Below are 144,179 nucleotides of genomic sequence, written 5' to 3' on the forward strand. Positions count from 1 at the left end.
TCACACAAGCGTGCTGTGCTCTAAAAATAAAATAAATCTTTAAAAGATACTGATACCTGAGCCCCAACCAGAGAAATTCTGATCCAAAATGCCACAGCAGGTGCCCAGTATCTTTTCTTTTTTAAAGTTCCCGCTTTAGGAAACTTGCTATACTTAGTTTCATGCAGTTTATTTTAGAAAAAGCTCAAGCGGCTAGTATATAACATAAAGCTCTAATACTTAATGTGTGATCTCCAGGCCAGGCAGACATCATGAGCTAGCAGCAAGAATTAAAATTCACAGATCCCTGGGTGGCTCAGGGGTTTAGCACCTGCCTTCGGCCCAGGGTGTGATCCTGGAGGCCTGGGATCGAGTCCCACATCGGGCTCCCTGCATGGGGCCTGCTTCTCCCTCTGCCTGTGTCTCTGCCTCTCTCTCTCTCTCTGTCTCTCATGAATAAATAAATAAAATCTTAAAAAAAAAAAAGAATTAAAATTCACACTTTAACAAATTCATGTGATTCTTAGGCACATCAATTTGGGAATCAATGATCTAGACCAGTGCTGTCCAACAGAACTTGCTGTGATAAAAAAATATTCATCTGTGCTATTCAGTAAGGTGAACCACTAGCCACAAGGGGCTAATGAACATTTGAAATGTGGCTATTGAGGAAATGAGATTTTACTTTACACGTAAATAGTTATATGAAGCTACTGGCTACTGTACTGGTCTGCTCTGGATAATTCGGTCCGGTTAGAGGGCATGCATTTATGGATTCAGATCTATGGATGCAAATGGAATCCATGAGAGTTACTGCCTATATAACTGTCTTCTCTTCTTAATGAAGACAAAAGCCAGGTGTTAAAAACAATCCATTTATTGGGTTTTAAACTAGTTACACAATTGAAATAATCAGTTTGGCACTACTCTATACAGGGATTACGCCTGTGTACGCTGACAATTCAATACTGTACCAGGACCTCTGCTGTGCTTCGGTCTGTATGGAGTCATTCAGCAAGTAGATACTAAAAAATATACTGTAGTGTTCCTTTAAGGAAGACTGTACAGGGTGTGCTGCAAGATGATATTCACCAACTTGTGAATTACTTTAACCTAGAAGATACCTTGCATTCTATAAACTTGTTGTAGGCAAACAGGTGGTGTTTGCATTTAGGGATGCACACAAGAAAATTACATAAAAATCCAGACATTCTAACGATAAATGAACTCAAACAAACAAACAAAAAAAAACCCCACACCTCAGCTTTTGTAACATGAATAGAGAAAATAATTTAAAAACACAAAAAAATGGCATTCAATTGGTACAAAAGCCAAAGTCACTATAATAAAGAGCTACACGTGAATCTTTACAAATTAATTACACAATGGTGCTGTGTAAAAGGTTGCATCTGTACAAAGTCTTGCCAATGCTATCTCTACAGTTTATACAGTCTTTTACATCTATATAACATTTATTAATAAACAAGTCAATTAAATATAAAGACTTATTAGTCTCTCAACGATTCTGCAGGCAAAAAAGAAAAAAGAAAGAAAAATCAAAAAAAGAAAGAAAACCTTACAGAATTTCCACAAACACAGCATTCTTCCATTAGGTGAAGTACAACAGTTTTCAAAGAGGGCTGATCAAACAGTATTATGTAAAGAATACAGGTAAAAATCAACCAGTCAGGGTTTTTATCGTTGTTGTTGTTTATTTTCAAAATCACACATTGTATACACACACAACAATCAATCAAAAATTTATTCACCAAACCCCCGGTTTTTCAGCAATTGCTCTTTCCATTCAGCACCAAAAACTCCAGTCTGTGGGAAGCACGTGGACACAGCCTTCACTTCTGTGTCTCGGTGGAGCAATCCATCAGGTCCTTGGTTAGGTTCAAGACTTGCCCTCTTTTCCTTCCCTCTTCATGGCTCTCCAGACCCAAGGCTCTCAAAGGCTTCGATTTATGGCCCACAGCCCTACTACCATCTACACCCAACAGCCATTTGGAAAAAATTCAAAATAATTTGAGATGAATGAATGATGGGACCTGTATTACAGATAGGTATTGTCCATTACAAGTAAACTGTTTCTCAATGAGTTCCTAGACTCTGCTTGGTCTTGGATGCCATGATCATATTGGGTAATTATTTCTAGTCTGAGACATTGTGGCTTTGTCAGATGCCTCAAAGAAAAAGTGATCAATATTCTGGAGACACTTCCAGACAAGTTAGGTAATCAAATGGCAGCTGAGAACCTGTGGAACGGAGACTAATGGGACCAAACACAGAAGCCACCAAAATGATGAGAGCTCAACAGAGGCAGAGTTTTAAAATCTGCAGAGAGCCTCCACAGATGGTACCTGAGGATCTGGAATTTTTGATGAAAAGAGCTTGAAGTGAGGACTACTCATCTGTATCAGGGAGGGAAAAAAATTTCAGTTAGACAACAGGACATCCAACTGTAAAGCCCAATAAGTGAAATTTACTTTATTTTTCTTAACCTAGCGGAAAGGTTTCTGGGTTTTCCTCTTTAATTCAGGATGGAAAATAAATACTTAAGAATTCAGATGAAATGTTCTCATGACTGTATAGGATCTAGGGTTTTCCGGGCGACCCAAAACGCTTAGGCCCCACTCAGCAGGCAACAAAGAAAATTTCTTTTAACCACTCCCAGGATACTAAGCCTACTTGTTTATAAACGTCCAAAAGCAGTCACTTCAATTCTCTGCTTGATACCTGAAGCAGAGAAGCAGGGAAAAGTTCTCAGGGAACTTACTTCCACTGGTCATAGCATAAGTCGCATTAAAAAAATTTTTTTTAATTGTCTAAATAAGGAGGACAGCTGAGAATGTCAGCAAAAAGAAAACTTATGAACAGTCACTTCTCAATCATCAAACCCATGACATCTGCCAAGGATGTCAGACTTCCTGAAACCCTGAATCTTGCTGACTTACCCTTCTATGCATAATAGCACGGTGACACAAGGAGATCGGTGAGAACGAGCAGCTGGTCATCTGTGAACTGCTGTTTGTGTTCTTGCCAGTTGTCATGGTGCGTCCTTCGGAAATTGGATAAGGTCTTCTTTACAGTCATCTGTAGAGGAGCAACCCACACACATTTTACTTTAACCTCTCAAAGACTAGGATTATACTCAGGAGGATAACTTCAGCCAAGTAAAAATCCCTCCAGACTTCAGATCTCACCGAGTGCTGCAAAACCAACAAGCCAACTGTAACTTCCCAAAGCTCATTTTTTAAAAAAAAAGATTTTATTTATTTATTCATGAGAGACAGAGAGAGAGGGAGGCAGAGACACAGGCAGAGGGAGAAGCAGGCTCCATGCAGGGAGCCTGACGTGGGACTTGATCCCGCGTCTCCAGGATCACCCCCTGGGCTGAAGGCTGCGCTAAACCGCTGGGCCACCCGGGCTGCCCCGCTCACCTCTTTAAAGTGACTAGCTGCACTCAGGGAGAGGCTACTGGCCCTTGCACCGCATTATGAAACCAGTTTCAAGACACACCTATAGCTCTTTACCAAGGCGAGAAGCACAAAGCCATTGGTCTCTTCAGTCATTTAGACACAGCTATTCTCAAAATAATACCATCACAATTTCCTTTTTAGTATTAGCTCCCCGTTAGACACTTCCTAGATATAAAATGTTAGTAAAATCAAAGAAGATGAACTATCCTGACAACACTGACATATTTTACTTCCACTGGACTGGGAGAGACAGAAGCTTTAGTATTTCCTTGCTACCAAAAGATCTCAAATATACATGAAAACAAGGCCTCCCTCCACAAGATGTTACTAATTACTTGAGTAGGCTTAGCCCCAGCAGAGGCAGGAGCAGCAGCAGCTCTATCAAAGCAGAAGGTCCAGAGTGAAAGGAAACTACTAGTAAAATGATTTCTTACAAAACATCACTGATAAAATACGTAGGCATAGAAACTAATATGGAAGAATTTTACCTCAATAGGCTGCGGATCATTCAGATGTGCACTGAGATTCATAAGGAGCTGGGGCATCCAGGTGGGAACATCATAGGGACTAGAAAGAACACATGCACCAAGTCCTAGCACCCCCGCATGACGTTTGACCAACTCTGAAAAACAGAGCAAAAAAAAAAAAAGCCCCGCCAATAAATGTGCGAATATTTATAGGACTCTCTGGCACATGTTATGGTAAAATAGAACTAGCTTTTGATTAATCTAATTGTTTCCAAAGTGTGAATTTCTGCATTAAAAATGCATCTGGGGACGCCTGGGTGGCTCAGCAGTTGGGTGGCTGCCTTCGGCTCAGGTTGTGATCCCAGGATCTGGGATCAAGTCCCACATCGGGCTCCTGTGAAGAGCCTGCTTTTCCCTCTGCCTCTGCCTCTCTCTCTCGCTCATGAATAAATAAATAAATCTTAAAAAAAAATAAAAATGCATCTGTATACACACACACCAAAAACATGATTTTGAGGCTGAACTAAAGACATCCTATAGCTGACCCTCAATGACACATCATATGACAGGTCAGAAATGTGTCACCTATTTGCTAGAACTTACATAATGATAGTTTTGATCAATTCATATCTTATGCAAAAGTACAATTCCTGATCCTAAAACAGTCTCTTGCTCTCTTTTTAAAGATTTTATTTCTTTATTCATGAGAGACACAGAGACATAGAGGGAGAAGCAGGCTCTCTATGGGGAACCTGATGCAGGACTCAATCCCAGGACCCTGGGATCCCAACCTGAGACAAAGGCAGATGCTCAACCACTGAGCCACCCAAGTGCCCCCTAAAACAATCTCTAATCAAAATTACACCCCACTTTTCTGGATGGGACTACTCCACACAGAATGTATCAAGTCATGAGGCAAGAACATACTGTATATGAAGAATGTCTGCATTTCTCAAAACAACTGCATTCTACGGGGTCTCTAATTCTTTTTTTTTTTTTTAGATCTATTCCTTCTCCAATGATAGTTTCTGCTTTCAAATTCTCATGTTTTTCATTAAGGTGTGTGTGTGTGTGTGTGTGTGTGTGTGTGTGTATTATATGTGTATACATGAAATACGGTGCCTAGGGAACTGAAGTCAATAAGAAAAGAATATGAAACAGAATTATAAATAATGCCATTTGGATAACAAAGACCCAAACTACTTTGGTAATTATTACAGAATAGAATTTTCAAGCAAAGCAACTAGAACATTCATTGGTATTTTATTAGTAATTGCCATTAGGAAACTAAATGACTAAATTAAGACCGTCTTGTAGTCAGCGTTTAAGAGCTTCACATTCCAAGTAATTCTTGTAAATCCAAATAAGCTTCCTACTTACTGAGTCTTTCTACATATTTTCCATTCTTCCTGTGACTGTAAGCAGCAGTGGCAAGGTCAGATGGCTTTTTGCAATTGTGTTTATTTTTAAAAAGAAGATTTTATTCTTAAGTAATCTCTACACCTAACGTGGGGCTTGAACTTACAACCCCGAGATCACAAGTCTCATATCCTATGGACCAGGGCACGACACAATCAAGTTTAAACGTCTCTTTAAATGTGACATAGTCCTCAGATCTATGTTTATCTTCATGCTCAATTAGAGTAGAAGCTCCCGTTGATGACTCTTCTCAACCTCTCACCAAATGCCCTATGAAGTAGTGAACAGTCCCCTCTTCAAATGAAAGCAAGGCTTGTTTTGTTTTCTTGGTATTTTCCTTTTACATCTACACCTAAGCTATAAAATCTAAACACAAATATTTTACACTCTCCAACTCAACTCATTCTGCATGCCTCTCTGTATAAAGTGGTTTCGGGTGGGCAGGCACCGGTTTTACCCTATCAGTTGTTGTCTGCTGCAGTGCACAGGTTCCTGCATACCTCTCCATTTTCGCTTTTACATTCCAGGTCTTGCCTGCTGTAGGCAAAGCTCATTAATAGCAGGGACAACTATTCTCAGTACCCAGCAAAGACCTAGATACATCCAAGTATTCTTTTTTTTTTTTTAAGATTTATTTGAGAGAGAGAGAGAGAGCACACAAGCGACAGGCAGGGTAAGGGACAGAGGAGAAAGCGAGCTCCTGCTGAACAAGAAGCCCAACATGGGGCTAAATCCCAGGACCTGGGGATCATGACCTGAGCCAAAGGCAGATGCTCAACCGACTGAGCCACCCAGGCGCCCCACAACCAATAAATACTTGTTGCATAAGCCTGGTTAATTCCCAAAAGCATGTGGTATTTTATACCAGCCTTGTTACCTGCAGAAGGAATCGTATCTCCTACAGAACCAGGGTCTCGCTTTCTTTTCTTCGGGAGTTTTGTTTTGCAAAGTTGCTCAAAATGAATCTGCATAGGACTGTCCATGGTAAGGAAGTTACACTGTAACAGACCACTCAGGGTGGTAGCAGCCATTTCTCGAACCTGCAGAGACAATCACTTCTTTTAGAGCAGAGATCCTAAGCCTGGGGAGAACCCTGGAGGCTGGGAGGGTGGTGGTGGTAGGTGGGGGACACATGGGATGACTTTCCCAGACTTATGCTCTTATGCGAGTTCCTCAGGGAGATTTCATCAGATTCTCAACAGGTCTGTGACTTGAAAATGGATGAGAGCCACTGCACTGGGGTTGTAGAAAGTACATGCTGAAACTATTTCATACAAAATTAAAGCTCTTCATAAATTATTTTCCCACTGACTGGCAGTTGTCCTTATCAGGTAGTGCCAGAGCCTAACATTAAAATGAATTTTTCCTGGACTCCACATCTCTTAAAACTATTGCTGTGGTTGTTTTCGTTGGTAATAGAGACATAGAACAATCGATTTGTATAACTGGCATGTGTTGTAGAGATTTATATCCAGTTTACTGTTTAGGACTTCCACAGGCTGATGTCAGACTACACACACAGTTTATGGAAGTATCAAATACAGAGGGTAGAACAGTGCATTTCAAAATGGAATGGGAACCCAAGTTTTAGATACACAAACAAAAACCAGTAAAATGCTATGATCTCAGAGGTATCACAAAATTCTTGCTAAATACTAATAAAGATAGTCAATAAGAATTTGGAAAAAAAAATCTCCACCTAAATATTTTGCTATTTATTGCTTCAAAAGGTTTTTCTTTTGTTTTAGTTTGACGGTTTTTAGGTACTTAATATTTTCATTATACCATTAAATGAATTATAAATTGTTTTACTACTCCATACTTGGTTGCATTATTCTCTTTCATACCATGATTCATTTTTATATTCAACTGCTGATTAGAATGCTTTCAAGTTCTCACTATTGTACTAAAAATCTTAATTTACATAATTTCTTTCCATATTGCAATATATTTTCTTTCTTTTAAAAAGATTTTATTTATTTATTCATTCATTCATTCATAGACACACACACACAGAGTGAGAGAGAAGAGAGAGAGAAGAGAGAGAGAAGAGAGAGAGAGAGAAAGAGAGAGAGAGAGAGAGAGAGAGAGAGAGAGGCAGAGGGAGAAGCAGGCTCCATGCAGGGAGCCTGACGTGGGACTCGATCCCGGGTCTCCAGGATCACACCCCAGGCTGCAGGCAGCGCTAAGCCGCTGTGCCATGGGGGCTGCTCTGCAATGTATTTTCTTAGGATAAAGTCTAAGAATTGGGATTACTAAATTCCAATGTACTGTTAATTTTGTGGCTATCAGCTGCTTTTCAAGAGCAAGAGCTAACATACTATAACCAAAAAATAATAAATAAAAATCTTAAAAAAATATGATAGCTTTAATGAATGTAATGGTTTTATTTATATGAACAGTTATGCTTAAGCATACAGCATGGAATATAAAATTTATGAGAATGTAAAGTTTAGCAAACAATTAATGCAATTTAATGTAATTGCTGTAATATTTAAAATTAAACACTGATTTTCAAGATTTCTTTTTTTTTTAAGATTTTATTTATTTATTCATGATAGACATAGAGAGAGAGAGAGAGAGAAGCAGGCTTCATGCTGGGAGCCCGACGCGGAACTCGATCCCGGGACACCAGGATCATGCCCTGGGCCAAAGGCAGGCACTAAACTACTGAGCCACCCAGGGATCCCCCTGATTTTCAAGATTTCTAAGATTCTACCTTTTCATTTCTATTCCTGTAGTTATTAAAAAAAACACAAGTTCAAACAATTACAGATAGCTGTAAAGATCGTAAGCCTGTTGTAGCTGTTACAACCCACTGTGTGAGTACCCGAGGGGCTATCCATATCTGCCCCCCAGAACACAAGAAAGCTGGACTGCAAAATGATTGGGGCCTCCTTAGGGGAGGGGGGGATTTGCATTCTCAGTTTCCTATGAAGACAATCTATCTTTAGTCTCAAAGAGGATATAAAATTACTGGGAGTGCTCCACTATGTAGAAAACTCATAAAATTAAAAAAGTACAAATTTCACAAAAATTTCAATTACATTTTCTTTACCAAAGGCCAATTTCAAAAGTTGTATCTTCTTCCATATTTATTACAACATGCTTTTCTTACATTAGACTATAGTAACTAAGAGATAGATCTTTTTGTATAAAATATTAATGTAACCTCACCACAAAGTGGCCTTTAATTTCTCTACCAAGGAAAACAAAAAGGGGCAACAGTCTTAACTGGGTAACAGCATTTGTGTATAGGTTTTTATTCTTTGAGAGAGAGAGCGGGCCCAGGTCTACACAAAGTGGAGCGGGTGAGGGAGAGAGAATCTTAAGCAGTCTCCACACCCAGTGCAGAGCCTGATGTTGGTCAGAGCTAAGTCTCACCACCCTGAGATTATAATCTGAACTGAATGCAAGAGCCAGACGCTTAACCGACTGAGCCACCCAGGTGCCCCTCGATTTTTATTCTCTTGAAATTGAAACTGCCTTTATACACATTTCCTGGAGTTCTTTAGAAATTAGTAAGGTAAATAAATAGTATCACCTGCAATTTCACATACAAAAAAACTTTGGTTCACAAATGTTACCTGCCCAACTGCAAAGAGATGCCACAAGAACATGCCCAATGTTTGTTTCCATTTGTATGATAGGAAATCACATCCAAACTAACCACAAGGGGTAATATTGAAAATTGAAGTTATTTTTAATAATTTATGTTTTTTAAAAAGATTTTATTTATTTATTCATAGACACACACAGAGAGAGAGGCAGAGACACAGGGAGAGGGAGAAGCAGGCTCCATGCAGGGAGCCCGATGTGGGAGTTGATCCCAGGACTCCAGGATCACACCCCAGGCTGTAGGCGGTGCCAAACCGCTGCGCTATCAGGGCTGCCCAATAATTTATGCTTTAAGAAAACTTATCAGTGCATAAATACTTCTCAAGGATGGGGGGATGATGCTTTCTCTAAATATATTTTGATTTGCGGTATCTGAAATTTTACCTCTAGTTGTTCATCCTCCAAAAGACTTATAACCAGCCACCTGATGTCTTTAACTGCATCTTCATTGTTTAGGAAAATAAAGAGGTTATAAAATACCATGGTCTGGAGGTAGGTCAGCACTGTATATCTAGCATGCCAAGAACTGCTTCTTGCTGTCTGTGAATGAAAAGAAGTAGAAACAATGGAAACAGTCTGACAAGAGCATGAGGTGACAGACAGGAATTACACATAAATCATATCTTCTACTATAACTCTACTTTTACAGGCATGGTTAGAGCAAGCTCGTGTTATAGTTCCTTCTAAATAAAAGGCTGCACGAACTATCTCAGGTAAAGTTAGGGTAAGGGTAAGGAATACACAGATAAAAGTCAACTTTATAAATGACGTCTAATTAATAGTTTTGACTCCTCTAAGAGTTATTTTATTTTACTAGGTGGCAGGTAGAGGAAAGCAATGACTGAGAACTGCTAAGTTCCATCACACAAGAAAACTGGGCTGTTAAAAAATATTTTTCACTGATAATTCAACTTAAAAACCTGAAAACCATGGGAACAGGTCCATTTTTTATATTATATAACACATGTATGACCTGAATAAAGGCTGAGCACATAGTATACTAAAAATGCAGCTAGAAAATACACAATACCTTAGGTCTTTTTCCTTCCTTTCTTTCTTTTTGTAAACCAGAGATTGGGAAATACACGTGAATTTAATAAAGGGGAAATAGTAAAAGGGAATGGCCACCCTCCTCCCTCATAAGCAGTTTGTATCTAAGGTGCTTCACTAATTAGCTCTTTGCATATATAGAAAATCTGGGGGTTGAATGACCTCCCCAAGGTCACAGAAGTTGGTGGCAGAGACGGGTACAGAATCTAGGTCTGTTTCTTCGGTCAATATATATCTTCTCTCATACTAAAAGAAAACTCAAAATGAAAAACAAATTTCAGGTACTGTGTGCACTACAGCTGACTTTGTGAAGTTCTCAGAATGGGTAACCAAATTCTAACCAAGACATATAAATATTTGTTAGACAGTCTTACTTGTTTTAGCACCTGAAGTACCAAAGGCACTTGATGAGGGTAAAGCAAGCCCTGAGACATTAGTGATAAACATAACTTTGCATCTCTCTTCAGTTCATCATAGCTATTATCATTTTCCACTGGGGCAATCTAAAGAACAATAAAACAAAACAAACATGTAATTGAAAATTACAGCCAATGAGTACAAACAAGGTATCCTTACAGAAAAGAAATCACATTTTTCCTCCGAACAACTTCTACGGAAATTTTCAGATGTGGACACAACTAGTGACTAGTCCCCATGAATCAATCACCTCTCCAACAAAGACATATGCATAATCCTCCCATTTTTTTTTTGCCCACCCCCCATGTTTCCTGTTTCCTCATCCTCCAATTATTTTAAGCATATCCCAGACATATTTCACCCATGAATATTTTACTATGTAACTCTAAAAGAGAAAAATCTCTTATTTAAAAAACCTGGAATGACATTGGCCATAAAAATTCATTGCAGTTAAAATATAAAATATACAGTAATGTTCAAATTCCCCCTAATATTTTGTAAGTTGGGTGTTTGGAACCTGGTTCAACATGATGATCACACACTGCATTTGGTTCATGTGGCTCTTAAAGGTAAAAGATTCTATGGAAAAAAAAATCTCTAAATTCTCTCTACTCTCTTTTAAAATTCCTTGCCCTTTAAAAATTAAAGGGAGGGAGGGAGGGAGGGCAGGCCTGGTTTTGTAGTGGCACCTATAGTGGCCTTCCTTCTCTGACTGCATCCCTGTAGTGGCATTCTTTGGCTCCACTATGTCCTGTAAAGTAGCCATTAGATCTCTAATTTTTGAGCACAACATAAGTGATGTGTATTTCCTTCAATTACGGTCAGTTTTCTCTTTCTGTGATGAACTATTTTTAAAAACGGTTTGCAAAATGGTGACACTCACTTTTTCTTCATTATTACCTGGAATACTTCATACAGAAAAGCCTTCCCTCCTCCAGAAGAATGTTTCCTTCCTATCCTCCAAAAGTGAACAGTGAATTTTTAAAACAATGCCATTATGAACCAATGAATTTCATCAAATTTAATGGTTTTATAATCTAACTGGTGCTCAAAATAGCTTTACTTCAAAATACAGCTATTTGGACTCAAAAGAAATCCTTTAACACAACTATAGCATCCCTAGTTTCTGGTAGGACAATATGAATTAGGTTTATCACATACATTTCTTGGTCTAAACCTGAAATCAGCCTTTTCTCTACAAAGACCTGGTTCTCCTAGCAGGAAATGATATCTAGAAACCATAATCTAGGCACTAAAGTACTGATATCTACTAGGTTGATTACTGGTTAGGGGGGTTTTGTGGCCAGAGCTCGGAAATAGGCTTATTTTCTAAAGAGAAACAGATCATGAGATCATATTGATATTTTCATATTTAGGATTACTGAAATTTTACTAAGCAGATGGTTTTTTTTTTTTTTTTTTAAGATTTATTTTAGAGAGACCATGCATGTGTGCACAAGTGAGCACAGAGGCAGAGGGACAGATCTTCAAGCAGACTCCCTGCTGGGCGCAGAGCCCAGCCAGCCCAGCTGATCCCACAACTCACGAGTCATTACCCGAGCCAAAATCAAGAGGCTCAACCGACTGAGCCACTCAGGTGCCCCAACAGCTGGATTTTTCTACCTCATCACACTAAAAATTTTGGTTCCTATTGTTAAAATAGGAACAGGCCAAAATGAAGTCAACTGCCTCCAAAGCTGCAAATTGGGACTTAATTTCCAGGAATGTGACCTTTAATCAGTTAATTAGGAATTAACTGATCAGTAATAGTAAAATGAACTGCATGATAGACCCCTGCCTTTTCTTAAACAAAGATGATCTTATCTGAAATAATCTTTTTTGTTTATGCCTTCCTTGTCCCATCCCTTTTCTGCCTTCAAAATCCTTCCATTTTAGGGGCAACTGGGTGGCTCAGTTGGTTAAGCATCTGCCCTTTGGCTCAGGTCATGATCTCGGGGTCCTGGGATGGAGCCCTGAGTCAGGCTCCCTGCATTCAGCAAGAATCCCCTATCCTTGATGTCTCCTCTTAGTTATCTTCTACGCACTAACACCTCCCCCCATTCCACTTATTGGCTAAATATCCCCAGTGGTCTTGGGGGTACTTGGAGTCTTGAGACCTATCCAACAGTTCTCAGTAAAGTCATTCTTAAAATTTTAACATGTGTCAGAATTTTATTTTATTTTTAATTTTTTTTTATTTATTTATGATAGTCACACACAGAGAGAGAGAGAGGCAGAGACACAAGCAGAGGGAGAAGCAGGCCCCATGCACCGGGAGCCCGACGTGGGATTCGATCCTGGGTTTCCAGGATCATGCCCTGGGCCAAAGGCAGGCGTTTTACCGCTGCGCCACCCAGGGATCCCCAGAATTTTTTTAATAAAGAAACCTCCAAGCTGAGTATAATAATTACTGTGATAATTTGTCCATTTTCTGATAGAAATAATTTCTCTTGGACTTTACTGAAAAAAATATATGAGATTTCATCTTAAATCAATGGAGAAAAAAATAGATTATCTTGAAAATTAAGCTCCATCTTTACATCAACACTATATAAAAGTAACCATCAATTTTCTCTTATACTACAAATCTAAATGCAAAAGATAAAAGCATAAACATGTTAAAAGAAAAAAGGAACTATTTAAAAAAATAATCTTCGACTGGCATACTTCAAAATATCATTTAAAATAAGAAAATCATAAAAATGGAACTCCTTCATAACACAACAGGAAACTGGCAAAATACCGGCAGCTGGCAAAAACATACAAATAGCCAATGTACAAGGAGACAGTCTCATTAAAGAAATACAATTAATTTTACTTCTATCTATCTATCTATCTATCTATCTATCTATCTATCTATCTATCTATCTATCTAGGCTCCTATCTCAGACCGGGGCTTGAACTCACACCTCTGAGATTAAGAGTTGCAGGTTCTACCGACTGAGCCGGCTAGGTATGCCAAGAAGTGCAATAATCTTTCACAAAATTTATTTTACCATCAAAGATGTAAGAAGTGTCAGGGTTTGTGTGAAAGAGATAACACAAGACTCTTTGGAGGGCAGTGCCCACTAAAATGACAAATATGAGCAGATCTTTTACACAGTAATTATTCTATAGATATACACATATTTGTAAAAGATTGTTAACATTGTTTTTAACAGTCAAAAGCTGAGAGTAGAAAATGGATTAAATACATGATAATACAACACAGTCATTAAAGAGGAAGAGGCAGTTAAGTGAGAAAATGGTCATTATGTATCAGGCTCTAAAACAATTTGCAGAATGAAATAGTTCTCGTTTTTCGTACAACAAGCCCATACATACACTAACGTGGTGTATGGCACAGTTGTGCTCACAGAGGAATGTATAAAAAGATACACACCAAACAGATTTCTAGGATAAAAATTATTACAAATTCTCAACGGTCCAAATCTGCAGGCAATGTACATGGAATTGATTTCCTTTGTCATTTAACTTACCCACAATAAAAATGAGGTGATTTACAGCTTGGTTAGTTGAACTGTAGCATGACAAAGAAGATACTCATATGCTAGCAGGCCTAAAATTACTACCAGAAAAATTTCAGGTGACTCACTCACCTGGTGAATCAGCAGTCTGTCTTCCTACCATTCATGAAAAAAAGTGTGTTTTGTGAATGAAATTAGGGCATAGTACTCTCATGTTAGGAGGTTAAAACGTCCTACTAAAATCAGCCAAAAGGGCAGCCCTGGTGGCTCAGTGGTTTAGGGCCACCTTCAGCCCAGGGCCTGATCCTGGGGACCCAGGATCAAGTCCTGGGTCAAGCTCCCTGCATGGAGCCTGCTTCTCCCTCTGCCTGTGTTTCTGTCTCTCATGAATAAATAAAATCTTAAAAAAAAAAAAACCAAAAAAACCAAAAAAACAGCCCAAATCCTGAAATCCAAAAGATAAAACTTCATAAACTAAAGACTATCATGTTCCAAAGCAGCAAATTAGCCGTTACTAATTACTAGTACAGCATAACAATTCGTTTGGGCTAGGCTACTTCTATAAGCCAATGAGATCAAAACCTTATATGCAGATTTTAAAGGTTTTGCTTATTTATTTAAGTCATCTCTACACCCCAAGACCCTGATGACATCAAGAGTTGCATGTTCTTCTGACTGAGCCAGCCAGGCACCTCAAAAATCTCATATTTTACTTTGTAGTGTTTTTATCTATTAACAATATTACTGTTTGTGGAACAAAAACCTTTTCTGTAGTAAAAACCTTTTCTCTAAGTTTGTCCTTAGTTCATCTCAAGAACTAACATTAGAGGGCAACCCTTCTGGGTCTCCTCCCTCTTCAGGAGTTTTGTACTAGCATTTTACTATCACTTAATCTCAATAAACCTTGCTTTGCTGCCCATCACTGTCTGGTCTATTTCTTCATTCTTCGAAGTGATATGACCAAGATCCGCGGGCACCAATGGAGAGAAAAATCCTATTAACACTGCAATTCTGGGACAACTGGGGCTGCCAATCTCATATATTCTTAGAACTAACTCCCAGAATCAACGCCTGCAGCCAAGTGAGGACTTCACCTCTACCTCAGCTTCTCCACCTAGGTGCACTCCACTCATTCATCTCCACTCAGTTCTCTTCTTATATTCCTGTAGCACGTAAGGTGTACCGGCAAATCTGCTACCCAAGGAGGCCATACATCCAGAGACAAAATGTCTACTTTTCAAAAGATTTACTTAAGCTCCCCTCCCTCACATACAAGTCTTGAGAGAAAGAATACATTCACTACTCCCCAGGGACTGTCTTCCCCACTTCTAACCTCCCTTGAGAAGATGTAATGAGTGACTGAACTAGTCCTGTAACTATGGGCCTTTCAGAGAGAGTCCTACAGGACAGTGGCTGACCCCAACTGCTGGTTACTTTATAAATTCAGAGTATGGAACACACTGTGCCTTTTATCTTCAGTTTGGATCCTCCCCCCCCGCCCCCCCAAAAAAGATTTACTTATTTATTCATGAGACACACACACACACAGAGAGGCAGAGACATAGGCAGAGGGAGAAGCAGGTTCTCCGTGGGGAACCTGATGTGGGACTCGATCCCATGACCTCAGGATCACAACCTGAGCCAAAGGCAGACGCTCAGCCACTGAGCTATCCAGGTGACCCTTCAGTTTGGGTCTTAACAGTAGCTAAGTCGCAAAAGAAAATTCCTACTTGCCATCCTGTAAGCCTGGTCTATGCACTTGGTTCCCATCATCCATCTAGGGTTCAGACACTCTTATAATTTCAGTTCTAAATGATCAGAATGTTGGGGCACCTGGGTGATCAGTCAGTTAAGTCAAACTCTTGACTGATTTTTTAAAAGATTTTTTTATTTATTCATTTGAGAGAGAGTGAGCGTGCACTCAAGCAGGAGAGGCAGAGGGAAAGGGAGAAGCAGACTCTGCTGAGCAGGGAGCCCAGTGTGGGACTTGATCCCAGGACTTGGATATCATGACCTGACCTGAAGGCAAATGCTTAACCATCTGAGCCACCCAGGTGCCCCTAGCCTCTTGATTTTGGCTCAGGTCATGATCTCAGGTGCATGGGATTGAGCCTCACCACGGGCTCCACACTCAGGACCCAGTCTGCTAGTCCCTTTCCCTCCTCCTCTGCTCCTCCCCCTCTACACATGTGCCCAAGCACACATGATCTCTCTCTCTCTCTCTCCCTCAAATAAATAAGAATCTTTAAATAGAATACATAGAATAGGGAAATCAGAATAAAAAAAAAACACATTTCTTGATCAGCAACTGCTCTGTAGGTAAGTTTATTTGAATCTTACTCACTTTCACTTTTTCATTTTCAACTTTAGTATTTTCCTAAAAGTATCATTTTTCTTTCCAGATATGACTTTTAAAAGAACACATATGTACATGTCATGATGATCCAACTGCCACATTTATAGTTACAGAAAGGCTAAGATTCAGACAACCTTAAAGTCTGGGAATGTTCAATTGGCACTGAAGGGGGTGGATTCTAGCCTTTTCATAAAAATGTATGCTGTAATCTTCCTTCCAATATTGAAAAAAAAAGATCACAGTAGAAAAAAAAGTCTCATGTACAACAACTTGGGACAACTTAAAAGAATTCTGAGTGAAAAAAGCCAATTACAAAAGGTCACTTATTCCCTTTTCCATTTATATGACATTCTTGAAATGACAGTTCTAGAGATGGAGAACAAATCAGTGGTTGTCAGAGGATAGTGGTGGTGAAGGAGAGGGAGGGAGGTGTGACTATAATAGGGCCACACAGAGTTTTGTGATGATGGGATTATTTCTGTATTGTGATTGTGTTGGTGGTTGGTTACAGGAATCTACTGTGTGATAGCATGACACAGAATTATATGCATGTTGTACAGATTTCAATTTTCTGGTTTTGAAAATGTAGCTACTAGGGAAAATTGAGCGAAGGGTACATGAGACCTCTTTGTAGTACCTTTGCCATTCTTATTTTAATATAAACAGCTTGGGGGAAAAGTCGATGTCCATGAAATTTAGGGGCTTTCTTCAGGTATGCCTATTCCTATCTTTTGCTTTCTGGCCATACTACAGGACAGAGTGACATACAGTGATTTGGGTTTTCCTTAAGACTTGAAGTAAGAAGGGTGTTTTAATGTCTGTAGCAAAAATATGTGCATTTCTTTGTTAATATCCATCCTTCCTGCTGATCACATTTTGATTAACTTTTGGAAAAATCCTCCTCCTTTTCTGTCATTCTGGTGGGTCTGTCAACCAAGGGATCATATTGCTTAGCCAAAGTGTAGTAAGAGACCTAAGTCTGGCCAACGAGACTTTTTCTGGACATCTGAAATCTTAGAGAAATGCAAGGAGACAGAATCTGATAAGGCTGTTAGCTTCTGCTACTTAGGTCCCCAAGTAGTGAACTGCCTAGATATTTGTAAGTAACTAATTTCCTTTTACTGTTGCAGACGTTTGGTTTTCAGTGCCTAGAACTGAAGATCCTTAACTAATACTGTGATATACAAAAAGGAGATCTTAATCTTTCTTTTGGTTTGTTTTCACACAAATTTGTTATTTTTAGTGTATCACAGATAAGATTTAGCAGACATTCAACTGTGTTAACCTGTACAAAATGATGCCCTGCTGTGTTAATCTGCACAAAAATTTAGTTGGCAAAAGAACACTTTTCAGTTTTCCTCTCCTCTAATTTTTTTTTTTAAAGATTTTATTTATTTATTCATGAGAGACACACAGAGAAGGCAGAGGCAGAAACAAAGGTAGAGGGAGAAGCAGGCTCCATGCAGGGAGCCCGATGTGGGACTCGATCCCAGGACTCCAGGATCATAACCTGAACCAAAGGCAGACACTCAACTACTGAGCCACTCAGGTGCCCCTCCTCTCCTCCAATTATTGAGAAAAATAGTTTTTCTGAAGAAACACCATCAATGGCATGTAATTTTGTACCAGTTATAACAACATCTGTAAATTTTTCTCTAAGTTTAACACATATAAAACTATTATTCTACAGTGGTGAGTTCTGATGAGCACTTAGCAAAGTTTGAAACAGGATACAACACATCCTGTCTTCCTCCCTGATCATAGGTTCTGAACTCATTATTCCAAATTAAGTACAGTTAAAAACTAGTAACAAAAATAATATACCATTATTACAACATATACAAATACTTTACACTGTGCTCTCTGCTTTACAGGCATTATTTCATTTCATACTTACAACTGTGAGGATATTGGTATTATCCCTCAGTTTATATATACGGAAGACATTTGAAGACATTGATTTTTTTTTTAAAAGATTTATTTATTTATTCATTCAGAGAGAGCGAAGAGAGAGGCAGAGACCCAGGCAGAGGGAGAAGCAGGCTCCATGCAGGAAGCCCGATGTGGGACTCGATCCTGGGTCTCCAGGATCACACCCCAGGCTGCAGGCGGTGCTAAACTGCTGCGCCACCGGGGCTGCCCAAGACATTGATTTTTAACTAGGTCTCTATCTATTCTTCCCTTGACCTTCAGCAATATGGAGACTCTTCGACTAGAAAAGGTAAATAACTAAAACTCACTCTGATATAGATTTCAAGGTGGGGTTTCTTTTAAATTGATATAAAACTGGTTTTTATGGGATAGGATCTAGAATATTTAGAATCTAAAAAGCACTGTAAATATATCCAAAACAGAATTTCTGCCTCCCACAGTTTAATAAGCAATAACTTGTTTTTAGATTTTCTTTATCCTCACTCCACACAGCTGATCTGCTTGCAAAGTAAATGTTTATCTGTGCCATGGTGACCTTGTACCCCATACTCCATTCTGCCATCATGGCCCAAAGCAGAGTATCAACCTCCGTATCTGTACATCCAGGCAAAATGTAAGGCCTGGCATAAGCAATCACAATACAGCTTTCTAATGATTAAAGTTTTTAAAATAAATTTCATGTGGATTCAAAACATCCTTCTACCAACCTCACTCTCACGTATCTTTCTGATTTATTTTTTAAAGATTATTTATTTGAGAGAGAGAGAGAGAGAGAGAGAGAGAGAGAGAAAACGAGTGCAAGCATAAACAGGGGGAGCAGCAGAGGGAGAGGGAAAAGCAGGCTCCCCACCGAGCAGGAAGCCTGACACAGGGCTTCATCTCAAACTCTGGGATCATGACCTGAGCCAAAGGCAGATGCTTAACTGAGGCATCCCCCCCACCCCTTTTTAAAGATTTACTGATTGATTTGACAGAGAGAGAGTGTGTGTGAGAGGATGCACACCATCAAGTACAAGCAGGGGGAGCAGCAGAGGGAGAGGGAGAATGATTTTTTAAAAAAAGATTTTATTTTTAAGCTATCTCTATAACCAATGTGGGGCTCAAACTCACAACCCCAAAATCAAGAGTTGCACATTCTTCTGATTGAGCCAGTCAGGCACCCCTGATTTTTTTTTTTCTTTTTTTATTTTGAGTGAAAGAATCAGGGTAGAACTCCAACTATCCCAACATTCACTGCACATTACCCATTTATGAACATACAGTCTATGTTCGGTATCCACTGCATATGTGTCAGTGGAAAAAAGTTTAAGCACCACTGCCCTCAAGAGAAACCCTATCTACACCAAGGACTTACAAGTAACAAGGATTCTATATACATTAATAGCTACTGTCCACTCTTTTATCCCAAAAGATCTCAGAGGTACTCATGGGTCTCAGACCCTACACAGCATTCTTTTTTTTTTTTTTTTAAAGATTTTATTTATGCATGAGACACACACACACAGAGAGAGAGAGAGAGAGAGAGAGAGAGAGAGGCAGAGACACAGGCAGAAAAGGAGAAGCAGGCTCCATGCAGGGAGCCAATGCCAGACTCGATCCCAGGACCCCAGGATCATGACCTGAGCCAAAGGCAGATGCTCAAAAAAAATAAAAAAAATAAAAAAATAAAAAATAAAATTAAAATTAAAAAAAAAAAAAAAAAGGCAGATGCTCAACCGCTGAACTACCCGGGCATCCTGCCCTACATAGCATTCTTAGAAGTATTTTAGTGGTGAATCCTTTGAAAATTACCAGTAGAGTGATCTTTTTCAGATTTCCTGAAGACAAAGTATGCCGTGGCAAATCTGAAGTTTAACATACCATTTGCTGAATAAGAGTAACGAGGGTGCTCCTTCTTAAATAATAACTGTACCAAACAAGAACTATCAAGTAGTGGTGAGGTTTGTGCCAAGCCTTCCAAATGTGCAATGAAATTAGCCTGTTTTCCTAACCATAGTATGACTGCAAATTCTAACTGCCAATATATTGATCTGTGACCTTAGTTTTATTAGCTTCATCATCTGCCTAGATGAGTAATCAGAACCACCTCAGGCTACACTTTCATCAATTCAAATCAAACTTCAGTGTCTGCAGAGGATCACCAGAAACAAGTTACTTCTACAGGTTATTTGTTTGAAGCAATTATAGTCCCATTTAATACTGTACAGTTACAAATACTGTATGTGTAAGTACAATATACAGTAAGTATTCAGGTTTATTATACGCTGAGTAAAATAAACCAGAAATAGCTATATTCAGAAAATGTCACCGTGGCTTATTTTTTTTAGCTGTCAATATTCTCCTAAACTTGGAAATTGTTTATCAAGTAACAATGTTCTGTCTGTAAAGTTTTCCTGTATCTGTCAAGATCCTAGTCTGACTTAATACTAAAAAGATTAGGGCAGGGGCAGCCCTGGTGGCGCAGCAGTTTGGCGCCGCCTGCAGCCTGGGGTGTGATCCTGGAAACCCAGGATCGAGTCCCACATCAGGCTTCCTGCATGGAGCCTGTTTCTCCTTCTGCCTGTGTCTCTGCCTCTCTCTCTCTGTGTCTATGAATAAATAAAATCTTAAAAAAAAAAATAAAATAAAAGATTAGGGCAGCCCCCGTGGCGCAGCAGTTTAGTGCCGCCTGCAGCCTGGGGTGTGATCCTGGAGATCCGGGATCGAGTCCCGCATCAGGCTCCCTGCATGGAGCCTGCTTCTCCCTCTGCCTGTGTCTCTGCCTCTCTGTCTTTATGAATAAATAAATTTAAAAATCTTAAAGAAAAATACTAAAAAGATTATTTCAACAAATATTAAACTGCTATCTCCTAATGATTTTCCTGTGACTATTCTACTTAGGGATCCAACTAAGCCATACACAGTCTGAAAAACCATCCACTATCAGCTGATAAATATAAATTCCCTGGGGAGGTCAGAAGGGGATACATTCTTTTTTTCTATCCAAGTTTTTATTTTTTTATTTTTTTATTTTTATTTTTTTTAAATTTTTTTATTTATTTATGATAGTCACAGAGAGAGAGAGAGGCAGAGACATAGGCAGAGGGAGAAGCAGGCTCCATGCACCAGGAGCCCGACATGGGATTCGATCCCGGGTCTCCAGGATCGCGCCCTGGGCCAAAGGCAGGCGCTAAACCGCTGCGCCACCCAGGGTTCCCAACTATCCAAGTTTTTATTTAAATTTCAGTTAGTTAACACAGGGGGATGCATTCTTAATTTCAGCCATAAACTTACCTTAAAAAACAAAGGTAGAAGCTGAAGTTGTTCTGTGACTGCTGTAGAGAAGGATCTTCCTGCACTGGCCATCAGCCATTTCAATACTATTTGAAAATAAACATGCAGAATCAGTCTCTGCTATAGAGTTAGAGACCACAAAGTAGAAATACTGTAGCGCTAGTTTCAGAGAGCCACTCTGATAACTCTGGTAATTAACTTTTCAATGTTAAGAGAAAAAAAAATTATCTGTGTTCCTTCATAAATTTAACACTAAACAGCATTATGACGAGAACCAGAAAAAAGGGTGTCAATCAACTAGGGTACTGAAGTCATTCTCAAAAAAAATGTATCAATAAATTTATAGCCTATTAAATACCAACCAACACCAACTACAAATTAAAATGAAACTGCGATAATCCAAAATAGCAAAAATGTAGCTAATTTAGTTGCTTATACTTCGAATGCTTGAAAAAATTTTAAATACAGAAACAGGACACCCCAATAACCAAGACAATTTTGAAAAAGAACAAAGCTGAGGGACTCACAGATTTCAAAACTTACTACAAACTACAGTAATCGAGATAGTGCAGCACTGACATAAGGATAAACATACATACCAATGGAATAAACTAGAGTCCAGAAATAAGCCCTCATACACATGGCCAAGTAATTTTAGGAAGAGCACCAAAAACATTCAATGAAGAAATGAGTCTTTTCAACAAATGGTGCTAAGAAACTGAACATCCTTGTGCAAAAGAATGAAGCTGGCTCTTATCTTACATTATATAAAAAAAATTAATGCAGAATGGATTAAAGATCTAAACTTAAGAACTAAAAGTATAAAACTTAGAAAAAAACTTAAGGGAAAAATTTCGTGACACTGGATTTGGCAATGATTTCCTGGATATAACACCAGAAGCAAAGTTAACAAAAGAAAAAATAAATTTGACTTCATCCAAATTAAAAACTTTTGTGCATCAAAGGATACTATACCAAGACAGTGAAAAGACAACCCACTGAGTGAGAAAATATTTGCAAATCATTTATCAGATAAGGGGGTGATATCCAGAATATGTAAAGAACTATAACTCAACAACATTAACAACCTAATTCAAAAATTGGCAAAGAATGTGTAGACAATTCTCTCAAAAAGATTAAAAAAAAAAGGGCAAGTAAACAATGAAAAGATGTTTAACCACTAATCATTAGGGAAACGCAAATCCAAACCACAGGGTATCTCATTCACATGCATTTGGATAGTTATAAGTCATAAAAACAGAAAACAAGTATTGGGATAAGTCTGAAAAAAACTGTAACCCTCTTGCAATGCTGGTTGGAAGATAAAAGAGTGCAACCACTGAGGGAAACAACTTGGTGGCTCTTAAAAAAGTTAAACAGCATTACCATCTGTCCAGCGAGTCTATTTCCAATAACCCAAAGAATTGAAAACAGGGACTCAAAACAGATACGTCTATATCACTGCTCACAGCAAAAATCACAGTAGCCAAGAGGCATAAACAACTTAAATGTCCATTAACAGATAAATGGATGGATACTGAAAACACTATGCAGAATTTAAAAGCCTGACATAAAAGAATAAATATTGTAGGGTTCCACTTATATGAAGCACCTGAACAGGCAGATTCAGAGACAAAAAATGGTGGCTCCTGGGGTGGGAAGGGTGGGAAAGGGTATTTACAGATAAATGGGTGCAGAGCTTCAGTTTTACAAGATGAAGAGTGCTGGAGATGGACGACGGCAATAGTTGTACAATAATGTGAACGTATTTGATGCCACCCAACTGTAAAGTTTGTATTATATATGTTTTACCACAACAAAAAAATAGGAAATCCTAACAGCCCCAAAAGGATAATCTACACAAATGTCTGTTTTGTTTTGTTTTCCCCTGGTAATAAATGTTTATTTTCAAGCGAGTTTCTATTAATTTTAGACACTCACTAGTTTTTAAGAGTTTAATGCCCTGAGTTCGTTCATCTTCTTCACCAATTCCATTTTCTTCCATAACATGGTTCTGAATTTCTTCATCTACATCCATGAGGGGCTTCAACTTCTCTAGAATTCGAGCAGTAAACTCAGGGACCCGTGGGGATGCTGTTGGCGCAGTGTTTGGCAAAGAAACATCGATCATAAATATGTAGGTCAGCACACTGCAAAATGAAATATATAATGAGAAGAGATCCCATGTTATCAATAAAACTAAGGTTTAAAAGCGATGATCTAAGCAAAGTAAATATTTGAACGATGACTCCCAGGGAGGGTCTCTTGTGCTGCATGTGTAATTTGGAGGCACTGAGAACCAGCTGAATAATCCCCTCTGGCTTATGAGCTTACTGATGTCTTCTTTCACACCACAGCCTCTTGTGTCCCAAACACAATATAAAAACAAAATTTGAAGAGGAGGACCCACAAAACTCAATAGTAAAATAACCGGTGTGCACTATTAGATATTAAAGCTTAATAAAAAAAGAACTCAAGAAGTGTACCATACCAAAGAGAAAAGAATACCCACCTCCCTATTCTTTCCCTGACATTTTTGTAAACCTGGGTGAGTTTGGGTTCCAAGTACTTCAGTAGTCTGTGCAAGAGCTCAGGCACTCTCCACTCTTGCTGGGCAAGGCCACCTTGTAGTACATAGAGTCGACTAGAATTAAAGCACAGTAGAGTTGTGTTAGAGCCCTTCCCTGCTTTACATATGACAGTACAGACTCATGGAATCTATAGTCTACTTAAAATTGTTACATTTTCTCACCTAATACAAAATAAAACCAACAATTCAAAACAGTACGTTAATGAAGATTACTTTATTTTTATCGCATTTTTGCTTTATTCTCATTTTCTCTCCACTAGCATACAATCAAGAGCAATACTGACTTGAGAACAGTCATTGATTATTTTTATTTTTTTTAATTTATTTATGATAGTGAGAGAGAGAGAGAGAGAGAGAGAGAGAGAGAGAGAGACAGACACAGGCAGAGGGAGAAGCAGGCTCCATGCACCGGGAGCCCGACGTGGGATTCGATCCCGGGTCTCCAGGATCGCGCCCTGGGCCAAAGGCAGGCGCTAAACCGCTGCGCCACCCAGGGATCCCCAGTCATTGATTTTTAATCAGAACCTTCCCCACTAATTAATACTAATAGCCTATTCTTCTTGTTAAGGATTACCTAGATTTCCTTCTCTAGCCTACCAATTTTTTCCAACTCCTTCTATCCCACCAAGAATATTTTTCCTTTGAAGGATTACTCTGTTTTTTTCTTAATAAGGGACAGGGACAAATGAGATGATGTGATGAGGAAGTTAGTATTGTCACAGGATAAAAAAGCTGTCCCAACAGCAGAAAGGGCTGAATCTAAATTACATTGGTCTCTATTTCTACTTCTTCCCAACTGAGAACTCTACTTAGTATCATAAATTGTACCGAATTGATTCACTCATCTCTCAGAAGAAAATAGTTACATTATCAAGCCTTTAGGAGTACACTTTAGGAGTTCACTTCCATTTATACATCAAAAGCAAAGCAGTTATCTTTTGTTGAAAAATCTTTTGTTAACCTTCTAAGTTTTCTTTTTATTTACCATGCATCTACAAAGGATCCTCCTTCACCACTCAATGGTGACTCTAACAGTAGCTCAAAAAGCCAATGAAGTTTCCGGGGATCTCTGCTTTCCTGTGGTGAAAATATAAAATAGCAATTAAAACAGGGACCCTAGAATTCTGTATATAAACTACATCCTGTTATTTTAGAAATATTATAAATAAATATAATGGAAGAAAAGGTAAAACCCATAGGTTAGTCAAATCCAAAAAGAGTTCATGCTATGGACATATTTAGCGTGGAAAATAACACCTAAAAACTTGTATCATCTGGCTTTTTAGTATATGTAAGTTGCATTTCCAGATATGTGATATGATTTGCCATTTCATCTAAGAATGCATTACTATAACAGAGAAGATGTAATAATCACTTAAGAGTTTCCACTCAAGGCTTATTTGAAAGCTTAAAGAGAACCATCTTTAATTACAGAAGATGACAAAACATTGAAGAAAATTTCAAGACTCAAGAGGTATAATGAGATTTCCCAGGTTTTGAGAAAGGGTATAAAACAGTTTAAATAGATCAGTTAAACACAAAAAGAAGCAGAACTTACACAGGATGTTGCTATACACGTTCCCCAGTCGTTATATGTTTCTACTGTAATGTTGGATAATGCTGTTCTAAGCAGAGGGCAAAGAAGCTCCCAAAGCTTCTCTACCTACTCAAAACAAAATATATGGGAAAAAGTTAATAATACTCAGAACATTTTTCTTCAACTATCGTTCCCTGGAAATACACACATACAAACACATGACCTGATACTTATTTAAATTCTTAGCAAATAATCCAGGAAAGTAACTTCACCATTTTATCATCATAAATACCCACGTATAAAAAAGAAATCAAATAAATAAATAAATAAATAAATAAATAAATAAATAAATAAATAAATAAAAAATAAATAGAAATCTTTCAAAAAAAAAAGAGGAGATGCATAGATGCATGCCTTATATGGTTCATTACAAAATCTCTACTGAAAAATTTCCTTTCAAAAATTCTGAGTAACAAAGTACACTGGAGTGAAACAAAACCTCAATTATTTTTCTAAGTTTCACATGTTTATTGGGGTCACTTGATTAAGTCCTAATACAGGGAAGCAAGGACTTTTTAATACAATTTAGTATTAGCCTAAAGTATAATCTTCAAATTCCAAGCTTGGGATTACTATAAATAGTCTTTAAAAAGTGTTCAGTTACACAGAGATTGCGAATATATGTGTATAGATGCTTCTCACAGTTTATTGAGAATACAAATCACCTTGAGATCATGATAAAATGCAGATTCTGATTCATTAGATCAAGGTGGGACCTGAGATCCTATTTTTCTAACAAGTTCCCAAGTGATACCCATCCTGCAGATCCATGGACTGCACTTTAGTCAAAAGGACCTATACAGGACAAATGGGGAGGGAGGCTTGAGATAAAATTTCCAGTGGAACCATCAGGCGTTGAGGAGGAGGAGGAAGGGAAGGAGGGAAAGGAGGGGGTAGGGGAGGAGAGCAGAAAAGCTGTATCTTAAACAACTTATCAAAAAAGGAGGGGTGTTCTGGAAAAGAGGTAACTAAAAAATGACAAAGAATGACAAAGAAATGTGTGACATGTTTAAACAAAACTGTTTCATGTTATGTGAGCAAGAAAAAGGCAATATTATAAATCAACAAATACTTTTATCTAATAAGCGACTTGAACATGTATAACTAAATTAATATATTAAAAAGTGTTCACAGTCCAAAACTTATGTGTAATAAAGTCTGCTAAAACCAGTGTTTGCATCTTTTCTCTGAGGATATGGTGGCCTACCTTGTATTTTGGCATTCTGGATATTTTCAGTCTAGTTATTTTCAATCTAGTGCATTTTGCTAAGAAACTAACCTTAGGACAAGTGTGTAAAATGAAATCTTGCAATTAAGAAGAGGGATACTAAAAAAAAGGATGTCAAACTGTCTATGAGACCAAATGAGTAATGTAGAAGAGCAAGGAGGCTAAGAGAAAGGATTTAATGAGAAGCCAGAGAGTGTGCCTCATGAAGGGAGAAGCCCATACACAACACACAAGCCAACTGTTAATGTGCAATAATGCAGGACCAGTTCCAGGATCTCTTCACTGATCAAGAGAAACTGAAATCTTTTTTTAGGGTTCTTCCCCTAATGCTGGTAAATAATTACAAAATTTAAAAGATACTGAATGTTGCCCGTACACCACTGATTTGTGACCTATACTCAAAAGCAATATGGAATTTGAACATTTCATGTTTTAAGTATTAATATTTGCTGTGTTGGGAACTGCTACAAAAATGGATATTATGGTGTTTGTTTTTTTTTTTAAAGATTTTGTTTATTTATTCATGAGAGACAGAGAGAGAGAAGCAGAGACACAGGCAGAGGGAGAAGCAGGCTCCATGCAGGGAGCCCGACGTGGGACTCGACCCCAGGTCTCCAGGATCACGCCCTGGGCCAAAGCCACCCGGGCTGCCCCAAGGATATTATAGCTTTAACAGGGAACATGCTGTACAAATACATCACCTTTTCAAATGTCCAATGCTTAGAACCTCTGATTAAACCAGCTATAATTTCTGCAACACAGCGCTGGGTGCTTTCATGTGAATCTGCAACCAAACGTTCTAAATGGGGCCTCAGAACTGGCAGAAACGCATCATCAAAATTTCTGAATATGCCCTATTAAAAAAAAGAAAGTTTTTCAGTTCCCCAATGACTATCATCTCCATTATAATCCTAAGAATGCTTGTGTTTATTTACATCACTACTGTGCTTACAAAACCCCAAGTGTCCTACCCTTTAGAAATGCTTTAACAAGGTCTGTAAGTTAAAATAAAAATACTGTTATTTACAGATCACAGTAAAATACAATGAATGGAATCAAAACTAATAATCCTTCTGACTTTAAAAATTTCACACATACCTCAAATCAATGTATAGTCTTGCTGAGTTTTTTTCTTACACTGTTAATTAGATATTAGAGATACATACTAAAAAGCTTCTTTTTCTCAAAACTCCTAGACCTTAAACTAAGATCAATTTGATTAGCATCATTTCTAGAACCACTGTAGATGAAAACAGATGATCAAACTCAACTTTGACTTTAAAACTTATGAGCCAACAAACTAACAGTCAGTAAGCTATATGAAGAGGGATATTAAATAACATATTTACCTTAAAGAGGCAAAAACGGCGAGGATTAAACTTATCTTTTCCTTTTCTGTCTTCTAAAGATAGAAAAGTAATTAACTGTTCAACAAATTTAGGATCAGAAAAATGATCAAATATAATCTGTTCAGCCTATAAAGTTAAAGAAAAAACAACATTCAGGGTTTAAGATCTATTTTAGAAAGTGATTCTGAAACATCAAAATTCAACTGTGAAGTTTTGATTATTAACACTGGGCTGTTACTTTTGTTTTAAAGAATTTTTACTTCTCAGAGGCTTTTTACAACCAAAATAGTATCTCCTAAAAATGTTAAATCCATTATAGTTGAAAGTTTTCCTTCAGATCTTCAAGTTTGAATTCCATTTCTCAAACTGAATTAAAATCTACCAAGGTCTGCTTGAAGACAGTCCTATTGTGCCATCTGGTGTATAATTTAGGAAAATCCTCTAAACTGTAAATGCCAACAAATTATTTCCTTATTTATAAAACATCAGAAATTAAAAGGTAAACTGTTAAATTAGAAAATAAGAGTTGGTGCCTGGATGGCTCAGTGAGTAGAGCATTTGACTTATCATCTCAGGGTCATGAGTTTGAGCCCCACATACAGCACAGAGCTTACTTAAAAATACATATACACATAAATAAATAAAAAATAAAAAGCTACATCATTAACTTAAGTGAGAAAGACACTATAAGTCCTTAACTTTCAAAACGGTAAAGAAATAAACCTTATTGAAAACTAAGGAGTTTCAACTTAAATCTATAAACAACTATTCACTGAGTACTCATCATTTATATGCAATAAAAAACTAAAAGCAAACAACAGCAAATTACAAAACCCACCTAAAAGCCAGTCTTTATCTCTGCCTTCAAGAAGCTTGTTACCACATAGGACGGACACAAGAAACATGCAGAGAACCATATAAAGCAGTACCCAAGTAAAGTGGGGTAGTAACATGAGTATCTTAAATATGAAGACTTGTGCCAACTGGCCCTAACAGAAAGCAGTGGGGTGGGGGATCGGGGATACAAGGGGGTGGAGTAAGTGAGTACACATTTACCAGAATTTACCCAGTGCTATCCTGAAATACACTGACTGGGGGAAAAAATCCCACAAACTCCATTTGAAAAAAATCAGAGGCCAAGAGTAAGATGCAGGTGAACCAAGGTGAGTGCTTACACACAGTGAGAACAGAATGCTTACTTACCTCTGTCAAATCCTCCCTGCTTCTGCCAAGCTTAGGCTGCTCTTCCACTCCAGCATAAATAACCATATTCCTACAAAGTAAGAGTTTGTATTTATAATACATATAGAGAAAAATAGAGCTTCATGGAGAGAAAGCATTAGAAGACACTTTAAAAACTCTAATCAGATGCTAATAAGTTTGGGGATATGAGTATATCTCTAACAATTGTGGCCTTAAAAATCTCTCAGGTCACTGTGTGCTACCAACGTATGCCACTGGTCTCAACAGTAAGAGATAGTAAGTATTTCTCTGGGCTGGTTTATGCATATGTAGTACTGATAGGTAAGAATATAATGCAGCACAGCTATTGAGTCTTTAGATATATAAAGATCAAAACAGGAAGTCTAAGAGTGTCAGTGGAAAGACAAAGAACGAGGCAAGACCCAGGCACAGCACTGGCAGGAGCAAAAGAAAAAGAAGAAGAAAAAAGCTAGAGATTGTGTGTTTTTGGTGGCAGAGGACCTCCACACCTGCTTCAAAAGTGCCTCTGAACCTCTCCAGAAATCCAAAATGATAAAACAAAACTATATCCAAGATAAGCTGTTTAATAATGAGGTGCAAGGCAACTTACTGCGGCCAGGTATAGTATCCCCAGTGAGTTTTCTCCACAAAGCAGCTTGACTCCCATTCTTTTTTGGTTCTTGGTATACTTTTGCTATCATAATGCAACCAATGATTATCAGGCCTATCACCAGCAAGAATTTGGGTAGGTTTAGAATATCCACCTTAAGGAAAAGACAATTACATTTGGTAAATTTTAAAATATCCATGCAATAATTACTGTCAACTCTTGATCACACAGTACTGGTGTGACCTTGTCTTCATAACAAGATTATAAAAATTTGCTCAAGGCAAGATCACATATATATGAGGCATTATCCACTAATGGGCTAATTATTTGGGGTGAAAAAAAAATCAAGTATGATCCATACTTCATTCCTTTCACCAAAATTTAAAGGATTAATTTTGTTAAAACTTTTTTTTGTTTTTAAAGATTTTATTTATCCATTCATGAGAGACAGAGAGAGGCAGAGACACAGGCAGAGGGAGAAGCAGGCTCCTCACAGGGAGCCCGATGTGGGACTCGATCCTGGAACCCTGGGATCATACCCTGAGCCAAAGACAGACACTCAACTGCTGAGCCACCCAGGCGTCCCTTGTTAAAACTTTTTAGATTTGAATTAATTTCAGGCTTAAGGGGATCCCTGGGTGGCTCAGCGGTTTAGCACCTGCTTTCAGCTCAGGGCCTGATCCTGGGGTCCCAGGATCGGGTCCCACATCAGGATCCCTGTGAGGAGCCTGCTTCTCCCTCTGCCTGTGTCTCTGCCTGTGTCTCTCTGTGTGTCTCTCATGAATAAATAAATGAAATCTTAAAAAAAAAAAATTCCAGGCTTAAGGAGCTCAAAGAACTCCCATATATTCTTCACCCAGATGCCCCAAATTTTAACATTTTAACATGTGTACTTTGACATTCTCTCTACATATTTGTATTTTTAGGAACCATTAAATATTCCCTTTAATAGGAGTCCTACAAATATGTCTTTCAAGTGATGATAAAGCAGGATTAGGAGCACCTGGGTGGCTCAGTCAGTTAAGCATCCAACTCTTAATTTTGCCTCAGGTCATGATCTCAGGGTTGTGAGACTGAGCCCCACATCAGGTTCTGTACTAGGCATGGAGCCTGCTTAAGATTCTTCTCCCTCTTCCTCTCACCCTCTAAAAAACCTAACAAACAAGAGTAGTAGTAGACAGCATAATGAAACTCTTTCCCACATTTAGTTAATTTAATTCCATTTCATAGTGTTCCCAATAGAGATGGTGCTGCATAGCTATAGTCCCCTCCCAAATGTGAGGAGGGGGAAGACTGAAGATAGCTGTTTGAACATCACAGAAGTTATCAGAGATTTAAAAATGTGGTAGTGAGCGGAATAAAAATGATATACCCCCTCAATCAAGTTAGTTCACTGTTTTTTTCTGATCACCAATCTGAGTAGATTACTATTCAAAAAAATCCGATAATACAGTAAGGCATAAAGAAGAAAATTAACGTTGCCTCTAAACCTACATCCAGAGAGAAACACTTCACATATTGATGTATTAATGATAATGGACTTTTTATTTTTATTTAAATCTCTGAACACAGTTTGATAAATAACTAATAGAATTGCTTGGTTTGTGAGATAAATAAGTAGATACTTGTGGAGAGTGTCCAAAAGGTACATGTATTATGAAGACAGAGTCCCTATATTTTTTCAAGTTTATTTATATTTTTTAGTAATCTTTACACCCATTGTGGGGTTCAAACTCACGACCCCAAGAACAAGAGTCACATGTTCTTACTGAGCCAGTCAAGTGCCTCAAGAGTCCATTTATTTTTATAAATACTTTTAATAACTAGTTTTCACTAAGTCAACCATTTTCCCCTTATAATATTCATACTTTGTGTGCTGATATCTTTCTATATTTCTATACTTTGTCAAGAAAAATATTTGAGCTCAAGAACTGTAATTTATACATTTCAAAGAAACTTTCCAGGTTTGACTGAGAGGCATGTAATTACATTTGGTAGTACTTACTCATTTCATAGGGGTTGATGGTCAGCTTTTTGTGGGTTCTTTTGAGCTGCTTAAGAATACCAGCCACAGCTGAAATTGCCATCTAGAAAAGAAACAGGTAAGGTTCATGTGTCAACATTTTTAAATTTCTTGAATGGTTGGTTGCCTGCCTTGAGTAAAGCAGAAGCTGCATTCTGCTTCTTTCAAAATCAGATAAATACCTCACCTGTTGACATCTGGTGGCACAGCCATATGAGTGCTAAGTCTGACTTGGAATGAATCACACTTGAAGTTCTTACTTTCATCCAAGCTAGTTTTGCTTAGTAAACCTTAATCCTTTCTTTGTTAAGCCAGTATCTGCTCATTCTTCAAATCTCAGCCTAGAAATTTCTTCTGAAAGGTCTTTCTCTAATGCACCAGGTTAGGTCAGCTCCATCTTGCACTCTACCTCTAATACTTTGTGAATAAAACCAGAAAGTTGTATACTCAGATATCTTTCCCTTCCTTTAACACTTCATACCTGTCGTTAATTTTTCAAAGTCAGTATTTCCCATGAATCTATAAACTTGTACCCTGCTATATTATTGAAATGCACAGTGTCTGAACATGTCCTCATGTATTTGCTGGATGAATTACCATCTCTGAATCAACTGATAAATTCCAAACCAATACACCTCAAGGCATTTATTAAGTACATCCTGTGAAGACTTTAAAGGCTTCAGATGTGGTAAAAATTCTCAAACCCAAGACTGTAGCTACAATCAAGTATCTACCTTTCGAACTACAATTGCATCATGGTTGAGATTCTCAACAAAAAAACGTATGGCACGAAGAGGTAACACTCGGTCATCTCTCAAAAGTAGAGACAGAAGCCCAATGCCTATATGTTCAAATTTCCAAGGCCTATAAAGGGGAGGGGGAAAAAAATCACAAAACATATCACTCATAAAACCACATTAAGAAGAAAACTGTATATGAAACATTATAGTTTTAAGTTTCCTAAGATTAATACAGGTATACTGATGAACACTGCTCCTATCATCAACCCCAAAGTTTACCTCTTCTTATTCTTCTAAATTCATGAATCAGACTATAATTTTTTGAGACACAGTCATTCATGGGTTTCAGGATAGAAACCTCCTATAAATAGTATTTAAGATAAAACCCGCAAGAATTAAAAAAAAATTGCACTTACAGATTTCTCTGCTCCACACCATCTAATAAAGTGTTTACCAAATTTTCGTAGTTCCTTAAAAAAGAAACAAAAACCTTCAGGTGAGTTATTGTTTTAATACAGTAGTAAGATAAACACCAAATGATGTAACATAAATTCAAATTCTAGCCAAATTCACCTTCTTCTTATGTGTCATCACGAGACTATAAAAGGCCTGGTGGGAACCAAGCCGGAGTGAAAGCAGGTGGATGAAGAGAGACAGTGGAGAAAAGAACATGAAGGGCAGAGAGAAAACAAAAATGCTAAGTACAGGGACGCCTAGGTGGCTTAGCAGTTTAGAGCCTGCATTTGGCCCAGGGTGTGATCTGGAGTCCTAGGATCAAGTTCCACATCGGGCTCCCTGCATGGAGCCTGCTTCTCCCTCTGCCTGTGTCTCTACCTTTCTCTCTCTCTCTCTCTCAATCTCTGTGTCTCTTATGAATACATAAATAAAAAATCTTAAAAAAAAATTGCTAAGTACACTGAGTACCTCAACTCTTCCCAAGCAGATATTCAAAAATAGATCTCTGAGAAGTAATCAATTAGTTAGAAGTGGTCTACCTATATGGCATTCCAGGTATACGTGAGAAAGGCTATCATGTAATAGTTTATTACTTCTACAGACATGTTAGGAAAAAAAATAAGCATATTCATGAGGCAAAGACAAAATCAAGCCGGCAAGGCATCTGCCTGAGTGTTATCATTGAATTGCCTGGGTTCCAAAAATCTAAAACCAGGTTTTGGTTTTTATTTCTTTTTTAAGATTTTATTTACTTATTTGAGAAAGAGAGAGAGAGTGAGAGAGCACAAGATGGAGATAAGGACAGAGGGAAAGGGAAAATAGACTCCTGGCCGAGCAGGGAGCCCAATGTGGGGCTCAATCTCAGGACGCTGAGATTAAATAGTAAATAGTAGGTCATATGGTCTCTGATCATAACTTGAGCTGAAGACAAATGCTTAACTGACTAAGCCACTCAGGAGCGCCCCTAAAACCAGTTTTTTAAGACTGTTTTAAGATAGTGTTTTCCACTTCTACAGCTAAAAGTAACTATCTGGGACCCTCATAATATTATCTCCTAACATTTTGTATTTTTCCAGAGTCGAAGTGTAAATTTCATGAGGTATTTATAGCACATCTATATTTCAGAGATGTTCAAAACCTCCTACCCATGCTATCTATGTTGAGAAGTAGGCATTCATAATTACCTTAGGGCATCAGCATTCTTTTCTTGTTGGCGTTTAAGTCCTTCTTTAATTTCTTCTGAACTAAGCATTGTCTGGTTGGAGGAGGGGTTTTTTGATTGTTGAAGTAATTCTGCTATTTCAACACAGGACTTTGGAATCTTAAAAAAAAAAAGAAAAGCGAGGGCACAAAATGAAATACTGACACATGCCAGAACATAGAGGAATCTTGACAATGTTATGCTGAGAGCAGCCAGATACAAGAGACAACCTACTGTGTGATTTCATTTATATACGAAATGTCCCTACCAGGCAAATTTACAGATTAGGAAAGTTGATTCGTGATCTCCAGGGGCTAGGGACGCTAGGAGAATGGGAGTGACTGTTCCTGGGTACAGACTTTCTTTCTGAATGATGAAATGTTCTGAAATTAGACTAGTGATAGTTGCAGAACCCTGGGAATATACTATTGTGAATATACAATATACTACTGTGCTATGTAAAGGTGAACTTTTTGTCATGTGAATTATATACTAAGTTAAAAATCTTTATTTAAAAAAGATTTAGGGATCCCTGGGTGGCGCAGCGGTTTGGCGCCTGCCTTTGGCCCGGGGCGTGATTCTGGAGACCCCGGATCGGGTCCCACATCGGGCTCCTGGTGCATGGAGCCTGCTTCTCCTCCTGCCTGTGTCTCTGCCTCTCTCTCTCTCTCTCTCTCTCTCTCTCTGTGTGACTATCATAAATGAATGGAAATTAAAAAAACAAATAAAATAAAATAAAAAAAAAAAGATTTAAAAAAAATTTTTTAAGTAATCTCCGCACCCAACGTGAGGCTGGAATTCAAAAACCCCAAGATAAAGAGTCACATGCTCTTCTGACAGAGTCAGCCAGGCTCCCCTCAAAAAAAAAATTTTTAAAGAAAGTATAAAGGGACGCCTGGTTGAGCTTCAGCTTTTGGCTCAGGTCATGATCCCGGGATCCTGGGATTGAGTCCCGTATTAGGCTTCTTGCAGGGAAGCCTGCTTCTGCCACTGCCTAGGTCTCTGCCTCTCATGAATAAATAAATAAAATCTTTAAAAATAAATAAATAAATAAATAAATAAATAAATAAATAAATAAATAAATAAATAAATGGATAATCTGGGGTGCCTGGCTGGCTCAGTAGGAAGCACATATGACTTTTGATCTCAGGGTTGTGAGTTCCAGCCCCATGCTGGGTGCAGAGATTATTTAAAAATAAATATCTGTTTTTAAAAAAAGTATGATCTAATGACAGCTTTAGATAGCAAGAACTATTTAATAGAAAAAGAATAAGTTTGGAGCAGTGGTTTTGGAACCAAAGGATGGATGTCAAACATAATTACTTTAGAGAAGAGGACAATTCACTTGCACTCACATCACTTTTTATCCACCTCAGTTATCATAGGTGTGTACACATTCACTTGCTATATCTATGTGAGCGCACTGAAATTTGTATTTTTACCTTCCTTTTGTCAATTCATCCAGTTTTAATTTTTATCACTATAAGTTATGAACCTGATGATCAAACTTTTGTGACTTCAGCTATTAAGAGTGACCTCCTGAGGCAGTCTGGGTGGCTCAGCGGTTTAGTGCTGCCTTTGGCCCAGGGAGTGATCCTGGAGACCTGGGATCGAGTCCCACGTCGGCTCTCTGTGTGGAGCTTGCTTCTCCCTCTGCCTGTGTCTCTGCCTCTCTCTGTCTCTCATGAATAAATAAATAAAATCTTAAAAAAAAAAAAGAGTGACCTCCTAAAATACTCTTCGAAAAAATGAGGCCATGGATATATAGAGGATAATGGTAAATGCAACATCGTAATAACCCTTCCTTGCTTCTTGGTAGAAAACAACCCAGCTCTCTCCTGGCCATGTTCCAAATTCAGTGATTACACTAAAGTACAAATAAGAAACAATGTAAATGTTAATATCCACTAAAATTTGAATTAAAAAAAAATGGTTTTGCTCACGGCGAAATCCAAGCCAATTGTTTCATATTGCCGATGAATCTTTTCTGCAAGATCATCAAACAGTCTCACTATTGATGGCTTTTCCAGGGACATGGCTTTGCTAAGTCCAGAAGAAACAATTGCTGGCCAAGTCTGTACAATACAGTCCCAGTCGTGAAGGTTTGCCAAACATACACCACTGTGATTTCCAAGGAGACAATACAAGGCACCCTGCAGGAAAAAATAATATAGGGAATAAGAGGCATTATTTAGTTGTCGCCAATTCATTTACATATTTGTAGATTTATTAAACACTGATTATTTAAGTGCTTGATACTGGTTAGTAAAATAGATTCACATTCATACATTTAACATGTTACTTTTAGAAACTTAAACCCAACAGTTGTCATCCAGTAATATTTTACCTGAGTCATCTAATAAAAGGTTAGCTCAAAGAACAGCTATTAATAAGATAATATAGAAATGTAAGGTCATTGTTTTAAAGCATATAACTTCCTTTCCAATTCTTTTCTAGTATCACAGAGGCCATAAACACTTGCCACTCTTAGCATTTTAGGGCATGTTTGGGATAATTTCCAAAATCTGACTGCATATTTTCTTAAGTATATTAAAACTAGATTACTTAATTATACTGTGTGCTGTTTACTCATAAAAGCTCAATTAGTCAGTCAATTAAAAACCACTCTATTTTAATGAAAAGAGCTATTATGTTATTTTCTGGGATCCCTGGGTGGCGCAGCGGTTTAGTGCCTGCCTTTGGCCCAGGGCGCGATCCTGGAGACCCGGGATCAAATCCCACATCAGGCTCCCGGTGCATGGAGACTGCTTCTCCCTCTGCCTGTGTCTCTGCCTCTCTCTCTCTCTCTCTCTATCATAAATAAATAAAAATTTAAAAAAAAATTAAAAAAAAGAGCTATTATGTTATTTTCTAAACATTCACCGTAACTCAATTCTGATCTGGCTTCATTACCCACTGTGTACTCTATATTCCTTTTCACACATTCTCATAAGGTCACTGGTAATTTTTTTTACTGACCTAATAGATGTTTTTCAAATTTGATCTTACTTGACCTATCTGATTCTATCCACTTAAACTGCTCCCGATACAATCAGCAATATACCACCCTAAGAACCCTCTTACACTGTTGGTGGGAATGTGAACTGGTGCAGTCACTCTGGAAAACTGTGTGGAGGTTCCTCAAAGAGTTAAAAATAGACCTGCCCTATGACCCAGCCAATTGCACTGTTGGGGATTTATCCCAAAGATACAGATGCAGGGAAACGCCGGGACACCTGCACCCCGATGTTTCTAGCAGCAATGTCCACAATAGCCAAACTGTGGAAGGAGCCTCGGTGTCCGTCGAAAGATGAATGGATAAAGAAGATGTGGTCTATGTACACAATGGAATATTCCTCAGCCATTAGAAACGACAAATACCCACCATTTGCTTCAATGTGGATGGAACTGGAGGGTATGATGCTGAGTGAAGTAAGTCAATCGGAGAAGGACAAACATTGTATGTTCTCATTCATTTGGGGAATATAAATAATAGTGAAATGGAATATAAGGGAAGGGAGAAGAAATGTGTGGGAAATATCAGAAAGGGAGACAGAACATAAAGACTCCTAACTCTGGGAAACGAACTAGGGGTGGTGGAAGGGGAGGAGAGCAGGGGGTGGGGGTGAATGGGTGATGGGCACTGGGGGGGGGCACTTGACAGGATGAGCACTGGGTGTTATTCTCTATGTTGGTAAATTGAACACCAATAAAAAATAAATTTATTAAAAAAAAAATAAAAAAAAAAAAATATATATATATATATATACATATATCATATACATATATACATCATACACACACCACCCTAAGAGTTAGACATTCCACAACACTCTTGAATTATATATCTACACTGGAGGTCAGCAAATTTTTTCTATAAAGGGTCAAATAGAAAATAGTTGGTCATATGGTCTCTGTTGTAACTACTTACCTATGCTCTTGTAGTATGAAAGTAGCCACAGACATAATACATAAATAAATGGACATGGCTGTGTTCCAAATGCAACTTTACTTACTAAAGAAAGTAACTGAGCCCAAGCTTTGGTTGGTTGACTCGTCTTAAAAGCCAACTTCAAGAATAGGTTTAGTTGTCATGTTAACTCTACTCAGACAGCAAATGATACTGCTAACAAGTCTCTCTTCTCACAGGGAAAGATCTCTCCTTGGTTTCTGTAACTCCTATCTTGGTATATTTCTGATCTTTCTCTTCTCAGTTACTTCTTCATGGGGGTCCTAATGGAGTTTTCTCAACACCTGCCTTCCTGGTCCTCTTTCTCTTCTCATTCCTCCTACGCTTTCTTACCTGTGCCCAAAGATGTCAATTATCATCAAAACACACTGAAATGTTAGGTTTGGTGGAATGATGTCTAATTACCTGACATTGCCTCTTAGTTTAGAGGAAATACTTCAAATATATCTTGTCCAAACAGACTAATTTATCATCTATGCTCCTTGTCCTCTCCCTGTCTGATGCACTCAATAACCATTTGTACAATCTAGAACCTTAATAATTCTGATACCTGGGGATCCCTGGGTGGCTCAGCGGTTTAGCGCCTGCCTTTGGCCCAGGGCATGATCCTGGAGTCCCGGGATCTAGTCCCACGTCAGCCTCCTGGCATGGAGCCTGTTTCTCCCTCTGCCTGTGTCTCTGCCTCTCTCACTCTATCATGAATAAATAAAATCTTTAAAAAAAAATTCTGATACCTCCTTTTTACAGTCCCTTCATATTCAACCAAGTCTTATCAATTCTCCCTCCTAAATCACTTTCAGTCAACCCACTTCTTTCTCATAGCATGAGCATTATGTTTCACCTATATTCTACTACTGTACTCCTGTGAGATAAACTATTTTCGTTATCTTGTGTCATTTCCTTCCTTCTCTGTTCTACTCACACATGCTTACACTCAGTTGCTCAAACTTACTATGTTTCTTCCTATCTCAGGCCTTTCAACATGCTGCTCACACTACTCGAAACCTTTTGGTCTTTCACCTCCCTCTCCTATGGGTCAGGCAGGCTATTTATCCACTGTTGCAATGTACATTTCTTATAACACCAATTATAAACACAGGTAAGTAAAAAATTAGGGAGAAAAAACCCCCACTATATGTTTAAAGGTGAAAGGTACTGATGTCTTCAACTTACTTTGAAATATATAAAAAAATTAGGTGGACTTGGATAAATATATGTAAATATAGCAAAATATTAAATACAAAAACATATGGATGTTTGCTGTACAAATTTTTTCAACTTTCTGTGTACCTGAAAATTTTCATAATAAAATAAAACAAAGAACCCTATACCTTGAACTGCTGTTGTGTGACATCCTGTCTATCAGGCCGTAAGAACTCCAAAACCAAGGGAATGATATCTCTGCAACAGAAGTTATACGCGCCCAAGGCAGCAAAAAATGTTTGCTGAGCCTTATTTCTGACCTGAAACAAGTATTAACAGAGGACTTTTTATTAAATTGTAGAGAAAAACTACAAAAAGATTTTTAAGGAATTACCAAAAACAAAATGATAAATATTATTGTAACAGAAAAATACACTGAAGTATATACCTTAACAAAAACAAGTGATTATCTTTTTAACAAAAGGAAAGCACATTACCACCAACCACATCTATGGTTTAAGTTACATAGATTTAAATATTTTTGATAAGGGAGAAACTGAATCGAACTGATATGCATTTGTAACATAATCAGCAGACTATTTAACTTTCTATTCTGAGTTACTTTTGATGAGAAGAGTTAATTTCCTCTTAGAACAGGGGTGCCTGGGTGGCTCAGTTAGTTAAGCAGCTGCCTTCAGCTTGGGTCATGATCCCAGGATCCTGGGATCAAGCCCCATATCAGGCTTCCTGCTCAGTGGGGAGTCTGCTTCTTCCTCTCCCTCTGCCCCTCTCCCAGCTCATTCTCTCTCTCTCTCTCTCTCTCTCTCTCTCTCTCTCAAATAAATCTCTAAAAAATAAAAATAAATCACAGAACAACTTCACCTTTTCGATGCAAACCGTTAAGTAGAGCTCATATGTTCTGAATTGAAACAAAAGACTCAGTATAGGATTAGAACCCATGACCCAAATAGTAATGAATAATAGTCAACTATAGTAAAAGTGACACTATATATTTCAAACTCTTTAGATGAAATCTTTTGAGTTAGAGACTAGTGTCCTAACTTACCTTATTTATAAAGACAGAGTAATTAGTTACTTATGAATTTTGCTTTTCCAGTTCTCTGTGCTTAAGGTCATATCTTGGTCCTATGTCACCTTAAAGGACGGACCCCATAATTCATATGGTAGTATGTTGCTGAAACCCAAGCATAACATCTAGGGGGAATTATATAGTCTTCACAGACTGCCAATCACAACATGATTTGATTAAGTGGCAGTAATATTACACTAGCACTATCTACTTTACATAAAAAAATTTTTTTTGAGAAGCAATAACAAACAGTAAAACGGAACATTATTTTTAAAAGACTACTAAAATTAGCTTGAAAATATTTGCAATTTGAAAGGTGTTTTCTATGCTAGTAAATTATTATTATTATTATTATTACTATAATAAGTAGACTCCACGCAGGGCTTGAACTTACAACCTAAGATCAAGACCTGAAGTGAAATCAAGAGTCAGACAATCAAATGAGCCACCCAGGCACCCCACCAATACATTACTTAAACTTCCTTGTTAGTATTTGAAATGAGGTTATTTAGATTATGCTGCAATAAGATGGGAAAGTGGGTCAGGGAAGGGGGCAGAGGGAAAGAGCCTTACCTGACTGTATGAACTTGTAGATAAACGAAGAAGATCTCGGATCATATCTTGATGTATCCTTTTGTACTCACAACCCTCAACGGTCAGTGTTCGCAGCTACGAAAAGAAAGCACGGTAAAATCAAATCTCAAAGTTTTTACTAAAAAAAGTTCATTTAATTATGAAGTAACACAAATAATTACATATTCATCTGGAAAACTGTTATTTAAAAAAGCTATCAATTTTTAAAGAGATTTACCTCATGCTGCAACATTACTCTGTCAATCAAAAGCGCTCTGATATGTTGTTTTTTCCCATGGAGCTAAAAAACAAAGTATAAGACACTTCAACATTGTCCCTAATTGACTGCACCCAAGGGTTCCCCTGAATCCCTTACTGAAAAATTAGTTCAGTAAAGGTTCGTGCTGGACTGGTAGGTAGTGGAGGTATTTCATTTATTCTAAAGTGACCAGGCTTACATTAAAAGATACTATTTCAATTAATTTCATGGCTAATAGTAGAAATAGCCCCTTTAAATAGCTCATCCAACATCCTGGTTTTCTCTGGTAGTTTATTAATGGGAGAGGAACTACGCAGGTCCTTATTGAAACTACATAAACAGACTACTAAGAAAATGTTCTTCTATGCTCTCCCCTACCACTCAATCTTCTAATCCAGTCACTAGATATCTGGAATAATCCAGTCACTAGATATCTGGAACACAAACATTGCTCCTCTTTCACACTTTAATCTCACTAGCCATCACGTCTCCACAATTCCTTCTTTTTTAAAACACCTTATTTCCATCCCAATGACAGTGATTTGATTCAGGCTGTGTTTTTCCATCTGACTACTATAACAGCTTCCAGTCTCAATCTCCAACTGCTTTGTTTTTTTTCCTCAGTGGTGACAGAGCTTCTCAAAAGTCATTGAATTAGAGACTGATCTTTCCAATACTCAAATCAGACCTACTTCAGCACCTTTAATGACTCCTCAATGCTGAATATAAAACCAAAGCACTGCCTTGGGAGAAAACTGTAAACAACCTAGGGGCACCTGTCTGGCTTAGCTGGAAGAGCATGTGAGAGCATGTCAGTCTTTTTTTTTTTTTTTTAATTTTATTTATTTATTCATGAGAGACAGAGAGAGACACACACACACAGAGAGAGAGAGAGAGAGAGAGAGAGAGAGAGAGAGAGAGAGAGAGAGGCAGAGACACAGGCAGAGGGAGAAGCAGGCTCCCTGAAGGGAGCCCGACACGGGAGTCGATCCCGGGCCCCCAGGATCATACCCTGGGCCGAAGGCAGTGCTAACCCGCTGAGCCACCCAGGCTGCCCAAGCATGTAACTCTTGATCTCAGTTCCAGTCTCACACTGGGAATAGAGATTACTTAATAAATAAACTTAAACAAAAAAAACCCCCAAAACTATAAATGACCTAGTTGCCTCCTGCCATTTCTGCCCTGTAGCCACCATTTCCTAAGGCATGCCATGTTTTATGTCTCCCTGTCCTTTCACATGCCATTCCCTCTGTCTAACATACAGTGATTTTTGCTTAAACAATAAATTTCTACAATCTTTTTAACTCAACTTCAAAAAAAGTCTCCTACAGAAAAACACTGCTATCAACAACAAATTGCTGGCTTAAGTATCCTTTCTTCCTTGCTCCTGAGAAACTTGTACTGACCTCTCCTGAACACAGGATAATACAAAACATATTTTTCTGAGACCTCCATAGAATGAGATGCTTTAATCTATGCCTGTGGACAATTCCTCTTATCCTTTATCCCCTCAAGTTCTTACAAGGCAGCCTTCCATATTATTATACTTCATATTTCCAATGAGAGTTCAGAGAGTCTCCTGGAAACTCAAAGAAGAGTCTGTATGAGGAAAATATTTTTTCAGGATTTTTTTTTATTATACCAAGATAGAATATTTTAAAATCGATTTCTACTTACAGGGAAACTTTCCTCTGTATGCTGAATATCGCTAAATCAAGTGGCTTTATCAATATTATACACTTTAAAAAAATTAATTCAGTTTTTAGGCGAAAACTGACCCGATTTTCCATTGATTTCTTTACTAGGTTAAAGCTTTTCCAACGAGAGTCAAACTCATGCTTGTGAGATCCTTGGAACTGCAAAAGGTCTCCAATAATCTGTCAGAAAATTTCAAATTTTTTATTTACAAGCCATCATGTCAAACCTAGTCACATTAATAATCATGCAACTATTAAAGGATAATTGTACCTTTATGATAAGAAACAAAGACTTGGTATCATCTTCTGAATTGTTAAGTATGTGGTCTATAATAGAAGAAAAAGGATTTTGGTTAAAATATTCTGAATTACTACAGGACTCTTGATAAATCAGGAATCTGTTAAGGAAAAATACTGTCTGATATTCTATTTAGAATTTAAATGAAGTTACATAAAAGCATATATGCTATAAAATTCCTAAATAGTTATTAGCAAAAGTAAGTTAAATGCATATATATACTTACTAAGAAGCTTCCTTATGACCCTAGCAATTGCTTCTCGGTGGTTCTCTCTGGATAGATCTATTTTTCAAAAAATGAGACAGGGCATTTAGATCCAATGAATGCTCCCCCGACTGTTCAAGCTTATATCAACAGTTTATGTCAAGAATAAATAATGTATCCAGGAAAAAAAACAAATGAGTCTGCCTTTTTCACAGTTGGAGTATGAATGAATTAAAATAATGATGCAGAGTAAATTTGAAAACCTACACATTTACGAAAATCTGCTTATTTAAAATCTGCTTATAAATCTACTTGGGCAGGCAAGGAAGAGGAAGAAAAAAAAAATCTTTGCCAATATTTCAAAGGCTCTATTCACTAATTAGAGATCGTAGTGCACAGAATTCCTTAATTGGTTATGGGTGACCCAAATCAAGCAAACAAAATTTACACTTTAGGAGTTAATTCCACTCTTAATCCAACAAGTAATGTGCTAAATTTCTATTAATGTTAGGCTCAGAACATTAAATTAACACAATGTTTTACATATTTATATGAAATTTAATCCACTATTATAGGGAGACACAAACACAGAATAAAGGTTATAATATTCCCACATTCTCATCAAGTATAATGTATCAGTTCTAAAACAATGCTAAACATAAATGAACATGATGATAATATGAAAATCTGCCTCTGCATTCAGAAAGCATACAAATATTTATTTACCAAAAAACCCCCAAAACAAAAAAAAATTTATTTACCTGGTCCAATTTCTGTCTTTTATTAGCTATTCTTTAAGTAATTTTCCAGTTTCTCCAGGAAATGCAAAGATAGCTATTGTGTAATTAACTAATACTCATTTTATATATAAAAAGAGACTAGGAGAATTCTAAGTATGTACTGTTCCATTTCGACTTTTTAAAAATTTTAATTCAATCAACAATTAACATATGGTGTATTATTTGTTTCAGAGGTAGAGTCCAATGATTCATCAGTTGCATATAACACCCAGGGCTCATTAAATCACCTGCCCTCCACCTTAATGCCTATCACCCAGTTACCCTATCCCCGACACCTACAGCCCTCCCACCGCTCCCCACTAGCAATCCTGTTTGTTTCCTATAGTTAAGAAAGTTTTGCCTCCCTTCTGATTTCGTCTTACTTTATTTTTCCCTCCCTCCCTATGATTCTGTTTTGTTTCTTAAATTCCATGAGTGATAGAACTGTCTCTGATTGACTTATTTTGCTTAGCAATAACACCCTCTAGTTCCATCCATATCATTGCAAATTGTAAGATTTCATTTTTTTGATAGCTGAGTAATATTCCACACCCGCCCCCCAATCTTTATCCATTCATCTGTCAATGGACATCTGGGCTCTTCCCATATTTTGGCAGTTTGGATATTGCTGCTATAAATATTGGGGTGCATGTGCCCCTTTGAATCACTGTTTGTATCCTTTGGATAAGTACCCAGTATTGCAATTGCTGAGTTGTAAGGTAGCTCTATTTTTAACTGTTTGAGGAACCTCCTTCCTGTTTTCCAGAGTAGCTGTATTAACTCTTTTTTTAGTTAATTTTAGTTCAGTTTAAACTGTCCATAAAATTTTTATTCAGATTAGAATTCACATACCATATTCAAGTCCAGTATATAACTTTGTCTCTTCCAAGGACACCATACTTGGTACCCTGTATAAAAACAAGAGTGCTTGTATTTATTAATAATACCAATAAAAATGATTAAAGGGAAAAGTGTCATTGCTAGAATGTTTAAATCAAAACAAAGATGATGCTCTTTTAAACAAATAGATTTCTCATCTTCAACATTCCAAAACTGTTTACTCTGTCCTTCTGAAGAGTAATGCTATCTGTCCCAGTAAGGACAGTATTATTCATCTTAAACAAAATGCTAATTAAATTTAGTTACTTTATGGGGGAAAATTCACCACCCAAATAAACATAATAATAATATTCAATATTCAAGTATAAAAGCTTAAACCCAATGATAAGCATTTATATATACATTTATGCAAAGAAAAGTCAGCTTTATAATAGTATAAGAAAGGTTAAAACTAGACACCAAAAATTCAAGTCAAATTTTATTACAGAATACATAGCAGACAAACTTCTTAAATAATTATCATCCTTCCTCTTAAAACCACTCAAATTGATCTCTCCTAAAATCTGCAGTAAAATGCCATTAACTTCTTTTGGAAGACAATTAGATATAAAAACACTGCATTTCCCAATTAAAGATCTGCCACAAAGAATTATGTTAACAGAACCAGACTCAGCTAGTTAAACTTATTAAACAATTAAAAGTCACTTTAAAGGTATGTAAGAACAGATTTTACTAGGGAATACGAACCTTTATATCTGAAATCTAAATTTTCTTCCATGAAAAATACAACTTTCAACATTAAAAATGCGTATCAACAACTTTTTATTAAAAAAAGGATAGTGCTTTCTAAGAGGAAAAACAGGCACAAATGCCAAGGAAACATGGGATAAGCTTATCCAATAAAAAGCTAATTATTATAGATAGAAATTTTATAGTGATTACTCATCACTCATGAACTACACAGCATTTGTAATGAAGAAAAAACTATTTTTAAATCAACATACCCCCACCTATATTGTACTTTTTAAGTTGAATTAAGCAAGTTATCTCTATCTTAATATGTGGTAGTTATGAATTCTTGGATTTATCTAAATGGGTAATAATATTAAGATTACTAAACTGCCAATTATTTAACTATGTTCCTCACCATAATCTAGGGCCTAGGATGGCAACGATAGTGTCTCATGTTTCAAACCAAGCCTAAAGAGTATAAACAAAGAATGGTTATATTTTATAATATAAAATAGTAATTTGCTTTTCAGAGACTTTGAAGTTCTAATTCAAATTCATAAAATTTGGTTTTCATTCTATAAAACTTCTGCCTTTGGCAACATCTTGCAAACTTGAGCACTCTGTACAATTGTATATGATTAAATAAATAATATATATATGTATCCAGAATCTAGTCAGTTAAAAACAAAATCAGATTCCGGGGCGCCTGGGTTGGTTAAGTATCTGTCTTCGGCTCAGGTCATGATCCTGTTGCCGCCTGCCACTCCCCCTGCTTGTGCTCTCTATGTCAAATAAATAAATAAAATCTTCTTAAAAAAAAAAATCAGATTCTTTTACAACAATGAACTTCAAGGAGTCCAACATCTCTACTGATATTAGATTTCACCACCAAAGAAAAAGACTGCTCAAACAGTAACAAGCAAACAGCATAAGACTTTTACTCCCACCCATTCATCCTTCCCTCCCTGTTAATACCACAGGAAAATTCTTGCCATGAATTATCATATGAGAGTTGGTATCTTCTCGCTGCTGCTACAAATATCAGTAGTTATGTAAAGTAAGAATACTATTGTACCCTACCCAGTCTGTACCTAATTCCAAATAATATTGAACCAAGCATGCATTTTAGTCAAGTCATAAAACTGTTCTTACATGACATAATAAAGCAACTGCTATAGTAAACTATTTTGAACTTTTAATACACACACACACACACACACACACAACCGTAGCTATCAAAAAAAAAGATTAATTGGGAATTTGAAATGTTTTGCTTGTATGCATTTCTGACTCTAGTAACAGCAAAATTAATAACACTAATTTTAATGACACTTAAAAACAAGCCTCATCTAAGAGCCCTGATGCTAATTTTTAAAATTCATGTCACTCTGAATTGCTTACCTACCAGAAAATCTGAAGAAATATTATTGCTGATTTACAAGTGTTTTAAAATATCTCAACCTAACTGGGATTTTGAAGTATTAAGAAGTACATTAAATAAACTCAGCTTAGGCTTTCCTTTTGGAACCTGAATTAAAACAGATCTTTCATATCTCAAGTGTATAAAAGGCATCTGGTTAGAGACGTATTTCAGCTTTATTTGTTCTTAGCTGTCACAAAATCCTTTTATGTTTATTTATCTAAGATTCAGTTTTAATAGTTCCTTTCTTCTCTAACAAATTAATTCAACTCTGGTTGGACTGACAAGTTTTACGTGAAATGTTTCTCAGCAAGCGTTAAATACGTATTTATACTATTTCCTCTGGTCTTCAGAAGAATAATTTTCTAAAAGAAATCTCTATCCATCACCCAAGTAAGACTTTATCATTATATCTTTTTGTGGCCACACTAAGTATACATGTGCTGCCCTGTCCTTTGATACTTAAAACTGCTCAACACTTTTAATTATGCACATAATCTTAACTGAACATATTTAAAGTGCCATCAACAGTTACAGATGTGTGTTCTGATTTAAAGCTATAGTAGAAATATATAGAATTTAAATCAAATATCATCACTGCCCCACCCCAAGTGAAATTCATTTTTCTCATTCACTGGTGCATTTTACAAATAGTAATAATTTGACCTCTGGAACTAAATAAAATTCTGACAATTCCTACACAATATATTTTTTAAAATATCACTTATACAATAATAATGTTAAATCAGCTTCAAAGCACCAGACAGCACCTGGCCACCTAATTTATAACAAATTTTGTTCAATGTTTGTGCCACCAAAAAAAAAAAACCTAGAAGTTTTCAACAGCTATGTTATTTGTACCACTAGATGGCAATCTTCTCCAGATTTGATTAGAGCAGAACTATGAAAATAATCACTGGTGGGAGAGAAAGGATGGTGAAAAGGGAAGAAATAACTAATAACATAAAAATAAAATATACAATGCAAATCCATTATGCAAACGAAGGCTAGGTGAACTGTCATGAAACAAGTGCAAACAATACTTCTCGTCTATAGGTGGAGAAATACTTCTTGTCTACTCTTCCCAATCATCCCCCCACCCCAAGAAAGCAAACATAAAAGGTATAAAACCAAGCCACTAATACTAACAGAATATGTTTTCCATTCAAGTTAAAAGTGTTTCACAAGAAACAATTGGCCTATTTCTGTGTTGTTATCCAATTCGATCCCAGGCATCAATAATAGCTATAAACACAAATGAAAAGCTAACTTTCTCTACCATGTGAACAAAAGGTTGCTAGGTTTAAAATTAACTCTGAGCATAAGAACTATTTCCATGTCTGACACACAAGCTTTTAAAAATCAATGAAAACAGTCAGAAGGTGAAATAAGGAGAAAACAGGGTTACTCACCGTGGAGTAGTAACTGTTTCCTTTTCTGTGTGCAGCTCCCCCAGCAGAGCTGGGTAGTTTCCTGGAGGTGCCAAGAGAGGTTAGCTAGCCCTGCCCCTCATCGCAGAACAACACATCCTTTCACATATTAATGAAATGGTCTCAAGTCTTAGACCTTAACTATGAAGTTTTCTTTGCCCGAGAAGTTAGTAAAAGCTGAGATCCTTAGAATGATTTAACTAAGAATGGCTTAACAGATCTATCAGAGGAAAGGGGGCACAAAGTCAAGAAGAAATATCGGAGATGAAAAATGATGACTCCTCTACCTTGAGTAACCCTGTTTGTATAGATGTTAGTTTTCTGCACCCTGTGATAGCTGTTAGACCTAGAAGATTATAAAGAGTGGACTGCAAAAGGAGAAATTAAGGACGATTTCAGGATTAAAGGCAAGTGTCCAAAATTCCTGTGTGACCCTGCAAAGACATAATCCAACTTCCACATCTATAAAGGTAGAACTAGGAGTATAAACTATACCACACATATTTCTATTCAGTCATTAACTAAAGGTTCCAACAGCAAAATAGAGAGGTTCCATTTTAAAATTCATTCAGCAACCTTGGTATCTGACAAAACTGCCAAAAATTCAAATTGTACTAAAGAAATTTACACCTAATTACACACTCAAGGGTCCCTGTTTTACCCATCCTTTGAAATGGTAAAATTTATAATATATACAACAAGATACTTAGTAATCCTATATTGCCAAAGGCCAAAAAAAGTACAATGAAGATACCATTAGGTTTATCATGTACTTTATACTTAGGACAATCAACTCATCTAAGTTTTTATATTTTGTCAGTCTCTAATACAATGCACAGAAAATTGGTTTTCACATTTAGTAGCCATTTACTTAAACAATGGGATTCTAAGACTATGCCATATATTCTCTTAGGAACTAAGTCAGATTTTCTTACAGGAAAACTCAGAACTGAACCAAGTTTCCAGTCTCATTATTCCAATTTTCCAGAAGACAAATACTACTAACATGTGCAAGGCAAACTTAATAATGAAAGATCTGACCAAAAAAATTAAGCAGCTAGAATGCTTTTACCTCACTGAGATTTATCTAAGAAAAATAGAAGACTAATTTTAAAGAAAACTAAGTAGCTATGTGCTTCCAAAAACTGGTCTAGTATTTCAGAAAATATATAATTTCCCACAATATCACAGCCAAATTATTATTAACAAGAGTGACTTCCTCAGGCAGCTTCGGCATTACACTAACTAATGCACTTGTCACAACTCTGTTTCCTTTTCTCCCCCGCCCAGTGTATTTTATTTCTTATGGAGACCTGCTTCTAATAACCTCCAAGAATTATGCTACAGATATTCTTTCTTCACACTAGGAGGTATGATTTATTATCACAGAACAATGACAACATCAATTGAAATTATTTGATTAGTTTTTTTTAAGTTTTATTTAAGTAATCTCTACACCCACATGGGGCTCGAACTCACAACCCAAAGGATCAAGAGTCGCAGGTTCCTCTGATTAAGCCAGCCAAGTGCCTGTGATTAGTTTTACCAAATCAATTTACATTTAGAAATTTTTAACAATTATAAACCTGTATTAGAATAAGCACTTCCAAAATTTAAAAAAGCTAACTTTATTTTATACTTTAGTGAGAATTTGCTATTTGCACAAAATTGAAATCTTATATAAAGAAAATAAATGTAAAAGGTCATACATTGTCAAAATAAGTTAAAATTTCAGATGAAGGAGATACCAGTTAGAAATTGGCTTTAAAGGAAAAGATTCTGGTAAGAATTATTTAGAAGTCCAGGAAAGAGGGCAGCCTGGGTGGCTCAGCGGTTTGGTGCCGCCTTCCACCCAACGTGTGGTCCTGGAGACCCTGGATCGAGTCCCATATCGGGCTCCCTGCGTGGGGCCGGCTTCTCCCTCTGCCTGTGTCTCTGCCTCTTTCTCTCCTCTCTCTCTCTCTCTCTCTGTCTCTCATGAATAAATAGGTAAAATCTTTTAAAAAAAAAAAAAAAAAAAAAAGAAGTCCAGGAAAGATTTTATAAACACCCTCTTTGGCAATTCAAAGGCAAAGGGCTGCTCATTAATCTTTGATTCTACTTTGTAAAATTATCCCTGCCTAAATGTAACTAGTCAAAGAGTCCTAAAAATGTGTATTGTTCAATGATTAAGACAACTGAAGTTTTTGTTCTTATTCTATTTCATTATTATGTATTATTAAATATATCAGAAAATAGTTCATATTTATACATTTAAGTTATTAATTATTATATAAACACTATATATGTTTATATTGAATACAATTTTGTGTTACTTCATTGTATCTTATATTAAATTTTCACTCTGAAAGTGAAAATTCTGAAATGTAAAACTTTCAGTCTAAATTATCTTTCCTTCTCAAGTTTTCTGGGAAAAACCTATTAAGGAAACTCAGGATCAAATTTAAAGTTTATAATGTTTAGTAATACAGGCAAACAGTCTACTCATTTTTATTCCACAGAATTCATAAAGTGTTTATAATATGGTATTCTATTCCTTATTGAAAACGCATTTCATTATTTACAAACCTAACTAGTTTTATCATAATCAGATATACAGAACTTTGGTCTTGATGCGCATTTATTTTAAAAGTGATAAAGACCTCACTTCAATTCACTATTAAAGTGCACATGGCATAAACATATTCATACTGAAATGAACTGCAACAGAAACCTCTCAGCCCCCTGAGTGGACCCTTCAGCGGTGCATCCTAAGGATCACTCAATACTAAAAATCCTCTAATCATATATACAAAAGATACATGCTTTTGCTCTTAAATTGTTATATTAAGTTACCGTATTTCTTACTGTCAATATGTTCAAGCAGAGCTAAATTTACTGATGTAATAAGTCTGTTATGTACGAAATCGGTTTTTAGCATGCCATAAGAGTTCAATTCTTACCATTATTACATACTATTAAGATCATCAGGAAAATCAAAACCATTTCTATAAGTCTCTCAATTTTTTTAATGTTTAAAATCAATCTCTCTTAACAAAAACAAACTGTTGTAAAACTGCCCCAAATCAAACTATAATACTGATGAAAACCTAAAGTGCTTTCAAAGAACTCAGCAAATTCCTAGACAAACTTAAAACAGATTTCCTTACCTGAGATGACCCTACTTCTCCCTCTCAAATCTAACGAGCAATCTAAAGTTCAATGCCTAGAAACAGTTTTTAGACTGAAATAAGTAGGAATCATGAGAAAGTATGACTCCAAACAATGATCATACAAAATATGGGAAAGACAAGCAAGCCACATTTTAAAACCACTCCTTGAAATTTCTAAGATTTTTGTTGCCAATCAACAAATAATTCTTCCCTTTGTGTTTTCTGAGGGGGCAGGGGTTACTTACTCGTTTTTCCGTGATTTTTCATGAACATGCTCAGCAATGAGATATTGATGTTGAGAGAAAATGATCTAAGGTGGTATATTGAAACTAGATCTGAAAATAGCATCCAACTAACTAAAAAATGAGCTAAAGTTACATATTGCTGATTTCATTTAAACTCAGTTTTTTCAACTTAAATAACTGTACTAACAATGGACTAAATCAAGGCATTCATTCAAAATAGTGACAGTCTGAAAGCACTTAAATTCATAAAAGCAACTTAGTAGAATCTAAAAGTTCAAAATAACACTTGAAATTATCCTATCCTGGTACCATATGGAAATCTGATTAAAACCTTCAAGTATATAGGCCTAAATTCTGTCTCAGGTATATTTGGTCTAACAATGACAAAAAGGTTAAAGTGATACAGAAAAAAACAACAATAACAAAACCAGTGACTCATTATGTGACTAAGACTTAATATATATGCCAAATGGCAAAACAGCAAAATATGTAAAGTAGTTATTTTTACTTACAAGTTAGTAACCGGCTCTCCTTTCAATGGAGGTAGGAGATTTCCTGAGCCAATCAAACAGTTGTGCACTATAGTCAGACTCTGTAGAACATCATCTCTGAAAAAGATAAAAGGTATTTTGTATTTTAGAAGACTCCAAATCCCTGTCTAACAAAAGGTCTTGGAGAGTCTAGGGTGAAGTATAAGAACCTTAAATGGGGATATAAAATTAAGGCCAAGGGACTCCTGGGTGGCTCAGTGTTTAAGCATCTACCATTGGCTTAGGGTGTGATCCTGGAGTCCTGGGATCGAGTCCCTCATGGGCTCCCTGCATGGAGCCTGCTCCTCCCTCTGCCTACATCTCTGCCTCTCTGTGTCTCTCATGAATAAATGAATAAAATCTTAAAAAAAAAAAAAAGGCCAAGAAGTGGCAAATGTCTTCACTTTACCCACTTAATAATACAACGTTATTAAACAGGCTCTAAATAACCAGAAATAATACCAACTGATTGCCCTTTGTGAATCAATTCTGAACGTAATCACCTATGTACCCAAACATTACTACCATTAACAAAAACAGAAAATAGTACTACAGAAGCTCTTCCAGCACTGTCCATCTTTTAAAAATGGACTAGCTAATACATTTACTCCAAAAAGTAGTTCAGACATCATCAATCATACTTCTTTCTTCCTCCAACCCCATTCCTACTGAATTTGCTTATAAAATTTCCTGGTATTTCACACATAGTACTTTTCTTACTATTATTTAAGGAACTTCCAAAGATTCAAACTATAAAAGTTTAAGGATCTTAAATAACTATGTTTTGTTAAAGCCTCTTAGGAAAGGAAAAAATCTCAGAGATATTTCACTAGGTAACATAATGTCAATAACATGAATTACAAAAACTAAAAAACAACAAAAAAACAAAAACAAACAAAAAAACACCCAAAATCTAATCTAAATCTAGAAAAACAAGCATTCCCTTTTTTTTTTTTTTAAAGATTTTATTTATATATTCATGAGAGACACACACAGAGAGAGAAAGACAGACACAGGCAGAGGGAGAAGCAGGCTCCAGGCAGGGAGTCCAATGTGGGACTCGATCCCGGGACTCCAGGAACACGCCCTGGGCCGAAGGCAGGCACTAAAACGCTGAGCAACCCAGGGATCCCAAAACAAGCATTTCCATACACTTCCCAAAAGATGCACAAGTGAAATTGCTAAGCGAGTCATAAAAACCAGACTAGAAAAAAAAAGAGCTTTTCTATTTAAAAGGTTTAAATATTAAAAAAAAAAGGTTTAAGTATTATGACAAAATCTGTATTATAAATTGTATTAAATTGTTTTTTAATTATATGTATGGCAGACATAAAGACCCACTGAAAATGAATATATCAGATATGTCACAGAGAAAGGGAAAGGCACCATATATTTTTCTCAGTCTGCAATCATATTAATACTATGTGATTCTAAAAGAAAACTAACCTAGACATTTCAAGTTCTCCATCACCACAGTGCTGGAGTTTGATGAGCTCAGGCTGAAGAAAAGAGTCCAATAGATAGAAGGCAAAAGCCACTTCTTCTGAAGAAGGAACATGCCACTGGATGCCTAGATTCCACAAGTCCCCTGGTTTACCCCAGTCCTAGAAAAGAACAGCATTTGTTCATCAAGTTGAGAAGTGGAAAACAGAATATATACACCTAACTTAAAAAGTTTTCCAGGAAGGAGTGCCCAGGTGGCTCAGTTGGTTGTGCTGAGGGCTGAAATCGAGGCCATGTCAGGTTTTCATGCTGTGCATGGAGCCAGCTTAAGATTGTCTCTATGTCCTCCCCACCCCTTCTCTCTCTCTCTCTCTCAAGAAAAAAAAGGTCTTCCAGGAAATATGTAAGTAACCCAAACCTCAGGTAGCAAATAAAGCAATAAAAAAGGGCATAAAAACTTATTACCCCTTCGTTATCACTCCAGAAAAAGGTCTCCCTGAAGAGCTACTCAAATAGGAGTTTCCTCTAAGAGTAAGAGTAAGCTTATATAAGGCTACTAAGTTCCCCCAAAATAAAATTGCATGAAATTATATGGAATATACAAGTAATATATATAGCCTATCAACCCACATCATACACAAACAGAAAATAAAAAAACCTTAGGCTGCTTTAGCACTATGTTACACTTCCCAAGTTTAAAACATTCCAAGGATAATTTAATAATCTACTTTAAAAATAAAGAGGTGACACCTTCGTACACAACATGAAAAAAACCCCACACTCTGGCTCCTTAGAAAAATAACCCAGTATGTACTTGAATTCTTAATTATTGAAAATGCTTGCCTTGATAGGAAAGTATTCAGAAGGAGGCTTGTCAAAGCCACCTGGCACACTGCAGTACTCTGTAGGGTAGATAAGTGTAGTAGAACGAAGGAGGTGATGCAAAAGGTTACAAGACAGAGTGTAACCCTGCTTACAGGTTAGATGTAGGGTTCTTTGGAGAATCTTTACAAGCTGCTCCCTATAAAGAAGCAACTTCTTCCCATCCACTCGAGTAATCTAAAAGAGGAAGAAAAAGTAGAAGATATTTTGGAAAAAAGATTAAGAATCAATAATTAATGCAATGGACACTGTTTAGCTACTGAAGTAGCCTAAAATAATGAGAGTGTTTCTTAAAATGACTTTCATTTTAGATTTGTCATTTTAAGTATATCCTTACAATTTTTTTTTTTTTAAGATCGAAGTGCATTCTCTGAATTCAGGCTCTCCTGTGCCATAGCACCGTCCTTTTCAAAGAGTCTATCTCTTCAAAGAGACAAAACTTAATTGGGGTTCTCTGCTGGTGACTTAACCCATAAAGGAAAATCAAGTTTGACTAATAGCCAAATTTAGGATGGAGAGACACAGGAAAAAAAGCAACTGCCAAATCTGATAAAATTTTCAATTAATGAATTATGAATATCAGAATTATTATAAAAAGTATAGCACTGCAAATGAAGCTATCAACAATTACCACACTCTTGATAACAAGAAAATGGCATTATGTGACTTTTTGTAGCAATATCAAGAAATTTCTAAAACTTAAGATGTTTTAGTCTGAGGGCATCTGGCTGGCTCAGTCCAGTAGAGTGTGCAACTCTTCATCTTGGGGTCATAAGTTCACGCCCCACACAGGGTATAGAGATCACTTAAATCAATCAATCAATCTCTGGGGCACTGCGTGGCTCAGTCAGTTAAACGTCTGCTTGATATCAGCTCAGGTCTTGATCTCAGGGTGGTGAGTTCAAGCTCTGTACTAGGCATGGAACCTACTTAAAAACAGCAACAACAAACACACACGAGGCACTTGGGTGGCACAGTTAAACATCCGCCTTTAGCTCAGGTCATGATCCCATAGTCCTGGGACTGGCAGCACTGGGCTCCCTACTTCTCCCTCTCCCCTCTGTAGCTACCCGTTTGTGCTCTCTCTCAAATAAATAATAAACAAAAATCTTCAAAAAAAACAAACTAGACTTTTCATATTTTTAAAAATCAATTTAGGGGATCCCTGAGTGGCTCAGCGGTGTAGTGCCTGCCTTCGGCCCGGGGCGTGATCTTGGAGCCCCGGGATCGTGTCCCGCATTGGGCTCCCTGCATGGAGTCTGCTTCTCCCTCTGCCTGTGTTTCTGCCTATCTCTCTCTCTCTCTGTGTGTCTCATGAATAAATAAATAATATCTTTAAAAATAAATAAATAAATAAAAGTCAATTTAGAAAAAAAGGTAAATAAATTTTAAAACCAAGTCAACATTTCACAGTAATATTTCTTTATTACAGAAATTTACAATACCTCAGACAAAAGTTGAAGATTCCACAGCAACTCTTTATCTAGCTCTTCTTCATTTAATACATCATCATCTAAAAATGGCAAAATAGTATCAGGGAAAAATAACTATGCATCCAACTAAATGAATGATTTTTTAGTATCCGTCTTTAGTATATATATCTCTTATAGGTGGAGAAAAGTCTCTTTTTGAGAGACTTTTCATTTCTTTTTCATGTAGCTAAACTTGCTCCAGAGGAAGTGAAAACTCAATTTTTAAGAAAATAAGCACATCCAATCAGGACACTTGCTCCTTCACATCTTACAAATTGATTAATACTCTTTATGACAAATGCTCCATGGTTCTTGCATATATAAAAATAGTAATTTAACAAAGTAAAATTTCTAAGCTGTCACCTGGATGATACCGTAATTCAAACAATCTCTGCCCAAACTACAAAATTAAAATACTGCAAAGCTTATAGAATCTATTTATCAACAGAGTTGTAGTAACAAAAAACATTTTTTTTACCTAAAATTATACGTAAAGAATAATTTTATGACTTACTCATTGTAAGCTGAGTTATAACACTGCAGCAGTGAGGAACGAATAACTTCAAAGACTCCTCTGGGCAGCACTGAAAACATATTTGTATCAGTAAGTCTTTTGGAAGGCCATGAATATTCATTAGTCACAAAGCATATTTTTCACAGGCAAGTAAGGGTTACTACTGAAAGAACAATGTATTTTAAGTACATAACAAGCATGTCTAAAATAATTAAGCATATAAATCTGTTGGTTACTGCTTCATTAATTCATCAGTTCAAAAAACCAAACTCACCTTTACAGCAGCACGGCACATGTCTGCCACCATGCGGCCTGCTACTCTTGTTTCAAATATATGTGAAATAGAAAAATTAAAAACCTTCTGAAGGGCCACCTGTTAAGATATGTAAGAAATGTAAATGCCTTATCAGTATTTTTAAGAACCTTAAACACCTTCTGAAACACAGAAGAAAATGAGACTCAAACTATAAAAACAAACAAGTAGGAAATTCTTAACCATCTAAATTTTATAAAGATTTGCTTATTACTGGCTACATCAAGATCTATGAATAATCTTTACACAAGACCTAATGTGAGCAAAGCATTTTAGGAACAAGATTTTATTTGCTACAGAAACATTAAACACAAAACTGCAGCTGCTAGAAGCAAATGCAAATTATCTTGTTGGTTAATCCAATATAACAAAGGGGAAGTTTTTGGATTACCTGATGTTTAGACTTTGTCATTCTGACAACTACAAACTATAAACATTTACCTCTACTCTAAAAGACCTGAAGCAGTCTAATTTTACAATCATGTCACAGAATTTCAACTTAATTGCTAAATGAAAGAATGAGCTCTAGACTTTTATAATTTTCAGGATCAATTAATCCATAGCTCCTTTGAAAAGATTTTGGCTAAAGAAGATTATTTATGTTCATTTCTTTATACTAACATAATCTCAGAAAATATTTCATGCAGCTGTAAAGGAATTTAGCTTTTAATCAGGATAAACATACTGAATAGTCATAATCTCAGATGAAGGGAGAAGAAACAGAAATGGAAGTAAAGTCTGGTCTTAAGACTACACTGTATGTAAGAGACATCTACCAATAAAGTTGCTAGTGAGCACTGAATTAGCAAATACAGAATCACCCTTCCTAGGGAAAATACAGGATTAAGTTATTACAAGTCTCTGCTTACATTATCATGAACTGATTAAATTATATGAATTTTTTATGTATTTAATATATATTGTTGATTCAGTAACACTGAACTCAGCCAAGAGCACTGTAACTCATGCCTGAACAAAGATTATCTACAACGTGTTATTTTCTGGGAGGCACATCACAGTTCTCTTATACTTAGAACACTAAACAGTACTGTGGCACTACTCTTGTGGGCCATTTTCAAAAGCAAAATCTCAACAAAAAGCATACAATGTGGAAAACCTAGCAGTAAATAGACACAAGAGTGTGTTTTCTTTAGAGCTGAAACAAGGCAGAGCATGTTACCTTCTTATTCAACCTCAGTCAGAAACATGCACAACTCACATTTTTTGCCACATTTACACATCTTCACAAGAGCACTGTGAGTACTGATTTGGGTATTACAAATAAATTTTAGCAAGCAAATGGATTTGCAAATATGAAATTTGCGAGTATAATGAAAATCAATTCACATTTTAGTATGAAACAAAGGATAAATGGCATAATACCTAGTGTAACTTAAAGTTCAATTTTTAAAACAACAAAAAGACTTACAAGACAGGAATTTAATTTTTGCAGCAACGGGACTCTTACCATAAATATTTCTTTGGAACATTGTGTGAGGATTGTACTAAACGTAGAAGACAGACCTAATTCGACCAAACTCTCCAAGTGAGTCATTTTCTCAGTTTCCGTCTCTTCTCTTGTTTGCTCCAATGTGCTACTTTCTATAAGTCCAAAACATCTAAATAATCCAAAAAAAGTGTAAGTTTAGCAACTACAAACTAGCTTAATGTATTCAATGATGATTACGTAAGTCTCCATTGTCATGCCTATTCAAATGGTAACTATTCAATTTGTGCATGGCTCACTATCAGTTGTCCTCTTGAAACTTCAGATGTTCAGTCCCAGACAGTGGTTATGGACAGGTTGCAAGTAGAGATAACAGACAGTCATCTCTTTGAATGTCTAATAAAGGGCGGGTCTGGGGAACATACTCACCTATCCATAAATTGTAAGACGAAATCCTCAAATTCAGCTGTGGCTGAACAAAGTTCTCGTTCTACCTATGATATTTCAATGTGGAGAAAAATTTAAAATAGCCTTTGAATTTTTCTTGGAACTACTAAAACTCAATTATGGCCCACAAAATAGATTTTATGCTACATTAATATACTGACAATAGTGAGAAATAGTACCATAGCCGCTTATCATTTTTGGGTAACTCAATCTACTACTTTCTGGAACCAAAATAAGAAGTAATTAACATATTTTATAAGGGCCCAAAACAGAAGTCAAACAGTCATCTTCATCATCAACTAGTTTTCAAGCTTCTGGTAATATGTACACAGGATTCTTTCCTACTACTGTGAACATCCAAATGTCAAGCAGAAACATGCTTCCAATAAAGAACACAGTTCTAAGAGAACCAGTCAATAATGAAAAAATGTCTGTTTATCAGATGTCAATCCCCTCAGCAAATTCTCCTAAGCTAAAAAAAACCAACCAAACAAAAAAAAACCCCAACACACAATCTCTGCTTATCAAAAAATTAAAAGTGACAAAAAATGGAAATACATCTCTAGATATCAGTTGTTTACAAAAATAACCTATTTTTGACCTATGCCCTTTGGTGGGTATTTCCTAGACTATCTTACCAAAGACATGGTCCTCTATATAGATCATTTTAGTCACAAAATAGTAATTTTAAACTACTAGTATTTAAACTGTCAGATATGACTATGAATTTACAGTAAGAGTTATAACCCAGTTAATCAATTAGCTTTAAAGCAGAAAGCATTCTTACTTCTGTGAGGTCATTTCTTTCTTGTAGTACAGATGAACAATCTACTAAAGGCACCAGAGTGGAAAATGTTGCTATAAACTGGAATGTGATCTGTGGGAAGACGTAAAAAATTAACATTAATTATGTAATTATAGTTCAAAAATACAAGTATACCAAGAGGTACAATAAAATACCCAAATAAATTATCTTGAGGGAAATCCCACAATAATTTTTCTGGAAATTTTTCACTTAGAACTGAACATTTTAAGGCTCCTCACAGTTGAGTAGCTATTACTTTAGTAATGAAGTTATACTAAATATTTATTTTCATAGTCATTTATTAGGTTTAAGCACAATGTTCTCCAACCTTTTGTCAATGAAAAGTTACTTTGCCCCCCACCTAAAAATGCAACTTTACCTGAGGATAAATAGAAAATGCTGAAGCAAAAGTTAGAGATTGGGAAAAGTGGGAGGGTGAGCAACGTTTTAAGGAGACATGTATAAAACGGGACCTGACATTTTGCAACTAGCGGCTTTTATCATGCTCCCTGTCACCAGTGTAGACGGAGGAAAGTCCAAATGATCTATACTAAGATTTTCAATGTCTCTGCTCAAGGAAAATAGTAAATATACAATGAGACTTAAAAATATCTTATGACTACTCAATGTATGCAGGTTATGGCAAATTACTTATAAAAGATGACATATGGATCAACCAGCCATCCGCAGATCTAAACTTGGGCATCTACAGATATAACCCTTTTACCATTAACAAATTTTACACTGACCTATGTTCTAAAGAATATTTGAACGAAACTTAAAAAGATGTCTATTCACACAATTAGAACTCAGACATAAAACAGAATAATAAATATGCTTACCATGCATTTACTAAAGTCATTTGGATCCACCCCAGGCAATGCTCTCATCAACAGAGGTAGCATGTGTGTTGGACCTTCAGGAAACCATCTGCCCCCTGATACCAAACTGCGGGCTACTCCAATTACACAACTTAAAGTAGCTGTGAGCTGGTGAGGTTCTGTTAAAGTCTCTAGTGCAGGATACGTTCTACAGTTTGAAAACAGAATTAAAAAAAAAAAAGTTTCATCACAGGTAAACATGCACAATACATTAAATCTACCAAACTCATAAACTGCATGTTGGCCATATGGCTGGTAGCTAGTAGAATATTTTGAGTAAATATCTGCTCTCAAATTTAACAGAATCACACACATAAAGGATGTACATGTTTCCCCAACCTCCTGCCACCTCACCACCTTTCTCTACACAAATTCCACAGTGAAAAATAACATAAGCTGGCAGATTTTGCATTAATTTTAGCCATCTGAATCCACTTCGACATTCCAATAGGACTGAATCTAATCTAATAATCAGTGATTATTAGAATTTAGGAACAACCAGTCAAAACTACCCTATTCATCCTTTTATTGAAAAAACAATCTTTACTAAAATGATGACATTTCTCCCATTTTATACCTTTAATAAGATGGGTATATTAAATTGGAAATCAGCTCTAGAAACATATGAGGAGATTCCTGAAATTAGAGTGAATAAACGAGGGAGAATAATACAAATACAATCTTTGATCAACAAGTAAAATACAAGCCAAGAACATTCACTCTTTGATACAGTGATATGTTTTCTAAGAATCTATCCTGTTGCACGTGGGGTGGGTAGGGGAATCTAAAATGCAGTAATTTTACATTTCTTTTATGCAGAAAAAGTAAATAAGGGAAATTTCATTATAAGTAGGAAAAAAAAGCAATTATAATCAGAGTAAAAAAATAACCAAGCCTATGCTTTAGAAGATGAAGAAAGCAACCCAGCTCTTTAACAGAGGCTGTCCTTAGGAGATATAAAAGTCAGTACCTAAAATTTATTTTCTACCTTTTTACTTTTTAAAGGACTTTTGCTTTTGAGAGTGAGCGAGTGCAAGTGAGTGTGAGTGCACGCACATGTGCAGGCACAGCGGAGGGGGAGGGAAGAAGAAGGAGAAAGGGGGGGTGGGGGGAGAGAGAGAAAGAATTTTTTAAAAAAGATTTTATTTATTTATTCATGAGAAATACCGAGAAAGGCAGAGACATAGGCAGAGGAAGCCTGACGTGGGACTTGATACCAGGACCCGAGGATCACGACCTGAGACACTTAACCACTAAGCCACCTAGGTACTCTGAGAGAGAGAGACAGAGACAGAAAGAGAGAGAAAGAGAGAGAGAGAGAGAGAGAGAGAGAGAGAGAGAGAGAGAGAGAGAGAGAAAATATCTAAGCAGGCTCCCCAACCAAGCTCGAAGCCCAAGGCAGGGCTTGATCTCATGATCCTGAGATCATGATCTGAGTTGGACTTTTAACAAACTGAGCCAACCTGGCACCACAAAGGACTTTTGCTTTTATAAAAGAAAAACCTTTAAGAATATTTCTCTGTCCAAGCATATATCACTCAATATGTTATTAATCTGTCCAAAAATTGAAAACTTAAAAAATGAATAATTTTACTTGTATTTATTTTTTGAATTTTATTTAAATTCAATTAGTTAACATATAATGTATTATTAGTTTCAGAGGTAGAGTTCAGCAATTCATCATTTACTTGTATTTGTAAGCTTTATTCCTTCTACTAAAATATGTATCTCTCTATTCGTAATTCATCAGCTGGAAAACATAAAATAAGGCAAAAGAAAGCGAAAGCCAGGAAATAACCCAAACACTACAATCTTGGAAATTTTAACTATGCAAGTAGCTGAAGTCCCTCCATAGAGGCAAGTCTCTTCTAACAAGAAACATCAAGGGACCTGCCACTGAACTGTGAGTGCTGCTACCACATGGAAGCCAAAGAGCAAAGGACACTGGGGGAACGTTGAGACAGTATCAACAGCCGAACTTTCCCATCCCATTTCCTAATTAAGTTCTATGTGCTAGCAGAGTTTGGCAACTCAAATTTATAAATAATGGAGCCCCACTTTGGTCAAGATCTTTAACACAATATCTGACTCCAAGCAAATGTGCCCAATTCTCCTATTTCAATTTTAAGTCAGAAAACAGGCTGCCACTTGCTTCCTGTCACTAAGGATCTTGGACTCTTAGTTATGAAGCTCAAACTGTTAGACTCTTCTGGGCCTGAGAAACTAATATTCTTCCATTTTTGAGGAAGACATTAAAAGAGAAATCATAAAGCTCAAGTCCAGGCAGCAGAGGAATTAAAATAAAGCTTAAGTAATATTATATAAGCACAGAAGGCCTATACTGTGACAGTAATTAGGCAAAGGGAAAACTATTTTTACTATTTTAACATATGAAACAAAATGAATGCAAAAAAATCCACACTGTGGAAATAATACACATAAAATTATACAGTATATGAAAATAATCAAGACAAATTTTTTTTCTGTATCATTGATTGATTCAAAGAAATAAAAGAAATCCAAAAACACTTTTCAGTACTTAGTGACACACACTGATGTAAAATAAGCCAGGGCTTAATTAATTAGTTTATTAATTTTTTTAAAGATCTTATTTTTAAGTAATCTTTACACTCAACAAGGGGCTCAAACTCACAACCCCAAGATCAAGAGTCACATTCTTCACCAACTGAGCCTGTTAGTCGCCCCTTAATTTATGAGCAAAAATGTGCCAATAATCCAAAAATACTTTATCCATTTCGCATCGATTTTTTTTCTCTAGTAAACCTTTATCAAGTTACCAATCATTAGGTTAAAATGCCTTGCTTCCCCTAAAGGAACAGGAATAAGCACTGAGAAAGCAAAACAGAAGCCACAAAGGAAAGCCAAGCAGAAAAGTAGAGGGAAGACATAACCAGAACAGCTGTAGCCACAGCTGAGGCTTCAACCAAACACGTAAAGCTACACTTACCTTTCAAGTACAGGGGGTATTACTAACTCAGGTCTCATGAGTGCAAGATTCTGCAGAGCCTGGGCCGCTTCTAAACTACCAGTTTTGCTAAACATAGCCAAGAGGACAGGTTGAATAATGCATCGTACAAAGTCTGTAACATCTTGATCAGTAAGCTTATGGCTATCAGGCACAGGAGTTAACCAAGAAGGCTTCTTGTATCTTTCACGATGTAATCTTCTAACAACACTGTTTGGCAACCGCTGAAGTAGTTTCATTAACTTGTTCTGGGGATACAGAAGCAGAAAGTCCAAGGTAGGTTCTATTTCCCATACAGATATTTATGGTTCTTTTCTATCCTCCAGATAAAGATTCTTAAAATAGCAGCTCTTACAATCTATTACAAAGACCTGCATGGCATAACTAGATAGAATAAAATGCTATTATCAATTAATTATTGATGATAAAAATGTGTTTCAAATGTCAATTTTAATTTTTCACACTAGATGAATCTTCTATTACATGAGAAACCATTTTAACCAGGCATTATGGGAAAAAAAAAAGACCCAAAACAAACAAAACCCACAACCGACATTCCTGTTGCCAGAATGTGACATTTTGTCATCAGTTCCTAGACCAGTATTATCTTCATTTATTTTTATGTTCTATGAACATGGTAACTTAATTTGATCTTAATCACCTATATATAGCCAACATTTATATGAAAGACAGAAAATGTATTACAGGTTTTACACAATAGAACAATGTAAACTGTGTGACCATATCTTTAAAAAATTCCAAACCCTACAATGAAAAATGAACACACTCACCAGCCAGCGCCCATTATTTGAGGGATGATAAAAAGACGTGATGCTGTTAAATAAACCAGCCAAGTGTTTTTGCACTAGCTTACTTGGTCCACCCTATTCAAATAAAAGAACAAAAATATTAGTAACCACAGTACACTGGAAAACTGAAAGGACTGACAGGCCCAAGCTTATATATATACCTTTCTAACATGGTACACATCCATTTTGCTGACAAAAACCAATTCTACCTCTATGTAAGAGTCAAAAACAATTCCCCAGTGAACTTCCTACAATCTTCTATGCAAAACACTCTACTAAAAATATGGGCAACTTACTGAAAACAAATTAGATCACTGAAAGATCTTTTTCAATTTTGGGTATCAGCATTATTTTACTCTTCTGCAGTGAAATAACTTTTGTCACTAAGACTTCTCTTAAAAAAAAAACAAGAGTGGTAACACCAGGCATAAAAAGCATTCCTTAAAGGATTCAAGAAGTCAATTTCTTTTTTTTTTTTTAAGATTTTATTTATTTATTCATGAGAGACACAGAGAGGCAGAGACATAGGAATAGGGAAGAGAAGCAGGCTCCTTGCAAAGAGCCCAAAGCAGAACTTGATCTCGGGATTCCAGGATCACGCCCTGAGCCAAAGGCAGATGCTAAACCACTGAGCCACCCAGGCATCCTCAAGAAGTCAATTTCTTATTGCAGGAAATGAAGAAGTGATATTTACACAAATGCATTCAAATATTCTATTATTCCTAAATCTTTCAAATGAGTAAATCTGTTATATTTGACCACATCCACATTTTGATTCAAAAGAAAAATATTTTCTTAATCTATTACCAAAACAAATACACCAAACAACAATATGGGGGAAAAAAGTGAGGAAAAAAGTCAGCATGCATCTTACCAAGTTTGACAGCCCCAGAAATAAAGAACTATAATTTGGTTTTAATTTATTTTTTAAAATTTTATTTATTTATTTAAGAGACCGAGAAAAGTGAGAACACATGCAAGGAGCCTGATGCAGGGTTCAATCTCAGGACCCTGAGATCATGACCTGAGTCAAAGGCAGACATTTAAGTGACTAAGCCACTCAGGTGCCTCTATAATTAGGTTTTAAGACCTTCTCTCTCTCTTTTAAAGATTTTATTTATTTATTCATGGGAGACACAGAGAGAGGGAAGCAGAGACACAGGCAGAGGGAGAAACAGGCTCCATGCAGGGAACCTGACATAGGACTTGGTCTTGGGACTCCAGGATCATGCCCTGGGCCAAAGGCAGGTGCTAAACCACTGAGCCACACCCAAGGATCCTGACCTTCCCTCTCTCAAGATGATCTTTCAAAAAGGGCATAGACCTAAGGTAGACTGTTGAGTTGCATTAGGAACATTTCTTCCTGCTGAAAGGAAATCCATGTACACGTTCCCAAATGATAATAGGTCAACTACTAAAAAGATCATCATAATTCTATTGCAAAAAACCCCAATAAAAATATTAATAGTGTAACATAATTAGCATTTTTGATTTATTATACTCAACATTCATATTTAATACGAAACTGTCAATGGGAAAAACTGAGAATAGCAACATTAAATAAAGCTGATAGTCATCACGATATAATTCTATGGCATTTCAACTCACTGCTGATGTAAGATAGTAAACATCTAAATGTTTTTGCTCTTATGAAGTATTAGAAAGAAAATGTGCTTTTTCCATATTTAATAATGAAATAGCAAAAATGGGGAGAATGAATTTTTTTAAATCCAAAAATAAAATTTAATAGCCAAACTTCTCACAACCATCCTGCCTTTTCCACAAAAACGACCAACCAAACAACATAATCTGTGAATATACCAAATACAGAATAATTTTAAAAAGAGACAGCAGTAGAAGCAATATAAATGATAATCCAGAAAATTAGAGTATAAAATTATTCTAATATTCTTATTTGCAAGATGACACTGAAATCCAAGCATGTGGATATATTTTTCCTTTCCTTCAAGGATGTCAGTAAAGTAATCCTCCATATTTCTCCCTTTACCAAGATAATTTCCTTTGTTTAGTAAGCTCTGTGTCAGTGTAATCTTCGACACTGAATGCATTTGTACTGAACATATGTAAAATCCTGAGTACTAATCACAGATTTATCATTTTCAATTTGACCTTACATTTTTGAGTCTGGTTCTTGATCTGTAGGGCTGTCAGACATTCTAAATCTCTTTAATCTTTGACTCCATTATTAAGAATCACTGGCTAGAGAGATTTACAAATGGTGCATTTTTCTACATTCTGGGTCTGGTTAACATTAGCATACAACATCAGAAAATATCCAAGAATCCAATGACCAACTAAGACAGGAACATGGCCATTATGTGATTATACAGAATTTTTGTATGGTTAATACAAAATTAGATGAATTAATGAGTTACAAACCATCATAGCGGTGATCCATATCACAGCATGTCCTATATCATAAGCATTTGTTAAAAATCTTGGGACTAACACTTGACTGCTTCCCACTGGGAGGTTCAAGCTTCTCAGAATTCTTGTAAATATCTTTAAAAGAAAAAAGAAATAAAGAGTAAATATTTATATGTATCAGGTAACTCCTTAAATAACTGAAGTGTTATATTTTACTTCATTCTTTAAAAGTTTATTGAAATAATATCTACACTCAACATGAGGCTTGAACTCAGGACTTCGATATCAAGAGCTGCATGCTCTGATGACTAAGCCAGCCAGGAGCTCCTATTTACTTTCTTTTAAATGACACTGAGGTCACAGGGCTGTGGATAAGAAGCAGCTGTATCCATGTACCCATAAATAATCAAATGAGATATAGTTACACATAAAAACGCAAAATATAGACAAGTACAGTTAAACATGAAGTATTTTGGCTCCTTTCCATCTCTCTGCATATAAAATTATTTTTCTTATGCTTTCATTCCATGTCAAGAATGTACAAAATGCAAATACCTAGAATCCTTTTCCAAATTCTAACATTTGATTTTTTCCCTAGGAATTTGCATTTTAATCTGTCATTTAATAATTGCATTTTAATACAATTAAATTTATATTTAAAATCTGTCATTAGTAATAGGGAGCCCAACAGTGGGAGAAAATCACTTTTCCTCCTATACTGGAGAGTATAAGCAAAGGTAAATAGAATATTCATCTGCTGCTCCCCAGCCCTGCTCTACTGTCACTGTGCATCAGAATCACTGGATGCCTCATGCCAGCTCTCCTCAACCTACTGGAGGTGAAACAATATGTAAGATATTAAGTGATGTTAAGTGATGTTAAGAACACTGTACCCAGAGACACTCATAGCTGTATTTACTCTAGGAAATGTGATCTAAAAAGCGAAGAACACTCTAGAATAGCAATCAAAAACAATACACAAAATTTGTCAGGAGGTATGAATGTAAGACACCCTGAATAATATACTTAGTACTTCCTAAATTACTCACTTTGAAACTTCTATTTCATGTCCTACACAGGCAAGATAGAAATCACACATTTATGATACCTTGGTATAATCAAAAACTACAATTAGTTTTTGAAAATAAATGATCTACCCTGGTAAATTTTATCTTTTTACTAGTGGTCAACAAATATTTTATGAATCAACATACAAAACACACTTAAAGATACAAAAAGTGCTATGAATGCTACTATATGTTGTATATGTTGTATGTTCAAAGTTCTTAATTACCTTTGGTACATATGGATCCCAATCTATGTACCCTATATTATCGGTAGCCAATCGAGCAAAGAGATTTACTAGTTGCTGAAAGTAAACAAAAAAGAAAGTTAAGGAAATACACCTGTTGTTATTAAGTGTCACAGTCACATCTATTTATTGTTCCCAGCTGTTATCATTAGCACAGCTTAATATATGGTTTATGACTCATTTTTTAATAATCTCCAAATTTAAGTTCTAATTCTTGTCACCCATTTAAAATCAACTGCAGATGAAATGCTTATTAAAAGGGAAATGACAAAGCATCATCCACAATGCAAATAGAAGGAGAAATTTTAATCTAATAAGCATAAAGAAAACATCCACTATGTGTATAGCAACATGCTAGTGAAGGTAGTACAAAAGGAAACAAACAACAGCCTTACATTTCATGCATTTTATAATACATGTATATGCTTCTAGATATTGATAAAACCAAAAGAAGTATCTATTTCGGTTAGAAACAGCAAACAGAAAAAAAAAATTACAACATTGTTAATAGTCAATTCTAAGGAACTGATAATATTTATCAAATGACCTGATAGCAAAGGAGGAAAAAACAGAATACTCACCCCCTCCCACTGTGGGAGATTTTGCACTGAAACCCAAAGGCCAATTAATTCATCAAACCAAAGTCTGAAGAAGAAAAATGTTATGAATAGCAAGTGATTTATAGAAAATGGTTCAAAGCCAGGTATCCTTTGAATTTTCTAATCTATTATTCTTACTGATAACTACACACCCTAGGAAAAATAATACTGAATGTTATAAATTTAATGGAACTAATAACTACTGTTGTCTGAATATTCCTCTTGCGATATATTTATGCCAAGAGAGTCATCTCATCAAACCTCTACTTCATTGGTAGGGGTGCCGGGGTCACTCAGTTGGTTAAGCACCTGACTCTTACTCTTAGTTTATGTGCAGGTCATGATCTTAGTTAGAGTCCTGGGATGGAGGCATCAGGCTCATGTTCTGTGGGGAGATCTCCTCTCATATTTTCCTATTACTACCTGTTCTTGCAATTCTCCCTTATATTCTTTCCTTAAGCCAATTAGTTTTTTCTTTTCTTAAGATTTTATTTATGCCAGCCCAGGTGGCTCAGCGGTTTAGCGCTGCCTTCAGCCCAGGGCCTGATCCTGGAGACCCAGGATGGATTCCCACATCAGGCTCCCTGCATGGAGCCTGCTTCTCCCTTTGCCTGTGTCTCTGCCTCTCTCTCTATGTCTCTCATGAATAAATAAATAAAATCTTTAAAAGATTTTATTTATTTATTCATGAGAGAGAGAGAGAGAGAGAAGCAGAGACACAGGCAGAGGGAGAAGCAAACTCCATGCAGGGAGCCCTACGTGGGACTCGATCCCAGATCCTGGAATCATGCCCTGAGCCAAAGGCAGAAGCTCAAGCACGGAGCCACCCAGGCTTCCCAAGCCAATTAGTAATTATACCATTAATTAGCACCATAATAGATGTTCGACAAAAGAAATTAGCTATAAACTATTAGGTACAATTAAAATATCATGGGGGAAATAATCTCAGATTAAACAGAAGAGAATTATAAGGGCAAGAAAATGTTGGAATATTATTCAGCAATCTTTATAAATGTCAAAGAAAATAAAAAGTTTTTAGAATTTCTGAATCATAGGGGTGCCTGGGTGGCTCAGTCAGTTAAGCATTTGCCTTTGGCTCAGGTCATGATCTCAGGGTCCTGGGACTGAGCCCTGCATCAGGCTCCCTACTCAGTGGGGAGCCTGCTTTGTCCTTCTACCCCTCCCCCTGTTCATGCTTTCTCTCTTTCAAATAAAAACACCATAAAAAAATTTCTGATTTATAACTAAAATTTCACAAATATATAGCTATGTACAAAATTTCTGATTTAAAACCTCACTACAGAAAATATGGGGTGTCTGGGGAATAAGCATGAACCCACAACAGAGTAATAATACCTATTTCCTTCCAGTCTTTTCATACCTTTTTCTTTTTCCATAAAAAAGTTGCTCAGTTGGGATGGTGGGGAGCAGAAGGGGGGGATTTGCTTCTTCTTTTCCCTCTGCTCTTCCCTCCTCATGCTCTCTCATACGCACTCTCTCTCAAATAAATCTTTTTTTAAAAGAGCATAATCTAAATATTATCTTTCTTTCTTTCTTTCTTTCTTTCTTTCTTTCTTTCTTTCTTTTTTTTTTAGAGAGAGAACACATACACAAGGCATGGAAGGAGGGGCAGAGGGAGAGAAATTTAAGGTGGCTCCATGCCCAAGGTGAAGCCCAACACCAGGCTCAATCTTAGGACCCTGAGATCATGACCTGAGTCAAGAGTCAGCCGCTTAACCAACGGAGCCACCGAGGTGTCCCTAAGTATCTTTTATGCTAGGATTTGTTATATACCTAGAGTTATCTAGAAAAAAATAATTCTTAAAAACAATGCAAAGACTAGAATGAGTAAAGAAAAAAATTATTTAAAAAAACAGAAAAACTACAAATGATGAATAAGACCAAGTTTTAGCAAAATACTTTTCCTTTCCCTGTACTCCACACAATTTAACATTTCTTATCACTGCCTATTTACTGATATTTTCTACTTCTTTTTGCACTTTTTATTCTTTCTCTTGATTTCTTAAAGTCCCTATCTTCACTTTTTTCTTTTAAGTTATTTCTACACCCAAAGTGGGGCTCAAACTCACAACCCCAAAATCAAGAATCACATGCTCCACCAATTGAGTCAGCCAAGGGCCGTGTAAAGCCCTCATGGTATTTGGCTTGACAGACAAGCATTATTCTCTCCTCATTTACAATCTTATATTTCACCCTCCACACATTTTTTCTTTTCTTTTTAATGATAGACATATATAGATAGATAGATAGAGAGAGAGAGAGTAGAGAGAGAGAGAGAAAGAGAGAGAGAGAGTGAGAGAGTAGAGAGAGAGAGAGAGAGACACACAAACACAGGCAGAGGGATAAGCAGCTCCATGCCAGGAGTCCGATGCGGGACTGGGTCCCGGGACTCCAGGATCGTGCCCTGGGCCAAAGGCAGGCGCTAAACCCCTGAGCCAATTCAAGTATAATTAACACAACGGTTGAGTTAAATTTTTGTTAACTATTATGGCTTTACTAGTTGGCTTAAATATCTCCATTTCTCGCTCTGTTCTATAATTTGTCAAGATATGTATATACTTACTTAAAACCTTTATGATGAAGTTCTGGAGGAAGGGAGGTAGGAAGAAATATTTCAAAATAAGTAATGGCCTTTTGCATTGTTACATCAAAAGGACACATTAAAGGCCGCCATTCTTCTAGCATCTCAGCTGTGGCATCTGCTGGAAAGTATCTGATAAAAAAGAAGGTTTTCATTTATTTGATCATTGGCTTAAAAGGTCTACAACATTAATACATGACCAACAAAAAAGGGGGAGGTAGGGAATGAATTTCCTAAGGTACAACAGACCCTTAAAATGTTAACCTAAGTACATTTTTGCAACTCTAAAATAAATACCTTGTAGCACTTAAAGGTAAATTTTCTTCTTGTCTATAGGACTTAGAAAACTGCTATAAAGCTAATAAAACTCCTAAAATACAGTAGGAAAAAAATCTAGTCACAGAGAATCCAGTCTATAAGAAATGGATAATCAGTAAAATGTGAAAGAGAACAATAGTCCAGGAACCTCTAGGCACATCTGGACCAACCATTTACTCTCACTGCACCACAGCGCTCTTTTGTATACAAGAGCAGACTAAATTAGATGGTCTGGTTTTACAGGTGCTAACATTCTACAAGTCTATGAAATGGGCAGGAGAGCCCCTAGGGTACAGAATATTCACAAAATTAAAATCTGAAGTGTACATCCACACACAAAACAGGTAAAATGGAGAAAGAGGACCCATGCAAAATAACCAAATACTCATTAAGGGAGGTTAAAATAACAAAAAGTGAATGAGAAATTCAGATTTGGGCATGGCCAAAAGTTAGGAAACCCTTTCAAATACACATGTAGGTTTGGCCTACGTGTCACATTATTAATACTATTATATCTTTGTTCATCTGTATTAATTAGAGCCACACTTCATTCCTTAATATGAAAAGTAAAACTATATTTCTAGCAATACTCCTTTGAGTTCATCAAGCATCTATGTGCCAAGTCACTATGCCACAGTTTAGATTTTTTTCTTTTAATTTTTTTTTAATTTATTTATGATAGTCACAGAGAGAGAGGGGGGCTGGGCAGAGACACAGGCAGAGGGAGAAGCAGGCTCCATGCACCGGGAGCCCGATGTGGGATTCGATCCCGGGTCTCCAGGATCGCGCCCTGGGCCAAAGGCAGGCGCCAAACTGCTGCGCCACCCAGGGATCCCTATGCCACAGTTTAGAATGAAAAAGGAAAAAACAGAGAATATATTCTGCCTTTAAAGATCTCATACATCAATTCTCCTTAATTTTTCAGAGTCAACTGTTAGCCTTGGGTGTTCTATGAATTACCTAAGAGGCTAAAAACCACGAAGTACCCCAAGGATAATCAAATTGCTGGTGAGGAAATGCAGGCCAAGAGGTCACTACCTAGCTCAAAATGACGTGGCTTATGACTCAGCTTAGATCTTAAGCCTCAATCTTAAAAGGGAAACTACATCCTAAAAATACATTTGCTCAAGATTGAGAGTATAAAAGGTCAGCAACAAATATCTGATTTATAAAACCATTTATATAACTTTAACTCATAAGAATATGATAAAAGTGATTTCCATTCAAAAAAATTCACTGTAGGGATCCCTGGGTGGCGCAGCGGTTTGGCGCCTGTCTTTGGCCCAGGGCGCGATCCTGGAGACCCGGGATCGAATCCCACATCGGGCTCCCGGTGCATGGAGCCTGCTTCTCCCTCTGCCTGTGTCTCTGCCTCTCTCTCTCTCTCTCTGTGACTATCATAAATAAAAAAATAAAAAATTAAAAAAAATTAAAAAAAAATTCACTGTATCCACACACAGCAGGATAAGCAATCTTAGAACAGTCCAATAAATAATAGCTCAAGTCCACAGAACTGGTTATTTATTTACACTAAGCTCTACGTCCAACATCTCGAGATCAAGAGTTCATGCTCCACCAATTGAGCCAACCAGGGGTCTCAAGTTCATGTAATGGAGTTGAATTGATTAAAACTAAATTCAACCCATATTCATCTTTAAACATCAGAATATGCAATATTTCTGTATGTTCTACTGAAAGAGAACATACTTTAAAAATGTCTGAATACTATTTTATTACTCACATTTTGATACAATACCTACAATGCTCATTTTGGAAAATATTTTGGATCTGAGTAATGATATTCTAGGAAAATCTTTCAAATAAAGACAATTACACATAAATTATGGCATTCTTACTTTATAATGGGTAACTGACACCCACACCACTTAAAAATTTCTCAATTTATAAATGAAATCTGAATAATTCAGTTCAAGAGTTGGAAACGATATGTTGTGCCCAATGACTAACATTAAAATGTTAAAAATGATTTATACCTTTAATTTCCTCTTCCAAGCATACTAAGAATGGAGAAATACCACAGAAATAAAAGAAGTTTTATAAATTGAGAAGCTACTTACGGTCGGCAGCTTTTCACGAGTGTTTTGAGAACATTTTCTACAGAACTAGGGGGGAAAAAGCCATTTGATAAATTAGGTTGGTGTATTTTGAAATGCATCTAATCCAATTAATAAGTACTCTAAGATATGCTCATACATTTAAAAATTATGTGTGATGCAATAAGCAATCTTTCTCTTTCATACAAACAGAACTACAAGGATTAACTACTTAAACTCTGTAATCTACTCTTCCTTTTGCCCTTGATTTGTTCATTCTCTGTTGTAAACTAAAGGGAAGAAAACTGGGAAAAGGACAAACTATTTTCAATCTTTACAAAGTAGGCAGCAATGACCATACGTAGCATATCAAGAAGGATGCTCAAGTGGCTTAAAACTTCAAATACTAATTTTTATTTTTATCAAAGTGCTTTTACATCGAAACACAAACAGCAGACAAAATCTAGTGTGCTTATATCAGCAACTGCCAGAAACTAGTTTTTCTGTAACCAATGGTGGGAGTTCTATAACACTATGAGGTTATTTTACTGCCAGCAACAATTAACAAAAATAGCAACAGCCATCTTTTTGACCTACTTAAAATGTTAGTTGAGTAACATTAAAAAACTATAACTTATTTCCAACTTTGTAGGTGGTTCAAGTGAATTTAAGAAAACATTAAGTATTTGATTATGGATTTATAATAAATGCTTGTCTTAATGAAAAGGCCAATGTGTTAAAAAAAAAAAAAAGGCCAATGTGTACTGGTTTAAACATACATGGCCAGAATAGAATATTTAAATTAATTAGACTATTGTCAAAAGAGGTAAAACACAAATAAACAAAACAAAGGGCACAAGGTAATTTTGGCCTGGAATTTTAAAATAAATGTGTGGCTACTTACAGTATGATGTGTACAAGTAAATAAAGCAAGTCCCCAAATCTCAAGAAAAAAAATTAGGGGGGAAAGGGGTATAATTTTCATGCAGTGCTTCCACCTGACACTTTCTCATTAAGCTTCTTGAAACTGTTTAAGTCCAGAAGCCTATCCAACCTCCCTGAAAGCTTAAGAACTAATCTGTAAAGAAATTCCAAGGAATAACACAAATCAAACTCAGCACAAGTAATCAATTATACAACCAAAAGAGAAAACTATGATTTCATTACTAGAAGCTGTAGAAATCCTCTTTAATTTCAAAACTAGTTAGAAAAAAATTAACTGAAGGCTACAACACATGAGAGAATTCTAACATTAAAAAGATGACCATATGGCCAGAGAGACATGGAACATTTTCTTTGTTTATCAAGGAGAGATTCTATCTTCACTCACAAAAAAGCTAAGCAATTGAGGACACAGAATCAGTTTAAAGAACATCTAAGTTCGCCTGGTTAAAAAAGGGGTAAACTTCTCCAACGACATTTAAACTCCCTGAAAACCACGACTATGATTTTTACCTCCGGACATTTCCAAAGTACTTTTAACAAAATTATGTGTTCATATACATATTTATGCATATTTATATTTATGAATTTACAATATACAGTAAACATTTTCTATGAGAGCAACAAAGAGCACAGATCTTTGGGTCTTCTTTTAGTTTGGATGGAAGAACCCCGTTTAGAAACAAATTACAGACAAGTTTAAAGAACTATCTAGTTCTACACTAAGTAACAGATCAACTCAAATGCAGATTTTAAAAAGATAATTCTAAAATGGCAAACTTTCTGTCCCAGGAGATAAGCAGAAGATCTGTAATACTACCAGGTCCTAAAGTTTGTGTTCATGTTGACTTTGTATTTATTTTACTGTTTCTGTGACAACTTGTTTGAGTGCAACACAGAAAACCTGCTATTTTCTATTCCACAAACTTTCATATAATGTAAAAAAATGTTTCTAGAAGGCAGTGAAAGGCTGCCCAGCTACCTGCTTTCTCCAGTTCCCTTCACTCTTTACAAGAATAGGTGGTTAATTATAATACTTGATAGCTGTCACCTCACTCATTAGAGGGATGGGGTATGTGGGGAGGTGCTTTAGTTCATCTAAAATAAAGTCAACTTCAACCCCTCCTTATATATAAGGCCTGTGCCAATGGATTTATGCTCTTTATCCAGAAAAGGGTACAATCTCTCTAACCTGTGATATCTGTATAGTGACCTTTTGTGATTCTTGTAATCTCTCAAGATGAAGGGAACAATGTTTCTGTTTAAAAATAAAATAGAAGGTTAAGGCTAGATGCTACTAAACTATATTGCACTAATTTTTAGAGGGAGTGGATAATCACTACGTACTTTCCCAATTGTTGGAAATTTACCATACTAAAGTGATTACAATTCAAAACACTTTTTTTTTTATCAAAAGGGATTGATCTACAGAAGGAATAAGCTTTGAATGGGTTTTCTCATATCCTACTTCCTGTTAGAAAAGGCATGTTAAGTTGAAAAGAAAGCCATAACATATCATGCAATAGTTCATAACTTGGGCTTAGAGTTGGGACAGATCTATATTTGATTACCAGTTCTGCTACTTACTTTCTTCAATAGTAAAGCCTCAGTTTTTACATCTATATAATAATAATAATAATACCTACCTCTCAGAAGGCTGTTAAAAAATTAAATGAGATAATGTAAAGAATACAGTTATCTGGCCCAGAATTAAGCACTAAAACTGTTAACTATAATTATTTTTTCATACTATCCAAAACAAATTACATTTTCAGACTCCTCAAGAACTATTATCTTGTGTTCATTTTGCTTTTACATTTATTCTACTGTCTCTTAATAATTATCAATGTATGATTTAGGAAATTACATCTATTTTCATGTGATTTAGTAATTAAATGTAATTCTTTTCCCAATTCCCATCCTATTTATTAGGGCAGACAGTAAGTTCTTGTCCCAGTTCTTGAGCTCTTGTCCCAGTTTCAACAAATGACTGTATGAGTTCTCCTCTCTGGGCCACAATTTCCTACTCTTTATGATGACATTAGTAAAATAAATGCCAAATATATAGCAGAGAAGATTGAGGAAAGCCAAAAACCTTAGCCTCCAGTTACACCATTTATTGAGATAGGGGACTTATATAAACCTGGAGGTTTATGCTTCCTACCTCCTTGGCCTTACCTAATTCTCTGGACAATATTCACTTCTAAACCAGAGAAATGTATAGCAAATGATACATTCAAGATGAAAGCAGTGTGGACTACCCATAGTCAGAAGTATTTTCAGGTTGGTTTGACAATTCTTGAACTAAAATTTAGCTTCAGAATTATATTTGCTTTTTTATAAATGAACTGGACAACTGTAACACTGGCCTATTCTATATACCTCTGCCTTAACCTCCTTATAATTTAATGGTAATTGCCTATATAGTATTTTCTTTAAGAATGTACTTCATTAAAAAACAAATGTACTTCATTTCATCCAAAGAACCTCAAGTTTTACCTGATTTCTCTATATCTAAACAAACACAACCGTCAGTTCATCAAACACTACCCATCTCATATCTAATCCTTCAAAATCTAATACTGTGTCATTAAATCAGCGAATACTTATTTTTCACAGCCACTTCATACAAAATTAGGGTCAAGATAATTCTATCATAAGAAAGGTGTAAGTAAAGTATAACATCTTCATCACTGAAGTAGCATTAACATTGATTTTTCATCATAACTACTTTCAGAAAAAAGTATGCCTCTATGGCTAGTATTAAAAAGTTGTAATAATCCTGACCACTCATGTAAAAAGACCATGCATAACTGCTGAGAGTGATAAGGCTGATCAGTGTGAACTAAACATTTTTTTAAAAGCTTTAAAAAGAGCAGTTTCTATAGAAAGATCATATGACACAGATACAAGTTTTGGAGGAAACACTACCAAAGTTATTAATAAAAACCAACTACTTATTTTCTCATTTCCAAATAAAAGTGAAAGTGGTATGTATGTATGTATGTATGTATTTATTTATTTATTTTAAAGATTTTCCCCTAAGATCAGGAACAAGACAGGAATGTCCACTCTCACCACTGCTATTCAACATAGTACTGGAAGTCCTAGCCTCAGCAATCAGACAACAAAAAGACATTAAAGGCATTCAAGTTGGCAAAGAAGAAGTCAAACTCTCCCTCTTCGCCGATGACATGATACTCTACATAGAAAACCCAAAAGCCTCCACCCCAAGATTACTAGAACTCATACAGCAATTTGGCAGCGTGGCAGGATACAAAATCAATGCCCAGAAATCAGTGGCATTTCTATACACTAACAATGAGACTGAAGAAAGAGAAATTAAGGAGTCAATCCCATTTACAATTGTACCCAAAAGCATAAGATACCTAGGAATAAACCTAACCAAAGAGGTAAAGGATCTATACCCTAAAAACTATAGAACACTTCTGAAAGAAATTGAGGAAGACACAAAGAGATGGAAAAATATTCCATGCTCATGGATTGGCAGAATTAATATTGTGAAAATGTCAATGTTACCCAGGGCAATTTACACGTTTAATGCAATCCCTATCAAAACACCATGGACTTTCTTCAGAGACTTAGAACAAATTATTTTAAGATTTGTGTGGAATCAGAAAAGACCCCGAATAGCCAGGGGAATTTTAAAAAAGAAAACCATAGCTGGGGGCATCACAATGCCAGATTTCAGGTTGTACTACAAAGCTGTGGTCATCAAGACAGTGTGCTACTGGCACAAAAACAGACACGTAGATCAATGGAAGAGAATAGAGAACCCAGAAGTGGACCCTCAACTTTATGGTCAACTAATATTCGATAAAGGAGGAAAGACGATCCACTGGAAGAAAGACAGTCTCTTCAATAAATGGTGCTGGGAAAATTGGACATCCACATGCAGAAGAATGAAACTAGACCACTCTCTTGCACCATACACAAAGATAAACTCAAAATGGATGAAAGATCTAAATGTGAGACAAGATTCCATCAAAATCCTAGAGGAGAACACAGGCAACACCCTTTTTGAACTTGGCCACAGTAACTTCTTGCAAGATACATCCATGAAGGCAAAAGAAACAAAAGCAAAAATGAACTATTGGGACTTCACAAGATAAGAAGCTTTTGCACAGCAAAGGATACAGTCCACAAAACTAAAAGACAACCTACAGAATGGGAGAAGATATTTGCAAATAACATATCAGATAAAGGGCTAGTTTCCAAAATCTATAAAGAACTTATTAAACTCAACACCAAAGAAACAATCCAATCATGAAATGGGCAAAAGACATGAAGAGAAATCTCACAGAGGAAGACATAGACATGGCCAACATGCACATGAGAAAATGCTCTGCATCACTTGCCATCAGGGAAATACAAATCAAACCACAATGAGATACCACCTCACCCCAGTGAGAATGGGGAAAATTAACAAGGCAGGAAACCACAAATGTTGGAGAGGATGCGGAGAAAAGGGAACCCTCTTACACTGTTGGTGGGAATGTGAACTGGTGCAGCCACTCTGGAAAACTGTGTGGAGGTTCCTCAAAGAGTTAAAAATAGACCTGCCCTATGACCCAGCAATTGCACTGTTGGGGATTTACCCCAAAGATTCAGATGCAATGAAACGCCGGGACACCTGCACTCCGATGTTTCTAGCAGCAATGTCCACAGTAGCCAAACTGTGGAAGGAGCCCCGGTGTCCATCGAAAGATGAATGGATAAAGAAGATGTGGTTTATGTATACAATGGAATATTACTCAGCCATTAGAAATGACAAATACCCACCATTTGCTTCAACGTGGATGGAACTGGAGGGTATTATGCTGGGTGAAGTAAGTCAATCAGAGAAGGACAAACAGTGTATGTTCTCATTCATTTGGGGAATATGAATAATAGTAAAAAGGAATATAAGGGAAGGGAGAAGAAATGTGTGGGAAATATCAGAAAGGGAGACAGAACATAAAGACTCCTAACTCTGGGAAATGAACTAGGGGTGGTGGAAGGGGAGGAGGGCGAGGGGTGGGGGTGAATGGGTGACGGGCACTGAGGGGGGCACTTGACGGGATGAGCACTGGGTGTTATTCTGTATGTTGGTAAATTGAACACCAATAAAAAATAAATTTATTATTAAAAAAAATAAAAAATAAAGATTTTACTTATTTATTCATGAGAGACACAGAGCAGGAGGCAGAGACACCGGCAGAGGGAGAAGCAGGCTCCACACAGGGAGCCTGATGTGGGACTCAATCATCCCAGGTCTCCAGGATCACGCGCCCTAGGCTAAAAGCAGCTCTAAACCACTGAGCCACCGGGTTGCCCTTAAAGTGGTGTTTTAAAACAGCAAATATAATGTTCCTCAAATACCATGTTAAAAATCACTATACCTACCTTAATAATCACTGCTTATTAACAAAATAACCATAAACTAGTCCTCAGAGAAATCACTTTCATCATTTCATTATTATGTTAAATTTTATAGCCAGAGATCATTCTTGAGCTGCTGATACTAACTTAAGCTTAGAAACGTAACCACATGTCTCAAGAAACCCTCCAGCAGTAAGAACATGTCATTTCCATGTGTTGAAGGGTGAAAAAGGATTTAGCTGTATCTCAGGGATAAGAATACCAACTCAAAGTCCTTTGTCAGATCAACTGAGAAACAAACACCATCAAGAACAAGTACTAGAAAAGGGTAACAATCAAGTTTCTCCAGAGGCAGAATAATATGAAAAATGAAAATGTTAATACTCTATGATCCCCGTAGAGAATGATATATGGAAGAAAAATAGATCTTAAGAAAATAAATTGAGCTATCTAGACCCAAACTGCTCATCATGCAAATATGTAAACCTTAAAAAACTCACAAAAGCAAAACTGATGGTGACAAAACTAAAATTTAAACACAGCAATTCAAATATGAATCGTCCATGCCCATTTGTAAAAGCTGATCTATGCATAATTCCTCCAAGCCTTGTCAGAAGCAAGAGTCTTCATTAGTAACTTGCAATATGTTATTCTAATTTAAGTGTATGGGGCATTATTTTAGGAAATAAAACTAGGCCCCTAACACATAAATGCTTCCTTTTTAATGTAAACAATAAGTGATTCTTAAGTTGCTATTATCAAATTCAAACTAACTCCTTTCCAATTTTGATTTTTTTTAAAAAAAAAAAAAAAAAGACTCCACAATTTGTTTCTCCAGTAGAACCTAGAAACAGAGAAGAGTGCGAAATGTTCCCTTGCCCCTGAGGCATATAGGCAGAAAATAAAAAAGGGAGAGGAGAAGAAGAGGGAGAAAAATAAGGGAAAAGGAGACAGGAAAAAAAAAAGTTAAATAATCCTTGCTCCAAAAAATAGAACCAGCTTTTTAAAACATGTTGAAATGCATGGCACCCTAAGCTATAGTTTCAAATAAAGACATATACACAAGGCACATGAGTTTAAGACTTGAAAGACAGTTAAATGAAGCAACCTTTCACTTTTGATTATAAAAATAGTATTCTAAAAATAGTATGAACACATGCAGTCAGCTGACAAAACTGTTTCAAAATGAATCAGAATACATCTAAGATGAAAATACTCCAAGCAAAACACCAATTCCAAAAGTATGCCATATTGAAGGGTTTTCAGGGGTTTTCTGAAATAAACTGTGAAGTTATAACTTTATCACTAGACTATGAACACTTGCTATACTAATACACTAAACAGAAACTTAGGTAGAAAGGTAAATTTTAAAACGTTTAAATTGATTCCCTATTAGAAATTCAGTGGACATAGACTAGCTCTAAAGAACAAAAACTAAAAAGTATTGCTGTATGGCTCTCCAACTGGTTTCCTTAACATTTCTGCAGAAGAACTAAGACTACTAGATTTCTCTGATTTTAAAAATCAAGGCAAGTGTGATGAAGAAAGTCCAAGAACCAAAGAATCAGATAATCCTTTACAGACACATAGTCTGACCTGAATGGAAATAAGGTAACAGGTACTCCTTTCAAAAGGTGGTATCTGATAACAGTAAAAAGATTACAGAAAATTAGAGAAAATAAAAAAATAATTACAATCCTGAGAAATGTTTTAAGTACAATTCCTCTACTTTTTTTTTTTACAGAGACATTAATTAGTTTCTAATTTTATCTTATAGGGCTGCCTCTCACCAAGCAAGAGCCCCTTTCAAGAGTGATTCCAAATCCTCACTATGCTTTGTGATCTCTTTAAATTGAAACAACCCATTAGCAATTAAAAAAAAGTCTGCATCAACAGAGCTGCACTTCCTTAGTGTACTCCATTCAGTTGGATGTGAGCACTCCAAGCCACTGAACCAAAATGGTTTATCTTCCTGGAGCATCAATTATAGTCAAGAGATACAGAGGAGAGAAATTTTTACTTATGAAAACATCACTTAATAAGCCTAATATAGATATGAATGTTTTAAAATAACATGTAAAATTGCCAAGAAATTTCTCACACCAGAGCACTTTAAGAAACACCTCAGAGCCTTGAGGAAAAGGAAAGGAGGTACTAAGTAGACAGTTTGACAGTACTGGTATAAGGAAAAAAGAATACTGGTTTTAAAACTACAAGATCCAGGTCTTACAGAATTCAAAATAGGAAAAAAAGAAAGAAAAGAACATGGAAAGAAAACATGAGGGCCTGATTAATGGGGCAGAAAACTTTATAGATTGTGGGGACACAAGGTAAGCGGTGGCAAATCTATGCTCATGGAGGGAACATTTTGGAAATGTACAGGGCATTTTTAATGATCCCAATTACTGGGGAGGATTCTATGGAACTTTAGTGATCCTGGTATATTGGGTATCCTGCAATTCATGGAATAGCCACAAATAATGAAAAATTTTTGTTAAGACTTTAAATGTCCCACTGTAAACTTAGATAACAGGTAAAAAAATTTTGATCCTAAAAGTGAAGAAGTGCTTTAACCATTACATATTTTTTGCAAGTTTTTTTTTTTTTTTAAGATTTGTTTATTTGAGACCAAGAGAGCAAGTGCATGAGTAAGCATGGGGGTGGGAGGTGGAGAGGCAAAGGAAGAGAGAGAATTCAAGTAGACTTCCCCCACTGAGCCTGGAGACCACCAGTGTGGGGCTCCATCTCCTAACCCTGAAATCATGACCTGAGCCAAAGGCAGATGTTGAACCAACTCCGCCACCCAGGCACCTGAAACACCCAAAGACTGAAGACTATTTTTACAGTCTAGAGCCAACTGTCATTACACTAGCAAAAGCAGACATAAAACATGATGTCACAGAATTTCATTAATACTTTTGTTGTTAAAATGCTTCATGTTACTGTCATCTTTTTTGGTATGGCACAAAAGGCAGTTTACATTGTAAAAAATTTGATATTGACGTTATTGATTCATTTTAGCATTGTTACCTTTCAACCTTATAGATATTGTCCCCCGAAGTCCACAGCACAAATTCTCTATGACTTCATATATCAATGTTTCATTTCCCAATTCTTCGTTTACTTCTACATCTTTTTTAATTTTAAGATTTTATTTATTGAGAGAGAGAGAATGAGAGAGCACAAGCAGGGGGAGGAGCAGAGGGAGAGGGAGAGGGAGAAGCAGGCTCCCCGCTAAGCAGGAAGCCCAACGCAGGGCTTAATCCCAGGATTCTGGGATCATGACCCCAGCCAAAGAGGCACATGTATAACTACCCAGGCACTCGGCTATTTCTTTCACAAGTAATAAAGTTCAAAAAGAATTTTTGTGATACCATTCCGTACCATCCACATAAAGGATAACTGTGGCACTGTATTAGAAATAAGGCCAGCTTATCTGCAAGAATATCGCACTTCCTTTTCCTCAGCTTAGTGCTCTAAAATTAAAACGACTTCCCTCTCTTTTATCATATTTAAATAAGTCTTATCTGTTATTCTTTATCCCAGCACTAGTTTTTATTTTAATGTCCACTCATAATGCTGCTCTTTTATTTTCTTGTGCTATATATCCTAAAGAAAATGTATTTGGACCTTTTTTAAATCCAAACTTACTCATTATAAGTACATGCAAAATCTGAATACCATTTTGTGTCTTTAGTGTAATGATGCCTTCATGTCTGAAATATGTATTTTTTTTTCAAGATTTTATTTATACGAGAGAGAAAGAGAGAGAGGCAGAGACACAGGCAGAGGGAGAAGCAGGCTCCATGCAGGAAGCCCAACATGGGACTCGATCCAGGGTCTCCAGATCAGGCTCTAGGCTGAAGGCAGCACTAAACCGCTCAGCCACCTGGGCTGCCCTATGTATTGTTTTATAATAAACTACCGTCTCATTATAGGAATCATTTTATGGTTAAGACATTATTTGTACTTATTTTTGTCATTGAGTACAGATAAAGAGTATAGGTAGATTATATTACTTATATATTTCATTTCAGAATAGCCAACTACACAATACAAAAGGGGGTCTGCCTGCTTTAAGCCAAGGAAAGATTTCAGCAAAGACGCGATGTTTCTTCAAAAGATCAAGAACAGCCATGGTGAAACTTCTAAGGAAGAAGGTTTCCTTAGGAGCAAGAACAAGGGGACGCTGCAGGAAAAGACACATGGTAAGCAGAGGATGAAGATGCAGGGGAGGACTCTATGCACAGGCTGACAGTAACAGTGTTGAGCACTGACAAAATTTCCAGGAAGGAAGAAAGCCAGAGCTGCGCACTGCCAGACTTAAAAGGAAGCAGCTGCCTTTGAAAAGGTACATCTCAGTGCAGGAAGTAAGATGCTTACTTATGAAAAAGCAAGTAAGGGACTTACTGAAGAAGAAAAAGAAGAAATTTTTGAAGAAATCGCCTTCTTTCCCCTAGCATTTACCAAAGATTTTCTGAGGCAGCCAAAATAAATCAGCCAGGAAAACTTCAGAAAGATAACTGATTCAGAAAGATAACTGGTCTGTGAAACGGTGATTCCAATCAAAGCCTAAATGGCCTCATATTTTAAGAAGGCCCAGTCACCCCAGTTCATGCCATGTTTCTTCCAGCAGAAATAATACTCAAAAGGAACCTTCACAACAAAGCTTTTATGCTAAATTTTGGGTTTTCATACTAAATATTTGAAAAAAATATATTTGAAGATGTACCATTTAGCTTCATGATGAATTTTGCTCTATGGTGGAAATGGGTTTCCTTGTTTTAACCCATGGAATCTTCAGAAAAGAAATGATCTCTCACCACTGCATTTGTGACCACTAGCCAAAAACCAATTAGGGCCTAACTTCAGAATCACCTATAGTCATGTTTTTGTTTTTTAAATTATTTTCATTTATATCATTTCACTATTTACTTATGACCTAAAAATCTGTTAAAGTCTGCTATTTGCAATCATTTAGAAAAAACTCTATTAAGCGTTTAACAAAGGCTGCTGACTTCAGTGAAACCTGAGAAATTATCATGGGTTAAAAAAACTGAACTGGGAGGCTACAAGAAGTCCTGAAATAATGAAAACACGCCTAGAATTGAGAGAGAAAATGCAGGAATAAATCCTTAAAGACTTATACAAGCCTATAAAATGGTGCTCTGCAGGAAATGAGTACATGTGTATGACAACTATAGGTAATGAGGGGAGAGGCAAATTGAAGAAAATTGTAGAATCTTTCCTAAAAATAAACCTTGATCACAAATACTTTAAGAGTTTCTTCTTGGGGATGCATGGGTGGCTCAGTCAGTTAAGCATCAGACTCTTGATTTCATGATCTCAGGGTCATGGGTTCAAGCTCCACATTGTGGAGCCTACTGTAAACAAACAAACAAACAAACAAACATTCTGAGCCCAGCCCAGTGCAGAGGACAGGAAACTCAAGAAGCTCTATGGGCAGCAGAAGCATAAGCTGCTGGGCAGCCGGCTCCCTCCTGGTCTCTCCTTCCCCAGGAGGTCAGTATGAGAGCCTTCAGTCCAGTGAGGTCTGTTAGGAAAAATAGCCTTTTAGACCACAGCCTGATCATCTCCCGGAACAAAACCCTGGTGGAGGACCAAATGAGCCTGCTGTACATTATGAATGATGGCTACTCCAGGCTCAAGGAGCTGGTGCCCAGCAGCCCCCAGAACAAGGTGAGCAAGATGGAAATCCTGCAACAGGGCACACTGGGCCTGCAGATCGCCCTGGACTCACACTCCAGTATTGTCAGCCTGTACCACTAGTGACCTGGGCAGAGTGAGGCGTCCAGGACATCACTGACCACTCTAAACACAGACATCAGCATCCTGTCCTCACATGCTGCTGAATTCCCTCCTGTATCAATGTCAAACGACAGTGCTCTAGGGCTGAATAAACGGTTTAGGACTTTCCTTTTCTTTGCACAACAGCAATGAATCCAAAGGATCTTTTAAGACACGGACCTTCTAGTTTTTTAAAGATTTTATTGATTTTGAGAGCAAGTGAAGGCGTGTGTGCACAAATGGGAAGAGGGGCAGGGGGAGAGGAGCAGAGGGAGAGAGAGAGGGAGAAGGAGACTCCCGTTGAGCAGGGAGCCCAATGTGGGGCTCAATCCCAGGATCCTGGGGTACTGACCCAAGATGAAGGCAGATGCTTAACCAACTCAGCCACCCCACACCCCCGAACTTTTCAACCATTTCACAAGGATAACAATGCGCTGAATGGACATTTTTAAAAAATGGAAAGAAAATTAAGAACAACCATTTTCCCCAAGGTGACTGTGATATTAGCTATTTGTGAAAAAGACTTTTAAATGCCCTTTCTGCAGTTGAAAGCCTTTTTTTTAAAAAAAAGATTTTATTTATTTATTCATTCATTCATGAGAGACACACACAGAGAAAGGCAGAGACAGGCAGAGGGAGAAGCAGGCTCCAAAAAGGGAGCCAGACGCAGGACTTGATCTCCAGGATCACGCCACCTGGAGCACCAAACAGCTGAGCCACCTGGGCTGCCCGAAATATTTATATACTGTTCCCATCTCAGGGACTGAAAATGTTAAAAGCATAAGGAATTTCCCAATGTAAGCAGGCTTTGCCTTTTTTCAAAGGTGGAGAATGAATACCAGAAGGATCCAGTATTCAGTTACTTTTATATTAAGTCTTTTGGCCAGATATGACCTTTTAGACACAAACCTACTGAATGCTATGAGTACGTATACGTGTGTGTGTGTGTGTGTGTACGTACACACATGTGGTGAAACCCTGTGAGTTCTTTAGTTTTCTTATACAGTGGCAGAGATGAACATTTCTGTATTCAAAGTATAATGATGTACTTATTCATGCTAAACTTTTTATAAAAAATTAGTTACAAACTTAACCCTTTTAGACAAATAGATCGTGTGTTTATTTTTTAAAAGATTTTATTTATGTATTCATGAGAGACGGGGAGGGAGAGAGAGAGAGAGAGAGAGAGAGAGAGAGAGAGATGAGATAGATAGATAGATAGATTGGGGCAGAGACACAGGCAGAGGGAGAAGCAGGTTCCTTGTAGGGAACCTGACATGGGACTCAATCCTGGGTCTCCAGGATCACATCCTGGACTGAAGGCGGCGCTAAACCACTGAGCCACCCGGGCTGCCCAGATGGTGTGTTTATTGAATGGCAATTGCCTGCTTTATTTCAGAGGACCAGTGCTTTGCTTTTTATTCTATGTTATAACTGAACCCAAGTAAATACAAGTTCAAATTTATGGATATAGATTATTTAAGATTATAATAAACATGTCTGAAATTAAAAAGAAAAAAGGTTTTGTTTTTTTGAAGTAGCCCAATGCAGGGCTTGAACCCACAACTCTGAGATTAAGACCTGAGCTGAGATCACGAATCGGACACGTAACCAAATAAGCCAAAGTTTAAGAGTCTTTTAAGCCAAACATGGATAAGACTGAGAAAATTAAGAGCTAGATCAAAACAAAACAAAGCCTCGTTAACAGGGGAAAATGATGCTATGGAGTCAAGTCCAAAATTACTATTCACCAAAAAAGGACAGATCATCATATTGTACTCTGTAAATTCAGAGTAAAATACAAAACATACCAGAATTAGAGATCTGGAAGAGTTAGGATGTACGCAAAAGAAGGTATAATCAGCCAGATGTTCATAACCCTAGTATGTCTAAACATTACATCCTAGTGCGTCTAAACCAAGAAGCCATGCATTTGAACAGCCTGCATTCCACGAACAGCTACTGAAACTAATGCTTCTTTAACTGGCGTGGGGGTACCCTCTGGAATATGCCAAGCTCCTCTTCTTGAGGCATTCATTTTACTTGAAGTATTAAAACACATGTGAATATATAATAAAGAAAGCCAAATGTGCATTACTTTCAATGACAAAATATTAGATTCCAAACAAAACCCTGTGGTCTCTGGCTGTCAGATATCCTAGTGGAAAATTCTTAAGTGCAATTTCAGATATAGTTTAAAGAGGGTGATAAATTGTTTTAGGAGCCAAGTTACAAAGCAATGAGCACACTGAAATGTATATTTGCTTGCTTATTTCAAATAACCCAATTATTTCTCAATTATGACCAAATTCTAAAAGACCCCAGTGCTTCCAAAGAAGTCCTTTAAAAGGAAATACTTACTTAGGAAACCAATTTAATCCCAGGTGCTCTGTCTTGGAATATAATATTCTTTCCACCATGTCATAAAGTGGTCTCCAAGGTAACTCCAAATCATCTCTTGAAAGAAGTTCCTTTTTCCTAATTAAAAAATAAACAAACATATAGGCATACATTCGTACACAGTTGTTTGTATAATACACCTACTACACAGGGAGGACAGTTGTTAAATGTCGCTGTCATCCTGGTAGGCCTTGCTTTTCCCTATCCACAGATAGGAAGAATGTACCAGATTATTGCTGTTCAAACCTCAAAAAACACCAGGTAAAGAGGGGCATTTAAATTCATGCCATCATTACTGCCAACGAATTTTCTGAATGCCTAGGAATAAGAATAAATGATTCGTGACTTCTCAAGGATCTTAACATATATATAAGGGAAGATAATTAGTTTAAACAAACATATATTCAGATAACATATATTTCCATGTGTGCTACAAAACAGAAGGCCTCACAGAGGAGATAGAATTTTAATTAATTAACACATATGCCTTAAACCTATGATAAAATTTTCTGCAATCTTTTTGCAAACTGGCAATTTGGGACTTGGGTCTTCTTACCAAAGAACACTTAGCTCTTGTTGTCTAAAACCTTGAAGAAATGAACCAAAACGTGTTAGCAGAAATCACAGGAAATTTACTCACTTTAACAAGTTGATCAAGAGACGGGCAAATCCCTGCATCATGCTGATTTCCAGTTTTGGAATTGATACCAGCTCATACAATAACTTGATAAAAAGAACATGATCTTCTTTGCTAAATTTTCTCCCATAAAGTCGAATATATCTGCAAGAGAAAAATCAACATAGACTTTAAAAATAAGTATGGTGACATATCCACATTCACTGCAGCAATACTCATAACAGCCAATGTGTGGAGGCAATGTGAATGTTCACCAATGGATGAATGAATAAACAAAATGTGGTACACACACACACACACACACACACACACACTGGAGTATTATACACCCTTTAAGATATCTAACTGCTTTTCCTTTCCAGAAATTCCTCAAAATCCTTAGAGTCCACTAAAAACACACTTTTTCATTTTCTCAGGGTATTGTGTATTTATTTATTCATTCAGCTCTTTTCTTGTGTATTTATTTATTCATTCAGTTTCAAGGTCTAATCCCATGACTTCACCTTAGTACTCAGTGACTGGATAGTACGGAAGGCAGAGCCATGAGACTCTATACATACTGTTCTGCCTCTGCCAGTAACTACTGTGCAAGTTTCTTAACCACGCTGGACAGTGAAGGCAATATATAAAAACCTCAAGCCCAGGGCTACCAAAGGTACTTCGAGTTGCTGAATAAAGGTGGTACAGCCTCCTGCAGCCTCCCTCAAGTTCACTCTAAATTTTGGAATAAAAGAAGAATTGATGCTACTTTCAAATGAAAGCAAACTATATTCCTAATGACCACACAGAGAAGAGTTCAAAGAGCCATCCCTCCAGCATGCCCCTGGGGTACAGTCCTCACTCTCCTCTGTGGCTAGGATACTTCTGTGGAAAAATTGGGAAAACACTGCTCTAAACCACGCAAATAACTTACCTATGGCCCACTTCATTTACTGTAGTAGAAAAACAACTCTATGCTTAATATTAGGAACAGAAGATTCAGAGCCCTAAACTTAATATCATGAAAAGAAGAGACCAACAGGGGGATTCCTAGAGGAGGTATAACTGCTGACAAAACTAGAGATGTTAGGGGATTACTCAGAAAGAAACCTCCTATTCTCCCTGACAGCCAGGAAATAGTTCGTGTCAACCAGAAAGTGGTTCTTGTCTCAGCATTTCTCAAAATGCAGTCCAAGAAAAATGTATTCTGAAGAGCACAAAACGTACTACGAGAAGAAAGTTAATAATCACTTTTCAAGAAAATTGAGAAATTCTGTTCAATAAAACGCTATTTTTTTTCCAATAAAACACTATTAAAAGTGAAAACCCCAATCGGATATTTGGAATACAGCCCTCTGACAAGTATTCTTATACAAATTACATAAGAACTCCTTCAAATCAGTCTGAAAAAGACTCAATTAAATTAAAATAAACAGGCGAAAGACTCAGGCACTTCTCAGAAAACAGCATACAGATGACTATAAAGCATATGTAAAGATACTCAACACCCTTACCCATCAGTAAAAGCAAATTAAAACCACAATAAGGTACCACTTTACACCCGCCAGACTGGCTAAAACTAAAGCCTAATAATACCTAGTTTGAAAAAAAAAAAAAATCTAGTTTGGGTGACAATGTGGAAAAACCACTTTCATGTTACTGGTGGCGAGAGCCACTTCGGAAAAAGTGCCTGATATTACCTAGTGAATGTCTATTAGACATTAGACTGTTTAAAATGCATATTCCTGAGTTCCATCTTAAATCTAGACCATTAAAAACACAAGGAGTATGAAATACGATAGAATTATTATTTTTTTAAATAATAAAAAGGGAAATAAAATACTCAGGGTGGAGTATTCATTTTTCAAAAACTACCCCAGTTGTTTTTTTCTGTATATTTATGTTCAAAAATCCTACTTTAGACCATATTAATACGTAGTTCTATTCTTTTCCCAATTCATTTTCACATTAAGTTTTGGAACTAAAAATTACTAGTAGATGTCTAAAATACTTGAAAACCTTGGTAACAGTCATGATTGATCTTTTGAACATAGTATTTCCTTAAACTATCCACAATATATAGATCAATCAGTATGTTCCATCCTCCCACAGGGGGGAAAACTATGAAAGATAATAAGTAAGCACTTTTGAACTGCTTCCTTCCTCCTCATAACCTTAATAGTGTGTTAATAAAATGCTTTAATTTTTAATCTCAAGTAAATGAGATTATGCCATAGCCTATCAGGAACAAAAATGATTTAATAAAGTGTATTAAAGGTTTTTTTCTACTGCACATCCTGAAGATAGTACATAATTCATTACAAGGAAGTTTAAAGTAAATACAGAATTATACGTTACTGAAATGAATTAAGAATTAGAGCTTGACAAGAGGCTAAAAATACTGGTTTTCAATACAAGCTCTCATTCACCAGTTATTTTTCTCCAAGGCAATCACTAGGTTTCTAAGATTCTAACTAAATCCATCAATCAAGTAAAATTAACATCATTTGAGAGCAACATTAAGACTATTTGTAATTATAAAACATGTAAGACATTTAGCAATGACATTTAACCTCAAGTAAAACACTTTATTTTGGGTAGTCCTACTCAAAAGACAAAAAATGGAATTTTAGCTATAAAATTTTAAAAACCAGAGTTTAAATACATTTCATTTAGTTTCATTTAAAACACTCAGAAGTATTCATGGATCAGAATTTTTTTTTATTTTTAAAAAATTTTTTTTTAATTTTTATTTATTCATGATAGTCACACACACACACAGAGAGAGAGAGAGAGAGAGAGGCAGAGACACAGGCAGAGGGAGAAGCAGGCTCCATGCACCGCGAGCCCGACGTGGGATTCGATCCCGGGTCTCCAAGATCATGCCCTGGGCCAAAGGCAGGCGCCAAACCATTGCGCCACCCAGGGATCCCCATGGATCAGATTTAAAAAAAAAAAAATCCTACATCCAGGGACTCCTGGGTGCCTCAGGCAGTTGACCAGTGAAGCATTACTCGATTTCTGCTCCTCACTCAGTGGGGAATCTACTTGCAATTCTCTCCCTCTTCCTCTGCCCCTCTCCCCACCCTGCTGTCTCTCTCCCAAATAATAAATCTTAAAAAAAAAAAAAGAAAGAAAACCTCACATCTAGCAATACGTAAGTAAAAATCTAGACTATCAAAATCAAAATACCAATTTTTTCAAAGTACATTTGCAATAAAATTTTCCTGAAAAAAAAAAAATTGGAAGCCCAGCATAAGAGAATAGTTAAACTGTGTTTTATGCCTCTAAATATAATGCAGACATTTAAAATTATGTTTTTAAAGACCTTTAGTGGATGGGAAATGAAATATCATTTAAAAAAATCATTTAAAAAATCATTTAAAAAAAGCAGGATACAAGGGGACCTGGTAACTCAGTTGGTTAGGCATCTGCCTTTGTTTGGCTCAGGTCATGATCTCAGTGTCCTGGGACCAAAATCCATGACCATGAAGGGTGGGCAGTCTGCCTCTCCCTCTCCCTCTCCCTAACACCCTGCTTGTGCCCCAGCACTCTCAAGTGCATGTGCTCACGCTCTCTAATAAATAAAATCTTTAAAAGCAGGATACAAAATATGAATACAACTAAAGAAAAATATGTAATCATGCATTAGGATTAAAAGATAAAATAAACAGTGTAACAAGTCACCTTTGTGGGGTAAAACTGAGTGATTTTCACATACTCCTATTTACCTTTGCTTATTCTAACTTTCTAAAGTAAAAAGGCATTATTTTTATAATTAAAATTTACACGTAAAAAAATTAGTATCAAATTTCTGCTGTAAAATACAATGTTTAAAATCAGGTAATCAGTACTTCTGCATTTCTACCTTTCTTTTTTTTTTTTCATTTCTACGTTTCTTTTAATAAAAACGGCCCTTATGCAAAGACTACTCAAGTCCTGTTTAAAAGAGCACAGGAGGGATCTCTGGGTGGCGCAGCGGTTTAGCGCCTGCCTTTGGCCCAGGGCGCGATCCTGGAGACCTGGGATCGAATCCCACATCAGGCTCCCGGTGCATGGAGCCTGCTTCTCCCTCTGCCTGTGTCTCTGCCTCTCTCTCTCTCTCTCTCTCTCTCTCTCTCTGTGACTATCATGAATAAAATAAAAAATAAAAATAAAAAAAAATAAAAAATAAAAGAGCACAGGAGGCAAGTTGTATGGTTCTCACTAGCCAAAAATGATACCAGAGCATGAATCATGGTAATTAACTGCAATGTATGTTTAAATCCATTGAGTTCATAATGAAACTAAAAAATATACATACATGCAAAAGAAAACCCCATTGTTTATGCCCTTGAAGAATGCTATGGGACCAATGCTATCATTATCTTAAGAACAGTAAATAGGGCACCTGGGTGACTCAATCGGTTAAGCCTTGGACTCTTGATTTCAGCTCAGGTTGTGACCACAGTGCTGTGAGATCGAGCCCTCCCCAAGAGCCCAGCACTCAGCCAGGAGTCTGCTTGAGATTCTTTCCCCCTGCCCCTCTCCTGCTCCCATGGGCACCTGTGCTCCTCTCCCTCTCCTCTAAAATAAATAAATCTTTTTAAAAACCTGGTAAATAAAGAGAACCAATGAAACATTTATCCTGGCTACTATAGGAATTGTACCTCAGGGTAAACAATAGTTCAGGAGGAAAAGTTCTTTAGAGAACTTAATCTAATAAGCAAAGAACAGTTTACTAACATCAGAAAGAACCAGAGATTATGCCTCTCATGATAGAAGTATACAAAATACATAACACCTAGTCTTGAAAAAGAAAATGAAACTTTATGAGCTGAATAGTAGCAACAAAATCAATGTATGTCTTTAACATTTCAATCAGACTTCAACTAAAGGTAATTAAAATTATATTATTAACAAAGCTGACTTTAATTTTTTTTTAATTTATTTATGATAGTCACACAGAGAGAGAGAGAGAGAGAGAGAGAGAGGCAGAGACACAGGCAGAGGGAGAAGCAGGCTCCATGCACCGGGAGCCCAATGTGGGATTCGATCCTGGGTCTCCAGGATCGCGCCCTGGGCCAAAGGCAGGCGCCAAACCGCTGCAGCACCCAGGGATCCCAATAAAGCTGACTTTAAAAGACACAAAAACAGATTAAGAAACTGTGCTCTCTTTTCAATCTTCTGTGGAATACCTATAAAACTGGTCAAAAACTCACTTAATTCTAAAATGGACATTATTCTGGCCAAATAGCCTGATTATAATAAAATATAAAGCAGAAAATACTAATATAGTATAACAAAAATTACTTAAAAACACAATCTTAATTGCCAATATCAGACTTAAGGCATTCCCTACTCTAAGAGGTACTTCCTTTAAAACCAAAAACCTTTAAAGGTCCACAACCTTTAAAACCACACAGATTGGGGATCCCTGGGTGGCTCCACGGTTTAGCGCCTGCCTTTGGCCCAGGGTGCGATCCTGGAGTCCCGGGATCAAGTCCCATGTCAGGCTCCCTGCATGGAGCCTGCTTCTCCCTTTGCCTGTGTCTCTGCCTCTCTCTCTCTATCATGAATATAAATAATCTTTAAAAATCAATAAATAAAATAAAACTACACAGATTTGGGTGCCTGGGTGGCTCAGTGGTTGAGCATTGGCCTTCCGCTCAGCGCCTGATTCTGGAGTCCCAGGATCGAGTCCCACATTGGCCTTCCTGCATGGAGCCTGCTTCTCCCTCTGCCTGTGTCTCTGCCTCTCTGTCTCTCATGAATAAATTTTAAAAAATTAAAAAAGAAAAACAAAACAAAAAACCAGAGAGAGATTCAAGACAATAATGACTATTCTTGATATTATTATTTAGCATTATTCTAAATCTAGAGATTAAAAAGTAAACTAGGAAACACAAACCAAGTTGTGGTTTGTGTCATCCAAAACCAGGAACAAAAAAACCCATTCACAGACTAAATAAGAAAATCCACAGAATTTGTTTTTGTTTTTTAAGATTTTATTTATTTATGACAGAGAGAGAGAGCCAGAGAGAGAAAGAGAGAGAGAGGCAGGCAGAGACACAGGCAGAGGGAGAAGCAGGCTCCATGCAGGGAGCCTGACATGGGACTGGATCCCAGGTCTCCAGGATCAGGCCCTGGGTTGAAGGCAGGCGCTAAACCGCTGAGCCACCCCGGCTGCCCAGAATTCGTTTTTTAAAATCAACAGGCTTCCTGTATGGTACCCAGATAAAAAATACTGGAGAATGAAGCAAAACTGTTTCATTCATAATATCAACTAAAAGATTCATTAGAAACTTCTCTAAAAGAGGACATCTGGGTGGGTCAGTCACTTAAGCATCCGTCTGCCTTTGGCTCAGGTCATGCCTGGTCTAGGGACTTGGGATCAAGCCCCATATCCACCCTGCTCAGCAGGGGGCCTGCTTCTTCCCCTGACCCTCCCTCCATTCAAGGTCTCGCACAGGAGTGTGCCTGCTCTCTCAAATAGATAAATTCTTTAAAAGTAAAAAAAAAAGAAAATTTCTCTAAAAGAAATGTATAGAAATTACATTTTAAAACAATAAAACTAGAGCGCCTGGGTGGCTCAGTTGGTTAAGAGTCTGCCTTTGGCTCAGGTCATGATCCCAGTGTCCTGACATCAAGCCACATTGGGCTCCTTGTTCAGCAGCAGGGAACCTTCTCATGCTTGTGCTCGCTTGCTCTCTCTGTCAAATAAATAAATAAAAATCTTTAAACAAAATAAAAATATTTCTAAAAAATAATAAAACAGTACTAAAATGTAAAATATCTGAATAAATGATGAGACAGAAAAAATTTTAAAACTCTAACTTCATACCTGATGGCTAGGTCTAAACGACATTTTTTTTTCTTTTTAATCATGAGACACACAGAGAGAGGGGCAGAGAGACAGGCAGAGGGAGAAGCAGGTTCCCCACTGAGCAGGGAGCTCAATGCAGGACTCAAACCCAGGACCCTGGGATCACCATCTGAGCCTAAGGCAGATGCTCAACCAATGAGCTACCCCAGGGGCCCCTAAATGACAAGTATTTTAAAGCAAGTAAAATTACCATGACCAATAAAATCCCACCCAGGGATCCCCAATCTGTGTGGTTTTAAAGGTTGTGGACCTTTAAAGGTTTCTGGTTTTAAAGGAAGTACTTCTTCCTCTAACCAGAAAAAAAAACAATAAAAGAACAAAACAACAAAATCAACCTCCCTCCACACTTGACTGTCTTTTCCTTCTGTCTGAAAAAATAAAAAATATAAAAATGCAAAATGTGCCGAGAAAGCTAAAGGATCACGAGTTAATCATTTTGACTTTATTCCAAGGCTAAGCCCTTCATTATAACACATGATATTAAAAATGCAGATACAGTTTCTCATTGTTAGGAATAGGGAATGAACACAAAATGTAGGGTTTTCTCAAAAATCCACCTCTCCTTCTCTTATCACTCAATTACCCATGTTTTCAAAATGCATTTCTAGATGTGAGGAAACATGTACCGGAAAACTAACTATACAGAAGTAAGGGAGATAAATGAAGTACTGTCAGAGTTTTATGATTCTTTTTTTTTTTTAAACCAATGTTTCATCATAGATGAGTGACCACTGAACTGAATCTTCAAAGATTAGAAAGCCATCATCACTCTGAGTAAGCAACCCAGGGTCAAGAAGACCTGAGCACATGGAGAAAGAGGCAGGTGCAGGCACAGAAGGAGACAGCTCTAGGGAGAGGAACGGAGCAAGAACAGCATAGTTCTGTGGCAGAGACGCAACCAAGAGAATGTTCCTTATTCTCTCATTTCACTTCCACGGAGGTCAAGCTGAGGATCAAGAAAAGGGATGCACTATCACAAAAAACCAAATAACAATAAAGCATCAATTTCAAGTGTCTGCTGACAAGGAAGAAAGGCAAATTAGGTGTTATCTGAAGTGGAGAATATCTTCTGTTTCCATGCTCTAGATTGCTCTGCAACTGTCAACCTTATAATCAGCTCTGAATAGCCGGAATATTTATTGATTTCAACACAGCAGCCAAGCCAGCAGGAGCAGCTCGGTTCTACAAGTTCGCAGAGAATTCAAAGTGCTCTACGTCAGTCCCTTGGGCAAGACATTTAATCTCTGTATTTGGAAAACCTGGGTTTTCTCACAAGGCTATGGTGATGAGAAATTGATTAATGCACAAGAAAGATTCTGATTTAACTGATCTGCAGTGGGGCCCCCGGTATCAGTTGTTTTTATGTTTCCCAGATATTTCACTACATCTGAGAACCACTGCATCTTAGCAGACTGAATGGAGTACAAGATATGATTTGAAGTCTATTTAAATCAGTAAAATTAAAATACTTATACCATCTGTTTCAATTAATATTTCTTTAGTTATGAGGATAAATATAGCTTAACACATTTGCTTACCATATATATTCTTGTGAATTATTTATTCAATCCTTAGAAGCCTATCTATCCTCTAAGGCATCCTCTTTCATAAAGTCTTCCTTCATTCCCAACCAAAAGTGCTATCTCTGTCCTCTCTGTCCCTTAATAGCTTGTACCAAACTTGAGTTTTTTCCACATTCTATTTCTTACTAGATTTATACATGTATACATTATTATATGTATATCCTATTTTATTTCTTTTAGATGACTGAAAGATAAGGGTAGCTGGGACCAAAATGTAACCCTCAACTCTAATCAAAGAATGAAATGAGATGGACGTTCTGAAAAATATTTTGACTGACCAAAACGTGTATCTTGAGAGATACACGGTCTTATATAATTAAAAACAGTTCATGAGAGCTGATTCTATTTTTAAAAAGAAAAAAAAAAAACTCCTTAAACTAACAATAAATATTTTACCAAATTAAGCAAATTGGCTTTAAAACATTTGAGTAGGTTTCCAAAACACACTAAAAAACAGGTTTGCTATTTTTACCAAGTACAGTATTTCCTTTTTATTTTTATTAAAGATTTATTTATTTATTTATTTATTTATCTATCTATTTATTTATTTATTTATTTATTTATTTATTTATTTATGATAGGCACACACAGAGAGAGAGGCAGAGACACAGGAGGAGGGAGAAGCAGGCTCCATGCCAGGAGCCCGACGTGGGACTCGATCCCGGGACTCTAGGATCGTGCCCTGGGCCAAAGGCAGGCGCTAAACCGCTGAGCCACCCAGGGATCCCAGCCACCCAGGGATATATATATATATATATATTTTTAAATATATATTTTATTTATTCATAAGAGTCCGAGCAGTGGGGAGGGGTTGAGGGAGAAGCAGAACTCCCTCTGGGCAGGGAGCCTGACAAGGGGACCTGGGATCATGACCTGAACTGAAGGCAGACACACCAACTGAGCCACTCAGGCACCCCCAAGTTTAGTATTTCTGATGGAAGTCTCTAACCAGACAAGGAGAGCTGAAGTAGACACTTCTCTTTATCCCCATCTATTATCACAGGCTAAATAATATTCACTGGAGCTTCAGCATACTGTATTTCAGAGTTATATTCTTTATGACTTCTTAAAACTGATATGACAATTTCTGGAGTAATACAGACATTCACTATTAATACCTAATATGATCCCTCTATTCTTTTCCCAGTTGCTTCTCTCTGGAGGCATGGATAAGGGGCATTTATTTATCTCTTGAAATGCTTTACTGAATGTCCCTTAAGAGCCAGACATGGCAACAGGGGATGGAAACATTAAAGTAACAAATGGTTCTGGAGCATACAGCCTAGAGGGAGACAGATAACTAATTATTTCAATATAATGCTCTGTATACAGACTTTAACATTTATATGGTCAATTTGTTCATATCTCTGTTCCCCCACGTTACATGGCTTTCTAAAAATTCCTGCTTACCTAACCAAATCCCACCTCACAGCTCAAGTGCAGTTCTTCCCCAGGTAGTCTTCTCAGACTATACAGCCCTGGAGTTTCCTTCCTCTGGGATGGTTAAGAGCAAGCCCTGTGGTCATCAGACAAATCAGCTAACACATTACCTCACTATGTCTCATTTCTTCAAAGATAAAACTGAGATAACAAACATACCTCCAATTCATAGGGTTGCTTGTGAAAATTAAATGAAATATGAATGGAAAGTCATTAGCATAGTGCGGGCACATTTTGAGGCCTCAACATATGGTAGGCAAGTATCTATGCCACTCACTCAACAATCTATTAACTAATGCTCTCTTGTAAGATCCCTTGGTTTACTGATTTTTTAAGACCGTTTCAACTTTTCATTTTCACTCCTTATATCTTTATCTTTAGCTCAAGGCGCAGGTGTTGATTAGATATCTGAATTATAGAAAGAAACCTGTAAAATCAGTAGCTTTCATGTTTTGGGGGCCACAACCCACAATTATAAATGCATAACCCAGTACATAAACATAAATAAAACTGAAATTAAGGTCATAAACATTCACCCTTATTACTTCTAAATTTACTCTAATAAACCCCCTCAACAAAACAAACAAAACAAAACTGATCAAGAACTAAATTGATTTCACAACCCTTTCGTCATAACCCACAAAGGAAAAATTCTCTATTAAGCCCTAATAAATGGGGGATCCCTGGGTGGCTCAGCGGTTTAGCACCTGCCTTTGGCTCAGGGTGTGGTCCTGGAGTCCCAGGATGAGTCCCACACTGGGCTCCCTGCGTGGAGCCTGCTTCTCCCTCTGCCTGTGTCTCTGCCTCCCTCTCTGTGTCTCTCATGAATGAATAAATCTTTAAAAAAAATAAAAGCCTAATAAATGAACATATAGATGAAAAATTGTGAGACCATACAAACTACCAAAAGAAAAAAACCTCATAGTGATGAAGTTTTAAGATATCTATTTGGGGGGGCCCCTCACAGAAGAATTCAGGCAGTGTTTAGAACCATCTTATATAAAGAAGGAAGAATAATAATGTCAATAAAATTATTTTATATACAGAATAATATCTAATAAATATAATAAAATTTTAAAATTGCAACTGAGAAAACACACACTTTGGACCCTTCTGATTACAAGACTCAGTCGGTTAAGCGTCTGCCTAAGCGTCTGCCTTCAGCTCAGGTCATGATCCTAGGGTCCTGGATCAATCCCTGTAGGGGCTCCCTGCTCCATGGGGAGCCTGCTTCTCCCTCTCCCTCTGCCCGCTGCTCCCTGTTGTGTTCTCTGTCTTAGAAATAAAATCTTTTTTTTTGAAAAAAGATATTTGCCTATTTGATTTTTAAAATATCACATTTTAGGGCAGCCCAGGTGGCTCAGTGGTTTAGCGCCATCTTCAGCCCAGGGTCTGATACTGGGGACTGGGGATGGAGTCCCACGTCAGGCTCCCGGCATGGAGCCTGCTTCTCCCTCTGCCTGCGTCTCCGCCTCGTCTGTGTGTCTGTGTCTGTGTGTGTGTGTGTGTGTGTGTGTATGACTCATGAATAAATAAATAAAATCTATAAAAAAAAAAAGCAGTTTTAAATCATTCCGGAATTTGTTAAATGATAAACTTTTTCCTGCCATACACAAAATAGGTACTGCTATTTGGTATATGCTGACAGAAATTTGACAATATTTTATTTATTGTGATGTCTGGAAGTAACCCACCTTCCCTCAGAAAAATAAAGATCCCAACTAAACGCTTCAGGAATCTGCCCCAAATATAAACACTAACGCAAAAGACTGCATTCATAAAGTTTCTTACTCTAAAAACTTCTACTTCATCCTTGGCTTAAAAAATGATTTGTCAGAAAACAAGATGAAATACTCACACTTAAGAGCCCAAAGATTAATTAACACATTTCTTTTAGAGTATCCAAAGGATATATCTTAGAAGATTAGAAAGGATTTTTAATAATTCTTATGCAATTTCCAATTTATTTGAAACACAGTATTCTCCAACCCATGTCACAGATGCAATGGTGTTTGTTAGTTTTTTCTTGGGAAGGGAAAAAGTCTTTTCTGTATTTTGATTTCTTTTTAATTTTTAAAAATATTTTTTTTCTTTTTAAATAATCTCTATCCCCAATGTGGGGTTCAAACTCACAACCCTGAGATCCAGAATCACATGCTCTTCTGATTGGGCCAGCCAAGGTACCCCCTTGTTATATTTTTAAACTCTAAAATTTAGGATCTATTTATTCTGGAAAAAAAAAAAAAAAGCCAAACTAGCATAAAAAAGGTAATGATCACTACCAAAACTGTATGGTTCACCTATTCAAAAACTGTATTAAGCACACCCCAAATTATTTAGTAGTAAATATTTAAGCATAACAATCAATGACGGGAGATTTTTAAAGTCTCAAATTTACCAATGCAACCAATATAATCTGCTTTCTTCTCTAACTTCGCTAAACCACTCCCCCAGACTCCCACTTGTGATTATGAAACACATCATTCTCTTCTTTAACCAAAATGCTCCTTCCCTCTGTTTCTTTTACTAAATATATACTTTCTTTTGAATCCTGTATTAAGATAGATCTCATCCCATATTTGTTTTCTCCATTTTGACTGTAACAGTACCAATTTCTAGAATTCCATAATGTTTTAGTTTACAAAGAACAAAAAAGGTAATTATAATATTGAGTACCAATGAATATATACACCACTGTAGTGAATGCTGGGAGAGGAAGAAAGGAGGTAAACAAGGAACACTGACCTCAAGAAGGCTCACAGTAAGAGGGAAGATTATATACAAACTCTACAAAAGCACGATTAAGAGAATGCACTAAAAGGGAAGAAATGCTGAGTGTAGGCCGAATATGGAAGTAGCCAACCTCAAAATTCCAAATGGGAATATTTATAGTATGTGCTGCTTTTAACATTCCAGTGGTCATATCAATGAATATAAAGGTTTTTTGTTGTTGTTGTTTGCTTGCTGTTGCTTTTATTGCTCTGTTCTCAGCTTGCCATTCACACTGCATGAGTTCTTGATCTAATTTTCTACACAGGTTAGCGAGAAACACAGATTTGGATTTTGCATTAAAAAGGAAAGCAGTGAGAGAAGATTCACTAGATAGAAATAAGACTCATTGGACAGGAAAAGTTAACACTCAGGTTCCAAAATGAGAAAATGGGTTTAGAAGTTATGCCCTTACTTACTACTAAATAAACAAGCATCCCTTAAAAAAACAAGAAACTACCTCCATTTTACTTCAGTCAAGAACATGTATTTCAAGGACAATTTTATTTTATAACACTGCAGTGAGACCACCTGGGAAAATTGTTTTTAAATGCTATATTTAGATTTCTGAAGAACAAGGGATGGTACTGTTTTACTAATTTTTCCCCCCTAAATGCCCTTCTCATTGTCTCCATTTAGGGCATTAAAACATACTGGTCAGAGTATTTTTTTTAAGTAATTAATACACTTAGAATGCGATTTTCCCTCTCCAAGTTTCATGATGCAGCTACACCTTGCCTACCCTATCCTTAAAGAAAAAAAATGTGTGCTCAGACTAAAGAGCACACCGGAACTTCTCAAGAGGGCCGAAATCCTTCAGTAATATATCCCAAGGACCAAGAAGAGTGCCAGGACCACACAAAGCACTAGCAAAATAACTGGTTCAAAGACTCCTGCCGCTACTCCTTTGCATCCAACAATGTATTAACTAATAAGTACCTTTGTTTTTAAAACAGAATTCAAGGAAGCCCTGGTTACCCTAGAACGGATTCTAGGTCTCCACAGTTGAGAGAGGGAGAAGAAAGATGCCATAAGACACAAATGTTCATTCATAAGCTGAATTTAAAATCATTATCCATGGGGTCTGTTTACAGTAAACCTTAGACAAAACAATGTAAATGGAAACTCAGAAGTAAAACCACAAATTTTTAAGAAGAACTCCATGAGGTTGATCAAAGTGATGATGGATTACTGTTCATTTTCCTAAGTTTGAGAATGGCCATCAGTATTGACTTTTTTGGTTTAATTCCTTTTCCTTTGTAGATACATACTGGAAGCACTTACGAAATGAAGTAATATGCTTCAAAAAAATAGTTGGTGGGTGGGTGTGGAAGAAACATGATTGGCAAGGAGTTGATAATTGAAGATAGGTGATGGGTACACAGAGTTCACTATATTATTGTTTTTCTTTCTATATGTTTGATATTTTCCACAATAAAAAAGTTTAAAGCAAAACAAATAAAAAAGTATTCAAAAACTATTCAGATCACATATACCGATAAATGAGATTCTGGCAAAAACATCCAGGCTAACTAGAGAGGAGAAAAAAATTGACAAGGTGCTTTAAAAGAATGATTAAGAGAGGTTCTTCGAGACACTTGGCTGGCTCAGTCAGTAAAGGATGTCACTCTTAATTTCAGGGTCATGAGTTCAAGCCCCACATCAGGCACCGAGCCTACTTTAAAAAAAAAAAATGAGCGAATGAAAGCAAGCAAACAAGGCAAGGAAGAAACTAAAAAGATGTTTGAAAAATAGGAAGAGCCTCTCTATATATTTAAAGTATCTAAGTTTGAGATTGCAATGAAAAATTAAATGTGTGCATATGTAGGTACAGGGGATACACAGGAACTCTTTTCTGCTCAATTTTGTTTTGAACATAAAGCTGCTCTAAAAACTAAAGTTGGTTAACAAAAAAAAAAAAAAAAAAAGAAAGAAAGAAACGTGAAAGACATTTTACTGCACTGTTACACAACTCTGCCAGAAAAAATTCATGTCCCCAAAATAATTTAATTCATTTATTTTGTTTTTTCTATGGAAAATCAACTTTCAAATCAATTCAACAAGGAAATTTTGGTTCCCATTTTGAGCGTGGTCATGTAACAATTGCAAACCTTTTCTAGTACTTTCCCTAACTGGTTCTCACTGAAGAATCTGGTAATTTGTCAAGACTTTTACAAATAAAATGCACTTCTATTTATTGAGTACTTCACAATTTCAACACTCAAACATTAGATATCCTAAACAAGTACATTGTGTTAACAGCTGAGATTCAGTGGTTAGCATTTTCTACTTTCTCCCCCAATTCAAAGATGATACAATTTGGGTACTCCTGTGGTCAGATTATTACTTTCCACAAAAGAAGTTCAGTGTATTTGATAGTTCATATCTTAACCAGACTTAAGTTTCCGGTGGTTATATAATCTAATTAAATATATCATGTGGTTTCAACTGGGATAATCCAATTCCTATCCAAGGAGGCTACATAATGTTCTTAATAATAATTAAACAAGGAAGTTATAGTTTAATTAGCAAGTGAAATGATTTGTCAATAGTCATTTCATTATAATAAAACAGCACAGAACATAACATCTCATTATAACAAATAAGACATTTAAATCTGTTTCCTAATACAGCAAGTACACATCCTTCACTAAAACAAAAATTCTGTTAAAAAAAATGAAATATGAAAGAAAGGAATATGGATGGGGTAAACTTGTAGGAAAGGGTCGGCCATTCACTTCTTTTCCTTCCTCTAAACCAATTTAAAGGAACACAGAACTAGAAAGGCCCTTTGGGACTAACTCAGTCATTTTTCAAACAGTATGTTTCAGAGCCCTTAAGCAGGCTTTAGGGGGTTCTACGATCAATGAAGCGTTGAGAAGAAAATCAGTGCAATCGTATCCTGCCCGAGGAGCCCAATACTGTGTTTAAGATTTTGCTTTTATAGAACAGTTCGCTGATAAGTTTTAAGTTTGAAAAGCTACTAGGGGTCTACACTCCTCCCACTTTCCGAAAGAGGACCCTAAAGCTAAGAGAGGTTAAACAAGACCAAGATGATAATAAGGTTCATGGCAAAGCCAGGTATAGATCAACTGACGTCTTCAGACTAGACCTCACATGAAAGATACAGAGGGACAAGGGAGAAAACTAAGTTTAAGATTACCTTTCTTCGACTCTGTCATTCTCTACATGGGCCATAGCAGTTATCCACCAACGCCTTTCAACTACGAGTCCAGGAGCTATCTTTACTGCTGTTTTCCAAAGATCATTAGGTTTGTGCTTCTCTTCTCCAATTTGTTTCCCTGCTTCTTAAAAACAGTCCCTGTGATGATATTGCCTCACACAATGTCTCTTTAACAGGTAGTACCAATACTTTAACTTGTCCATACAAGAGGGTTTGTATTTTACCAGAGGGCCAATTTTTAAAGTACACAGAAATAACCTTTCTTCACAGAGATACCACCCCGACCCACAAGTTTTGAAATGGATTGAAACAGATTGGTAAGTACTTGGTGAGGTAAAAAGTAAAAACAAAAAAAAAAAAAAAAAAGGCGGGGGGGGGGGGGGCTGAGCAGGAGACTGTGATGCCCAGATTAGGGGTGTACACTTCTGGTATGGGATCTAGTCCCAGTGCCTCTGAACCGCATTTACACTCTGGTCTGCTTGAGGAATGTGCTTGATCTATGCAACTATTTCCAGTACTTTACAAGTTGCTCAAATAGTTCTAGCAGAAAGATACACACTAGCTTATTTGAGGCTCTACAGAATAAAAAATAAAATCATAAAATACCAGACCAGGAATGTTTCTCAGGATGATTTAGTCCAACCCCCTCATTTCTTTCACAAGAATACTGAAACAAACACACACACACACACACACACACACACACACACACACACACGCCAAAAAAAAAAATACTGAAACACATGATTAAAGTAACCTTCCCACAGCCACAGAGCTACTGGTAAAAGTTGTCAGGTTTTGTTTTCCTTACTACTTTCCATTCTACTACAAGTACTAAATATGATCACTACTCAGGTAATTGACAGCTATCATCACATGTTTTGGCATCATTTAGACATAAACTTATGCAACACACAAGCCTTATTGAAAAACAACAAGCACAACTATAAACAGGTCACCTCAACATGACTTCGGAGAAAAAAAATACATCCAAGATCACAACATGTCCCACCAGGTTCAAAATGTCTCCTGGTGTAATCCTGAGAATTAGTTTGCAGCATTAGCCACTCTTTCAAAATAACATTCTGACAGCACTTCTTGCTGGTTATTTAGACCTTAATGGTTTGGGGTTCATAGGCTAGTAAGTCTTATTAACTGCAATCTTGCCCTAAACACCAAGGACTGTCTCCACTGTATTTTTAGCCATTTCTAGGTAAAAGCTACTTCTACCTAGTAAGTCAAAAATAATCAAACTCTAGATGCTAATTTGCCAAGCGTAGTAATATGTCAGAAAACAATGCTTAACTCTACCTGTGTAGATTCCAGATTCAGAAATCCAAACCAGATACGCATTTTCACACCGGTATACTTATATATTGTGCATCTAAAAGAAGCTGTGTCCCCCCATATGGTTATTTTCTGGTAAATCTAGTAAGTGATTAAAATGGGGAATTACTGAGACTGACAAAACAACTTTATTTTTCCTATGCCTAAGTAACACAAACACAGAGGAGGATCACTTGAAAAATCATCTGATTTTAATCACTTATCAAACACTCCTCTGTTCTGACTGAAAGTTCTTCTCCCTGTTGCATTTCTTCCTCCCCCAAGTCTCTTATGAATCCTAAATACACAAACTTCTTTATACTCTAATCAAGAGGAGAGCTGTTATGTTAACCTTGACATTTTATTATGGTCACTCTTTTTGAAAAGGGCAAATTAAGTGCTTTACTTTTGCTTTTTAATTAAAAAGGTAATTATTCCCACCACCACCACCACTGCAGCCAAGTGGAGATGAGAAATTTGTCAGAGGCTCCCTAATAACTGGCAGATAAGAATCATCCTGTGAGGAAATGTAGAGAAGACTACTGCATTACAAAACCCTGAGTCATCACCCAGTTCACTCAGCAGATTTGGGTAAACACTGGATAAGTGACTTATGTCTTGTGTTTATCCATCCATAACCACATGCGTGAATGCGTGAACATACAATGTTACCAGATTTGGTGTACAGTCAACCAAACAAGAGACAGCACAACTTTCTTCAAAAATTCTTCTGACACTTTTAAGATGCTCATCTTGCTGGTACTTAGACATAAATGGTTGGGGTTTATAAATAAACAAAGTCTCTAACCTTTCCTCCCAGGTTGTATTTTTATTTGCTTTCCCCCTAATTTCAATCGCACCATAGTTTGCAGGGTGTTTGTGCCAAAAAAAAAAAAAAAGTTACAGCAATAAAAGAATAACGTAACAACTGAAACTGATTTAGGTCATCTATATTCATCTGAGCGACTCCAATTAACACAAGTCGGGTACTAGTAACGCCCTGGACAGTCTGACAGCTCTCTTCCCTCTTTTCCTTAGGGTCGCACATTTCCAAAGGAAATGTCACAACTGGAGAAACACACACTTTCCCGAGGTTCTAAGGCTCAACATTCTCAGCATTAACGTCTAGTATACAGCCCAAGAAGGCGCTAAGGGCTGATTTCAAGCCAATCTTTTCAGTCAAAAACACGAAGACTGAGCAGGCCCGAGAAAGCAGAACCTACACGGTCCCCACGGCCTCCTTGCCATTCAGAAAGTTACTAGACATGAATTGAGGGATATGAAGAGGCGGAGACCGTAGAGGAAGAGCTGGAGGAAGCACCGGGACAAGTCGAGAGTCGCTCCCCCATAGATGAATCATCTCTGCACCTCCTCCTCCGTGAGCAAGGGTCCAAGAAGGAAGGACCCTTGGGGTGGGGGTGGGGGTGGGGACCGCTCACCTCCTTCCCTGGGGGCGCGGTGCCCTCCGGCTCCCCGGGGCCCCGCAGGTCGGAAGACAACAACCCGGACCCTCGGGGAGCAGCAGCTGGGGAGCACGTCGAGGGCTGCTGAGGACCAAGGAGGTCCCGCAGCAAAGTGGCAGGGAGAGGGCTGGAGGGATGCCCAGACTACTGCTCCGGGACCACCGGCCGGAGTCGGGGCAGAGCCGAGTCCAGGCGTCCCACGCGGACAAAGAGCCGCCTCCGCCCCCGGACACCCCCCCCCCGCCCGGCCGCCCTCCCAGGGCCTTTGCCCCTCTCCCCTCCCCCCCCCCCGCAGGCCCGAGCACACTTACGTGGAGAGTTTCCTGGTCCAGAAGAGGCCCCCGGGCCACAGCTCTTGGAGCTGCACGGCCCGGCCCAGGTTGCTTTTGATCTGGGCCAGCTGCAAGTCGGACTCGGCGTCCAGCCGCCCGGCGTAGGGCAGCAGCTTGTTGTAGACGATCTCCTTCTGCGGGACGAAGCTCCGCGGGGCCGGGCCGGGCCGCCCGCCGGGCTCCGGGGGGTCCCCGCCGCCCGCCAGCTCGGCCGGCTCCATGAGCCTAGGGACACCCCCCCCACCCCCTCCCACCCTAGCCCTCCCCGGCCCCCACCCCTCTCCGGGCTCCGCCTCCTCCGCGTCGTCGTCGCCCCGCGGCCGCCGGCGGCCCGTCGCCCTCGGCCCGACCGCTGGGCCCCCTCCCCTGGCCGGCGCGCTGCTGGCCCCCGCGCGATCCCGGTTCGTTGGCGGCGGCAGCGGCCGCTCCGCCCGCCCCGCACCGGCTCGGCTGGTGACGCTGCAGCAGCCGGGCCCGCAGGTTCCGGACGGGCCTCAAGTCACTTCCGGGGCGGGGCGACGGCGGCGGGGGCGGGGCGACGGCGGCGGGGCGGGGCGACGGAGGCGACGGAGTCGACGGCGGTGGCGGCGGTGGCGGCGGTGGCGGCGGCGGCGGGAGCGCAGCGGGCCCGGCTCGGAGCCCCCACCGCGGGGCCGCACCCGCCGAGCGCGAGGCCGCCCCGCCGGAAACACGAGGCCGAATTCCAAGCTATTGTCCCTCCTCGCCGGGGTCGCGCGCTCCCTGCGGAGGTCGCGGCGCCTGCCTTCCGCAAGGCAGTGGGCCCGGGCCCCCACCCCGAGGGGTGGAAGAACCTAGGTACTCTCTCCCCCTCACTCGTTGCCTACAGACTTGCCTCCCTTAAGACTCCGTCTCCCTTAAGCCCGCCTCTTGTCTGCTATCCTTCGGGCCGCAGAAGTGAATAGGTACTCATTCAACAAATATGAATTGAACTACTGTTTTGTGTGTCAGACGCTGCTCTTGGGCCCTGGGGGGTGGGGGAGGGGGAAGAAGAGCACGTGGTTTCTGCCCTCCAGGGTTTTACAGTCAACTGGGCCTCGAGGGAATAGGCAATTGCAAGACAGTCCTCTAATTGCTGGATGAGTACCGGACGCCCTGGGAACACCTAAAGAGGAGTTAGTTCAGACTGGAGGGGGGGGGGTTGTCAAGCAGTTTTCTAGAAGCTTCCTGGATGTGATTATACGTAAAGTTGAGGTTAAAAGGGGCTGAGTGCAGAGTCGGTCAGGAAAAGGAGGAGGTTTATTTCCGCTGAGGGGACAAGCATGCCCTCTAGGAATTCAGAGAAATTCAGAAGGGCTGCAGGTTGCTTGCACGAGGGGAGCACAGGGGCGAAACCTAGGGAGAAATGCTAGGGAGTTTTCAGAGCTTTGAACCTCAAAGCAAGAAACTCTGAAGCACTTGAGGCAGAGGAGTGGCGTGGTATACTTTACAATTTTCAAAGAATCACTCTGACTTTACGTACAGCATAGATTAACACAGACTCGGATTAGAAACTGGAAGACCCCTTAAGAAGTTGTGACATAATGATGGCCTGGATGTCCGCTGAAATGATTTGAGAACTATTGCCCTAAGAAGAATGGCCTGGGCTTGGTAGCTGATCGACTCTCGAGACTGAAACAATCGGAAAAGATGGGGACGATTTCAGGTTTCTGGTTTGGGAAGTTGGAGAGATAATAAAAGTCCTTCACAGAAACAGATTTAGAGGCAGAATGCCTAAAGGGTAGAAAAGTACTTTGATAAATACATCAGGAGGCTGATGGAAACTGAGGCATGCATTTATTAGCAGTATAGGCAGGCTTGGAGGGAATGAGAGAGAGACTGTTAAAAGGTAACTGAGGCATATTAAAAATTTTAAGAGTTTCTTGAGAAAAAGTCTCTTGGAATTGGGCAGGGCCAAACCAAAAGTGTTTAGGCTCCTACAGGAGCCTGGGGAAAGATTTATGTAGGGGTGTGGAGACAAAGGAAATTATTTGATTGCCATAGCTCAAAACCTAGTGTGCTGTTTGTGACTGGTTGTTCTTAGTGTTTAGGTTTCATAACCTTGAGGCATTGACACAGATTTCGGGCAAAGACATTAGAGCCACTTTAGTCTAATGGCCTTTATGTACTTAACAGTATAAAAAGAATTGGGGGGATCCCTGGGTGGCGCAGCGGTTTGGCGCCTGCCTTTGGCCCAGGGCGCTTTCCCGGAGCCCCGGGATCGAATCCCACGTCGGGCTCCCAGTGCATGGAGCCTGCTTCTCCCTCTACCTGTGTCTCTGCCTCTCTCTCTCTCTCTCTCTCTCTCTCTCTCTCTCTCTGTGACTATCATAAATAAATAAATAAAATTAAAAAAAAAAAAAAGAATTGGGCCCTTCACCAAACTTTCAGGAGTAACCATATTTAAGGATGAATAGAGAAAGAGGAGAGAAACCACAAAGAGTACTCCCGAGAAGCATTCGGGGAAGTAGGAGTTCTAGCAAGGTGGGCATTCCTAAAGATGGAGTGTTTCAGATGGAGGAAGTAATCAATGTACCTAAAGTGGTTGACCAGTCAAATGAAATGAGACCTGAGGAGTGTTTATTGGAGTTACTCATGCGACAGATAACAGTTTCAGGGGAGTGTAGGAATGGAAACCAGATTACAATGACCATGGGAAAATAATTATCTAGAGACATCAAAAGTGGACAACCTTTTTTTAAAAGTTTGGATGGGAAGAAAAAGAGAAATAAGAAGGTAGTTGGAATAAAAAGAAATATTTTAAGATGGGATATGTTTTCAATATTAATGAGAAGGAGCCAGTGGAGAAAGGTTGAAGATATGTGGGTGAGGATGACAGAGAGTGGGAGAGAATGTGGAGTCATTGGCCTCTAGCAATAAACCAGACTGTGCTTCCATTGTCATAGGAAGGCAGAGGAGGATAGGTGCAAAAGCAGAAAGGTTTGCAAATGTGGCTGGAGGTTGGAGGAGTTCTTTCTGGTAGTTTCTCTCTCTCTCTCTCTCTCTCTCTCTCTCTCTCTCTGTCTGTCTTTTGTGAAATAAGAGAATGAGAATGATGGGAGGAAGTGGGGCAAGGGAGGTTTAAGGAGATTGGGAAGGGTTAGAGTAGACTTAAAATTCCGAAAACTCATTAGAGAAACACAATTACTTGTCAGTTAAGTCTGGAAGCATGAATTTAGTCTCAACTGCATGAACAGTGTAGTGATTTTCCCCCCAGTAATGTTTAGTAGCCCAGGATTATATACCATACAGTCTGGTATGATACAATGACAAAGGAATAAGGGTTAGTGGTAGTGATGGTACTGGTGTTAGCTACCACTGTTGAGCACTTCTCTCAGCCAGTGCTTTACCCACAATATCTCCATGAATTCTCTTTTCTAAGTAGAGATCATTGGGTTGAGAATATTTAAAAGAGAGTGGTTAATGTCAACATTTTGGCTGAGGTCTAACTGAAGAGAGAAAGAGGCTAATAGAGAGGTCAAGGGACTCAGATCCCGATGAGGTACAAGAGCAATGTGAAAGGATTAGCCTGAGCAAGGGATCTGGAAAAACAGGAATATTTGGATTTAAGATTTCAAAGAGGCCGTTCCGATGATGTCAATTTCCCTGGAAATGGATGTCTGAACTAGAAAGGTCAAAAGAATTATTGGAACAAAAAAGTTTAAGTCTCTTTCTGTTATTCTTTGTGAAGTTTAATGGAAAACACTAGTGAAACCTCTTCAGGTGAGAAGAGAGACCTTAAGTTTCTCTGTGGACCTAGTGTAGTCATCACTGGAGACAGTGACCCAAAGCCTGGGGTTAATGTTCTCATCTCAGACCAACTTCCAAGCATTTTTTATCTTTTAGAGCTCAGGATATTCTGCCAAAAGATAACGGCATATTATGCAGACCCTGAGGGAGACATTGGCCTCTTATCAGACCCCTCCAGGAGGCTGACTAAAATCACTATTCCTGGAAAGTGCAAGAGCCCTTCATAAAAATATTCTGAAGACAGAGGTCCCTTCTCAGGCTAGAGGAACTGCTAGAGATAATTACCAATCAAGTATTTATGACTTTGGTTCACTACTTGATAATCCACTAAGTAGTTAAAAAAAATGACAGGTTGTTAGTTTCCTGACTTTAGAAGTATTTGAATTGTATTAGAAAGATTCATTCTAATATAATCAAATGTCCAAACTCCTGCTGTGTTGCAGTTACTAAGGCACAAAAATATTGGACCTGAGAAATGAGAGGTTTTTTTTTCCCCTAGTTCCTATCTGATTTTTTTTTTTAAGTAGGCTCTGTGTCCAACATGGGGCTTGAACTCACAACCCTGAGACCAAGAGTCACATGATCCACCAACCAAGCCAGCCAAGCACCCCATAATTCCTATATGATTTTTTAAAAGATTTTATTTGTGTATTTATTTGAGAGAGAGAGCACTCTAGAGCAGAGGAGGGGAAGAGGGAGAGGGAAAGAATCTCAATCAGATTCTCCCTCCATCTTACAACCCCAATTCATGACCTGAGCAGAAATCAAGAGTCAGATGCTCAGCCGACTAAGCCACCCACACACCCCTCCTATATGATTTTTAAGTTTTGGAGTTTTTCATCCAAAAGCCCTTCTCATCTAGCCACAGCATCCACTTCACTTCATTAGAATATATTTGGAATTCATTTTTTTACTAAAGAGGAAATCACAGCTAAGGAATGAATTTTTCTATGAGAATTACAGTTTTTCCCTTTGTTAGGCATTTTGCCATTTTACTATGATGTAGCTAGATGTAGACTTCTTTTTATTTATGTTGCAGGTATGTGTTTCTTAAATGAAAAGATTCATATCATTCATCAATCATGCAAAATTTTGGGCTATTAACTGTTCACAATATTTCTGTTCCTCTTCTCTCTTTGTAGAATTCCCATTAGACATATATTATGCCTTTCATTCTGATCTCTATATTTGTTACTTTCATTTTGCAAGTCTTCATTTCTTTATCTCATTCTGGATAACTTTATCAGACCTATTTCTAACTCATAGAATTCTTTGTTATTCTGCATCCGATCTGTCCATTGAGCTTCTAGTTCCAATGATTATATTTTTAATTTTAGAAGTTCTACTTAGTTCCTTTCCAAGTCTGCTATTCTGTTTTTCACTGACTTATGTTCTTTATGGTTCCAATGACTTCTTTAATCATTTTAGACATGTTTATTTAATTATTTTAAACAATAATATTTTGACAGCCCTTTCTGTTTAGATTTTTTTTATTTTTATTTTTATTTTCTTAAAGAATTTATTTATTTATTCATGAAAGACACAGAGGGAGAGAGAGAGGCAGAGGCACAGGCAGAGGGAGAAGCAGGCTCCATGCAGGGAGCCCGATGTGGGACTCGATCCCGGGACTCCAGAATTATGCCCTGGGCCGAAGGCAGGTGCAAAACTGCTGAGCCACCCAGGGATTCCCTGTTTAGATTTTTAGGGGTACTTTGTGTTTGTTGACATTTGTTCATGGTTGATCATTTGCTTTATTTTACAATTTTTTACATTATGAGATTATCTTCATACAGCTTTTTTCTCTGTGGATATCCCATGTGACCCAGAGCATTTTGTTTATTTGTTTGCTTGTACCAGATCCACAGAAATAGCACAGGCTCAGTACCAATCAATATTTATGTTCATTTCTCAGCTAATGTAAATTAGAATTTCTATTCTATGCAAGTTACAGGCCTGAGAATGTACCCCTTTGGAGAATTTTAGGGTTTTTTTTTTTTTTTTTCCAGTGTTTTATTTCCAACTCCCTTAGGTCTGAGGCTTCAGCTTCTTCGCCTGAGTAGGTATTAAAACCCAAGTCACTGGGGCACCTGGGTGGCTAAGTTGGTTAACTGTTTGCCTGCAGCGGAAGTTATGATCCCAGGGTTCTGGATTTGAGGTCCCGTGTCTGGGGGCCTCCCTGCTCAGTGAGGAGGTGACTTCTCCCTTTGCCCCTCCCCTGCTCATGCTTGCTTGCTTTCTCTTTCAAATAAATAAATAAAATCTTTAAAACAAATAAAATTAACAACAACAACAACAACAAAAAAAAAAACACCCAAGTAACTTGCTGTTTTAAGATCCAATAACACTGCCCCCAAATTGATGCAGAGTTAACTCAACACTTCACTTACCACTCTGGCTTTCCTTTCCTCTTTGTTTCTGGTATCTGGAAGTTTTTCTTTTCTGTTTGTGAGCTCATCTCACAAGCAAGTTATCACTTGTTATGTTTAATGTATCATTTATTTTTCTTTTTTTTTTTTAAGATTTTACTATTTATTTGACAGAGAGAGCAAGCCAGCACAAGCAGGGAGAGTGGCAGAGGGAGAGGGAGAAGCAGGCTCCTCAGTGAGCAGGGAGCCCAACATCGGGCTCCATCCCGAGAGCCTAGAATCATGACCTGAGCCAAAGGCAGATGTCCAACCAACTAAGCCACCCCGGCATCCCTTAATGCATCATTTCTATGTAAGGCTTTCTGCATTAGCTCAGGCTGCCATGCCACTGGAACTGGAGACCCTTAAAGAATGAACTCTAAAGTATTAGACATCATTTGGAGCAAAAGGGAGTAATTGTGGATGATAAAGAGTATTTTCAGAATCCTCATATCATATAGGTAGTCATTGGTGATGTCTATCCTTCAAGCTATATTTATTTAAGGATTAAAACATATTATTATTTAGGAAATACCTATTTGATATTTAAATGTAGAGTTTTTCAGCACAACTGAAGCTCTTTGTATTTCTTCTTTTTGACAAGCTATGAATAATGTAGGAGGTCACAGCTTCCCTCTAATCAAATATAGTAAAGAGATGTATTTTTTAACAGTAGTTGAAGAAATTAACAATAGAAGCAGTGGAGAGATAATAACTAATGCACAAAGAAGTTATACACTCTTTCCACCTACCCCCAGTTTTTATATATATAAATAGAACAGGCCTTGCTCATAAGCAGAGAATGGAATTGTCTGCATGAAAAATTTGAATAGCCAGCAAGATACTCTTTCTATATCTGATGCTTGAAATGCTGCCCTTTGCAATCTGTTTCTTTGTACTAAAGGATTAGAATCTCTTTTGAAATTTACAGACTCATAAGGGGTAATAAATCAAATCCCTAATTCTCCAGGGTGAATTACATATTCATTAATTCAATAAACATTATTGAGTGCCCCCTGAGTGCCAAGTTTGAGATCATAAGGTGAATGACACAGTACTTGTCCTCAAGGAGTTCACTATCTAGTGGGTTGACAGTCAAGTAAACAGATAAGTTAAAATGGCAACCAAATGTCAGCTGGGATCTCCCTACCTCTTAAAATCTCTAGATGAAACTAACTGAAACTGCCTTTCATAGACTGAAAAATTCAGTGCCTCACCCAGTAGTTCTGCCAGTTTTGGAGGACGAGAGCTTATATTTTTATAGTTAGTCCCAGCTCTAAACCTTTGCTTCTGGTAAACTAGTTCTGTCAAGTGATCATTTTACCCTAAGGCTTCAGTACTGCTTTAATCTAAACATGGAATCTAGCCTTTCCCCTTATTTTCCACAATTTCTATACAATAAACCATTCGTACAAGGCTATGTGTTTGTGTGGGGGTGGGAGGGAAGAGAGAGATTGGCAGAGAATAAATTTTAATAAGTAAGTTCAAAGAGACAAAGGGATTTATATGCTAGAAATAACAAACACTGTGCAGCACAGGGTCAGGATGGCGGAGCTGGAGCAGCTGTGGGTGCAGGAGGCAGTGGACTTCACGGTGAAGAGTCTGGAAAGAGAGAACATCAGGAAGATGCAGGGCGTCATGTTCCAGTGCAGTGCTGGCTGATGCAAAGACAGCCAGGTGTCCCTACAGCAGGTGCACCAGTGCATCGAATGCTGCCATGTGCCACTGGCTCAAGCCCAAGCCCCCGTGACCAGTGAGTTGGAGATGTTCCAGGACCACTTGGCCCAGTGCACCATGTTGCAATGACAAAGCCAAAGATTCAATAGATGTGGGAAGTAAAGAACTCCAAGTGAAGTGGCAGCTGGAGAGTTGTGTGACCAAGTGTGTGGATGACCACACACACTTCATCCCCACCATGACCAAGAGGATGAAGGTGTCTCTCTTGTCCATTGGGAAATAGAAGTCTTTGCAATTGGCTGTTGAGACTTGACAGCAGGAATCTATTTAAAAAGAAACGGGAGTTTTGGTCTATTAAGTGACGTCTATGAAGAAATTAAGGTTGGCAGCAAGTTTGAGGCCTGTGTCACTTGCTTCTGGACACTGGTTCCTTTATGTTTCAACCCTAGAAAGTGAAATGGGAAAAAATGGCGCTAAAATTTAGGTCAGAGATGGCACAGGAGAGTTTTTGATAGCCTAAAGTTCAAGGGCTTGTCCTGGCACTAGGGATCTCTCTTGTAGCAAGTCAGAGCCCTCCAAGGTACCAGATTCTTCTTAGTACACAAATACCAACAGGCTGGAAGATTCCTCTAACCTGCCTGTGTTCCAGTGGTGTGAGCAGAGGTGTTTCTGTATGTTGCCAACCTCCTGTTTACCAGAAGGATCACCAAATTGTTTTTCATAAGCTGTAAAAATCCACAAAGTCACTAATTTAGAAGGGAAAGAAGGTTCTGGATCTTTGTTTTGCTTGGTTTTGTTTTATATACGAGTGCTTGAAGTTGATTTAAGATGTGGAGTTAGGAGAGGTAGTTTGGATAAGAACTTTGAACAGTTCTTGTGGATATCTTTCTGCCCATCAAGATGTGGGTATACATTTCTTGAAATACACATTATATCTTCGAGCTGGGACACCCTGCAAAAAACATGACAAGCAGTGTTACACTGGGTATGGGAAGCAGACCTTCCCCCCCCCCCCCCCCCCCCCCCCCCCCCCCCCCCCCCCGCGCAGGCTGTCATGGTGAGCCCTGAGGCTATCTGCAGCAGAGGAACAGGACAGTCTCTTGCGGTAACGCTCTCCCTTGAAGGGAAAGGGAGTTTTGATTGCATGGTATCCGGGAATGAACATTGAAGGAGGAATTGTTTCTTCTTAATTAAGAGAGTTATTAAGTACGGGCTTTGGAAAAACCTGGTTTTTATAGAACAGAATGGAATGAAAGCCTAAACTCAGTATTGCTTATTTTGCCCCCTGAAATAACAGAGCCCTACTGAGACAATCCCTTGGCAACAGGAAGGTCAAAGAAGAAAAAGTAGGCAATTCAGGGGTGAGCAATGATTCCTTTAAAGCAAAAGAGGGGCAACTCCCTCATTACCAAATATCACTTTTGCCTGGGGCCTTTCAGCAAAGAGTGTACCTATCCCAGCTCTAGCACCTGTTTATTTTGATAAAGACCTTATTGTCTTTTTACCAACTTACTACTTGAAATATAATATAGCCTGTGTTTGATGTTTCAAGGCTGTGATATATTTTCCTAGTGGTTCAGTTTTTAAAAATTAATAAGGTTTGTTTTTTCTTCCACAAAAAAAAAGAAAAGAAGAAATAACAAACAACCTAATATTTAATATAACAGTTTTTTCCTAAAAGATCTATTTTCTGTGTGATATTTATCCTGCCTAGTGGGTCAGTCAGACATTAAACAACTCATTCTATAGATATTTTAATTATACTTAATGTTAAATGCTTTAATGGGATAAAGGGAACTCTGATTGTAGAATGGGGGACCTGGCCTACACTAGGAGGCCTACAAAGATTTCCTAGAGGAAGTAGAAGTTGATAAATGAGGAGTTGGGGGAAAGGATGGTTAAGACCAAGTGATGGCAAAATGAAGGGATGATGGATGATATTGGGTCTTTGACAGATACGCAGTCCAGAATCCGTGACTGTTTTCAGGAGCAGCAGCTGCCTACAGTGAACACTATATCAAATAGAAGAGGTGGCATATGTTTTGATGGCAGCAGCATCTTAACCAGATTATTATCTTCACTCTCTTGGTTCCAGGTCCTTATCTAAAAATCTTTCTTAGCATTTCTTATCAGTTCTGTGAGTTACCTGATACTTGCCAATTAATTTATCTTCAATTTAAGTTAGCCAGATTTGGTTACTGATAGTAAAGATGACGGACATCAAGAACCCTTACTGATAACTGTTAGCAAATTAGTCTAAAGTGTGGTTTGGAGAACTCCCACCCTCAGAGTTTCTGACTTAGTAGATTGGAGTGGGGCCTGTGAATTTGCTTTCCTAACAAATTACCAGCTGCTCCTCCTGCTAATGATGATGATCAAGTGACCACACTGGATCTTCATCAAGTTGTTGTGATTTTCTAGTTTTCTCTTAACTAACTGCTGATTTGTGTTCCATTGTTTGAGTACCCCACAATTTGCTTATCCATTCATTTGTGGATGGACATTTTGGTTTTTTACAATTTCTGGCTATTACCAATAAAACTGCTACGAATATAAATGTGTAGGTCTTTGTGTGGACTTTATTTCATTTTCTCATGGGCAAATATGTGGAAGAAGACAACCTGGAACATATAGTAGGTTTATGTATAACTTTTAAGAAACTGCAAGCTATTTTCCAATGTGATTCTGCCATTTTACATTTTTACCAGCAGTGTACAAGACTTCTAGTTGTTTCACATCCTTGCCTTCTTGGTATGATCAGTTTTTTTAACTTTAGCCTTTCTAGTATTACTAGTGTAATAGTATCTCATTATGCTTCCAATTTGCATTTTCCTAATGACTAGTAATGGTGAACATCTTTTTTTGAGTATATACTCAAAGAAATCTATACAAAGATGTATTCATGTATCTTTCTTGATGAGATACCTATTAACATCTTTCATCCAATATTTTGGAGTCTTATTTGTTTTCTTACTGAGTTTTGAGAGTTCTTTCTATATTCTGGGGATTAATTCTCTACCATAAATGTAACTTGCAAGTATTTTATCCAGTCTGTGGCCTCTTATTTTTTACTCTCTTAATAGGCAGGAATCATTTTTACCAAAATCATCAAAAGCCTCATCAGTTTTCCTAATGACTTCTGTTAATAGCTTGATACTCAAATTCTTTTTTGAAACAATTCCTTTTCATTTTCTTTGCTCCTCTTGCTAACTAGTATGACTGCAGTCTCACTTGCCAACAGCCTTGTGTGTAATTGGAAGAATTCTTTAACATCACTTTCATCAACTTCATGAAATCTTGCACTTGTAGCAAAGTGTGCAGTTAAATTCTCTCAATTTATTTGGTTTGCACTTGATTGATATTTGGGGGTATTACCACAATCTCAAAGTTCAAACCAATAAGGATGTCAGCTGAGAGGCAACTGAATGAGATAGGGTAGGGAAAATAAGTACTGGTGTTTTATATGGAAAAACTTGAGTTGGGACTCATTTTATAAATGATCAGTTCACTAGAGAACATTATGATGACTTTTTCTAACATGGCAGCACAGATTTGTGTAATAAATACTAAAAAAAAAAAAACACAAAAAACAAGGCCTATGAGAAAAGACCCCCCCTTTTTTATTTCCTCTTATATCTTGATCCCCTCCTTCACTCATTCTATTGTAGGTACTCCGACCTTCTTTGTTTCTTGATCAAGCCCTGTTTTTTTCTCAATGCAAGAGCACCTACTTTTTCTTCTCAGTGGGCCAAGAATTTGGATTTATCCTAATTGCATTGGAAACTAGTAGACAGGGATCCCTGGGTGGCGCAGCGGTTTGGCGCCTGCCTTTGGCCCAGGGCACGATCCTGGAGACCCGGGATCGAATCCCACGTCAGGCTCCCGGTGCATGGAGCCTGCTTCTCCCTCTGCCTGTGTCTCTGCCTCTCTCTTTCTCTCTCTGTGACTATCATAAATTAAAAAAAAAAAAAAGGAAACCAGTAGACAAGTTTTTGTTTTTTTTAAGAATTTATTTATATGAGAGGGAGAGAGTACAAGCAGGAAAGGGGCAGAAGGAGAAGCAGACTCCCCACTGAGCAGGGAGCCCAACTCAGGGTTGATCCCAGGACTCCAGGATCATGACCTGAGCTGAGAGCAGACACTTAGCTGACTGAGCCAACCCAGAACCCCAACAGACAAGTTTTAATCAGGAAAATGACATCATTTGATTTGGACTTTCAAAGGATTTCTCTGAATGGAGAATGGATTATACAGGGATACGTATGGAAGTAGAGAGACTAATTAGGGAGCTATTTCAGTAGTCCAGTGAGAGTTGATGATGACTTGTATCAAGGTAAAATAGTGAGAAGTATCAGATTTGAGATAATATGAAGGTAAAACTAGCAAAATTTGGTAATAGAATATGGTATTAGAGAATTATGGTATTAGAGAATATGGTATTAGCAAAATAGAATATGGTATCAGATGACTCCCAGATTTCTGCATTTGGTAGTAACGTGTGGTTGACTCATCACTGAAATGGGGAAAACAGAAGGTGGAACCAGGTTTGTGAGAGAGCAATCATGAGTTTCATACTACCCATACTAAGTTTATTTACAAGATCCTCAAGTGAAGATTCAAGAAGACTTTGGATATCAGTTTCTAGAGTTAGTGGTAGGAATTAAACTGGAGATATAAATTTGGAAATTGTCAGCATATAGATGATATTTTATGTAATGCTGAGGGACCAAATAAGATCACCTAAAAGATAGAGGGGAGAGTAAAACCTTGAGGCTCCAAGTGAGACAGAGCAGGAGAAACCAATAAAGGAGTATGAGAAAAAGAAAACCAGGACCAAGTGGCGAATACCAGCTCTTGTGTTTGGATATTCACTAGGAGGTTCACTGGAAACAGCATATAGTCGTACTCATGGCTGAGATTTATCACAGTGCTACAGTAAATACATTGTGCCGGATCATGAGGGAAAAAGACACAGATGGAATCTGGAACAATCCATGAGCAGCCTTCCTCAATGCCCTCTTCTCCTGTAAGAGATCATATAGAACACACTCTTCCCCTGTCAGTGAAAATGCAATAATACGTGTGTGATGTTTCTGTGCAAGGAAGCCCATTAGAGACTCAGTGCCCAAGATTTTTATCTGGGTCTGATCATGTAGGCACCCTTTGTCTAGGCACAGTGAGCCATCATTATCAGTTAGGGAAAAAAGCACTACTGAAAATCGTTTTCAAATGCTAGCCAAGGGTCAACCTTGCAAGCACCTTCAAAGGATAGCAGTCTGAGGCCTGCTATGTTAACTCTTTCCTGCACAGAATGGCATCACAGATGCTAAAGGGGGAGGATGTTTTCAGGGAGAGAGATGCAGCTGAAGAATCAAGTAAGGTAAGGAACAACGTGGCCACTGGGTTTGACAGTATAAAAGTAATTCATTGGCCCTGATGCAGACGATGTCAGAGGCATGGTAAGACAGAGAAGCTAGATTGGAGAGGATTCAAGAGTGTCCTGGTGAGGGAATAGAGACAGCATGTAGAGGTAGGATAGTTCAAGAAGTTTTCTGTGAGAGGAAGCAAAAGAAGGAAAGGTAGTTTAAAGATGACAGAGGTCAAGAAGAGGCTTTTTACAGATGACAGATATTAGCATGTTTGTTTTAGGATCAGAATTATTCATTAGAAAGGGAGGGATGATAGAGAGTGAGGGATTGGATCGACAACAGGAATGAAATGATGGGAGGAGAGACATTGAAGCAGAAGGGATGAAGGAGAAGACCTAGAGATTTGGGAATCCAAAAATGAGCAACTTTTTTTTTGACAAGTATACATGCTTGCACTTTGTTTAAAATCACGTCTGTGACCGAGAACCAGCTTGGAATTGACAGTTGGGACAGAGTCACGTGGCCCATGGCTCACCAGGACCTCCATTCTGGCAGTCTACCCTGCGCTGACATAAGCCAGTAGGCCCCCATAAAAATGAGAGACTCAGTTCACTTACAGGATTTTAGAGACCTCATAAGATGATTTCCCAAGCAGTCACTTCTCCTGGAAAGTCAGACACTGATGGGTGGATCAGGGTGGGCTCTAAGCACTCATCTTCTTTTGTTTCAGTATCAGCTTGTTCCAAACCCTCTCCAGGGCCATTTTTTCCAAGAAGAAGGTGATGGGAAAATTCTTTTGTTTCAGTGTCAGCTTGTTCCAAACCCTCTCCAGGGCCATTTTTCCCATGAAGAAGGTGATGGGAAAATTACTCGTCTACCAATCCCTGTTATAATACATGTGCTTCTAAAACTTTTTACTTAAAAGTTCCTTATAAAAGTCAGCCATTTCTTCTGGAGTTAATGTTACTTTTTGACCCGATCTGACTCTCAGTTCCAGGCCTTTAACTTTTAGTTTTGAGTGAATAAATGCTTCCTTTTCCTTATGAAATGTCAAATTCTGGTTTTCCCAGACTGTTGGTTCCATTCTTGTGTTTCTTGTCTTAATTCTCTTAGCTTTTGTTACAATGGTGAGCCATTTTTGGGGATGTAAAAGTGAGCAGGTCGAAGTTTGAATTTTTTCCTGGAGGGGGATCCTATCCAATCACAGCTAGATTTTCTTGGAGGGCAAGAATCCTGAGACCTGGCTGAGGTGGTAGAGTTGCCAGTGACAGAGCGCCAGATTGAGCGTGAGCACCTCATTCAGCTCCTCATTCAGCTGCGGCGCTGGCAAGAAACCTGGGGTGAGCTGCAGTGCTGTTCCCTAACCAGGCTGCATGGTGCCAAGGCCATCCTGGAGGCAGAGCCAGGCCCAGGCCAACCTTACAACCTTCACCATACATCCGCCTGCCCCCAGATGCCCCCCTCCCTGGTTCCAAAGGCAAGCCCAAGCCACCCAGAGCCAGAAGGAGAAGGAGCAAAGGCAAAGGCAAGTGGGCAGTTGGATAAGCTCCCAACCCCAAGTCAAGTCAAGGGGGCAGCTGCCACAGGAGATGCGTGTCCCCCACAGGATGTGCGTGTCCCCCACAGGATCTGCCCCCCAGGGATGCAGCCCACCAATATCCAGCCCTTCAGGACTCAGCCTCCCAGGATCCAGCCCATCACCGCTCCCAGGATGCAGTTCACCACTGCTCCCAGGACAGTCTGACCTCCCAGGAGAGTAAGGACACCTACTTGTAACCCCGGCAGCTCAGGCCTGTGGGTGAGGCTCCACACACCCCCGGGGCTCACAGACTGACAGCCGAGGGCCTGCCCATGCTGACAGCCCAGCTGCCCGGCCCTGCGTGGCAAAGAGTGGCCGGCCCAGCATAGACTCTGCCTGAGCTTTTTTACTTATTTTATCCCGAGTGGAGCTTGGGCCAGCCCGCTGGGCCCGGTGGAGGAGAGTGCCAGTGGGCGGGGCCTCACTCAGCCCCTCTTCCTGGGGGATGCTCCCTAGGGCTAGGGTGCTGTTTGGGGGGGGGATTAGGGGGGGTTCTTTATGTAAAATAGAAACATGGTTTTGTACAGAAATTAAAAAAAAAAAAAAAAAAGAGTGGGACTTACGGGGCTGGAGGCTGGCGTCCCTGTGCCTCATGTTGGGAGAGCGTTCGCCAGAACAGAACTTCCAGCCTGGAGGGTGGCGGATTTCCCCAGCCTGAGCCCTCACACCATTACTGGTGTCTCTATCCCAACACATTTTTTGGGTGGCGAGTGCTTTCTTGCGTGCACTTGTCATCTTGAACAGGAACTATTTAATTTATACTGAATACACATTTTGTACGTTTTTTTCCTTTATCCAGAAGCTTCTAGTTTTATATTCTTTTCATGTCTATGCCAGTGCTACCTACCCTTCTAGTTTATTCTTCCTTTTTGACCCTTGGTATTTTCATGTTCCTTCCCTACAACTTGGTATGGCTCTATTTTGTCTATTTTCAACTTTTGTTTTGAAATAAAACGTAAAAGTCTAAAAACAACAACAACAACAACAAAAAAAAAAAAAAAAAAAAAAAAAAAAACAGGCCTGCGTTCTGTGTGGCGCTCTGGAGCAAGCTGACAGCCAAGCCAGTGAAGGCACAGCAAAGTAGAGGGAGAAGGGCCCTCCGTGGCCCACATCCCCCCAAAATGAGCAACTTCTGATGGCTTTTATTTCCTCAGAGAAGTATGAGGCAATGTCCTCAGTTGAGAGTAGAGTGTTGTGGAAAAGATGTGAAAGATGTGAGGAAAAAGTAGAAAGTTGGGAATTTCTACAGTAAGGAAGAAAATAATTTGGGAAAGATATAAAATGGGAAGCTGGGGGGGATCCCTGGGTGGCGCAGCGGTTTGGCGCCTGCCTTTGGCCCAGGGTGCGATCCTGGAGACCCGGGATCGAATCCCACATCGGGCTCCTGGTGCATGGAGCCTGCTTCTCCCTCTGCCTGTGTCTCTGCCTCTCTCTCTCTCTCTCTCTCTGTGACTATCATAAATAAATAAAAATTAAAAAAAAATGGGAAGCTGGCAGGAGAGAGGTCATGGTAGAGGTTTAGGAGGACTGTATAGTTATTTAAAATGCTTTATTAATGAGAGGCAATAATTTGAATTTATATCATTAAAATGTTTCAACCTCTCCTAAGATCTGCTTCAAAAGGAAACTATTGTATTGGATAGCAGTTAAAAATAGGAAGGAAATGATCGGGCTGTCAACCAAACAGTGCTTTAGTAGCTCAGAACTACTTTAATGTAACCATTTCATTCCCAAATTACCACTGAAGAGTTGAAACTGAATGACCAACTAATCTCCTCAGCCTAACCACACATACAAAATATACTTCTAACACTATATTATAACTTCCCCCATCAAACAAAACAGGAAGAGTGGTTATGTTTAGCTGATTGTGTGAGATGGTCTATTATATAGTTTCCGTTACATTCTGCTTATCAGGTTTTACTGTATTATGTGGCAGTTATGTATATATATGCATCATATATAGGATATATATATGTATATTTCAGTCCTGCCATAGCAGGAATATCTTTCCATTTTCACAGATAGGTCTCATGAACAGAAACATTAAGTATATTCAAAAGAACCTCCAAGAATCTTTTCTATCTGATGGATATTTTTAGTGCCTGTACTGATGCTCATATTTGTTTGAACCCCAGCTGTAGCACTTGTCTCAGAGAACTGCCCTGCTCTTTCCATTTATTCCCTTTAAAATGAATTGGCTCCTTCAAATAATGTTCAAATAGCTACATTAGTCTCTTATTTAATCTCAGGTTAAATCAGAGAAAAGATTTCAGTACATAGAAAATTTATTCAAACCTGTAGTCTGACCTTGGTGTTTTTCTCAATACATAAATCACCGTTATCATCATTTCTTAATTTTCTAGTGTATGAAATAATTAAACTTAAATGTGTCTTTCCTCGACACAATTCATTGCCATTATCAACTTAATTTTTACTTGAATGAATTTTATAATGTGTAACTTTTCATGTAGTTCCAAAGTATTTTTGTATCGTTCGGGGAGTAGATCTAACACCTACAAGAGATAAAGGTGGAAGAAGGTGGATTGAGTAGGGAGAAACTGCAGACCTAGATGCTGATCTCAAGCCTGTGAAAAAAGTGGCTGGGAAACGGGACTGGATGGTGGGAGCCTCAGCCTTTGATGTACAGCCAACCTATGGGGAGCTCCAGAGCCAAGATCACCTGTAGAGAAGGCCTGCCTTCCATGGGCATGGCTGGGCCCTGGTAGTGCTGTGATTATCAGTCATTGGTGGAGGCTGCACAGGAAGGTGATGACTTCAGCTGGAGTACTGCTATAGTACGTCCTAGAGGTGCTGCAGCTGGAGGTTCTTAGCTGACTACATTCTAACAGATGAGGGGTGATCCAAGCAATACATATTCATGCCTCCTACATCAGTTGTGCCCCTTTTGTTAAGATTGGCTCGCAAATAGTTCAGTTGTTCACAAGTTCAAATCATGGATTATTGCACAGTCTCCTAACTTTTCTCCTTTTGGCCAATCCCTCATCTCTTTGAGATTTATCTCTGAAAAGAGCATTTTTATTCTATCAGTCCTTGGCTCAAAAATATTCAGTGTCTCCCTGTTATTCACTAAATAAAGCTGGACTCTTTAACCTGGTGCTCAGGGCTAAGGCAGGACTAGCCCCAACTGAGCATTCTATTTTTCTCTAACTTTGTATTTTTGCTGGTCAGTCCATGTGGGGTCTCCTTGTGATCTCTCCAACATTCCGTTTATATTTACATGTTTCTTGTTGCTTACATAATAGCTTCTATTCCTTTCGACACACATTCTTCCTTCTCTACTTACAGAAAAGCCAGGCCCATCTTTCAAGATCCAGTTTGCCTTCCCTTTCTAATAGAAATCAGTATCTGAACCTTCCTCAGAAATAGTTCTGTATGTCTCCCACTTACTCATGTTCTTCCTTATTTTATTACTCAAATTTAATCTTATTTTATTTTATGTAGGCTCCCAATGTGGTGTTTGACCTCCTGACCCTGCCATTAAGAGTCAGTCACATGCTCTACTGACTGAGCCAGCCAGGAGCCCTTCATTACTCAAGTTTTAATGTGAACATGTCTCTTTCCCAACTATCTTGTCATATCCTTTGGGATAAGAGGAACATAACATTGTGTTTTACTCCACAAGTACTCCATGACTGAACGAAGAGAGAGATGCAAGAGAATGGGCAATGTATGAAGCCACTACAGAAATGCAAAAAATAGAGGAGAGACCAAACTTTAGGGTAGGGTGGTATAGGAAAATACATTCGGAAGTGAAAAAATACTCCATCTGACTGTTTTGTGGGAATGGATGACTTTCTTCACTTTCTGTTTCTTAGTTTTACAGACCAGAGCAGAATTATTTACCCAAGGTACAGAGATGTTTAGGTTAATTATGAATGGGCTTGGGAGAGTGTTGTGGTCAAAATCTCTGAAATTTATGGAAATTTTGTATATATGTATATGTGATTTTTCTGAGAATAAGATCCATAACATCTAACTTTCAAAGGAGTCTCTGATTATAAAGAGACTTAAAACTATTTGACTGGAGTTTGGGGCATTGGTAGAAGAGAGGTTGAGCAGAGTTGAATGTGATTTGGAAAGAAGGAGATCATTGTAACCTTAAAGAAAATAGTTTCTGAAGAATGAAGAAAACAGAAGTCAGATCTCCAGGAATTAAGGAGTGAGTGGGTGGTGAGGAAATGGAAGTAGCAAATATAGATTTTTACTTCGAGAAATATATCAGTGAATGAGAGGAAGATATATGATAATTTAAGAAATAGTAGGATCAGGTGGCTCAGCGGTTTAGTGCTGCCTTCAGCCCAGGGTGTGATCCTGGAGACCCGGGATCGAGTCCCACGTCAGGCTCCCTGTATGGGGTCTGCTTCTCCCTTTGCCTGTGTCTCTACCTCTGTCTCTCCTTTTGTCTCTCATGAATAAATAAATAAATAAAATCTTAAAAAACAAAAAGAAATAGGATCGGGGAAGGGTTTTTTTCTTGGCTAGGAGATACTTGAGCATATTTACAAGGAAGAAGTGAAAAGGGATAATAGTGGAAGTAGATGGGGAAGTGTCTGGGTAGTCTGGGTTTATGCTGTAGCAGTACCACCAAGAGAATAGTGACCTAAGAAATAAAAAATTATTTCTTAATAATGCAGACTCTACTGTAGATGGCTACCCTCTATGCTGAGACCCACTGAGGCTGGCTGCTTCAGTTCTTGGGCTATATGCTCATGACCAGAGGGGAAGAGAGAGATGAAGGAGTGATGCAGAAGGGCCTCCCTCCCACCACTGTGAAGTGACACCTGTTACTTCCATTCATGCTTCACTAGGCAGAACTAGTCCCCTGGTCATGCTTAATTCAGGAAGGGGGGCAGAAGGGAGGGACAGAGAATATAGAAAAAATATGAAAAGAGATTTGGTGAGCATGTAATTATCTTTGCTACATGAAAGGATCAAGAAAAAAGCAAAAAGCATTTTGGGAAGTTAAAAGTGGTATAGTTTTTAAATACTCCCGTATCTTCCTACAAAAACAGAGCAAGTTGATTAGTACCTGGGTGCCTAGAGGCACCTGGGTGGCTCAGTCAGTTAAATGTCTGACTCTTGATTTTGGCTCAGGTTGTGATCTCAGGATCATGAGATTCAGCCCGTATGGGGCTCCATGTTGGGTGTGGAGCCTACTTAAGGTTCTCTCTCCCTCTCCCTCGGCTCTAATGCTCACTCTCTCTAAAAAATGAAACAAGCTTAATCTAAACCCCACAAACAACATTAATAACAAGTTTAGGTAGCAAGGTATGAATTTCCAAATATATGCAGGTAGGCACACATCATGAGAACAATAAGATTCACATGTGATAGGAGGTCAAGAAAGCCAAAATAAAACACAACACCAGATTACAAAAAGATGCCCCCAAAAGGAGTCTCATTTGGTGTACAAAGCTTAAAGAGTTCATAGTTGGTTAGTAGTCAAGGAGGAGAAGCTTTGTGGCCTCAATTTTTCAGTTAAACGTTAGAAACTTTCGGAAGATCAGATGGTGCTACAATGGTCTAGGCCCTATGCAATGGTGCTAGAATGGTCTAAGGTGTATGTACTTTCACAACCAACCTGACTCCCCACCAGGACTAAGCCCTACATGAGAGAGAAGCCTGCTTCTCTCTCTGCCTGTGTCTCTGCCTCTCTCTCTTGTCTGCTAGGACAAGACAGAAAAGGGGCCATGTTACAACTACCACAAATAGTATATTAATTATAAAAACTCAAAATCTGAAAATTCATTCCCCTCTTTTCTATACCAGTTATATTCAGTAGTATTGAATGATCTCACATGTAAGAGGGCTTGCAATTAGATTACATAGTACCATCAAGATACTTCAACAATAAAATGCAGTCGACATAGACCCTTCAAATATGACCACAAACTCTCTCGCATTATCAAATTCCCAAGGAAAATTTTAGTCTCAAGATTAAAACTCCTTAAAGAGTCTAGGGAAACTAATGACTAAACTTAAATTCTCTTCCCTTTGAAATTTAAACTTCAAAGAAATATAATGTTCAGAATTCATCCTTTCCACTTCATATTTCACTCAATATTTTAAACATTTTATTTATTTATTCATGAGAGACACAGAGAGCGAGAGAGAGGCAGACACAGAGGCAGAGGGCGAGGGAGATGGAGAGGCAGGCTCCATGCAGGGAGCCTGTTGTGGGACTCATCCTGGGACTCCAGGATCTCGCCCTGGGCAAGGCAGATGCTCAACTGCTGAGCCACCCAGGTGTCCCTCACTCAATCTTTTTTTTTTTTTTTCCCTCAATCTTAATTAGAAGAGTTTTTCAAGGCTTAAATCAGGTTGGAATTTTTTTGTAAACAGTTGTAGCTTGGACAAAATTGTATTTTTTTAAAGATTTTATTTATTCATGAGAAACAGAGAGAGAGAGGCAGAGACAGGCAGAGGGAGAAGCAGGCTCCATGCAGGGAGCCGGATGCAGGACTCGATCCCAGGATCACACTCTGAGCCGAAGACAGATGCTCAACCACTGAGCCACCCAGGTGCCCCACAGAAATTGCATTACTTTAATATCAAGGCTCTCACTGAGTTTCTGAAGAATCAAAAAGTCAATGAGACCCACAAAATTATGGCAGCTCTGTCCCCACACCCATCAAATTTAGAAAAAACTATTCCCAGTCTCTGGTGTTGTAATTCCAAGCAAAATTGTGTTCCCAAAAGCCCATTAACTAGTGTTGTCAAATACCAGGTCAATTTCTCTGGAGTCAGTCAGGAAGATTCTGAGTTTTAGCTTTACCAAGATAGTTGGTCTGACACAAGGCTCAGGAATCCATGTCCTGCGAACATAATTAAGGAGATGTTAAATTTGGCACTTTGAATTTTCCATTTCTAGAAGGATAATTTGCTATTCATATTAATTTCTCTCTCAGACTGGCATTTGAGATATTGTTTTTTTGGAAGCTTAGAAATTTGTAAAGTTTAAAATCTCTATCGGTAATGGTAGGTAAGTTACGCTGCAGTAACAAAGAGCTTCAGAATTTTGGTGGCTGGAGACAACTGCAGTTTATTTTTCACTCATACTATACATCCATTAAGGATTGGCAGGGAGTTCTGTTCACACTGTATTCACTTAAGGATCTAGGATGACACAATCTCCACAAATTCTTCCATGTTTCTCACAGCAGGGACAAGGGAATGTAACAAGTTATACCCTACCTCTAAGAACTTCTGCCCAGAGTTAGCACATGCTTCTTTTATTCACATCATTTCCATTCACACTCCATTGGTCAAAGCATGTTATGTAGCCTTCTGACTCCAAAGGTGCGCGGAAGGATACTGTTGACTTTGAGCTGCATTTAGAGTGAATTCTGTTCACAATACTGCTTGTGTAGTATCTTCTGAGCAGACAATTGTGATCCTTGGCCATCAGTTGCTATAACTGCTTTCACCTATAGAATAACCTAAGCCAATGGTAACCAAACTTGTCTGATCAAAACAATCACCTGGGTGCTTATTAGTAACAACTGTGGGCAAAAAAGTACTGATTCCTATGTCCTGTTCCTGTAGTAATGATTTAGTAGTTCTGAGATGAGGCCTAAGAATCTGTATTTTTAAAAAATATCCTCTATTAGACAAGGAAACCTCCTTCCTAGCATAGGTGGTGGTGTTGGTTTTGTATGTGTGAGGGGTGTTTGTTTGTTTTAAAATTTTTATTTATTTGAGAGAGAGAGAGAGCGAGCGCGCGCACATAAGCAGGGTGGAAGGGTAAGAGGAGAAGCAGACTTCCTGCCCAGAAGGGAGTTGGATTCAGGACTTAATCCAAGGACCTTAGGATCATGACCTAAGCTGAAGGCAGAGGCTTAAAGGACTGAGACACCCAGGTACCACTGTTGTTTTTTAAAATAGACTCTATTTTTTTTTTTTTTGGAGTGGTTTTAACTTCACACAAAAGTTCAGTGGAAAATACGGAGAAAAGTTCCTGTATATCCTCTAACACCTCCCCAACACACAACCTGCCCCCCCCCATCAACTTCCTGTACCAGGATGGTACATTTGTTACAGTGGATGAATCTACATTGATGTACTATTATCTTTTTTTTTTTTTTTATGATAGTCACACAGAGAGAGAGAGAGAGGCAGAGACACAGGCAGAGGGAGAAGCAGGCTCCATGCACCGGGAGCCCTATGTGGGATTCGATCCCGGGTCTCCAGGATCGCGCCCTGGGCCAAAGGCAGGTGCCAAACCGCTGCACCACCCAGGGATCCCTTGACGTACTATTATCACTGAAAGTCCAAGGTTTACCTTAGGTTTCACTCTTGGTGTTGTATATTCTATAGACTTGGACAAGTATATAATGACATATATCCACTAGGATAGGATATAGAATTGTTTCCCTGCTCTAAAAATTCTCTGCTGTGCCTGTGTATCCCTCCTTCCCTGACTCCTGGGAACCATTTATCTTTTTACTTACTGTCTCTATAGTTTTACCTCTTCCAAATGTCATATAGTTGGAGTGGTACCTAGCCTTTTTAAGATGGGCTTCTTTCACTTAGTATTAAGTGTGTTTAACATTCCGCCATGTCCTTTGATGGCTTGATACTTTTTTTCTTTTTTTAAGAGAGGGAGAGAGAAGATCTTAAGCAGACTCCATGTTCCCAGTGCAGAGTCCAATGCAGGGCGCCATCTTACAGCCTCTAGATCATGACCTAGGCTGAAATCAAGAGTTGGATGCGCAACTGACTGAGCCACCCAGGCACCCCAATAGCTTATTATTAATGCCTAATAATGTTCCTTTGACTAGATATACCACAGTTTGTTTATCCATTTACCAACTGGAACATATCTTGCTTGCTTCTAAATTTTAGTAAAAGCATGTTTAGTTTTGTGAGAAACTACCAAGTTGTCTTCCAGAATGGCTTTACCATTTTGCATGTCCACCAGCAATGAATGATCATTCCTATTACTCCATATCCTTGCCAGCATTTGTCCCAAACTGCAGCTATTAAAAGTCCTTACAACTGCCAAGATTAAAACATTCTAAAGTCCTCTCAAAACTCTGAATTTATATAACTCCTCTAAATTCCCAGTTTGGGTTTTGATTTTTTAATATTCCTCAACATGTCTGTTGGGAGGTGTTCAGATTTCAGGGCTATACTCCCTCTCCAAACTATAGGTTTCCCCAGGCCCTCCAAGGACTGAGCTGGCCTCCTGTACCTCCTATGGCCAGTGAAATGAGAGAGTGATTGGTCCAGTCTGTGTGGGGTTGCTGGTGGCCAAGAGATCTAAAGGCTGGTTAAAGAATGCTAGTTTATTCTGCACGAACTAACCAATCAAGTGAGTCATTCCCTGAATACAGGGACAGAGAAGCTAAGAGTTACATTCATTGGGTTCCTTCTTCATGGGAAGAAAGAGTATAGGAGAAGCTTTTTTGGTAACCGGGTAGCCTCTGTCTTCTGGTGAAGTAGGAACCTCGTGTCATAAAAACATTTTAGGCAGGGCAAGATTTGGGAACTTTAGGAAAATAGAGGTGGTTTAGAGCAGCTATTGTGGGGAATGGAATAAGGACTCAAGGAAAGTTTTTTTTTTAATATTTTATTTATTTATCCATGAGAGACACGGAGAGAGAGAGAGAGAGAGAGAGAGAGAGAGAGAGAGAGAGAGAGAGGCAGAGGAAGAAGCAGGCTCCATGCAGGGAGCCCGACGTGGGACTCGATCCCGGGTCTCCAGGATCAGGCCCTGGGCTGAAGGCGGCACTAAACTGCTGAGCCACCCGGACTGCCCCTCAGTTAAAGATTAATTATAAAAATATTACTAAGTGTCCCTGGTAGTCTAGAGTTGATCCAACTAGGTCGAGGAAGTAATCAAGATTTAAATCAGTCCTGGAGCTGAAATGAAAAAAGTGAACAATGGAAGGGACCAGTACCAACCAGTGGGAGAAAACCAAGATCTCTATGGGGACCAAGCTCCACAAAGGACAAGTGAAGTCAGTTGGAATACTGACACAACTGGCTAATGTTCACAGATTTAATGTGTGCCAGGCTTATGTGGATTATCTCATTTCACCTTCACAGAAATTTAGGGCATAGAGGGATTAAATAATTTGTCTCTGGTCACTCAGCTAGTGAAGAGAGGGTCAGGATTTAAACTTAGGCAGACTGACTTGACAATCTGTAGTCTTAACCATAGCACTACTAGTTGAGAGTTGATGGAATTTATAATTACTCTGAGGACAAATACCAGATTCAGTAGAATGGGAGAAATGACAAGAAAAGAGGTGATGGCTGGGGATAGGCATTTATTTACAAGCTGAGAGGTTGACCAGACTCAATATCCAAGGAAGATAGGTGCAAGCAGTCAATCAGGCTGAGAAAATATGAGGTCAGGTTGTCAAAAAGTAATGGACAGGGATGTTGAAGTTATCAAGGGTGATGTGACTGGAAAGAAAATGGGGTGTTCCAGAAACTATCAGGGAACATAAAGGATATCCCCAAGCCTGGTGGACAAATTTGATAGGGAAAAGAGGATGGTATAAACATTTGTCCTAAATATCAAAGGACCATTATGTAATTTATCATAATCTCTCTCTCCCTCTCCTCTCCCCCTGGAGAGAACAACTTTCCTCTTTTTAGGAGAAAGGTAAGGAAAAAACAAAGACTAAGAAGACATGTTGCACTGCTAATAATCATGGCTACTTGGTGACAAAGTAAAATAAATTGTTAAATCTCTGTTATTTGCCTGTCTCATTTTAACTTTAAAACCAAGCTATTAAATACTAAGTACAGGTTTTCCCCTTTGATTTAAAAGTAAAATGTTCCCATGAAATCTTTCATAAGCCGAATGACGCAAAGTGAAGAAGCAATTACCAATAATTTATATGGAAAATTTTTTTAGCATTCCCAGACCAAAAAATAACCTATTTTATGCTTTTCTGGGATCTTGGGATACATCTTGTTAATGGATGTACACAATAAATCAAGATAAAGCACAGATACTCACAGACACAGTTCAAAGCTATGATGTCTTGGTGCTTAGATGCAAAGCGTGGTTCCTGTGAAGGAGCTCGGTGGGCCTACTCTCTCTGCTCCAGGTGTACACCACCTTTATAACATAAATTTGTTTTGCTGCAAAACAAGCATTGAACACTATTTGCACTTTTCATCTTCCTTCTTAAAAGTGAAAATCCTCTTTGGATTTCTTTCAGTTAACACAAACAGGTAGGTCTTTCATAAAAGCAAAGCACTATAACATGAACTTTCAAAAAGCCAAGGATACCTCTAATCATTTTTCATGAGAGTATACATAATATAGCACTTTTATCCCCAGAACAAAAATGTAATACTTTTATTCCCAGAAGGTGCTTTTCTGTTTTTCATTAAAAATTTTTTGATATAGCTGAGACATGTCCCATTTAAATGTACTTCTTATTTCCTTGGATCCTCTTGAATAAAACATTCCTCGTGCTGTTCTTTGGCAGAAATAATATTCACTGGCACTGTTTGATGACATTTCAAAAATGTTCCCTGCTTTGTATAATTTCATTCTCAAATTTGTATTATATTTTCCTTCATGAATACATAGCATTTTTGGTAGTTGTCTGTCTCTATCTCTGTTATACTAGAAGGAAAACCTCTGCCTTGCAGTTCTTTATCTCTTAAAATCACATACATTTAGTGCCATATTTTGGGGTTTTTTGTTTGTTTGTTTGTTTTTTAGTCCTTATTTCTACTGATTGCCCTTTCCTCATTGGAAAATGGTGTGTCATTTAGCATTGACTTTGGTACTTTTGGTACTAGATCTTGATTGGAAATATCAGATGATAATCTGGCACATTGTGACACCTACGTGTATTTTCAGCTATTTTCTATTTATATCTCCTTTGGTGTATTTTTTTAAGAGAAAATCTAATATCTGTCTTTTCCTTCTAGGGCATTTTTTTCCTTGCATAAGATACTTTGTCAAATTCATAAATGCTTTCAATGAATCTGATATGCATTTTAAATGGGTTCAAGGCTTCTCTGATTTCCAGAATGTCTACACCTAAAATTTTTATACTTGAAAAGTACCTGTAGACTTTACTAATATAAAATACTCCTGAAATAGCCAAATTCCCCTTGATAGGTTAATTGCTGAATTTAAATTTGTTTTGCATTTGCCTTTTTCTCTTCTTTATGCCAAGTACAAGCACAACACCTTGCTTGGTATGGTATTCAGGGAATTATTTATCAGAATCTGGTTATTCCTCTCATCCTTATTTCCTCCAGGAGCTGCCGTCCTGACCCACAGTCCTTGCCTTTATCATCTGTGGCCTGGGGTGTTTTAACCTCCCAGATGGTTGGCTGCTCCTGGCACTCCGTCCCATACCATCTTTATCCAGAATGATCCTATTGAAATGTTAGGTCATGTCACTTCTTGACCCTTGAGTGGTTTCCCATCTCATTCAAAGTAAAAGTTAAAGTCTTCATAGTAGCTAAGAGTTCCCAAGTGATCTGGCCCTTCTTCCCTCTCCCACTTTACACTTCTCTCCGTCTCCCTCTGTTCCAGCTCTACTAACTTCTTGCTGTTCCTTGAATATTCCAAGATGCTCCTACCTTCAAATCTTTGCTCAAAATATTACCTTTTTCAAGGAGTCCTTCTTTGACCCTCTATTTTAAATTCATTTCACCAGCAATCTCTGTTCATTTCCCCTGCCTTTTTTTTTTTTGGTTAATAAAACATTTACTATCATCTAATATATTTCAGTAGATGAATTATTTATTACCTGCACTGCCATACACTCAAATATAACTTCCATGTGGAGCTTATAGAACAGTGCCAGACATGGAGAAGTCTCTACAAGAAGAAAGGAAAAAACAGAATGAATTAGCATGAGAAATGAGAAATGTTTGCTAAACAAAATGACATACTAGGACACTGGATAAGAATCTGTGGTTACAATGGAATCTTTCAGAAGCCTAGTGGAATCCCAGAGGTCTGGGCACAGTAGGGAATGTAAACCTTTTGGTTTGTATGACTGACCTCCCTCTTCAGCTTCTGGGATCTCCTGGTGAAGCTAAGGGGTGGAGCTCGGGTAGCACTTATCTTCTCTTGGTCTAGCTAAACTAATTTGAGGCTGCAGGATTGCTTTTACTTGACTATATGAAAGTATATAATATGATTTAACTAGTTTTTCCATTCCCCAATCTGTCGTAAACTTTCATTAGAAAATCTTATGTGGCTTTTACAGAAGAATATGTATCTTGCTCTTTCCCTTCTCCTTCACTGGAGCTTCTAGCAAATTTTGTGTTGGGTTCTAAATCCCAAATGAAGCACAGTTTTATTTCAAAAAAGAATTAGAAGTTAAAAACCAAACAAATCCCCCCCCCCTTAGGTTTTTTTTTTTTTAAGATTTTATTTATTCATTTGAGAGAAAGAGAGAATGAGTGAGCATAGGCTGGAGGGGGTTGGAGAAGGGCAGAAGAAGAGGAAATAGCAGACTCCTTGCTGAGCAAGGAGCCTGATGGGCTTAATTGCAGGATCCTGAGATCATGACCTGGGCCAAAGGCAGACACTTACTTAACCAACTGAGCCACATAGGTGCCCTACTCCAAGTTCTGTTTTCAGCATGCCAGACTATTCTCCAATTAATTAGTGCGTGGAATCCACTACCACCATGGAGGTGACATAATTTTGCATTTGTAAGTGTTTTAAAGGGCCCATTGGAGGGCACATGGGGTGCATGCAGTTGCCTCAGGTAGTCTTTGCTGTTGCCGCCAGTAGGGGTGTGCGGGAGCATGGAGGCACACAACATCCTCAGCAAATGAGGATTCAGTATCCAGTTTTTTGGAACAGGAACTCATGTGAAGTTTATAGGATGAGCTCTCGACAAACCAGATATATACGATTTCAAAACTACTTGAGATGTACAATGATCTCCTTAGAAAGGACAGAAATAAGAGAATGAAACTGGGCCAGAAAGGTTCCAAAATTGCAAATCTGTTTGATCTGTTCCTCACCTGTGAAGAGAGAATGAATGAATGACCAGATGGTTGAAGATCTGAATTGCAGAGAGCAGGAGACCTGCCAGCCCATGCTTATGAGCAACGTGGACATCAAGGACAGCGACAGAGGCTACCCTGGGGGCATGGCTCATCTGTGAGTTACGCCAGTGCATTCAGCACAGGGAGGACATGGAGAATTAAAATGATGAGCTGCTGCAGAAGTTGGAAGAGAGCTCCAGGGCCTTCTGGCACAGTCTGCTTCCACTGACCCACCTGGCCTGGTGCCTGGTAGGCCACCCACCTTCCTGAGCCCATCTTCTTGAGCTTCCCCTTGGTAATGCTTTTTCCTTCCTGATATTTGTTTTTGCTTTTAGGTACTCTGCCAGTGGATAGTAGTAATACCCAAATAAACTGTACATATGAAATGAGAATATACACATAAATGCTAGAGTAAAAACTATCAGTTTTTTTCTCACGTTTATTTATGAGTGGGATATTGATTATATAGTTTTTTTTCCTCTAACCAAAAAAAAGAAAACCGTGGTTTATAATACATTTGCCCTATACATCAGTGACTTTCTTTGTGGTTTCTTTCCTTTCCCCCGCCCCACAGGCTTGCTGGAATATGCAAATAACCTGAATAAAGCAGTAGGCTTTATCTCAGGGGAAAAAAAAAATAAGCTGTTGGACTAGAATAGTACAGGCAAGACCCTCCTACCCCACCCCCATTCTCCATTTATTTATTTAAGAGTTTATTTATCCATTTGAGAGAGACAGAGTGAGAGAGAGCAGGAGTGAGGGGGGGTGCAGAGGGAAAAGAAGCCGACCTGCTGCTGAGCAGGGAGCCTGACACAGGACTCCATCCCAGGACCCTGGATCATGACCTGAAACGGAGACAGCCCCTTAACTGACTGAGTGACCCAGGCACCTCCCCATTCTCCATTTAAATCAGCTCTGAAGATTCACGGTTCTCTATACCTCAGATAAAATCTTGATCAACTCTCAGTTTCAGGTAATTCTTAGGGAAAAAAAAAACTAGTCCACATTAGAGGGTCCACATTTGACATGGTTGCTCTTAAAAGAGGCAGGCACCCTTTAAATCCAGGCCAGTTTCCTCTTGCAGGGTTGTACTTTTTCCAACACCCACGCAATGTCCCTATAGGCTTAAGTCCAGCTCATTCCTGGGATGGCGTCTCTCTCTCCTGTCCTTTCTCCCTTTGGCTCTGCCATCTGTGGCTAATGTAGACACTTTCAGCTTTTTTAGATGAGACAATTCCCACATACCCCCAAATATCAAACTCTCCAAGTGATTCTCTTAAAAACCTCCTCTGAGGGATAAGAACGCCCATGTTGCCTCATGCATAGCAATACAGGGCGCAGACTTAACCACCTGCTTCTTCAACCTCAGTGAATTTTTCATCAACTCCCATAATCTGGAGGAGGATGATACCTTAGGTTTGACAGAACTGGTTTCTCCATGTTTTAACATGCTCAGAGAAGCACACACCTTTAGAGCAAGGGAAGTACTTGACTTCTGTTACACAAATAATAGAGGCCTCAGCTGAACCTGAGAGTCTCTCCTGCCAGTCATTTTAACAGATTTGTTTATCAATTTGTTTGCCATGCTCAACTGTCCCTCTTCATTTCACTCATAGACCCTGAAATATTATAAGAAAGTCTCTGTCTAGGTAACAGATGATTGAATCAGAGATGGACTCCTGACCCCGGCAACCAATCCAAAGACTGATCCAAGCTGGTTCTCTCCTGAACCAACCAACTTTTTTAAAAAGCATTTTTTAGAGATTTTATTTATTTATTTCAGAAAGAGAGAGAGAGCGAGATCATGAGAAATGGGGAAGGGCAAAGGGAGAGGGGCAAAGGGAAAAGGAGAGCAGATCCCCTGCTGGGGGGACAGCAACATGAGGCTTGATCCCAGGACCCTGGGATCATGACCTGAACTAAAGGCAGATGCCTCACCAGCTGAACCCCCCAGCTGCCCCTCTCCTGAGAACTTGAACTGAAACTTAACTGAAAGTTAATTCAGAGTCAGAAGTGAGAGTCCTAATGGGCAAACTGATAATGAATAAGCAGAAGAAGCATGAGAAGATGGGAAAGTCTAGAGCAGAGAAGTGCAGAGATCAGTACTTCCTGAGAGGCAATGTACCATACTTTCTGCATTTGCTTCTGTAAGATTCTCACATGTTCTTTTTTTATAGCCTCTGTTTTCACTTTAGCGGCTTGAAAGAGAAATGTCTGTTCCTTGCAAACAAATAAACAGACCAGTGTCATAAATTTGTAAAAAGCTATTTTTTTCCATTGGCCCTTTCTTTTTATTGAGTGGTTGTATTTCTCATTGTTGAATTTTGAGAGTTTTTTATTAATCCTGGATTCAAGTCCTTTATCATATATGTAATTTGCAGATATTCTCAACTAGTTTGTGGCTTATCATTTTCGGAAAGATGTCTTTCAAAGAGAAGTTTTGAACTTTGATGAAGCCAGGTTAACCTATTTCTTTTTTTCTTTTTTAAATGAATAGCGCATTTGGTGTTGTAAGCAAAGAAATCTTTGTCTAAACTGAAGTCACAAAGATTTTTTTCCTATGCTTTCTTGTAGAAGTTTAATAGTTGCTTTTTTTTTTTTTTAAAGATTTTCTTTATTTATTTGAGAAAGAAAAAGAGAGGGAAGGAGCATGAGCAGGGGTAGATGCAGAGGGCAGAGGGAGAAGCAGGCTCCCCACTCAGCAAGGAGCCAGATATGGGACTCCATTCCAGGACCCTGGGACCATGACCTGTGCCGAAAGCAGACACTTAACTGACTGAGCCGCCCAGGTACTCCAAAAGTTTTATAGTTTTATTACATTTTACATTTAGGTTCATGATTTGTTTTTGGTTAATTTTTTAGCATGGTGCAGGGTTCTTTTTTGGGGGATGGGGCATATGAATATCCAATTGTTTCAATACCATTTGCTGACAAGATTCCACTGATTTGTTTCTGAGACTTTGTCAAAAAATCAGTTAATCACACATATATGTCTGGTTCTAATCCATTTATTTCACTGTATGTGATTATTACTATGGTTTGCCTATTTTCTGTTCGTCCAATCTATTGTTGTTGTTCTTTGGTTCTTTCTTTCCTGCCTTCTTTTTTTTCCCTCTACACCCTTTCCTGCCTTCTTTTAAGGCAAATAGAATATAATTTTAATATTTCTTTTTTTTATTTACCAGCTTTTAAGATATGTCTTCTTGTAAAAAAAAGAAAAGTTACTTTCTTTATGGCATGTTTTCTCTTCCTATTTCAAATGTTAGACCTCAGAGTATATCACAAATTTAGAACCATACCCTAATCCTCCCATTGCTCAAAGTGCTGAGGACCAACAGTCTGGGTATCACCGGGATTGTGTTAGAAATAAGGAATCTTAGCCTGTACACCAGACCTACTGAATCAGAATCTGCATTTTAATAGAATCCCAGGTGATTTCATATACATTTTACAACTTGAGAAGCCTAGCTGTTACCTACTCCACACATTTAATCAAATTGATCTTCCTAAAATATGGCTTCCTTTATGTCCCTAGAATTTTAAATGGTTCCTCATTGTCCTTAGAACAAATCAAATGCCTGGGCCTGACATTTAAGGCCACAGTAAAATGGGCCCAGTCTACCAATTTTTTTCCCATACAGATGTCCTACTCCAGCCAAATTGGTCTACTCTGTTATTCCTCAAATATGCCAAGTATATTCAGTCTTTGCTCATGGCATTTGCCTGTCTAGAATTTTCATTCCCAACTCTCTACATATCCATCCTTCGAAAACCAGTTCCATTTCCACATCTGTTTGGAGATTCCTGCTGCTAACCTCAGTTCACCCTGCTATCTCATCCTCTGAACATCTTAACTAGCTGTCCCAGTAGCTGGGTGTTTTTTTGTGTTTTTTTTTTGTTTTGTTTTGTTTGTTTTATTTTGTTTTTAATTTATAACCTTGGGCGCCTGGGTGGCTGTCTAAGTGTCTGCCTTTAGCTCAGGTCATGATCCCAGGGTCCTAGGATAGAGCCCCACATGATCAGCAGGGGTCTGCTTCTCCCTCTCCCTCTGCCTCTCCCCCTGCTTGTGCTCTCCCACTCACACTCTCTCTCTCTCAAATAAATAAATAAAAAATTTAAAACAATAAAAATAAAATGTATAACCTCCCCTCCCACTATGCTTATTACAAAACAGTGCATGTGCATGGGGCAGTGTTTTCATTCATTAATTACATTCTTCTTTATTTAAAAAAATTGTTTTAATTCAGAAGAAGCTGTTCATTTTTAGGGCTATAATTTCTTTGATCAGGCAGGCATCAAGGCTAAGCAAAAAGAACCTGAAAACAAGATGTTCTTGTGCTTCTCTATTTGGAGGTGAATTTTTTTTACAATATGAGAGTGCAGTAATTTCAGTGACATTTTATTCCCAATCAGTATACAAAAACATGTTATATGTAAACGAACATTCTAAAAGGGAAGGGCTTAATGGGTCTTTTTTTGAAAATACCAAAGATATTATTGCAGTTGATATTATACATACACATGGTTTAGGAGTCAATTGCTATGTAATTCTTCTTACGAAAAATAATAATACTTCCCATCCCCATTATGCACTCTCAGTCCTTGAGTTTTAGCTGAGTGAGACAGTGTAGATGCCTCATGTGCTACTATGTTAAGTCTACGTGTGGATTAGGTGGATGGAACGGCATAACAGCAGTTATGAGTAAGTATGGGCTTGCATTTGAAAGCCATCTTCACTCTCCTCTCTTTTAGATCTGAGCTAGTAAAACATGGAGAGGGTGAGGAGACTTGAGGTTGGCCTGTGCTGGGACTGAACAACTAAGAATATGGCTCTTTCTCTTTTGCGGTAGCTACGTAAACATCTGGCTGATGTAGATCAGTAGTTCTCAAACCTATGTAAGCATCAGTATCACCTGCAGGCTTGTTCCTAAGCCCCATTCCCAGAGTTTTGATTCAGGAGGTCTGGGGTAAGGTCCAAGAATTTGTGTTTCTTTTTTTTTTTTTTTAAGATTTTATTTATTTATTCATGACACACACACACAGAGAGAGAGAGAGAGAGAGAGAGAGAGAGAAGCAGAGGGAGAAGCAGGCTCCATGCAGGGAGCCCAAGGTGGGATTCGATCCCGGGTCTTCAGGATCACACCCTGGGCTGAAGGCGACGCCAAACCGCTGAGCCACCCGGGTGCCCAGAATTTGTGTTTCTAACAGATTCCCAGATGATGTTGGTGCAAAGACTGCATTTGAGAATCACTAGTGTAGTGGGGAAACATCAAAAGGAAAAAAGAGTCTATTAAGTTTGAGATGTTAGTGCAGGTCCCATTTCATATCTCTTTTCTTTTGAAGATGTGAAAATTATAATCTTTAATTCCAACAAATTTTTTAAATGAACAAAGAAAAATGCACCATTTGTTTAAATAGGACTGTTTATGGTTCTTGCTCTTTTTATCAGGTGTTTCCAAATATTCATCTCTGAGAAAAGATTTTTATTTTTATTTTTTTATTTCTTTAAAGATTTATTTGTTTATTTATGATAGACAGAGAGAGAGAGAGAGAGAGAGAGAGAGAGAGAGAGAGAGAGGCAGAGACACAGGCAGAGGGAGAAGCAGGCTCCATGCAGGGAGCCCGAGGTGGGACTCGATCCTTGGGTCTCCAGGATTGCGCCTGCCTTTGGTCCCCGCTGAGCCACCCAGGGAATCCCCTAGTTTTATTTTTTAAAAGAAACATGCTTGTTTTCTTTTCATGTGGCAGCAAAATGAATAAACAATGCTAGAGGTATTCTGTAGGTTGGTTTCACCTTGTATTCTCTTTGATGTTTTGGATAGACTAATTTTTTACTCACTATTAATTGGTCATATTATCATTCTGACATTGAGTTTTTTGCATGTATGCTTGTTATGTTTTATATTTATGTGTTCCCCTCTTCCTCTTTTTTACAAAGATTATATTGATACTGAATGAGCTGACCTCAGGTTACCTCCTGAAGAATGGAGTCTACAACAGTACTCTTGGAGCAATGGATGATACATTGTGCTTTTAATGATCATCTTAAAAATCAAAATACAGCTTCTGCTGATTGAATGATAAAACTGTACTTGTAATTGCTTCCCTTCTGGGAGAGGAAGCATCAGTACAATATTCAAATGCTGTTAAAAATAATGCTTTTGAACAAGATTTTAAAATGCCTTACTATTGACTATTAAACAGTGGGTGAAAAAATTTTTTAAGCCCAGAATTATATATCCCAGTTATTGCTGTCACTTTGGAAAGCTATATACAATTGTATATAGCCTTTGAACAGGGCAGGTTTGAACTGTGTGGATCCACTTATGTGCAGATTTTGTACAATACTACTGTAAATATATTTCCCTTATGATTTTCTTTTTTCAAAAGATTTTATTTATTTGATAATTTATTTATTATTTTTTAAAGATTTGTTTATTTGAGAGAAAGTGAGTAGGGGAGGAAGAAGAGAGACTCCTGAAGCAGAATTCCCACTGATCTTGGATCCCACCTGGGGGCTGTATCCACCCTAAGATCATGACCTAAGCTGAAATCAAGAGTTGGATGCTCAACGGACTGAGTCAGCCAGATGCTCCTCTGAGCAACTTTTAATAAACATTTCACAGTTTAAGAAACATATCACAGTTCACAGCCTGTTCTGTGAAGACAGTCACATTGTGAGTGCTCAGGCAACATAAATACTTTTACTGACCTTCAGTCCGTGAGTGAAATAAAAAAATTAAAAATTGACCCTTAGATAAATTCCTGTCATCTTGCCAGTGCTATTACTGATCTTGCTTTTTCCCACAACTTTCTATTCTGCAAATTTCAAATGTATAGGAAAGTTGTAAGAATAATATGACTCATTCATCTCTTCATCTTAATTCACCACTTTTTAACAGTTTTGCCAAAGTTGCTGTCCTCTCTCCTCTCTTCCTCTCTACCTTCCTTTCTTCCTTTCATTATTCCTTCCTTTTTTCTTTTTTTTTAAATTTTTATTTATTATTTATGATAGTCACACAGAGAGAGAGAGAGAGAGAGGCAGAGACACAGGCAGAGAGAGAAAAAGGCTCCATACACCGGGAGCCTGACGTGGGATTTGATCCTGGGTCTCCAGGATCGCACCCTGGGCCAAAGGCAGGCGCCAAACCCCTGCGCCATCCAGGGATCCCCCTTCCTTT

The 144,179-nt window shown here is 38.1% G+C and overlaps 2 protein-coding genes and 1 pseudogene across 2 annotated transcripts; 2 read left to right on the forward strand and 1 right to left on the reverse strand.

The window, feature by feature from the left end:
- Positions 1–840: 840 nt before the first annotated feature.
- Positions 841–108,423, reverse strand: PSME4 (proteasome activator subunit 4). The gene is made up of 47 exons (XM_055327991.1): positions 108,182–108,423; positions 89,265–89,405; positions 88,586–88,702; positions 74,117–74,161; positions 71,703–71,852; positions 69,101–69,164; positions 68,502–68,576; positions 67,220–67,342; positions 64,802–64,894; positions 63,993–64,258; positions 60,986–61,172; positions 60,126–60,215; positions 59,321–59,385; positions 58,913–59,063; positions 57,406–57,504; positions 57,132–57,201; positions 56,591–56,658; positions 55,107–55,322; positions 54,267–54,424; positions 52,803–52,898; positions 45,324–45,379; positions 43,714–43,770; positions 43,461–43,516; positions 43,271–43,369; positions 41,472–41,534; positions 41,234–41,329; positions 39,759–39,890; positions 36,401–36,610; positions 34,441–34,577; positions 33,217–33,270; positions 32,795–32,924; positions 32,043–32,124; positions 30,038–30,191; positions 29,428–29,497; positions 28,225–28,350; positions 27,577–27,729; positions 25,609–25,713; positions 25,036–25,127; positions 23,973–24,104; positions 23,402–23,610; positions 21,461–21,546; positions 10,390–10,518; positions 9,350–9,505; positions 6,225–6,387; positions 3,950–4,083; positions 2,937–3,075; positions 841–2,393 (listed from the first exon to the last, which is right to left on the reverse strand). Exons 1-46 carry the CDS (start codon positions 108,421–108,423, stop codon positions 2,941–2,943), a joined length of 5,532 nt encoding a protein of 1,843 aa, XP_055183966.1. The 3' UTR covers positions 841–2,393; positions 2,937–2,940.
- LOC129511539 (DNA-binding protein inhibitor ID-2-like) lies at positions 85,946–86,377 on the forward strand. Its single transcript, XM_055328331.1, is given in 1 exon segment — positions 85,946–86,377. A coding segment is annotated over 1 exon segment (432 nt).
- A 7,257-nt stretch (positions 108,424–115,680) lies between the features above and the next one.
- Positions 115,681–117,005, forward strand: LOC129511317 (protein FAM136A-like; annotated as a pseudogene).
- The last annotated feature ends 27,174 nt before the right edge of the window (positions 117,006–144,179 follow it).

This window comes from Nyctereutes procyonoides, unplaced genomic scaffold (assembly GCF_905146905.1).
Source record: "Nyctereutes procyonoides isolate TBG_1078 unplaced genomic scaffold, NYPRO_anot_genome, whole genome shotgun sequence".
Taxonomy (NCBI): domain Eukaryota; kingdom Metazoa; phylum Chordata; class Mammalia; order Carnivora; family Canidae; genus Nyctereutes; species Nyctereutes procyonoides.

Bases quoted from the DNA above. Each gene is read 5' to 3' on its own strand.
- PSME4 (XM_055327991.1), bottom strand. From the start codon at position 108,423: ATGGAGCCGGCCGAGCTGGCGGGCGGCGGGGACCCCCCGGAGCCCGGC. The intron at 33,271-34,440 runs GTAATTATGAAT...TTCTTTTTTAAG, and splicing joins AAGAATGCTGATGCCCTAAG to GAACTACGAAAATTTGGTAA. The intron at 27,730-28,224 runs GTAAATATGTTA...TTTTTTTAATAG, and splicing joins GCCGTTTTTGCCTCTTTAAG to GGCATATTCAGAAATTTTGA.